The sequence below is a fragment of the Phymastichus coffea genome, unplaced genomic scaffold (genome assembly GCF_024137745.1).
Source record: "Phymastichus coffea isolate CEN01 unplaced genomic scaffold, Cenicafe_Pcof_1.1 PCOF00250, whole genome shotgun sequence".
Taxonomy (NCBI): domain Eukaryota; kingdom Metazoa; phylum Arthropoda; class Insecta; order Hymenoptera; family Eulophidae; genus Phymastichus; species Phymastichus coffea.
In genome coordinates this window covers 1-106,161 of record NW_026707061.1, presented here as the reverse complement: position 1 = coordinate 106,161, position 106,161 = coordinate 1, and the positions used below count along the sequence as shown (strand labels likewise).

At 43.5% G+C, this 106,161-nt stretch overlaps 2 protein-coding genes across 2 annotated transcripts; both read left to right on the top strand.

Moving 5' to 3' along the window:
- The first annotated feature begins 25,391 nt into the window (after positions 1-25,391).
- Positions 25,392-75,699, top strand: LOC131674504 (ataxin-2 homolog). The gene is made up of 9 exons (XM_058953225.1): positions 25,392-25,507; positions 29,896-30,016; positions 55,291-55,461; positions 56,749-56,829; positions 57,871-58,056; positions 65,335-65,553; positions 69,984-70,115; positions 72,433-72,474; positions 72,838-75,699. The coding sequence occupies exons 1-9, from the start codon at positions 25,392-25,394 to the stop codon at positions 74,287-74,289; spliced, it is 2,520 nt and encodes an 839-aa protein (XP_058809208.1). The 3' UTR covers positions 74,290-75,699.
- A 4,413-nt stretch (positions 75,700-80,112) lies between these two features.
- Positions 80,113-90,301, top strand: LOC131674503 (uncharacterized). Its single transcript, XM_058953224.1, has 3 exons — positions 80,113-81,819; positions 87,163-87,247; positions 87,328-90,301. The coding sequence occupies exons 1-3, from the start codon at positions 81,727-81,729 to the stop codon at positions 87,474-87,476; spliced, it is 327 nt and encodes a 108-aa protein (XP_058809207.1). The 5' UTR covers positions 80,113-81,726; the 3' UTR covers positions 87,477-90,301.
- Positions 90,302-106,161: the final 15,860 nt, after the last annotated feature.

The window sequence follows — 106,161 nt, the reverse complement described above, 5'->3', positions numbered from 1 at the left end:
GATTCTTCCATTGTCTCGTAAACCGAAAAGATTAAACGGATGCACGCGCAAGTGTGGCCTCCGTTCTCTCTCTCTCTCTCTCTCCCCCTCTAATCCCTTGGCGTATTTTCTCTTCGCCGCGGCAACGACGTTACAGCAGCCGAGATTGCCGCTCGATTGGAGTCGTGTTTGCAAAAGCTGCGCCGAGCGTCTTATATGAGCCAAGTGAAGCTCGACGGCAGCGGCTATTGAAAGTCGCTAGCTTTCTCGGTTCTTCCTGCGCGGACGTCGGTCAGTCGAGTTATAAAACGTGAGCCGGTTACGCCGATCGTTCGCTATGACAAAGGCCAGCAGCGAGCCTTTACGAGCAGCTTAATTGGAAGTTTAAGGCGTCGTAAAGCTCTCGCGCGAATATTATCACGGGCGCTGACCTCTCCTTCTCTCTCTCTCTCTCTCGCTCTGTCTCGATTGATATAGACCACAGAGGCGACGGAGGTTGTGGAGGAATAGTGAGGGAAGGACGCGCGCACGTGCGCATCTGCCTTGTTCTTGTTCTCGCGAGTTCCAATTTCCGAAAGAGCTTCCTAATGGAATTAGCCGGAATCTCGACGAGTTTATTCTTCGAGCGAAATCACGCCCCAGAGTCGCCGTAGGGAGCTCCAGAGACAGTTTTATTATACGTGTGCCATGCTGCTCAGTGCCATACAGCGTAAACTTTTTAAGCTTTCTCCCTTTTTCCTCATTCTTGTCCTCACCAGCGTGCTCTACTCCCATTCTTTCAGACAGTCGCGCGGTTATTATTATTACACTACCGCCTCGTAAAGTACTCCGCGCGCTCGCCAATCCTTCGCAAGTGCTCCGACAATTATTCAGTGGCCGATTTATTATTCAATTGTACCAACTACTTACTTATCATACTCTGGCGAAACAATGAGAATAAAGATTATTGTCTATTTATCGACGTATCATCTGATCCGTTAGCTCGTTCTTGTCTGGAGTTGCAATAGCGACACACGATTGAAATATAGTAGAATTAGAGGAATTCATTAACAGCGCACGTGATTAAACCAACTCAAGTGATTTAATAAGTCATCGCTAGTGTTAATCCTTAACGATATGTATAACTTGAAAGGATCAGGTACAGATTTAATCGTAGTCCCGCTTATACGTATACTCGGTCGTGGCGAAAACATTTGGGCAGAAACTAACGACATCAGCTATGCGGCCAGAATGTATCTGGGGATAAGCGCGCGCTCGCGACTTACACCCGCCCATCTAATTTGGAGGGCGCATTCTGTGGCGCGTCTCGCGATAATTTAGCCCACCTCACCTTCACTCGGCGGCGGCAACGACGGCGGCGGCCCTTTTGAAAGGCACATGCCGTTCAGCCTAAAGGGTGAAATGAAGCTGGCACACCACGCCCTGAGTATATCCGCCTACGTGCGCGCAACCCTCGGTCACACTTCAACAATGTCTTTGACCTGCTGCTTCGAAAGCAGAGCATTAGCAATACCTGCGTTTGTCGTTTTCTTTTGCCGTGAACTTTATAGTTTAGCTTCGAGTGCATTTCGCGAAAGGAAAGTTGTCGGCAAACTTAACCAAGCGTATAAATTCAATGGAAAAGAGCAAAAAAATCCGAGGGATGAGCTCGTCGTCAGATGGATATCTGCTTGATCGTACATTTAATCAAATCAGAGGGCAAATAATTAAAAGAACCTAGCTTCGGGCCATTAGTCGAAGTAAGGAGTCAAGAGAAAAATGATAGCGGAGATGTTCTGTCGTGAGCTCGAGCTGCCAGATAAAGGGTTAAATTATATTCCCTTTTCTTCCCTTTTTGATCTCTCTCGCTCTTGTCTCCGGCCCCCAACCCTTGACTGCGCATTTTCCCCCAACCTCCCGCCGCTTCGTCTCTCTCTCTCTCTCTCTCTCTCTCTATCTCTCTCTCCGCAGGCATCTTTCTCTCGAGCCCGAGGAAGATGCAAAGCCCAAGGAATTCGAGCATTGTGGAATCAATATAGCTCAAAGCCATCGAACGATGCGCTAGCTCCGTCTCGCTTACTTGGTAGGTGGGGAAGGGGGAGGGGGGCGCCACCGAGACGTAAGGGAAAAAAATGTTCTTTTTACTTCTTTCTCCCCTTTTCTCTCGAGCAGCTCCGAGTGGCGCCGCGCTGCAGGATCACATGGGTGTCGAAGGTGGCGGCGGCATTCCTCGCGTACTGCCGTCTGGTTTATATTGGCGCGCTCTCTGCTTCGGCTTAATTGACAAATTATCGAGCGGCAGACTCGTAAAGCGGCAAGTAGCAATGAAAACATCAAGAACAAAAAAGATCGCTCCTCGCTAAAGAGAGAATGACAAGTAGGATGGAGGCTTTATTATTTGACGCGTCGGCGATTCTGACTTTGCGCAAACCTTTCATTCTTTAGGCATTACTCTTCATGCGTGCTTCTATTGTCCGGAATGAGGCGTTTCTCATCGCGTACGATTAATGACGACGATGACTGATGTTCTTTTGTCTTTGTCTGTTTCAGGTGAGTTCACGTGCGAAGATTTTCTGTCCGACAATGCATCCTTTGTAAGTACATTCTGGTTTGATGAGAGGAACAACTTGGCAGCCGAGGACGATTGCAAAGTCATTTCTTCCGAGGAATTAACGTTAATCGGTCGCAGAAAGCGGCATGAGGTTGTCTGATCGTTGGCTGGTTTTACTACTTGCTGCAATGTCAAAAGTAGGCACGCTAACGCGTTTGGTCAAAGTCACCGATAGACGAGTATAAAGGATAGGGGATAATATAAAATTCAGTGGAAGGTGTCGATAAAAATCCATTCGGCAGCACTCATCAGCAAATAAAAGGATAGCGATAACGCGATAAAATATATATCTCGCGCGGAAAGAGGAAAGGAGCGAGGAATACGCGATGAGCAGAGATCGCTCTTTGGCCTCGCAGCCCGCTCCTCCGCGGAGCTTTATCAAATACGCCAAGGAATTTTTATGCGGAACTCGCACTGCGCCTCGGCTTGCCCGGGTAATACGAACGAGCGCGCAACGGCATTATACCGTAATATACTATCGACAAAGAAACTTAATCTCTCTTTGCCTGCTGGGCGGCATCCAACGTCTAATAGCATTTTATTTCCTCTCCACGCGGAAAGCCCCCTTCACTGCCCAACATTCCCGGCCTTTTTTTTGCCCCCCCCCCTCTCTCTCTCTCTCGTTCTCTCACTTCCCGCCGCGTTTTAATTACAATTGAGTGTCTGCTCAACCAGTTGCTTTCGATTGTTGTACGTGAATTTATTGCTCGTTTCTTTCTACAAACGTCGCACGTGTACAATTAACGTTAGAAATCTACCGTGAGATGCTGGCGGTTGTGGAACGAGAGAGCGAAAGAGAGAAAAAGAGAGAGAGAATGATTAATTTGGATTTGGGAACATGGCAGCTCGGTTCAGGCAGTTCCTACAGAACACGTGCAGCTCGAATGTCGCGTGTTTCACGCTTGGCGTATGACACGGAGGCTCGGAACGGCAACATGGACTTGGCCGCTGAAAACTCGCGATTTTTGCCTCGTTTTATCCCGTGCGCTCCCGTGGCGCAACAGCGTTTTATTTTCATTTTTGTTGAACCCAGGCCGCGCTGCCTGGCCGCCGCAGAGCACCAAAGCAGTAGCAGTTTCGACTCGGCAAAGCGATTTCCCTTGTATCGTCGAGTGCGTAGCGTACATTTTTCGTGATTTTCCACGACTTCCCACTCTCTCTCTCTCTCTCTCTCTCTCGCTGCTCTCCATTCTCTCGTATACTCTCGTTTGCCAAGCTTTAGCACCCTAAACAAGTATTTCTGGTACATAAGTGCTTTCGTGAAACGCCGACAGAACGCTTCGTATGTATTCTCATGCTGGACTTAGTGTTCATTCTTACTGAATAGGCATGTAATATTTTTCCTTCGATCGACTCACTTGACGAGTATTCGTTTCATTCGTGAAAATATAGTCGTCCTGAAATTTAAGATGCAATATTGCATATACGTATAAAAAAATATTCCGCCTCTGGAACATGCATGCCTCGAACAGCAGGTTGGCGCCAAAGGTCAGCTCATAAACAATTGTCTGTTCGTAGTTGAACGTCGGAGACGGGTCAATCTAAGATACCCTCATTGAGGGAAATGCGCTTAATTATCTAGTGTGTTCGCACTTTGCCTCGGCAACAATTGCGTGAATCGATGCAAATTCTCTGTGAAAGTTTAATAGAGACAATCGCGGCCGAGACTCACACAACAGCGTAGAGGCGGTTAAATTCCGTTCCTGCAGCCTAAGTCATTAAGCTCGCGTGTTACACCCTCGCGTTTAGTGCGCGGCCCCGAGAAGTTGAGGGAAAAGACGGAGAGAGAGGGTTGGGAGGGGGGCCTCCTTCCACTCGATAAGCCCATGTAATTCCAACGTGCTGGCATAAGATATGCCCGAAAATTACTTCCAAGCGTCGACGAGCTGGCGACGAGAAACAATAGAGAGAATAATTTTTTTCGTCGTCTCCCGCTTGCCGATTGAAAATCTTTTTTTTTTCTTTTTCTTCTGAAAAATTAAACTCTCATTCTTGCTGATGTTTTTTAAGTTCAAGCCGAGCCTCGTATAGCTCGCACAAGAATTCGCCGCACGAGGCCGAAGCCGAAGAGAGAGAGAGAGAGAGAGAGAGAGAGAGAGTGAAAGAAAGAGAGAGAAAGAGAGAGAGGTGAGAAAAAATTGATAAAAGAACAGAGGCAAGATAAAAGCGGAGGAGGAAAGAGAAGGGTCGTTGGACGAGATATGAAAGGCGGCGCTAATAAGGGAGGAGGCACAGCATAGTACGTGAGCTCGAGCGTTTGCCGGCTATTATATGGCACTAGCTGTGGCAAAACTTGGGGAAACTTATGAAAGTAGGATTGAGTTCGAGTGGAACGGAAGTGCCGCTGGCTTCCTCTAGCAAGCGAGAGAGAGAGAGAGAGAGGGAGAGAGAGAGAGAGAGAGAGAGAGAGAGAGAGAGAGAGCAGCTTCACACGGGAGGAGGAGGCAACGCACTCGAGTGAGATATAGCGAAACATATTAGCCCTTGCTAACGACGCGTTTGCCAATTGCTTTCTAGTTTCTTCAGCTTTCCCCTATTAAAGTCCAGCCCAAGAGGCTATATCAGCCCAACACTTTGTTCACTTTAGTTTGCCGATTTTTCTAAAGGCACTTCGTATACTTCCGTTGCTACTTCAATTTACCAATCGTCAGCTTCATTGAAGCTATCCGATGACAAAGATACAACGATTACATGAAAGGAATGCATCGACTGAAGTGAATGGGAGCGAAAAAAATTGCAATCTATTTCTTGCAAGCTATACTGAGCAGAATCAAAAGCCGGCAAATTAGCTGCTAGATTCGCTCGCAATAGGAACACATTGGGACAGAGCGAGCGAGAGCGAGAGAGAACGTCGAGATTTAATCGAGCACGGTAACAAGGAGCTTCCAACGCCATTGTTCGTCTCTCGTTCGGCCCGAATATTCTCGTAAAATAATTTAGAGCCGCGCCGATAATAACTTGAAACTGAAACTGCGGCGCGCAAAAGGGAGAGAGAGAGAGAGAGAGAGAGAGAGAGAGAGAGAGAGAGAGAGAGAGAGAGAGAGAGAGAGAGAGAGAGAGAGAGAGAGAGAGAGAGAGAGAGAGAGAGAGAGAGCGAGAGAAGAGCCGAGCGGAAACTCGTAAAATAAGCATCGGACTGCGGGGGTGAATCTCGCTCCGGGGAAAAACTTTTCTCTTCGCTCGGAGGCGCGTTAATCTAACATCCTCCTCTCGTTTCTCTTCGCTGGTCGTGACTGAAAACGCGACGCTCGTCTGTAAAGTACAATCGCCCAAGCCCTTCGAGGCGAGCACGAAAAATCTTTTCTACGCCATCCCATCGCCTCTTTTTGTTCTTCTCCGGGAGGAGAGAGCAAACCAGCCAGTGAAAACAAGCTTGTTCGACCAATGAAAATCCTGATAGCTTCATACAATTTCGCTTGAATCATCCTTCGCCGACAATTCGCTGTTTACCAATAGACCCTCTCATGCGACTTTCCGCTGAAACAGCTCGATTCGCGAGCAATCTCCGCGCATATCTTTTCCTCAAAATTGACGACAAGTCCTTCAAAGTTCAAGGTCACGGAAGACTTGCCTGGTCGAAGACGACGATCGGCAAAGACGCAATACCGCCGTTGCATCGACTGGACTGATAAAGAAGCAAAAAGTCTTGTGATTGCGTTGATACTGGCAGTGCAAGAGCTCGACTGGATAAGGAAGCTCTATTTGGGATTCAGCTCGATAGCCAGAACCCGAATCCGGTTAACCAATGCCCGCAGGGCTCGCGAGCACATTCAGCCAGTGTGGAAGAACAAGTAGTTTATCGAATCGATCTGGAAAACGAAAAGAAGACTGGATCGCAGGGCCGCGAATGAGATTAAAAAGAGTATCCGAATTCGCGGCACGCAATGAGAAACAAGAGAAATGAAAAAGAAAGTGCTGCGCGGCAAATGTGTGGGGGCCGGCGGGGTTGGAGGTCGGGGAGTAGGGACATAATTACATCGGCTGCAACGAGTTGAGATGCGACGCGCGCGCGCGCGCCTCGGAGCCAATCTTGGCGAGAGCGTTGGACAAGTGCCACCGGAAAAATTGAAGCCCGCAGACTTCTTGACCCGTGCTCGGAATTCATCTGACGCGAGAGCGATATATTGATTCGCGAGACACGACTTCTCCCTTCGCTCCCGCTTGCCCTGCTGCTGCGGCGGCGTCTCGGCCTGGACTGCTTTCCGCTTGGGAAACTTCTTTCCATTTAGCTGAGCCGAGCGAGCCGGCGAGCGCCGGCACGCTGCCATGCCGACTGCAACGAGCCGAGACACTAGCCTCATTTTCGGACTTTTATTTCATAAGCCTCGATTGTCACGGATGAGATTGGCATGCTACTCGGCATAATAACAGATTGTTTTTCGTCCCCGCTCGCTTTGCCGCTTCCTGCCTGGCTTCTCGTACTTTCCTTCTGCCAGTCCGCAACTTATCTCGAAGCTTGCAGCCGCGCACCGAAAAGCATGCGCCCTCTATCGGACTGGAAGAGAGAGGCCGAACAAATTCCGCGTGGGACCGGCAGCGATAGCAGCTAAAATACGATCATAGGTCGACTGAAATGTGCTTGCAATGTGCATAAAGTAAATCGAGTAATCGAATCTGTATTTCAGGCGGAGAAAGTAGAGGGGGGGGGGGGGTGATGCTAGTGAAGCGTGCTATCGGTAATCCAGGCCCGGCAGCTCGGGCGCTTAAAATATGCACCATCTCTGGAAACAAAGTGCGGTATCCCCGACGTGTACCTATATCTCCTGTACATCGCGCGCCGCGACCGTATATGCGAATATGTTTGGGCGGCCGAGCTTCCTGGCGGCCCGAGCTCCACGGACAAGGGGCCGAGAGGGGGAAAAGTATGACGTGCCTCGTAAGCAATTTAAAGCTCAAGGACGACGAATCGCTAGGAATGCCGTGAGAAACGAGGCGGCGCAGGCAGTATGAAAAACTAAAAGCGTATATTCTGTGGAGGGAAGGGAGTAAAGCGGCAAACGTAGCGTGAAACGGCTGTGCGGGAGTACGAGGCGATAGACGAGCGCGCGGCTTATATTACGCTCTTGCAGTCTAGTGGGCCGCGCCAAATACATTTTTCCGTATTGTTTTGGCTTAGCGCGGCCGGATCGGATTTGGGCTGCGCCGACGGCGGCCCCGCTGCAGGCCCGCTTCGCTAACTTTAATCGCGTAATCCCGCATTAGCTGTGTTGTGTAACCGAGCGCAAGCTCGGCTGCGCGAGCAGCGCGCCGGCGCCACTTTGTTTTTCAGCGGCACTCGTTCGCGCACACGCCGCATATAATCGATATTGCTGCGGGCCACGGGATTATTTTCGCATCGGCCCAGATTAGTCTCTCTCTCTTTCTCTTTGCTCGCCACGGCAGCAGCACCAACGGCAATCTTGCCGTGACGCCGAGGCTTACGCGGCCGCGCCGAATAATTTTTCAGCAGTGAGTATCTGGGCCGATGGGAGCTTCATCGGCCGTGATAATTTAATTGCAAAGCTCCAGTCGATCCAGTGGAGTGGAGCCAGCTCTATAACGGATAATCGCTTTACGGAGTGCCAATCTTATAAGTGTGCGTAATCCCTCGTGTTGAAGCGATCGCATCATCGCCGGCGTGCTAGTGTATAGACCACTGCCGCACGACGCGCGCCATGCAAATGCATAATTTCATCAACCCGCGCACGCACGCACACGGCTCCGCGAATCGAATTAACGGCCAGCCCCGGTAAAAGTATTCTGTTTACGCGAGCGCTCTTAATGGTTGGGTCACGTTTTCCATCCGCTGCTCGCACGTCCGTTTTTTCTTCACGAGGGTGGCGGGCAGCGGGGGCATCCCTCTCTCTCTCTCTCTCTCTCTCCGCAAAGACGTACGTCCGGACATCCTCTAACGGTCCGGCAAACGAGATACCCAACTTTCGTTAGAGCTGCACACGCGCGAATTTATTATTCCGCGTAGAGCGAGGCAGAGGCAGAGAATGCTGCTGCTGGTTTTGCGGTAACCCTCGTCCACTTTAACACGATTACCAGAGCGAGAGAGCGGCAAAGTCTGTCTGCCTGCCTGTCTGTCGGGCTGCTACTCGCAGCTTTCCCCAAAGAGAGCTTTCTCAATTCAGTGACCTTCTCTCTCCTTCTCTCTCTCTCTCTCCTACTCCGCTCTCCACTTCGCTGGCGCTTTGGCCGACGTGCCGCTCGGGGATCGCTCTGCGCTGGCGCTCTCTGCAGAAAAATTACGCCGCTCCACTACGCTTCTCTTTATTGCGTCCTTAGTGCTTGCCGACGCCAGCGATAAAACCGATCTCAACTTCGTTAGTTGATCATCAAACTTAGAATGTACTGGCTCGCTTCTCCTTCTTTAACCGTCCTGCGAGGTTGCGTGGTGTTACGTATGCCGCTTTCGGTGTATCGAAGCTCGTCTCCGCACATTACATATTCCGCACAGCAGACTAGACTTACACTCGACAATCGGTAATGTATCTCAGCAATGAGTGATTTTCTCTTCCATTAGTCTCGCTCGGCCTGCGTATAAATCATCCTTCGTTCTCGACGAAGAGCTTCAATATATTTTTATAGCGGAGCCAACTCCAAGTATACTCGTATAGCATCAGCCGCACGGGGAGTAGCTCCAGGCCGCGCCACGTCATTTATCATCGAGGACTCTTACGTGGCCGAAATCAAGTTGTATGGTGTCTGGCGAATTCCCGTCGAATCACGCTCTCCACGTGCAACTCGACCGACACTGCTGTCTGCCATTTTTTCCCTTCTCACTCCCACTCCCAAGTGAAACGCGCATAATGCACGCCAAACTTTATTCATTTTGACAGCAGCGCGCACGGGCACGTTTCGCTCGTCCAATGATGAATCGCACACAGATCGCGAGATAGCCACTTCAATTTTTGGTCGGTCGACGTCGAGGTATTCGTGCGCGCGCGCGCGCGCACGAGTGTATGCGCGTGTACTTGTTGCGCGCGCTACTCCCAGCAGCAGCCTGACGTTTGTAGCCACGAACGTGAAAAACTTATAAGTTGCTCGCCAACTGCATCAAACTGCAAAACGCACTTATGGAAATTGCTCGAGTTTATACGACTTACGTCCCATCGGTGCGCGCGACGCGCGATTCGATAAAATGCCGATGTAAGCCAATGCCGTGCTACCAAATAAAACTAAGTGGGCGAAATTGGGCGAAGCGGTGCGGCATCTCATACGTCATCGGCAGCTGCGCGCTCTCCGAACTCAAATACTACTCGTTCGAGCGAAATGCACGTAAATTTCGCAAATTTTTATTCGAGCCACTACGTGCACGTCGTACGTTATCTCTCGCCAGGGACTCTCACTTGTGCGGAGCCGGGAACGAAGAGGGCGAGGGGGGGGGGGGGGGGGGGGGGTCGAGGCTGCCTTGCAATATGTAAGTTCGACGTCTTCTACACTCGGTTGTTCGCTGTTCGTGTTGCGCTTCCCAATACGTATAACATACACGTAGGCAGGCGCCATACTTTGCCGCGACGTGTCGTCCTTTTGCTCGGAAGACTACTTCTCCTTTGGCTTTATCTCCGCCGGAGAAACTTTTTAATCCCGAACCGCCGAGGCCGGGGCCGGGGCCAACGCCGCGTCAGGCCACGTCTCTCCTTGTTGATTCTGTGTAGGCGGAGGTACCAAACTACCTCCTCATCGTCGATGGTCGCTCGCTCAAGCGTAAAAAGGCCCGGCGCATTCAAATAGCAGAAGAAGAGGAGGAGCAGAAGGGAGCAGGGGCAAGATTGACAGTTCTCAAGAAATAAGTCCTCTTTGCCCCCACTCCTTGTCGACTGCGAGAGGGCCAAGCTCGGTGAAAAGGACAGCGTCGCTCCCACTCTCTCTCTCGAGTTTAGCCAGGAGGGCGGCCGGGGGAGCGGGAAGACTGCATTGCGCCGTCACGTCCCGCGGGACTTGGAGTCCGTTTTCGTTGCTGGCGCCGACCATCGCCCACCAAGACGGTTCATTAGTTGACGCAATGCAGGATTGCCTCACCTCGAAAAACCGGCGACGTGTAGCCGGCGTGCATGTGTGCGCTTTAGCGGAGCACTTTGCGAGGCCCTCGCTCGCTCTAGCTCCTCGAGAGTCCGGGAATAGCAATGAAAGATATTTCAAGCAGTCGAGCGCGTCTGCTGGGATTTGCCGAAATCCCTGTTTTGGATGTCTCCCTGCTCTACTCTCTCCTTCGTATTCTCATATATACTCGAGTCTAGCATATCTTTTCTCCGCAATCTCAATTTCTCTTCTTCCACGACGAGCTGCTCCATTTACTTGTGCGCTCTTATTTCCTCGATATCTTTATTTTTTTTCCTTGCGACCCCTACCCCGCAACTATGTACTTATACTGCTTGCTCTTTTTCTTTTAAAGGACCTTATCCGGTGCTTGCGGGCTGCACAAGTAGCTTCTCGTGCAGCCCGCGAGATCACCGAGCAGCTGCAGCAGCAAGCCACGTGGAACTATTACCGGCTCTAAATCGAGTGGAACGCACTTGCGCCTCGCTTCCATCTTTGTCTAAGAACCCTCAGCGCAGAATGCCGATCGATTTGCCGTTCTTCCTCTACCTCCTCCGTAGCACTCGCGTGTACACTACGTGCTTCTAGTAATACAGAGCCAAGAGGAAACTCGGAGGTGTGTGGAGAGCACTCACCCTTTTTCGTCATTTGGCTTTCCGCGTGTCTGCTTGCACTCGTACGCCTGCGCTCGCACACGTGTCACCGCGGCTATCCCCGCGTTCTGCTCCTCGGCTCTGCTCCCCAGCTCCTATTTCTATTGTGGATTTCGATATCGAAAAGTTTCTTTCCAATTTCCACTCGCCAGTTCCAAAAAAATAAGACGTCAAATTTCCCGACGCATTTTGCCGCGCTCGACATTTTCGTATTGCCGTGTGTCGACTCGAACAATCTATGTAAAGTTCGCTGTAGCACCTTTCAAGTTTTTACCGTCCAACGGAACTCGACACTTTTCTACAAACTCACCACACATTTAACACTTTGACATTCCCATGTGCAGCTCTCTCTAGGTATAAAATACACATAGGTAACCAATTCAGCCGAAAATGCCTTCGATATAAGTAGAAGCTGAAATTGATTGACTGTCTATCGACTTCGTTTGCCGCAATTTGCAAGAACTACAAAGAAAGTTCCGTCGAAAAAATTGCGAGCAAGGTAAAGATGTCTTAAAGCTGATTGGCAGTTCAATAAGATAGTAAAGTAAAATGGAGTGCTTGGTTGGTTAGGGCGAGACCATGAGAAAAGTCCATTCAGACAGATAGCAGTACTGAGTTTTAAGTTGAAAGCAGAAAAGAGAGAGAGAGAGAGAGGGAGAGAGAGAGAGAGAGAGACAGACAGACAGACAGACAGAGAGACCAGTACAAGTGGTGTGCAGAGTTGGAGTCAGTGCCGCCCCACGGATTTCGATCTTGAACTTACAACGCGAATTCGATCAAACGTTCGTCGCGACTAGAAGTTAATCAAAACTCCGCTGCCCCCAACCCCCGATTCTGGCTCACACTTTACAGTGCTTGCAGCGTGGCGCACCAAACTCCCTATACCTTCTTGTCCTCTTTGTCGAGAAGTACACGGGCGAAGGAAGCATCTGACGCGAAAGTGGATTCGGCGGTAATTTTCATCCCACCGCTGACACCAATGCTTTAAACTCTCTAGTGTTGTTCTCAAAACACACGTCTATATTTTTCTCTCTGTCTTTCGCGAATATGCCATAAGTAAGTAAACACGTGACGCGTATACATTGAAAACTCTGGATCCACAACTTTGGTCAGTTTTAACTATTTCAGACAAATTAATTCTTCTTCTCCCTTTTGCTGTTTCGCTTTTCTTCTACCAGTATTATATTCTGCCCCCAGCAGTTCGGACAACTTTTTTAATAATTTCCTTATATATAAAGTTTACCGGCAATACTTTCTTTTTCTTTTTGATAAATAATTCAACTGAATGAGTTGAGAAGCTGCCGGCCCACTTGGTACACGTTTCACAAACCAAGCTGCTGAAGTTTTCCTATAAAATTAAATTCTTCCTGGTCGGTCTGTCAATATACAGATATTGCTCAGTAAATTTTCAATTAACTCCCATTATTGAAACTTTACGAATAATATTTGAAATATACCAAGCAAACAAATGAATAATTTTGCAATATAGTCGATTAGTTGTGATGAGAACGAAGCGGGAACGTAATGAAAAGAACCGTGCCAAACGGTGGTCTTGAATGTACTAACCTCTCTCACGGCTTTCTTTGCGAAGGAGTAGATAGTAGTCGAGGGTCTTGAGTTTTTCTGTTTTTATTGGGAATAAGATATTGTCAAGCGAAAAGCGAGAAAGACCTCTTACACACTGCCTGTACAATTACGTGGGAGGAGTCTAGCATGTATGCACGTGACCCGGATTTTCAATCTTCTTCGTCTTGTGCGCGCCTTTGATCAGTTACCGAAACGCAAAGATCGAGATAGCGAGCGAGAGAGAGAGGGAGGGGAGAGGGAGAAAGAACACGACTGAGAGAGGGAGTGGGGGGTATAAGCCTCATGTCTCCAGGCGGCGGCGGCATAACGCTATCGAGGAACTGCGCGCTCTGTTGGCACACAGACGCAAATGTAATATACGTGCTCTCTTAACCCCGAGAGCAAGCAAGAGGCAGCGAGCGAGAGAGAAGCGCTCTCGCAAGTTTCATTAAAAAGCAATAAACCAAGCTAGCGAAGCAGCGGCGGCGTTGGCGGCGGCTGCTGCCTACTGCTGCGGCATTCGTACGATGACCGCATTCGGTGATGAAGCCAAGTCATGTACCCGTATATCGGCCGGCTAAGTCGCACACGCTTGCTCGACCGAGAGAATTTTAATTTACCACTGAGCAATATCGACCTCCTTCCCCTCCATTCACTTTCCTCCATTCCCCTTCCTCGCTGCTACTTGAATTCCTCCTTTCGTTCGTTTTTGTTTTTCGAAAATCTAGGCCAATCAGCTTTATTGACGCTCGTTAAGACTTTATTAAAGCCTGTGATTTTCTTTCTCTAAAAACCTTTGTTACTTTCGCCATGTTGGGCTCGGTGTTCATGCTTCGCATATAACCAGCATGTATTTGTGCAAAGTTCAATTAATCTTACAATGAATAATCAAAGAATGGATGGAATAATAAATGTGAGTTTTTTTACTTATCATGAAGAGCACGTTCAAGTTCTGGCTAACTTTTCAGCATAATTATCGAAAGTAATAATTCAATTTAAACTGGTATCGAATAATAAAAAGTTGCCGGTGGGAAGGTGGAACTTAATTGTTTCGGATGACTGAATATACTCGTCACAATAGCGTACTAGCTGTTCTTAATTACCGTCCAAGATCTCGCGTTAGTTTTGAATATTTATTATTGTTTGTTGAAATATTCCGCGAGTGATTGTCATCGAAATTCTTTATTCTGCGAAGTCTAAGCATTTCGCTGCGCGCTTCCCCTGAGCTATATGTTATATCTAAGTTTGCGATGCACAGATTGTCGAAGAGTCGCGGTAAGAAAAGAGAGCTGGTTCGCGATGATACGTTGAAAAAAGGCAAGAAGCAAGTATCAGCAGCAGCAGCAGCAGCAGCGCGGTAGAAAGGGTGCTGGATGTGTACGGTGTAAATGTAGGTATAAAGCTAGAAGGAAAGGGCGTAACCCGAGGAGACAGCGAGCGAGACAAACGCAAGGACTGTAAAATAGACTGGCTCTTTCTCTGTCTCCGTCGCTTTCTCTTTCTCGCTGGCTGGCCGGAATGCTAAAGCGCCTCGGACTCGCGAAGGCTTCCTTTCCATTCCTAATCTCCTCTCGAGACAATCGTCCCGCCGTGATAATTTAATCCCAGAAGTTACGGAATGAAAAGTTTCCTGCCGAGAGCGCTCGCCACTCGTCGGCAGTCGTCGTCTACAGTTCCTCTAAATACACGAGCACTTTGCCGGAAGCCAAACGAAACGAATCTCCCCGCAAGCCGCCCGTCTACTTTACTCTTCTTGCCGGACTATCAGCGGAAAGCTCCTTCATCCGTTTGCCGTCACCAGATAGCTGCACTGCAGCCGATTAATAAACTTGCTGTCCTCGAACGATATTTTCAGCGACGGTATTAAAAGTCCTAAACTCTAACGCGACTGAGCTGACAGTAAATTATTGATCGTGGCGAGATCGCGATCATCTGAATAAAATTACGGCTTGCTCTCTTTTGGTGTTTGGATATTAGAATTGCCAATGTCGACGCTTTATCTTGCTCTCTGTGCAGTTCAAGAGAGAAGCAATCAATCAAGGAAGCTTCGACAGCGAGTTCGAGCGAGAAACGAGGCATAAACAAGTCACGCTCGCGCGTGCGAGCGTCCGAAATAATGTACCAGCTAATTACTTGTCTCTTCGTCAAGTTTAATTCATGCTTGCACGTTTGCCGATCAAAGTACAATCTAGAGCACCCACTCGAACTCTCTCCTTTATTTTCGAATTCGTATGCGCGATGCCACTCGGTTTTTCTCGGTTTTTGTCCGTACTCGACAGCTGGCGGGACCACACGCATTAGATACTGAATTTCATTTCCCATGAAATCCGCTTGTAAATCTTCGAGAGAAATTAAATGAAGAAGGAATAATTTCCAAGAATACTCGTTGAAATAATTAGACAGTCGCGGGATCGGCAAACAAGCTGTGAGACGAAATTAATTTGAGACTTATCTCAAAGAAAAGCTGCACCAGAGACTGCGAATAAGAGCGAGGAAAAAGCCTGTGGAATGAGCTGTGAAGTGAGAAAGAGAGGGAGGAGAAGAGGTAACAAAGAGTAGGATACCGGCGGCGCGGCAGGTAAACGGCTGCAATCAGCGGCTGAGCTGGTGGCGCTCAAGTAGTTAAGGTCCAGCTTTAGTCGGACGCGTTTGAAGTCCTTGATTATATCCTTGCTTTAATTAGGAACTGTGCGGGAGGACTAAGTTTTGCAGCTGCCTGCGTAAGATCGGCATGATAATTAGCGAAAGAGAGTGAGCGAAAGACGGGCTGGGGGTAGAGGTGAGAAGGAAAGGGGCAAGCAGGTGGGCTTCTAATCAGGCCTAGCTGCTGATTGGCAGGCTCGCTCCTGGAGCTCGCACTCTGCAAACAGCAGCCCCTAATTCCAACGCGTATCTGATACAACTCGCACGCTGATCATTACGGGGGCGGAGGGGGAAGTCAGAGGCTCTCCAGACACGCGACTTTATCGCCGCTGGCAGCAGCAGAGCTTGCGCTACACGACTCGCTCCCTCAGCGAATACGATCCTGAGGGATGGATCAGCAGCAACTCGATCCTTGCAGTTACAACCAGCTCTTAATTATCCACATTTCAAACTTCGATCGCTCGCTATTCGACTGCGAGCCACCTATATGAACCTGCACTTGCCAAGCTACGACTTATCAATTGCCTAAAATTCTCCGACGCCGCGCGGTCGCGATCATGCTGGGGATCATGTATCAGTTGTTGTTGTTGGCCCCATTTGGACAGATTGTTTGGTGGGATTTGCTTCGAGCGTTCGTATTTCACGGGACAGCGAATGCTGTTGCTTCGGCTGCTCTACAGCTCAGTTTCAAGTTCAGTACCTTCGTCATCTGGCGCATAACGTTCCTGTTACGCAGCACATGCTAATATCTCAAATTCGATAATAACCGACATATTGCTAAATTGCTGGGCACTGTAGCCGTGCATCCTGCTGTGTCGAACGCCCGTCTGACGCTTTTCGTGCTTTGATCTCTATAGAGCAGAGTACACGGACCCGTACAAGCAAACGATCTGGAGATACACATTCCTCCCCGTGTACTCAAAAAGTTGAGATCGCATTTGCATTCATAAATTTACAAGTCGAGAATGGAGCGTCGTAACGTGATTGCGGTCCGATGCTGAAAGTTACTTCCACTGGACTCAAGTGACCAAAATATCATGCTGGTAAAAGTTTACGTCTGTCGAGCTCGTACATAAAATTTGCGCTTGCTCTCTTTGCCTGGCAGCTGGTCGCGCGCGGTAAACTGAGAGAGAGAGAGAGAGAGTGGAAGAGAGTGGAAGAGAGAACGTAAACAATATTGCGCGCGGAGCGCGAAGACGAATGAGAAATCGATTGCGTGAGAGCGAGCGAGTCGCGTTAAGGGAGCCGGGCCATTTGGCAATCCTCCCGCTCGCTCGCCAACTTGCGAGATGAGAATCGTGAGTAGACTCCAGACTAGCGTCGGATCATCGATGCAGCCAACATCCTCTCTCCCTCTCTCTCTCTCTCTCTCTCTCTCTCTCTCTCTCTCTCTCGCTCTTGTCGCGCGCTTCTTGAATTATTATTGTAATCAGAAGCTCGTCACCTCGGTTGTCCGCCACCGTCGAAACTTGTCAAGCTCTTTCAATCGGATTCTGACACTTATTCTCTTATCTGGCCAGCCGCGCATACGTGTAGCTAGCCTACGCCAGCCTACATGCAAATAATACGCATATAAAAAAATGTACGCTTATTTTTGCGCAGCACTAAAATGAGAATGAAGCAGTTTCCAAATGAAATAACCGGAAGCAGCCGCGTGCGGCATCTGCACATTGTTTCATTAGCAAGTGCACCAGGTGTGAAGGAAATGGTAATAACCATTCTGTCGTTTCTCCTCTTGAATTTCGCGCATGTACGTATACGTAAGCGTGTAATAATGCGAATGGACTTGTTTTTCGTCGCACGGATATTGATGGAAACGGACGTGCTTGGACTGGATAGGTTTCGCGTGAAAACGCATTATTGCAATTTCATTTGAATTACGGCGTCGCCGACACTGCGTCGACAATTCGACAGCGATGAACGTGACTTGACTTGACGGAGGCTGTGAATGAAGGCCCTCCTAAGCTCATCCTTGCGAGATTTCTCCAATTCAAATCACCAACAAACACGATCGAGATAATTTTTATCAATGGTAAAGCTGTATCTTGCATCATTGCTAGAATATGTCATTGTCAAGGCAATGAGAAAATAACTGAAAATTAAAAATAGAACTGTAAGAAAAGGACCCTATCCATAACTTTGAACCGTTGTTGTTTCGGTACAGGTGAATACGAAGCTTGATTTTTGATAATTTTTTTCATTGCCGCGTCGACTGGCGAGGCGTCGGAGCGTTCAGCGCACTCGGTAAATCCCGTCAAACTTTCCTGATCAAAAAAGCGTCGAGAGAAAGTGCCGAGAGCTGGTGGCCCCGATAAAATAAACGATTGTATGAAGCCTCGGCTGAGTTGATAAAATTTTTTAGCAGCGTCGCTCATAAATCTTAACAGACTGCGCAGCTCGGCTCGGATACATTGGCCCGGAGGCTTGCTGCAGCACTTGTACATAGACTGCCTCGTTCTCCCAACAAGTAACTTTAATCAGCGAGAGAGAGAGGGAGAGAGCGTTTTTACACGCCCTTACTCTCCGCCCTCCTCGACGTATCGCTCTAATTAGCTTCATTCCTGCAAGCATTCGCACCAAAGTCTGTTTGTTAAATTTCTCTAGTTTCCATAGCACATTGTACTTTTTTACACGGTTGAACGTATTTTACCAGCTTGAAGTCGGAGTTTGCCCATTTTGCAAAAGCCATTGAGCTTCTTTCTCTTTTTTTGCGGCAGTACATCTGCGGGCTTTTTCCGAATGCGAGAGTCGTGGTCGATGGAATTGAGCGAGAGCCCGGCGAGAAGCAGAGAAGCAGAGAAGCGAGCAACACGGAACGGCAATGAGGAAACTCGGAGACGAGGGATTACGCAGTGTCGCAAGCCGCACGAAAGCAATTTCTTAACGAAAGTTTAAAGCTGGAAATTCCGGCGGGTAGTGATAAAGAAAAGCTCCACGAGAGCGGCAGTCCGGGTCGCGACAAGGCTACTTGGAAGACGTTCAAAACAGCTGGATGGCCGCTGACGCGCGTCTCAGGCAGAAAGGCGAACGTAGGCGAGGGGCGCGCGAGTGTATTCTTCGCTCCGGCGCGAATCGACTCGCTGCCGATACGTCAGCGCTCGCTTGACAGCCGTGAAGAGCTCTTCGGGAGAAAGCAGTCGTGCTATCGGCGACGCGCCGCTTCTGAAATATCCCCTTGACAGGGAAGTGGGCGCAGTGATTGCACGGCGAGTTCGTCGGATGGAGCGCGGCGGCGACGCGTTCGATTATTTTTGGCTCGCGCGGTTCGAGCGGCGTCCATTAGGCAAAAGTACATCGCGTGCATCGATCGACATTATCGCGAAGGGTAAGGCTGGCGCGTTGGTGTGGCCAGTGGCGAGCGAGCGAGCGAAGGGCGACAAGAAAGCCGTGCGCAGTGGCTGATAATGATTAAGAGACCTGCAATTTGTCAGCGTTTCTCACGCTAGGATAACGGAGCTGCACAATAAGCAGCGAATAACAGGCAGCCGCAGCGTGCGTGAGTCAACGGCAGCGTGCGCATGACTCATGGCAATACAATTAGCCAATTTGCCAATAAGCAGAGCCGCGCGAGCGAGCGAATCGATCGCCGAGCGGACGAGCACGCGGCAGGCGCGGCCACCGACCAAGTCGGCGCCCGGCTTTCCCAGGAAGCCGCTGGATTAGGGTAGCTGGCGACTGGCCGGGCGCGCGGCGCACCTCGCTGGCCGAGGGCAGAGCCTCGAACGCCGGTTGCGGGTACGCGAAGCAACGCCGATCAGCTTTTACTCGGCGCGCGCTCGCTCGCTGAATATCGGCCCAGCGACGAGTCAGACGAGAACGATCGCTCTTGCTTATTCGGCACGATTGACTTTTGCACTCAGCAGGCGCCCTAATCAGGCAGCGGCGGGCTCGAGCTTTTTACTCGAAGCGTCTGCGACGCGTTCGATAATGGGGCTTTTAAACTGTCTCGGAAGCTCGGAACAATCCGCGAAAAATAGGCTTGATAAGAGTCTTGGCGATAAGACGATTCTCCCTTGGTCTCCGTTGAAACCGCCATTGCGCGCTCTCTTCTAAGTAATTTCCAGAAATTCCGGCTGGAGCGCGCTCTCCCTCTTTCTCGGCCTGCAAATCTACGTTGATACTCTCGCAGAAGCGCTGATCTGCTTAATTGCTATTTAAAAGACGCGCGAGTTATCGGCTTTGATAGATCCCACAGCGAGATGGAATTTTTACTACTCTCCCAGTTTCAAGTCATTCCCGAGGAAACCAAGTCAAAGTGTGAATTCGAGGTATAATTGTTTAACGAAGTGCCTCGAGTGAAAGGGGAGTCGCGCTCTCTCACCAACGGCCGACGTAATACAAATCTCGTGATTTATGAATGGTTTGTACAGTTTAAGAAGCTTTCTTGCGCACAGTCAGCTATACTGCCCTTAATATAATCTCCCGCGGCTCATCAGACTCGCGCGAGCAAAGAATACGAAAAAAAGGAAGAAGACGGAAAGAAGCTATTCCGCAGAGGATCAGAGAGCAAAAAGAGAGAGAGAGAGTGAGCTTGAGATATTCACTTAATGAGTCCGAAAAAGTCGGATCTCCGAGCGAGCGAACGAATGCGGCGCAATTATTAATAAAGAAGAGTGGCGGCTCGACTGCCGCCGCTGCTGGTGCTCGACGGCGAGTTTGCAAGTTTGAAAGAAGCGCCGAGATGGGGCGATTTCCGAGCACAAGCATCCCGTAGAGTTGTGCCAGCCAGAAAGAGAGAGAGAGAGAGAGAGAGAGAGAGAAAGAGAGAGAGAGAGAGAGAGAGAGAAATGGAGAGCCGGGTAACTTTTGATCTGAAAAGTGCTGGCAGCTCGGCAGGACTCCAATGGACGGAGGATGCATTTTTCATGTCTACCAGCGCGAAGCCGCGCACGGCAGCCACACAGCGCACAGCTTGCGCGTTCAACGCCAATGACGAAACGTATGCAGACAGGAAGAAGAGAGAGAGAAAGCGCGCGATTCCAGTGCGCAACTTTCGACTGAACGATACTTCATTGCTGTCGTTGCCGCGAATCCCGAGCTCCAACCAGTTTGCCCACCTTCGTAACAGCCTGCTTACGCAAATAGCAAAATTCACCTGGCTGTAATCTTTCTCGTGAGTTTTGCGGTCACAGGTCCATATATAATGCATGCTCGACCAGAGTCACTTCCAAGTACAATGATGCGTCCAATCGGATTGTGCCTCGTCCCCGAATGAAGCATACATAGCGCGTGTATATCAGTAGCACTGAGCCACCCGGCAGTCGCGAGCCTCGTCAATGAGCGAATTACGGATTAGCGGTAGCAATTCGACGATACAGAACTTAGTTCGGCTAAGCTCTTCTCTCAGTTGTCTCTCTCTCTCTCTCTCTCTCTCTCTCTCTCTCTCTCTCTCTCTCTCTCTCTCTCTCTGTGCCTGTGAAAGCAGCGTGCCGAATATGTACGCCTGCCGAAACTTTGTCACACAGTATTCACTAGCGGATTACACGTGTGACTGCGCCTCGTTACGCCAACGCCGCCTTCTATGAGCGTTCCGTTCCACTCGTTCTTGTAATTGCAGCTCGCGCGTAAGAAGTTTGTTCGGGTAAAAAATAGTGACCGAGCTAGGCCGCAATCAATCAGAAAAGTCGATACTCGAACGATATTCGAGCGATCGAGAGGCTCGCTGGGTTCCCCACAGTCAGTTAAGCAAATGCAGGCGTTTACCGAGGCGCAGTCGCGAAAACCAAACAGCCCAGCGCATATACCATCAGTCAGGCACGCACAATCCATTAGCGAAAAATTAATGATGGCAGTCGGTAGCTCACTCTAATGGAATTCACCCTAAGGGAGATAAGCGTGCGCGCCGCTTGTCGGCCGCTGTCGACCACTTAATGATTCCGAAAACATCGAAAGGTCGAGCCGTTGCCCCTCGTTCCCATTCGGATTTATTTCGCTCGAGGGTTGCGCGCGCGCGCGCGTGTGTGTGTGTGTGTGTGTGTGTGTGTGTGTGTGTGTGTGTGTGTGTGTGTGTGTGTGTGTGTGTGTAGGTATAAGTCATTCGCGGCAAGAAGAAACGAAAAGTCGGAAGAGCAGATAACGGCGAAGGATTCAGAGCGCGTACTCGCTTCGTCCGCGAAATCTTTGCTCCTCATCCCCCTCTTGGGGCTCTCTCCTTCTCCCGCGCGCGCAGAAACGACAACACGGCCCTTTTGCGCGGCTGCAAATCGAATTGGCCGCTCGGGCAAAATTTTCGACTGCTGATCGACGGCCACTCTGACGGATTTCACGCGAGCGCCCGCGATGCCGCGTACGTGACCAAACGCTGTTGCTGCTGCTGCTGCTAGCCTCGCCAATAAAATCATTCGATTCTCTCGACTCCCCCTTCGGAGCAGGCAACCACTCGCTCAACCGTTCAGCTTACCATTTATTTTTCTCGGTTTCGGATTTCTCGTGTCGTGTTAGCTTCTCCTCCCTCAATCCCGATGGACGTTCACTGGATTATACTTATATTCTTTCTCAAACATTTTTCTTTTGTATTTTCATCACAAGCCACGTCGCAATCTATCGACGCGTTCAGCGAGTTTACCGTCAATGAAAGCTCGATCAAGCCGACACGAACAAAATCAGCTTTCTAATTTTAGCACTTTTCCGAGATTGCAATTGCTGGCAATGATTGATTATTTGTTAGTGTGTCATGCAAGAGTGGATGTCGAAAGAAAGCTCGGAAAAGGAATTCTCGGAGGTGGGCGAGTAATCGGGATGCAGCGCAGAGATAGAGCGGACTAATCGGCGCTAAGGCAGCTGCAGGAGAGAAAAGGCAGAGCGCGAAACAATAGGCTAGGAGCGAGAAAAAAGCGGCGCAAAACGGAAAAAAGGAAGAAAGGAAGAAAGGAAGAAAGGAAGAAAGAGAGAGAAAAGGAAAGAAAGAGGTTGTCGAGGTAGGGGGCTCATTGGCAATGCGCCTCGCGGCTCTCTATCTATGTTAATCACCGGTGTGAGCTTGCGAAACTAAATCACGATCATTTCGCGCAGGTGCCTCTGAGACCTGTACGTCACTGGCAACAGAGGGGGGCGAGGGGGCAGAAACGGATCTGCCCCGCTGGGATAAAGTAGCCTCGTAATTAATTACGCAATTATTCGGAGAGGGCTGCGAGTAAAAGGCCTCGGTTCGCCTGATAAAAAGCGTATTATTCGCTTCGATGCAGATCCCGTACCGGCGAGTCTCGTCTCTGCAGGGACTCGTCCGTGCAAACTTGTTCATTTTTGGACTCCAGAAGTATCGTTAAAATAATTTTAATTGTGACGAACAAAAATGCCGTGAGCATTGCTCTTAGAAGACTACTAATCAGCATCTTTTTTTGGTCGTACACGAGCGCGAACAAGGCTGGCGAATACGACAAAGGAAAGCGTGCCCGCAAGGGTGGAGGCAGTCGTACGGCGACGGGCATTGCTAAATTGGCAATGAAACTCGTTGACGGTCTCGTAATATTCGCCGACGACATTGGCAGTTGCTAACGCGACGACGCATTGATTGCACTAATTTGCAAGTGTGATTTGCTGGCGCGCTAGTTGAATAAAGCAGCCGCTTCCAGCGGGTCCGCCGCCGAGTCCGCGGGGAGCGCAATGCCAAGTTTATTTTTAGGTAGCGCTCGAGCGAGTACTACCGTGTTTGTATTCGCACACCACGCCGCGCCGCGCGCGCACTCGTTCGGTAGAAAACGCATGCACGCGCGAGGGGGCCGATCGCCGGAATAATCATCATTTCTCGCAATCATTCGCGCCGAATTTATGATTTAATTATTGCGCTCTGTTTACCCCTCGAGGCTTTCGTAGAGACCTTTCGCCACGTTTACCTCGCCGTTTTTATTTTTTTCGTGCACGCCACGCGCAATACGCAAACGCTCGCTACTCGCGTTTGCATGCACGCACGAGCGCCGTTTTTCAAACTCAACGTGTTCGTCAGATGTTGAGAGATCAAAGCGTTTATTTTATCAAATAAATATACGCGTCTAGTTTCGATCGGAAGCGCAGGGACAAAGCCTGTTTGCTCCGGAGGAAAGGGTGATGAAGCCAAGTCTCGACGCGAGTACAGCTCCGAGCTCCGACGGAGAGAAAGAGAGATAAGGAAGCTTGGTCAACCTTAATTATCAGGCAGCCCGTAAGAATTCCCCTCGGTAGGCCATCTTCGATCCGAGGCACGTAGTGCCGGCGAAATGAGCCGAGACACGCCTGAGCTTGCTCGCTGCTAGAGTTGCTGCTGTGGCGCTGCCTCCCGCGGGAAGCCGGGCGTCATCAAGGTGCGCTACACGTGGCTCGACTCGTATCGCAGCTGCTGCCCGAGCCTTGATTTTTCCGCATACCCTGCCGTTGCTGTACCCTCTCCGGGTCCGTGCTTGTTCGGAGCCGCGCCCCCCTCTTCCCGTATATCCGTGTACACAGTCACGGCCGCTTACCACGGAAAATCTCTTTGAGTACACGTGTCCATCGATGCCAAGGTATTCGCGGGAGCGACAAATGCCCGATATACGACAGTAAAGGGTACAGCGAGGAAAGATAAGAGGCGGCCAAAGCAAGTATAGTGCTGGGGGGGCTAATCGCTAAGCATCCTCGTGACGATTGACATTGGCGCGTTCGAGCGGCTAAGGTCGATGCAAAGCTAAGCAGCTCGAGCTTGAGAGGGTGGAATGGCGCGTGATGCCGGGCCAGGAGGAAGCTGCGGGGGAGGGGATAGTATGCGGGAATCGAAGCCTCGAGGAATCGAGGGTTCGATTCTCGAGCGGAGGTTCGCTCGGCATTTCTGATAGGACCAGCGATGCGCGTCATGAATCTTTCATCGGCCGATCCCTCGATCTCCTCGCGAAATTTCCAAGGAGAAAGACGAATGTCCACGATTATCTGTCAGCGAAATGGCCTTTCCGCTCCGCCGGGAAACGACTGACAAGAGATGACTGTATAGCGAGGGCCTGATAATGAGGAAAATGCATCTCCCTCTCGCCTCATCTCAATGTCGATAATTTGAAAAATTCATCTCCCGGCCGGCTGACGTGTTCCAAGTAAGCTCGGCTCCATCGGCACGAATAGAAACGATCGCTCGGTCGCAGATCGAATCGCGGCTTTCGCGCTTTTGCGGGCTCTCAATTGAAGCCGTCGACCCCCGCGTCCAGGAAATTTCCATCGGGCCACAAGACGTTATTAATTATCAGAGGATCCGTAGGAAGCTGCCGCAGCGAGTATCGATTGCCAAATCAGGCCGAGTAATGTACATTGCGCCTCCGAGCTCGTGCGTCTTTGTCGTCTCGCCGGGCCACGGAGACAATGCAGCAGCAGCAGCACCATTGGGCAGGTGGCGATGAGTCCCCGAGCAGTCGCAGCGGGATAGGATCAATAGTCCCAGGAGGCGGGGCGATACGCGACGAGCGAGATTGTCACCTGTCGCGCTCTCTCGCCTCTCCTACTCGTTACGTTAGACGCATCGGCGAGACTCGCTCGATGTATCCTCGCGCGAGAAATGATCGGCGAGCCAGCGGTGGCACTCCAAGTAGCAGGGGACTCGACCTCATCGTTCATTCATGGGGCATTTACCACAAAGCCAAGCGGGCTGCGCCAAATGGAGCGGGATCAGCGATCGTCTCGTACGGCGCTGCCCGCTATGCAGATTTTTCCTCTGCCTTCGCAGCCAAGCGATCGCCGGGGGAGACGTGGCCGCGGCAGCGCCAGACCGCCGACGAATAGCTTCGACGCGAGAGTCGTCTGAGGGGGTAGTTTCTCGTGCAAACTCACTGGCAGCAGCGATCTTCCGCGCGGATAATTGCGCAAGACCGAATAAGTGATCGGAGTGCCTCTCGACGGCTGCTCAAATCCCACCTGGAAAACATATTTGGATGGATTTGAGCGCGCGCCAGTTTCACGAGTGAACGCGCGCTCATCGACTGTAATTTATCGAAGTACGCCTGGGCATGTCGGCGGTGGTGCGAATAAACTGCGAGCACGGCCGGGTATTGGCTGCAGTTGCAGAATTAAATGAGAGGAGCAGCGAAGCCGACCGGGGCGGCATGGCGGCGGTGTGGCGGCGGTGTGGCGGCGCTGTGGCGGCGCTGCGGCGGCGATTCTTACGCTGCCTGACAATGAATAGCGCCGGTCTTGCGGTTTCACGCAGTTTACGAGGCGGCTCGATGATATCCGTCTTGTCTTTGTTGACTCTCGCGGGCAACTTCCTTAGCCGAACCGACTGCTACTCACAGAAGTTCACTCGGACTTAAATCAGCAGAGTCCGAGCGAGCCGCTCTTCTCTTCTCCTCTCCTGCCCGCCGCGCTTGCTTTCCTCTTTTTACTTGGCTTGCAAACGAGCGAGCCTCGCGCCAGCTAGCTGCTTCGCCTTGTGCGCACGCGCCAAGGCAAACTTTCTCAAGTCATAGCTTTTCGGGGGAGGGGGGGGGGAGAATACAAATTGGATTAGCAATCAGATACGCCGCTCCGAGCCTCCTCTATCCGGCGTTCGCCCGGAAAACTCGCGCAAATAAATAAACGCGATGATTTGCATAAATTGGCGCGCGCTAACTCCAGCAGTTTGCTGCTCGTCGCTGCTCCGAAAGGGACGCGTAAAATTGTTCGACAGTCGTTTCAAGTAAAATTATCAAAGTGCTGCGATAAGTGGGAGAGGAATCCCAAGCACGGCGCCCATGTCAAATGAAGAAATTAAACGGGCTTCAGGTAGAAATAAAAAGTTTTAACGCGACCGCGAGCGAGAACTGTAGTCCAAGTTTATGGGAAGCAATTTTATAGGCAATCCCAGCAAAGCGTACGTATGGCTCCGTTCCCTTCACGCTACATTAAGAAACCAAGTTTCTCTCGCTCGCCTAGCTCAGCCCGCTACTCCGCCACTTCGGAAATCGAAAATTACCTTTCACGGATTTGGAAATGAGACGCGAGAATTGGCTCCCGCGCGTCTACGCTCCTCTATCGTCTTTGCCGATGCGAAGGGCATCCGTGTGCAAAGGCCAGCCCGAAGGAGCAAACCTACTTTGTCCATCATTCCGTAGCCCTTTCCAAGCCAACTCAATTTTCAATGGCTGTAAGCACGAAATTCTTCGCAAACGTATTCTTGCCGACTCGTAAAAGGTCGGATGCAAAGCGCAAAGGGTATGCCTGCTCCTTAGCCAGGCCTCATAAACGTGTCGGAGGATTAGTTTCTGGGAAAAATAATTAGTGTGCCTGGGGCCTCCATTACCAGGCTTTGCTAATTCTATCGCTGAGCGAACAGGGGCCTGGAGGACTGTCGTAGTCAGGGCGGGTTAGTCCAACCGTACAACTGTATATGCCATGCAAATTATAGCTTGGACTCGTGTGCGTGCGCGCGTAGCACTATGCCGAGTACACTTAGTCGATAGGAAGCACAGGTCGTCTGCAGGCAGGCAGGCAGGCAGGCAGGCAGGCAGGCAGGCAGGCAGCAATTACATTTGTTTCCGACTAATATTGCTCGCCGAGAGGGTGTTGCGGTGAAAAACAAAAAATAAATATCCGTTGGCGCCCGACAATGATGAGTTTAATATTTGAAGCAATTGAAATTTTCGGAATAGTCTGCCAGTTTGGAATGCCGCATAAGCTGGAGCAGACATTTCCGCGCGTCCGCTTTCTCGAAGAAAGAGAGAAAAAGGAGAAAAGGGCTCCGGAAAGGCTCGAAGGAGTGGCAGCAGCGCCAGCTTTGGAGTCCTCATTTTTTCTCGTCTTGCCTATCCCCGTCTAAAGCGTCTAATGAGACTCCCCACTGCAATGGAGTGAAGAGTAAGCATCACGTGACGTGATTTTACAATGGCTTGGCCCACCCCTCCGACTCGGAGCTGTTTGCTGCTGCTTATGCAACGACAAGGAGCAGAGCGGGAGACAACTCACTATCTAACAAAGTCCCCGCGCCGTCCCGGAAGGACCGTATCGTGCGCGCGCTCGGTTATATGATTATTGCCTTGACTTGTTGGCAGGACTCAGTTGTCTGGTAAGCGTCCTGTCTACACATCCTACTGCTGGCTCGCTTACGGCCGCTCGAGTTCTCCGCCGCCGCTCCACCGTGTACTTCTACTCCCTTATTCCGGCGCGACGCCTGGCTATCTCGGACTACGCGCTGCACTTACCAGCTCCTCGCTCGAGTTATGGCTCGTCCCGACCCACCGGACTCTATCACTCAAATCTCCGTTCGAAGCTGTATCGCGCGCAGTTCAATATTAGCTCGCCGCCACGGCGGCTTGTTTACCTGCCATAGCAACTCAGTCTCCCTTTAGCCGACCTCGTCGATTCCCAGCTACGTTGCAATTAAGCCTCGTCGCGCGGAGCCTGCTCTGGCCTTGAAACGCGCGACCAAGTGAATCAACGCCGAAGCTCCGTTTGTACGCGCTCAGTGCGGATTTTCTCGATGATAAAGCCGATTAAACCAAGCAAAGGCGAAGCCACTCAAGGAGCAAAGAATTTCCAGTCGAGGCTCGCTTCGCTTCGCGGCAGCTTTGCAAACCAAGTGAATGAGAAGCGAAAATCTGATACTACAGCTCGTCTCGCGGCGATTATCCCGCCACAATGAAGGGCTTCCCCGTGAAATCGCGCCCATCGTCGAATTTCGCAAAGTTCGTGCGGCGACAGCAGCGCGCCACACTACGGCCAAGAAGATAAAACAAAAAGAGGAGTAAGCCGCAGCCGCCAGAAAAAGAAGCTAGTTGCCGAGTTCTCTGATGGTCCAGAAGTGCCGGTTAAACTCTTTTCGCCGATACATTAACCGCACCCGTCTGCGCCTAAATTTCAATCAGATTTTAATTAAACGGCAGATCGCGAAATGATTCGAAACGCTCGCGCTCTTTCGCGATTGCTTCCAAATGGCCCAAGCGGAACTTTTGGTCTCGAGATTTATCGCTTATGTCGTATTGCAGCGGCACAGAGAGATGTGCGGGGCGAGGCGAAGGAGAGAGAAAGAAAAAAAGGACGACACGAGCGAACAGGTGCGGAGCTCGAAATTAGTTCGAAATCTCAGACGACTACTCGAGGCGCGAGCAAGCAGCAGCCAGGCAGCTGCGCGGTACATCGAGAGTAAGCCCCAAGCGCCTGCCAGCCTGCCTTGCCTTTTATTACACTGCTTGCTCTTACTCCTACTACTTCTTCTTCGTCTTTTTTTTCTACGGATTCTCCGTGCGCTTATTGCTTTTCAGATCCAAAATGTTTGATGATTCTTTTTATGAGAAATCCTTCCGTTAACATCTATGTTTCGCCCAGCCGATCATCTTATTTGTCATGCCCACACCGATACCGGTACGAGATATTTTGAATCGACAGAGTTTTACTGTCTATCGTACTTTTGATTATTTCGGTTTGTCCGACGTCTGATCATGTCAAATTTATTAATAAACTTGACAACCGCGTATCATCCAAAGTAACTATTCGTTGTTGAATGGTATTTTGGTTGAAAAGAACAGTGAGCCAAGGTGAAGGTTCGACTCTCGAGGAGGTTGTAAATTCGTGTCTTGACGTGACGCAATTTCCATATGATTAAATTAGAGTCGCTTGAAACGAGGCAGGAGCAGCAGCCGCAGCGGCAGCATCAGCCAAAGACGCGTGAATCGCGCAAGTCAAGCTGGAATTAGTCGCGAGTCCCATTAAACAGGGTAATCCCGCGGAGCGAAGCGCCTCGTGCCATACTCGCGAGAACGCGTGCACGAGTCATCTAATTCGGGCGCATTTATCATGTTTCGCGCGCAAGCTGCAAGAGCCTAGATGCGTTTCGCGCAGCTTACAGGACGGCCCAGCCTCGAGCGATGCCGGCCTCGAAAAACCAGAGGACTTGAGTAACTAGCATAATGAGCTAGCTCGCGTGCAGCAGCGAACCGAAGCAGCGCGAGGGCAAAGAGGGACTCCAATTTCAAAAGCTCGCCAAGCGTCAGGCTACTCGTACCTCCTCCGTCTGCCTCGCTCTCGGCGGCTCCTGTTACTGATTTATTATTGGTTGTCAGAAGCTGGCTCCGACCGCACGCGGACACGGTGCACGCTCTTATCAATTATAATCGGTCCGTGGCCCCCGCAGCCGCTACTTTTTTTGCCCTGGTGCTTTGAGGCTGCGCCCTCGTGCCAACGTGTTGCGGTCAAGAGTCCTCGTCGATGCTCAGTTTTCTGCTACATTAGATGCTTGTTTCTGATCAGGGCCGATTGATCTATCCAATATTCAGATTCTCGTTTTGATAGTACGACGAAAAGAAAGCTTCCAATTAGCTGATGGATTTTTATTCTCAGAAAATCAATTACACTTATAGCGTTCGAACAATCGCATGTTATTCATGGTAGGAACTGGGTTAGTGGTGAAATCAGTTCATAGTTCATGAAGGACTGGTGCCAGTCAAGTCGGAAATGTTCCTTCGTCAGAGAGAGAGAATTACTTGACGCATTACTTGGACTTTATTATCTATTAACTACCACTTGCGCTTCACTTATCAGCAGTGCTGAAAAGTGCAATGACGTGCAGTTGTACGACGCTACATGTAGATTTGTTTTGTCTGTTGCAGGTGAGGAGCTTGATTTAATCGCCAAGCAGAGTGCAATTACGTTCTGTCCGAGGGTGAGTTATCGATGAATTGATCGAGTACGCGGAGCAGGAGGTTTTGACAGCTATCTGTCGAGCGCGAAAGAAAGAAAGAACGAACGAATTTGAATTGGTCAGCGCGCGAGGCCAGAGTTGATGGGCTGGAGAGCTGGCTTGGAGGGCGGCAGCCCCGGTCCACGTAATGACGATTAATTATCGACGCTTGAAATCCAGGCAGTTCGGCCAAGACAGAGCGCGAACAGCTGTCTTGAGAGAAAAAAGCCGGAGCAACAAAGCGCTGCGAGCGGGTGGGGTGGGTGGGGAGGGGACTGCAGGCGGTGGCAGGCGGCGGCAGGCGGCACAGCGACGTGATGGAAAACAAAAGAAAGTTTACTGCGAGCAGGTTGGAAGGGACAAGCTGCTGCACAAAGCGAGAGCCAAGAAGAAAGGAGCTAATAGCCAGAAGTTAGAGAACCGAGGGACGCGCTTAATCGGAAGAGGCTTCGGCTTGTCGCATCCTAAACACGTCCGCGCGCGCATTTGTCGACGACGACGAAATAACTATAATGCTGCTAATAATAGTTTCGCGGCAGCAGCCAACAATGGCGCAGTTAATTAGTTGGCCTGTCATTCCGACGGAGTGAGCCAACTCCGAAGCTGAAAACTCGGAGACTATAAATCATTTTACCCCTGCGTGCCCCGCCGTCGACAAAAAAGTCGCGCGGCTGCACGCGCTCACCTCACCTCGACTCGACTTTGCTCGTACTTCTTCTGCGCTGGCGAAATAACAAGGCTCGTTTGCAATGCCGGGCACACGTCGTCCTCCTTTTTAACTTTCTCGGCGTATACGTGCGCCCAGCCATTTTTTCGGATACTCCGTCGCTCTCTTGGACGCCGAGCGATATATACCCTCGCGCGTAAAGCGACAGCCTGCCTAAACTGCTCCGGGCCAATTTATCGCTTTGCTGCTGCTGCTGCTGCTGCCGCTGCTTTCTCCGTCTCTGCTGTACAATCCACCCGGACCACTGTGTGTAAATGCACCTCAACTTTTAACATCACTGTCTCAGTTCAATAGTCCATTCTTTCGTTCAACTTTGCGCCTCGAGCTTGCCGACCAAGAGGCTGCTTATACAGCAAGATCTACTTCTTCATTGTGCAAATCCAAAGTCTAATTGTCCAAGTTTGGTCCAACTTTGGCCAGATGTTTTCGCAAGCGGAGCAGTTTTTCGCAGGCCGTTTTTCAGCAATTTGCGTCGTCCTAATTTTCTGATTCCGCCAAAGCCTCCCTGTTAGCCGAGGCTCCATCTATACGATTAACATTTTCCCGGCCACCTGGATTATGAGAACGTCATTTATCCGCTTAATCAATCCTAATATAGGCGTGATTTATTAGCGCTCGGAAAAATAAGCTGTGCATTAAATATCGTGATTTTGCATTTCGCATTGAATAATGCAAAAATGTAACGTAATCGCTGCTCTCACTCGGTTTTTTCAAGCCGCGAGCGGTCTTTCAAGCCGACTTCTGTACGTGGTGTTTGCGAACAAATGAAAAACAGCGAGGCGTGATGGTGCGAACTTGCTCGACAGCGATTCGGACAAGTGGTAGATATTGCAATGGGGAGGCAGCGCTCGAATAAAATAGATTTCGAAACTGGACTCTTACGATTCGGTCCCGCGAGCAGTAATTTATTCAGAGATGCGGCGAGCTCGGCTGCCTGCTTGTTCTCGCTCTTGTATTTAAATAAGCACATAGACGCGCATATACCGGCGAGCGTTTGAGAGGCGCGAGCGGCAAAGTATGCGTTTACTCTGCGCACAGAAAGCAAAAAGCCCTTGAGTTTAATAACGTCGGCCTGGCGTATCTTTCTATGCGGCTGCGCGTGTGCGCGCATGTGTGTACATTTCGCGCGTATACACTCGGGCGTATTAACGGGGGTGGGGGCAAGAGCCGGAGATAGCCGAGGCTGCTTTACGTGGTCGCATAAATGCTCGGCTATCTCTTTCTGTGGCGTTCTGCCGCTCTGTCGTGAGATCGTGAGCTCGCGCTGGCGCGTTATATGTAACAGCTGACATTTAAATATCGTCGTGGGGTCGAAGGGGGCGTCGGGTGCTTCCGCTCGGTGAGCGTTCCATCGATCGCGATCGCAGATAGGCCCCTCGGCATTATCGCACACACCTCCTCCTCTCCTTAGGGCTATTTGCTTTCAGCGGGATTATCTTATCATTCGGCTGTTTCTTGCCTTACATAGCACGCGCATCGTCCATGTACAAACGGCCCATATACAAAAGTATTTAATGTACTCCATTGTCGACTCGACTCGACCCCATCTAATGTGCTGCTGCTGCTGCTGCTGCTGCTCGTTTGTTCGCCTACCCCCAAGAGTCTGCCTGCGGAAGACCGAACAGGAGAGAGCCTCTGGGAGAATCCTCTTTTGAAACATTGCATTTCCATTTTCCGCTGTTTTGCCAAAAGTTATTGCGCCGCCGCCGCCGACGCGGAGTGAGAGAGTAGCAGCAGGCTGAATTTATATTTGCAGCCCCAGAGCAATGCAAACCTAAGCGGGCCGCCGCTCTATTATGTATGTTCTAGAGGCAAGGCTGGCATGGAGATGCAAAAGAACAATATTAAGCAACTTTATTTACGATTTCGGATTATCCTCCTTTCCCTTTGTCAACTGTTTCTCAAAGCCCAGCCGAGATAGCGCGCAGAATTTCGCAGCTCTCGGCGATTTATCCATTCCAAAAGTGAATTTCTGAATAACGCAGCGAAAACATTCCATCGGAGCCTCCAAACTTCAGAGCATTTTAATACCGCTCTTATTCGCGTGGCAATTTAACATGAGTATACATAGCCAACGAAGCTCTTCGAAAGTCAAGATGCTCGACATTCCCGTCTGCAGAACTCGCGTTCAAACAACAAAACGACAGGCAAGTTATTGCGGATGCTCTGAAAAATCGTCCTGGACGAGCGAGCGAGCCTGAGAAGCTAAGAGGAGGTGTGCAGCTCACACATTTGACACGGCTAGTGTGCGCGCGCGCGTGTGTGCGTGCGTGCGTGCTCGCGTGCGCGTGCGTGTGCGTGTGGGCGGGCATAAATCTTGGCGTTCGAACCGAAGCTCTAGGGCGAAAGTTGCAAAGGCGCTGGAGCCCGAGTTGGAAAGGAAGCTTAAGGGCCATCTGATTACATATATAGCTCGCGCTCCTCGCAGCAGAAGTAACACGCGACTGGTACCGTACCAGCTGCCTTTGCCTTGCCGCGCGCTCTGCTTTTGTTGAAACTTTTCGAGCGAGGTTATACTGCGCGAGTTAAGCGCCACTGACTTGCGCGCCCTGGAATATGCGCCAGCTCACAACTGTATTTGAACAAACAGCTATTCCTGCCATTTGTTTAGGTCCTCTACTCGCACGCCAACCAACTTTACGTTTGCCATTCGCGCGCAATCGTTTCACTTCTATTCTTGCGTGCGCCCGTTTTTCAACTCATCGCCGGCCTCTTTTCGAGCTCCTTACGTACAACCTGCTGTGAACATCACTTGAGCAGGTTCCGATCTGTCGATCAACATTTCTGAAAGTTCTCGCCTTTTCCCTGACTCGCGCCAAGCGAACTTTTTACGCTGGCCAAAAAAAGTTTGATTTCATGGCCCTGCCAGCGAATCCGGATGTCTAGCTTGGATGTGTCGAAATCAACACGGAATAACCTTGTCAGACGAACAAAGCATGCTCTCATTTCTGATTCAGCTCGACGGCCAGAGAGAAAAGGAGATTGCGCGCCAGAGAGAGAGAGAGAGAGAGAGAGAGAGAGAGAGAGAGAGAGAGAGAGAGAGAGAGAGAGAGAGAGAGAGAGAGAGAGAGCGCTCGGCCCAACGTCCCTTCGGGCCAAGACGAATCGAGTGATTCAGCAACCGACAGATGACTCACCTTATCAAAATAGAGGCCGAGATCGAACGGCCGCTCGTAAAAGTGCTCATACATATACGTATAGACGTCGATGCCGGAAGACTGTAAATAATGCCTCATCCCTTTTCTATCCTTTGCCGTAGCAGTTGGTCCTTGCATTCCGCTTGTCTCGAGAAATTTTCAATCAAACGCGCGAAATGCCACGACTCGACGGCGCTGCGCTACCGCGAATACCGCGCCAAGCCCGTGGATAATGCGCTTCGTGACTTCTATTCTAGTGGACTTTGCTTGTCCTTTGAGCTTGGAGCGGCCGACATCTACGCCTTGCCGAGCGCTATTTGTTATTATCGAGTCTCATGTTCGCGTTAAATTGAGCGTGTGATTCCGAAAAACGTCGATTCAACGCGCTACTATACTTCCTTCAATGCAATATCGCTGGCGCCTATACAGAGTTGTGAAAGCGAAGAATAAATAAGTCGTGAAATCGGGCAATTTGTCAAAAGCTAAAGGGATATTAGCTTTATAGCCAATCACGGGCCAAACGAATGCTCCTTACCAGCAATTGCTTTTTCATCGGAAGGGAAGGAGGGCAGAACGCGGCGCGGGACTGACACCAATAAAAGATATTCTTCAACCCTTGCATATAATCAACGTATCACGCCACCGGTTGCGATTTAGATGGCGCCGCGCGTCTCATCGCGGCCATAGCATCCTACTACGACATTCGTCAACTTTCTTTGCTGTTCATCACTGGACAACATTAAACTGTCTAGCTTCCAATCCCAATGTCAACAAATAATATTTAGTTATGTTGAGTTTGCGCCGCTTTGACAATACGATACCAATACTGCTGTATTTTTACAATACGTTATGCTCGCCAAAAATATTAAGAAACTGAAATTTCGACATTGATAATTATTTACCAAGACAAACCAATGCTCTTTAGACGATTACTATTGAAAGTATAACAACATTCAAGTCTTGCAATAACGCTTGCAATTTGTTAGCCTTAGTAGACCGTATTCTCGTTTCCAGAGTGTCCTCTGTCGGCGCTCTGTAAATTATGAAGAGCAGTTGGCGTAGCAGTTTTTGAATACCTAAAAACGTGAGCACTAGATGAAGTTTAAAAAATTTTAGATTCTCTTATTAATGTGTAGGTATTAATAAATTTTTAATCCATTATAAATATTTATAACACGACCTTTTTAATTTCGGATGGGTTACATAATCACATTTTAGTTATCATATTAATGTTATGTCTCAACAACATTACCGAGATTTGTGTTTGTTGAATATGAAATGATGTTGTTTTATCTTGATTACTACTACTTACTCGATAATATGTTTGTCTATGATTGTTTTTGTTAGAACAGGATTTACCTCATAATTTTCTTTGTTACTCCTTAATTCAGCTGCTCTTTCGCGTTACTCTGGTCGGCTCTGTTTAACTCTTTTCTCTTCGGCGAATATACGCGAACATTTGTTCAACAACAGTAAGCGAGTAATTACAAATTGATATAAATGTAATATAAATATAAATTCAATAATGGTATGAGTAGTAATAACAATGACGAGAATGAAAATATGAATTCGGTTCTTAGCTCAAGTTGGCTATATTGCTGTCGCGCGTCGCGAATCAACTGTCGAAAAATCGTTGTATCGTCAAGCGCCTTGATTTTTCGGCCTACTGAATTTATGCGAGTTCGATCAACTGCAAAATTATAAATTTATTAAAGGAAAAAAAAATTATTACGTTTCAGCACAAAACGTAACATGGATTTTGTTTGCAAGCGTACACTCGTGCCTCTTAATAAAAGCAAGCGAGTGCAATTTGTCTTTTGAGATTGCAATGCGCGCACAATTAATACGTCGAGTACTTTTTTGGCTAGTTGCTTGGCTCATGCGTCAAGGGAGATTTGAGTCGTTGAAATTTATTGGGGTTCCTTATCGAAGAATTCTCTTGGAGTGCGCGAGCGCTTGTCTCTGGCTTAGGTTGGGCCGCTGCCGCTGCCGACGCGCGTTGGGGTGAAAGTATCTTGACGTTTGGCGCCGAGTCCAGACAGAATTATGGACAGGAATTAGGGTGAAGTATCGTGAGTTATTAGCTTGCCTGGATAAACCCCATATGCGCCATATCTTAATTAATTCTCCGAACCATTTCGTTTCCTCGTCTATTATCACCGGCACGAGTGACTGTTTGAACGTTCAATTACTTAATGGCATAATTGTATTAGCGACGATTGGCAAAAATAAAATCGAGTAATTTTATGATTAATACACGATTGAGCGAGCTCTTGTTTCTGTTCTGGAAATCTTTTTCAATTCAATAAGTGAAAAGAAATAAAAATTTGAAGCAATCGAGCGAAGGCATTATTCATTCTGTACATGAAGCTTTTCACCTAAATTACTTGCGAGCTTTAAATCAAAAGGAAAACGTAGAGTGCAATGATTATTCGACGAGGACTAGAAAGAAGGTCAAGGAGTTAGCGGAGTTCGTGGCTGATGGAAAAGAAACGGGTTTCTTTTTCACTATATAAATGCCGCGAGTTGTTCGTCAATTTTCAGAGTAAATATCACGAAGCTCGTTAGCGATACGAATGCCATATTTCAAATAGAAATCTACGTCGGCTCATAGAAGCTCCGTAGATAATAGAATTTTCGAGTTAAAAGTAAAGAAAACGAGAGGCGCATATGTATTACGAGAAAAAAAGAAAGAAACAAAGAGCGGAGGAGAGAGGTAGGACTATTCAGCATTGTTGGAGGAAAAAAGGAGGAGCTGACGAGCGCGCGAAAGGAGAGAGCGGGGAGAAAGCGAGCTGGCAGTGCACGCGAAGCGAGGAAGAGGCAACGAGCAAAATGAAGAGAGGGTTGGCAGAAAGGGATATTAACCTGGTTGGACGGCGTCCAGCGAGGTTCCAACCAGCTGATACGAGTGGACGTCGGGCCGGCGCGCGCCAGCAGCGGCAGCAGAGCAAACGGCGCAAGAATGGGGGCCGCAGCCCGAGCGGCGCCTACGTCCCTCGCAGCCCCTCGCGCACGCTCGAGCGCCCGAGCTCGTAAAACCAAATTATTAGTTCGCGCGAAATGCGAAAACATCTCGTTAAATCACGCATTTTTCGAGCACTTTGTCCCCCTTCGCGCACTCCTGCGTGTGCTTTACGGCCTGCTTCATCACCAACTTTTTCCGACGGGTTTGCTCTGATTACGAGCTCCTCTCCTCTTCCTGGGCATCCCTCAGAGGCAGTCGTCTAATCGAGCAAAGCTTGCCTGACACTTGATAATCCGCTTGGCAAAGCAGCACTGGGAATGGCCAGATGCAAAAGCCGACTGTTCGCTCGACTAGATTGCGGAAAATAGGGAGCAGCAACAGCAGCAACAGCAGCAGCAGCAGCAGCAGCAGCAGCAGCAGCAGCAGCAGCAGCAGCAGCAGCAGCAGCAGTGCGCGCGAGCGGCAATGAAAGGAGAGATTAGGATCTATCGCGGTGTCGGTGGCTCTTTGTCTTTCGACGCGCCTCGTGAAACACGTCGGTTTTTTAATCGCGTCCCCAATGAAATGCGCCGTTACTCCGCGAAGCCCTTCTTTTTCCTCGTCCTCAGCCCATTCCCACCTCACTCGACGTTGCAGCGTCGAGAGAAAGCTCGGCCGCCTGGCCTTCTCGCTTCTTTTCTTTAGATTGCCTTTCCTGCTCGAGCGTCAAGCGCTCATTGTAATTTCTCTCGAGTTGATCGCATTACTGCCGCAAAGCCCGTATTATCGCAGCGCTCCTCTGGCGCGCGAAAAGCCCGCGCAGACACGTTATGCTCGGATGCCGCGCATTCGAAGAGCCAGCCTTCTCTCGAAATTGTTGAAGCGGGTCGAGCAAGGGAAAAAAAAGTTGCGTGCAACGCCTCGCTCGAACTCGAGATAATAGCCGCCACTTCCGCGGTACGACGCGTTATCTTGGCTTGGCCCCGCTCGCAATGGGAGGTTGTCTCGGGCGAAGATAGGCCAAGTGTGCGGAAGTCCGTGACTAGCTGGCCCACTTGAAAAGCTGACTCGTGCCGAGGAAAAAAAGCAGTGACGCCAGGTCAAAGCCAGTCAAGGAGTCTCGCATGCTCGCGCGAGGTTATGTGCGCGCGCATGTGTGTATTGTGTCCGATGTTATCTGTCGTTGCCATGGGGATGCTATTGATTGGCCGACGCGCCGACAGACGTCACGGGCGTCGCGGCGCCACTTCGACCATTGTCACCCCCTGCCCTCGCGACTCGAGTCAGCTGAGCGACTCGCCGGCGACGGCGGCGCTACTATACAGTCGCCTGCTTTTGCTGCCGCTGCTTAATTGCCAGCTAATAGCCAGTCACGTGCCCGCTTCTCTTCCTTTTTTCATTCCCCCTGATATCAGGTTTTGCGTTCGTTCGATCTGACGGCGGCTTTTCACGTATCTCGCACTGTGCAAGGCTATCCTCTTCTCCTGCTGGCTTTTCATGCACGGGTAGCATCGTGCTCTGGGTTACCGATCTGTTGTTCTCTTATTGATCCAAGTCTCTTGACTCCCTTAATTGCTCAATTATTTTTAAGTTGTACATGATCATGGTTGTAGAGCTAGATTTATTCACGGGAAGTTCTTTTTGCTGGGCAGTTTAGCAACTATGTCATACCATTCGGTGTATGTGTATAATGGTATTTTCATTTATTTCACAACAGTCCTTTCAAAGTAGACTTTCGGCTCATAGCCTGACCTCACGTTGATTCGTACTACTAGCCGTGTGTTGCTCAATCAGTATCTACGCAAGCAGCCACCCAAGGAAATGGCTTGTTTTGAGAACTAGTAAAATAATAACTGCGCTACCAATGTGGAATGCTCAAAATGACTTTTCCAATTTGAAATAAATTAATAAAATATAAAATTTTGTCATCTCAACACTGGAATAAATTTTCCAAGTGTTGATTTTAGGAGATTGGCTATTTGCAGATTAAACGCTTTTATCAGAATGTATTCCTAGGAAATTCAATAAGCGAACTTTGGAGTGGGATAGCGGGCCAGTGACATCGGCTGCATAAAAATCAGCCTTAACCTTCTACGAGAAAAGTTTGGGGGCTTCTTTTCGATGGAGGCGCGGACGCGTCCGGCGGAGAATAGCCGAAAGTTGGCTGAAAACGAGACATTAGGTGCAGCCGGGCTCAGTGCCAACATCCAAGGAAATACTCCTCGTCAGCTGATGACCGTAGCCTAGGGGCCAGCAGCGGGAAAGCAATCGTGAGCGTGCACAAAGTCCACCAGCAAACATCGCAAGAGAGCCATTTACCAGAACAGCCCGGTTCTTACATAAGAATTCGTACGGCACACTTTTTTCGGAGACTTGGAGACAGAATCATTAAGGATTGGGGCTTTGACAACTTTTGCTATCTGCATCCGGATATTTGCTCTAGATATTCTTTGCACTTTATTTTCGCTTTGAAATTTATTCCAGTAAATCTTCTACAACTAAGCTCAGAATTAATTCTTTTGGAAACAATGATTTTCTAACTGAATCGGAATTCCATAAGAAGAATGGATAAAAGAATGGAATAAAATTGTAGGTCCATTTCTAAAGATGATATTATGCGTCCCCCGGCCGTTGGACATTACGTGACTTTTTTTAACAAAGCCGCCCGAGAGACAGCTGTGAGTATTCGAAGGAAGACGGGTGACAAGCGCTGTCTCTAGTTCGCGGCAAGAAATGAAACTAATTGTGGTTCATCCGCAAATCTTTCAGTAACGAAGGCGAGTCTTTGACTTTCTTTTGCCGTCGATCTCGAGCCTCGACTTGTCGACTTTTTCTCTTTCTCGTTTGGCGCCGCGCAGCAGCAGCGTCATAATCGTCGATACGTCGAGGAAGAAAGAGAATGCTAACAAGGAGCTGCTACGGCTATAACGAGGCCACTGTAATTTCAGCCTCCGATTTTGTTTCTCCAAGTTGTTACGTGCATTTCCGCTGTTTTGGTCCCTCGTCGAGATTCGAAAGAGGCAGTTGGACAGTGCACTGCTGAATCGTTGCGCTGCGGAAAATTCGCAAACTTTCTTTTTCCTTTCCGAAAATGGATTGCGTTTCCGAGGCATGGCGTGCGCGCGCGTGTTCCGGCGAAACTGAAAGGCGACGTTGGCGGATGATCCATTCGAGAACAATAGCCTAATTAACTTGTCTACGGTCGACAAAAATTTACAACAGCATTGCGGCTTTATTCAATAAGACGATATTTGTTTGCGCACTGCTTTGTCGTTGTTAAGTGAAAGCTAGAAGCGAGCTTGGCTTTCTCAATCCTTTCATCCGGTAACTGGGGCTGCTGATCCGGTGAAGCTCTTTGTCGTCTTGCACGACGTACTCCGAGCGAATATAGCAGCGTGAAAATTATGCAGGAAATGAGATGGAAAGAGGGATAGCGTATAGCGTCGATGCGCGTTGATTTAACTTGGAGTAGCAGCTGCGAATGTTATTTTTGCTATTTGTGCGTTGCAGTGAGCTCTAGCAGTTTGCGTGGAGTCTCAACTAAATCCTCCTCCAGTAATCCGACCCATCGGTTGCTGCGCGCTTTCACGGGGAATGTATCCGGCAAAAAAGACGCTTCTTGATTTCACGCTCGCTGCAGTCATTTATTCATCGGGCCGCTTCTCTTGGAAATCCAGCTCTGCCGCGGCTGCTATTGCTCGAGAGAGAGAGAGAGAGAGAGAGAGAGAGGAGAAACGAGAGATAGGGGAAGCCGTTGTATTATTGAGCGAGCGCTGCTGAAATTTTCAAGAATCGCTTCTTCGCGGCCGCGCCTCTCGACTCGGCGCGTCCGCGTTATTGGAGCTGCCGCGGCGCCACTATTCCAGCAAAGATGCAGCCAGTCGTGCCGGATCTCGTTGAATTTTTCGGGGCACTGCTTTAATTTATCAAGCCCATGCGATTTCCTCTGCGTATGTACGTGCTGTGCTTTTATTCCGGCAAAAATGCATGGGAGTAACTTTGAAGAGCGTACCACCCCTCAAAATGGTTTTGTGCTGGCGCGATTCGACGAAAAAGACACAAATAGACGCTTGAAACAGCTTTAAAGATTGAGTTTGGATGGATAGGGGGCGTGCGATTGGGCGTGTTGAACTTGTCACTGGTGATCACAGTTGGAAACAGCAATCGAGCTGTAATCAAGACATTAGCCTGCGAGACGCTGGCTCGGCTGAAGTGCCTTTAAGTAAATATCCACTTAGTAGAGACTGCGCTGCTTGCGCTAGCTTGCAAGTCGTAGAGAGAGAGAGAGAGAGAGAGAGAGAGAGAGAGAGAGAGAGAGAGAGAGAGAGAGAGAGCGCGAAGGGCCAAGAGTGCCACCGCCTCAATCAAGACGCTCGTCGCGTTTGCTATCCCGAATTCGTGCGGTTTTCGCGCTAGACACGTGCCATATCAAAGTGCCCGAGCGTCTTCTTCGCGACAGCAGCCCGGCGTAATTGACGGAGAAAGTGGGCGAGGGAGAGCGTGTTTGCCGAATGGCGGTATCGCCTCCCTACTCCAGGCTATCGATTTAATTAAGAGCCTCGACCGGATAGGCTTACGGTCAACGATCGCCCTCCCTCTTCTCCCTCCCTCTCTCCTTCCCAGATGGATTGCAAAGTTACTTAGCGCGGATCAGTCCAAGACGCCAAACTTGCCCAAGCTCATCATAAGTGATGCCTCAGACGGCTGAGCTGCAGGGCTTTTCAGAGCCGAGCTTTTTCCGCGCGCATTGCCTTTCAAGTCTTGAAAGCCCAATTGGAAAATTTATTGAGTGTGCCGCTTGAGAGCGAGGCATCTTATTCCCAATGGAGTATCCTTGTATGTCGATATTGCAAAGTCAATTAGATCGATGAAAAGCACTAGGCGAAACTCGAGCAACACACTTATACACGCGTACATGCAAATTAAACTACGTTTACGGCATGATGCCGTCGAGAAAAACAGATAGAAAACGTTGATCTAAGTATCGAATAGCTCGTGTAGTCCATGCGGCAGCAACAGCAGCAGTAGACATGAAATTTCAGAAGTGTGCAATGGAAAGAGGGAAAGATAGCGAGAGAGAGAGAGAGAGAGAGAGAGAGAGAGGGGGGGGGGAAAAAGGTCAGCAATCTACATGCTTGAGGGCGCTTAAGTCGATAAAGGCGCGAGAAATACGAGAGATAGCGAACGCGAAGGCTGCGCGCGAGCAAAATTACAATTCCTTTTCTCGCGCCCGCGCCGCCTATATGAAATTCAATTTCTCGGAGTCGAGCGAAAGGGAGCATCGGTATTAGGTTTCATCTCTGGCGCATCTCGCATGCCAAAAAAAAGTAAGGAAAACGAACGAGGACTGGAAGCGCGCGAACGACTGCGAACGACTCCCCGGAGCCTGGCCCAATCAGCCGACTGGAGCGCCGTCGCTAGCACTAGCCGATATCGGCCTCGCTGAAAATGTGCCACTGGAAGCGTCCCTCGCGCCGTGTCTCCGGACAAGAGCACACTCGGGCCGAGCAGCCTGCACACTGCACATACATCCGTGCGCTGTTCGACGGACCAACTTGCCAGCCAGCCACTTCCCGCAGCGCGATTTCGCTGCTTCGGCCCATCGACCAAAATAACGGCTTCGTTGAGTGACTCGTTTGTGCCCCCCTGCTCCGCCGTCTGCCCTCCTTTTCCCCGCATCGATTGACGATTCCATTCCTCGCGAGCTCTACGAGTCCAGATCTGCCGCCGCGCTACAGCCCGCGAATGCAATTCCGACTGGGGACGTGCCGTAACTCGTGCCTCGGCGAACAATCCAAATGCACGAGTTGTCGACCGAAAAATGCACGACGATCGCGCTGCGTGGATGAAATGTCGTTGAGGCTCTCGCTATGGAGGCCGGGACATTCGGCGCGTACACAAGTGCAGCCCTTATAAAGTTGACGGCTGCAGTGGCGATTCGAATGGCACGAAAGGAATCGTGATCGAGCCATTCGACGAGATACTTATCTGCTCGGGAAGAGATATGGCCTGGAGGAAGGGGCAAATGGGCGACGGAAAGCGTCATCCTAGAGCGAGCCGGCAGCTTTCCGCGGAGAGCGCTCACCAGATGGTAATAAAAATCTAGTAAACACGTGCTCGGGCAGGGGACACCTAGTGACAAACAATATAATGGAGTGGGATGGGGGTAGCCGAGGCTCGGTCAGCGGTAATAGCTGCGAGAGAGGCCGCTGCTGCAGCTGTAAAAGATGTAAGCACCGTGGCTGCCGGCGCCGCCCGGAGCGGACGATCGATCCTCCGATTGAAAGATATTGAAAGAGTCGTGAGCTCGGCGCACTAGCGATTTTTCAACGCCGCGGCCATTTGTAATAAGGCGTCTGCGCCGTCTGCGGCGTCTGCGGCGTCTGCGGCCTCTGTGGCCGCGGCGGCGGCGGCGAGATCGAGAGCAGGCCGCGCTCTCGGCTTCTACACATCCCGCGGGAGTGATAACGCGAGCGATGTATGGTTATTGGGCAGCTCCGGCATCGATTCTCACGACGAGGGAGCCACAGATCAGCCGGCTAACTGAAACTCACCGGCTAAATACTTTATTAGGGAGTTTCAGTGTTGCCCGGGCCGTGGCCGGCCGTTGCGAACCTGCCGTCCGCTAATGACGCTCCCCAAGGAGTCCGGGCACGCGAGTGCTCCCGTTGACTCTCGGCGTCGTTCGCGTCGTCGCACGCCGCGCCGCGAGTCGTATCGCGCCAGTCGGGACGGCAAACCAGCGGTGCACAAATCACGCGCGCCCGCACAATCGGCAGAGAATTGGCAGGAAATCGGCGGAGAACGAACGGCCTGCGCAGAGGACCGTGACGACGCCGGCCTCGTCGCCAAGCGAAGCGCTCTGGGCAGACTCTACTCGGCTAATTAGATCGGCCGGGCGAGCCGTCCAGTGAAACGTGCGCGAAGCAGCGCCCGGACCGAGAGAGTGCGCGCGCAACTATTTTTCCGAGCTGGCCTGCATGGATTGGGTCGACGCTATAGGTAGATGCGAGCGGCTGGCGGCTGGCGCTCAGCTGCTGCTGCTGCTGGCACTGCATAGCTCAGGCTCCGAATTCCAGTGTAAGTCATCAGGCGAGAATTCGCAATTAGAAGGGCCGGGCTTTTTGCCCGCCCCCGCGGCAAGATCGCATTCTCCGCGTGAATCCGCGGTCTGACGCGCGAGACGCGCTCGCGCCGACGATGGAATTCGAATTGTCCTCCCGTTCACCGCCCGCTCGCTCATATACGTACGATCCAGTCTACTTGCGCGCGCGCGAGAGAGAGAAGGCGAGCTACGATTTATGGATGCGCCGCTGCTTTGGATATCGCCGCCCGCTGCATGCGTTGCCTGCGCGCGCACGCGCCCCTCTGCTGCATTCGTCGCGTGCTTTTCTTCCAAGTCTCCGCTTCCGTCGCTGGCTCGCTCCCGATCGCGATCCCGATCCCGGACCGATCGGTTCATTTTCCTTCGGCGGCCTGCTGAAACAGCCCGCCGAATGCTAGCCAAGCCTTCGCAACGTGTGTGCGTGTGGAAGGACTTTATTCAGAAATCTTGCTTTTCGGCCAAGAAGTGCAGTCACTGCGAGCCACGAGCTACAGCTAATTGGGTAGCGGCTTACGGCGCTAGAGTCGTTGCGCACGGAAAAATCCTTTCGACGAAGGATAACAGCGGATAAATGAAAACAAGACTCATTTTATTTCCACGTAGCTCGACAACGGGAAAGAGAGGACGCGTAGCCCTGGCGCTCCATGCCTTTTTTCGGTCTGCGCCTCGACTTTATTTCGGCAAAGCCCAGCGACTGTTTCTCGCTGGATTCGCGTCTCTGGAAATCCGAAAGTAGCTGGGCGAGCGTAGCATGCGGCGACGCGCACGCGGGGCTGCCCGAGGAAAAAAAAGAAAAAGAAAGAAATGCACGAGAATGGCCGGCGAGCGAGCCAGGAAACGAGAAGAAAGGGGATGATTCGATTTGCCTCGTGCTCCCGTGTGCCGAGGGCTAGGCACAGCCAAACTTTTCCACTTTATGAAGTGATACGCGAGCCACTTGCCTCTTTTGCCGCCGTCTTGCCCGCCACCGCTCTCCCCTATGATGTATGTTTATCGCCCTTAAGCAACAAATACATTTTTCTGTCGCCAACTAACTTATCTCATATTTATGGCCCTCCTGCTGCCTCGGGATACTCTTGGTACGCTCGCTCACTCGCGCCGTATCATCTCAACGATCTCGTCAATAACAAGCAAACGGACACGTAAAGCTTCCAAACTTTTGCGTTTTTTATTTTAATTCATGTGGCATAATTCAAGGCAATCGCAGTAAGCAGGCAAATGAACGAGATAAAACGCAGCAGGTATCCACTAATATTCGCATTAAAAGTAACATGAAAAATTCGCTCAAGCGGCAGCTTGAAAAATTGTGTGTACACAGAGCGAGCGTGTATAGCCAAGAAAAGGAAAATCCGAAAGAAAATAAAGCCAAAGGCAAGCTTGATAAGAGCCAGGCACAATGGTTAGCTCTCGGGTAGCTCGCTAATAAAGGTCGTCCTCCGTTGCCGCGCGGCCGCTACCGCCGTCGTCGTCGTTGTCGTCGTTGTCGTCGACCTCGTCGTGGCGAATAATCCTCATTTTTGCATGCGCATACATCCCCACACAAGAGCACCAGCAGAAGCAGCAGAAGAAAAAAAAAAGCGTAGACAAGCCAGATAGCAGCTCGGCGATAATTGCGCCGGAGAAAAATTTAATGGGCGCCGGCTCTTTTCCGGCTCGTTTGCCGCATTATCATATTCGAGTCTGCCCCCCCCCCCCCCTCCCCCCACCTTTCGCCCTCTCTCTCTCTCTCTCTCTCTCTCTCTCTCTCTCTTTCTCTCACCGGCTATGTGTATGCGATAAACCATACGCTTGCGGGCGCCACTGCGTGCAATTACAGCGCGAAACGTGATATCGGTGTCAAATAAATGGGCTTTAATTCGCAACGAGGTCACACGAGAGCTTGCGGTATATTTATGGAAATTAACGCAGCGCCCTAGGATCGTCTGCTCAACGGTCTTAATACTGGCTCCCCTTTCGCCCCCCTGTCCTTCCCCATACCGTCGCCTTCCTTCCGAGCGTGTCCCGTTTCGCGCGACTCACTTTACGACTCACCAGTATCATACGGAGGCCCATCTTCTTAGCCGCACACACCTAATTATCCGCGAGCATAACTTTGATGCTACCTTTTATTTTACTAATAGTGTGAGAATGGATGAGCTGCTGGATTAAATCCACGTACTGGTGGAGTGAGAAGGGAAGAAGGGTAGGAGAAAAGATATAGTAACGCGCCCTCGAGCGGGATCTGGCAAATTAGAAAGTTTCCACGAATGCCGGATCTGCTGCTGTGGCTCTTCCTCTCACTCCCACGTTCAGCCCGACCGCGAGCCTCTGTCTTCTTCATTTCCGTAAATTTTTCGCTATCTGCATTTCGCTTCTACTTCCCCCCTAGAGAGTTCTACCACCGCCACCGCGCTCGCCCTTGTTTTTATCCTCTTGCTTTTCGCCTCCGTGACAGCATTTCGAACTCTCGCATTTTTTCGGAAGCTTTTAGCTAGCTTTGCCTTTTCTTCACTGCAATATATATATATATATATACATTACGTGTGTGTGTCCTTTTCAAAGCCAATTTCAAAAAACGATCGATTGCAATTCGTTCATACGAGCCTTATTTACAACAACATTTTCACGTTTGCTTCGTCAATTATAATTGAATCATTCCGCACTCTTTTGGCGAAAAATGTTTGTGGTCCCAATGTTCGAGTTATATCAATTCGGAAAGAGAGCAAATTAAGCAAAAAAATAATTCGCTAATTCAAGCCGTTCTGCACAAAATTTTACTTTCAGTTCTTCCACTGTTCATTCAGGCTAACTCTTTCCTCCGTCGCATCCCATTAGTTTGTTTGCTCTCGTTCGAGCAGTACAGATTGTGGCTTTCATGTTGCACAGTGATCAGAAAAATCGTAACGAACTTACATGTAAATGAGTAATTAAGTTTGATTTTCAAATGAATTTTGCCCGTTGAAACGAAGAAAATTGTTGTGGCAATGATTTTAATGATAATTCCAGGAGGGAAATGAGGACAGCACTGAGAAGGAAAGCGTAACGATAAAATGATCAAACCACCTTTATAGAGGCATAAACTTTATGAAGGTACATATTTTACAGCTGAATTAATTTTAAATTAATAACTATAGCGGATCTGGTGCGGCACTATGAAAGCCAGGTGATAATCAGTGCATTTAGCATGCGTCTTGTTGAATGATCCGTGTGCAGTTAATAAAAGAGCGCGCGCGAGAGAGCAAACGGAGACGCTCGAAGGCATCCTACAGCCGCCTTGTCACTCGTGCATTCTACTTGCAACCTGTTGCTACCTGTCTCTCTTGCTTCTTTCATCATCTCCGACCGCATTTATTTCACTTTACCTCTCTCGCATACTTCCTTCTTGCTCGCGCGTTATATACTTGTACGACCCAAACATTCGATGCGGCGTGGCGTCTGTCGTTGGAGCTCTTTACAAAATTATTGGAAATCCAATCGCGGCGCGAGTCAAAAGCCCACAGCTTGCATATTCAAAGCTCGAAACAGGAAAACACAAACAAAATGCATGAATAGGCATAAGGCAAGTGCATTTAAATTCGTAAATGGCACAGCATAGCCGTGGCTACGGTAGATATGTACGCAGAGAGGGTGCAGTCGGCTGGGGTCGCGCAGTCCTTGCTCTCGCACAAAGAGCCGCAGCCCGCCGCCACCACCACCACTTGGGGAGGGTTCGTACGCACACATACGCCCAGCCACCATATGCACGCTCCGGTGCATTCTACGTGCAGGATCAATGAACAGAGCAGCCAGGAGCTATAACCCCCCCGTGGTGCAATGCCCTTGTGCATTTCCTACTTGTTACTCTCGATTCTCTGTAAACTCGTCTTTTTTGCGAGCCTAACGAAGCAGTTGCGCGCGATTGTGTCGCCAACTCGAGTGCAAGGATGCTAAAAAGAAGAGAGGGAGAGAGAGAGAGAGAGTCAGAGAAAAGTCAGGCCGAAGAGCAAAGATTGTTGAACGCGTCATTATTTTGAACTGCTCTCGAGGTGTACGCGCATGCGTACTTCTTTTGCCATATCAGTGCAGTAGGCTGCTCCCGCAATTTTCTTGAATTGTGCGTAGGTCGCGTCGATGATTCATTTCACACAAGCTATTTTCTTTGTTTGGTTGCACTTGGGTGGCACTACTTCCGGTCAAGTGAATTAAATGTTTTCCTCGACAACCCTCGGAAAGAGTGTAGCGATAAAAAGGCTCGCTAGCGCGCCAAATCGGCCATTATAATTGGAACGAAGCGTGCATGCGGCACAGCAGTAGCGTCAGACAGGCAGTTGCAAGGAATATTAGCATATAGTCGCTCGCTCGCTCGCCTCAATACATACATGTATGCGGCTGACGAAAATGATCGGGCGCGCAATTATTCGAGTGCAAGCGAAGGAGAACGCCTTGCGACGGCTCGGCGGCGTGCAGACTTATGCGGTGTCCCCGATATTTATAGAGATGTAGCGGCGATTCACCTTCGCCCCGGTTGTTATCCTTTCGCCTTGGGCTGTATAGGTGACGCGCGCCAGATTTATCGCCATCCCTCGCGGGCACATTAATTAGGAGTCTTGTCAGAGCGAGAGAAAGCGAGCTACGACGACGACGACGACGACGACGACGACGACGACGGAAGTGAGCGTTCCCATTGTCTCGAGTCGATGACTTCCGCTCGGCGATATTTCGCTCGGTCGCTAAGGGGAACAACAGCAGGTGATCACGCACCTGGGCTTGCTCGCTGCGCCACGTACACGTATCCATCTCCCTGGCTATATGCGCCGACTCGCAAATTCGCAACTCCTTCCCGAGAATTGCGCGCCGTCAGCTGTTGTAGCGCGCGGGCTCCACGTGCGCGTCGCTACCAGGCAATCCAGTGACGACTGGCAAGCGCATTATCATCGATTGCTTTTTTCTCCTTTGTCCATGGGGGTGGATATGTACTTCCGCGAAAAAAAAAAAGAAAAAACAAGTTGCGGTCGATGCCAAAGTGCAAATTGCGTTCCAGCTGCAAGGGAGGCCCTACAGCGAGACTCATTATGGCGCTTGTCGGACGCGTAGTCCTTTCCTTTTCAATTCGCCTGCTCGTTACGTTTTTTCCAGTCGTCCTCGTTCATCAGGATAGAACATTGCGCTCGAAGGAAAGAAACGTCGGGCAAACTTGCACCGCGAGTAACTAACACTTGACAAATTCAGAGCCTCGGGACGCTCGGTCACACGTGAGAATCGGGTTGTTGCCGTCAGGAGAAATCAGAAGTCCGAGGGTTCGAGCTGTTTGTGCGTCTCAACGGGCCTTTGATGTTGGCCGGGCTAGCTACGTCGATAAGATGGCTTCTCGGTCTCTCTCGCTCAAGCTAGATAAGACCATTTGTTCCTTTCTTTTTTTCTGCCACTCGCGGCAGCAGTTGTCCCCCGAGAATTGCGCGCCGTCCTCTGAGTGCTGTACGTGTCCAGTCGATTTTGGCGTGCTTGCGCGCGAGCGGGAGCGCCAGTTTGGCCAATGAGACGAGTGGGCGAAACATAGAGAGAGAGAGAGAGAGAGAGAGAGAGAGAGAGAGAGGTCAGCTGTCGGGACGGTTGTTTTTCGAAAATTGAGAAAGGGCGCAGCTCGCAATTGTGAATGCAGGCTTGTTTGCTGGAGCAGTTACGACCTCGTAATCAGAGTCTGTCCTTTCGACCTTTCTCTGAAGCGCTTGAGGGCTAAAGGCGCATTTAACTTCTTCGTGTTAGGCCCGACTGTAAATCTAATTAAGCGACACGACGGCCGCGCTCGCCCCGCTTCTTTCTTTATATCTCCCGGTCGCTCGGATAATACCGTTGGCTTTAAAGAAGCCGTAATTAAAACGGAGCTCTTCAGTTTTTGAGAGCTTAATGCTACAGGATTAGGTCGTTGTCGCCACCGCTCCACTGGTGCTTCGTTGTCGAGCTCACCTAATTAGCCGTGCAAATCGAAACACGCCATGCGAGAGCTCAACGGAACTGTCTGTTCGGTGGATTGTCCAAAGTTTGCCAACAATTATTCGACGATGAGCCAGTTTTCGCAGTGAACGGCTAATTAAAATAACGAACAACTTCATCTTAATTTTGCCGTGCCGAGAGATCCAGTCGTCGTTGTTCCTGCAGCGCGTCATTAATTCGTTTAATTGCTCTGACGAATCGGGTGCTGCTTCTTTCTTCGTCCCACCTCTTGCGTCAGAGCCGGAAATTATCGCAAATTCTTGGCCGGCTGCGAAGGAGTAAGCAAGCAGCCAGCCCCGCAGTAGCGGCCTCGAGAGGACTGCTCGCGAGCACTAGACTACTCTCCAGGGCACTCAAACTCGTCGCCGCCTCATCGTCCACGACGCCTCTCCTCGTCGACGGCGGTGGCGGTGGCGGCTTCATTAGACACAAACTCACTTTTCCCCAGAATAAATCATCGTTTTTTCGCGCGAGCAGCCCGCCAAACTACAAGACTCGTCCTCTTAGCGAGAAAGTCATCCCCTCGTCATTAACCGTCGCTGCTGTCGCTGCTCCGTCGAATTTTCACCCTCTGCATTCGTCGTTTATCGTGCAATCGCGTGCGTCAACCAATCCGACGTCTAGCATTCGATTCGTACATACTACAGCATCGAATACCAAATCGCGCCACCCAATTGCCTTTCGTTTCTCGCCTGCGTAGATCCCCGATGAAGCGTATACTTATCCCCTGCAATCTTTGGCCGTAATGATACTCGCTGCCGAACACTTGACGGTCTATCGTGGATCAAAGGTACTCTGCATGCAAGATCGCCAGTGGGGAGTTTTCGATTGGCCATTCGAGCCGAAGCTACTGGAGCCTCCTCTGGAGACTTGCCCCCGATTAATCCACCTGAGCTAGCTGGCGTCAGGTCAAAGCGAGTTGGGAGCAAAGAAAAACAATGGAACGTTGAGTCGGAAGAAGATACGCGCGCACGAGCCGGGTGGCTGAGGCAGGGAGATGGCAGGGGGAAGACAGGGAGAAGGCAGAGAGAAGGCAGCGAGAAGGCAGCGAGAAGGCAGCGAGAAGTTTGGTTGCCTCGGCATAACAAGTTCGTCTGGATGTCGAGGTGTTGTCTGGAATTGCGTCAAAGTTGGGGCCGCGGCGCGCGCTGCCGGCGGACGGTCTCTTTCTTCGTGCGCGACTGCCGCTGAGCTGTTTCGCCGACAACCGTCGCATGTCAAATCGCACGTCTGCGCCGCTCTCCCAATCTGCCATGGCTGGAATATGAATTAATCCTCAATGGCTGCTGCGGCAGCACCTTGACTCGCGCCTAATCAAAACATTGTTAGTAACCCTTCGGCATCAAGTGTTTGCGCTTCGACAACAACTGCCTCGCCGAGAGACTAGTCGCAATGACTTTTCCACGCGTCCTCGTGACAGACTTAAATTAAGCCTTCTCGGCTCGCCTCTTCTTCTTCGTCTTCGGCTGCAAACGTGTTCGCAATTTTTATTGCCGCCGGGTCGCCAGTCTAAATATTTGCTTGGCGCATGCATTTTTGAATGTCAAGAAAACTCCAGTCGCGAGAAAAGCTCTCGAGCGGGGAAGCGTAATAAAGTAGGAGCTGCTCGCGGCGCCTCTCGCGAGAGGTATTGAGAAAAGAGGGGGTGGGGGCGTATATGATATGGGTGCGCGCGGCAGGCTCGCGGAGACGCCAACTTCTCGAATATCGCGTTATACGCGTTCTTTCATTCGGAGAGCTGCGTGTAAACGCGAGACTTTGTCTTTTTTTTTGCGTTCTGTGCCGGGAAACATCGGTTTTACGACTCTCGCAGCGTAGACACGAAAATTGCTCGTAACCACGCAGTCCACCGCCCGCGCCTCTTCCTCGCGCTCGCTGCTTGCGATATGAGGTCCACTTTAATCTCGTTCTGGCCCTCAAATGAAACAAGAGCCAAGTGCCAATTCCGCCCAAGTTTTAACCTCGTTTGTTCGCCGAGCTACGATCTACGCATCTCACGAATATTCGCCGTTTTCCACGGAAGACACGTACTCTCTTCGTCCACTTCCGCTGCTTCTTACTTCTCCTTCTTCTTCTTCTTCTTCTTCTTCTTCTTTTTACAGCGGCAACTTTGCTTCTTTCATTTGCCGTCAATGCCCCTATAGATTTGCTGTTACTGCAGGATAAGAACAGTTTTTAGCTACTCCACGGCACATCCTTCAAACTATATCGAACCGTCGATTATTCTTCAGTCAATGGTGTTTCATTCGCTATCCACGTATTTCAAGTTACAGCTTTTCGTTATTCTTTTTCACTAATGTTGTGTAGCCAACATCGTGCCTATCGTCGCCGATCCCATTACGGGAATGAAGGGCGAGTAACGCACGGGAGACTTATGTGCTGGGAAGAAATGCTTTTCTAGCGATCTTGCCTCCACGACGCCACGTCGTATAATGTACGCATACATACGAGGAGATTTACCGCTTCGAAGATAACGCAACTTCCGTGTGGGTTTGCTTTTGTCAGTGCGTTAGAAAACTCATGTGCGATACTATTAGGATGATTAAAAAGAAATGAGAAAACAGGGACGCCCAGGTATTCGAATGTAGTAATTTCGCAAAGTTCGAAGATCGGAGAAGGTAAGAGGAGAGAGATGTATATACGAGAGGCTACTAGCGGAAGGATTAGGTCGAGCGAAAGGGAAAGAGACTTGACGATGCGCTGGGTTATAAAGTAGGGTTACCGTAGCTCTCGAGGATCGTGTTCACCAAGACGGATTTGAGCCGCGGCCACCCACGAAAGATGCCGCTTGGCACCCAAGACCAACCACCATGAGCAAGACCTACGAATGGCTGTTCCTTTTTCCTTTTTTTATGACTATACGAGTTTTATTTTTCATTTGTAATGCTAAACGAAGGTTCGTCGGACAACAGGTTCGCTGCGAACGTTCTTTTACCCAAGACATGAAGTAACAGTTTTGTAAATTGGGTCCCTCGTTGAGAGATTATAGTTTTTACTTTCTGGTGAAATTGATCCGTATCGTCCACGATCCCATCAATTTCGACCAAATAGAATTTTTTTCCTCATTACTGCAGACCGTTGCAAGCTTCAAAATAAGCCACTGGAGTTTATCGAGAGGAGAGAGAAGAAAAAACATGGGCTTTCCGAGCGAGAGCTGCGTCGTAGTAGACGTAGTAGAGTGTGCGGATGTGAAAGCTTCGGAGAGGAAAGGGACGATCAATCTTGATCCCAATTATCACGTCGTTCAGCCGTGATAATTAAGCTCGACGCTCGTCTTCAGGGAGGCGGGCCAGCCCTTTGCCATCGTCGTCGTCATCTTAGAAAGCTTGCAAAGAAAATGAAAACAATAACCGGACATGTAAGGAAAGCTTTCCGCGATTCTGATTCTCGGCGCGTCACAGCACTTCTGAAGACTATCCGCGGAGACGTCTGTGTTAAGATTGATGGTTTATCAAGTCGCTGCTCGAGCTATAGCTGTTAAGCGCCGTTTAAGCGATAGCAGCGTGCCTCATCGTCATTATTCATGTTTCTTTCGAGATTTATTTATTTCCGTTGTTGGCGGGAGGAGGGAGATCTGGCCATTTGTCGAGTGATCGCGCCGAGACAGTAGCAGTGATAATGCTTCATGGGCGAAATTTGCGTTGGCACATCCAGTGATATTTAGGTAAAACGCGACATTTAAATGGCAATATCGGCAGATTAACGGAAATAGGACAATAGCGCTATCAGCGGCTACGCAAAGGTGTAGTGGGTGTAGTGGGGAGGGCAGCTGCGATAAATCGGTAAAATTCAAGGGCTTATCTGACGGGCAGCCTACTGAAAGTAGCACTTGGCACGGAAACGACGAGGACGGGGGCGCGAATGTTGGCGTTGTTGTGGAGCGTAGGTGAGCGGGCGAGTGCCCCGGAAGAAATCTGCGTAACTGGACGAGAGATAGCGCGGCAACGCAGCCGCTAATCTATCGGGCGTGCGTTCGTCGCTGATTTATCGTCGCTAATGGGGAGCTGACGTGCATAAATAAGCGATCGCCTCGGGGCCTGAAATTGGCTGGAAGCGCCTCCGGCCCAGACAGATAGCGGCTCTCTCCCCCCCCTCTCTCTCCCGCTATTTAAATCAGATACGCACCTCCAACCATCCACTCGCATTGCCCCCAGCATCTGCATAATTCCCCCTGTTATTGCACTGCTTGCGGGCTCGCACAAAAAACTCGACAACTTTACCATATTGCTGTTGTTATTCTTGCTGTTCTTGATGTTGTTGTCGTTGTTGTCGTTGTTGTCGTTGTTGCTGTTTCGTTGTCGCTGTTCCGTTGTTCGGAGCCAACATTATTGTTTTGTCCTGTGCGCCTGCGTTGAGCAACGCCGTGTTCTGTCGCTTGAACATACCGTAGCGAGGCACGCGCAGAGCCAAGTTTGCTGCGCAAACATTCGAATGGCTTGGGCAATGTAAAAGCGCCAGAGCGGAGTGCCGAAAGATTTGCTGTTCCGAGGAGAGAGCGAGCATCTGGAGGAGCATCAAGGAGGCCGAGAGTAAAGTCGAGTCTTCATAACGCCAAGTTTAGTACAGTAGCTACACGCATACAGCCGGCGGCCCACCGTACCACCCGTCCCATTATTCGCTTTAAACAGCAACTCTCGAATGCGCTTAATTAGGCGATATTTGAGAGGCGCGCGAGCGTCGCTGAGAGTTTGCCCCCAGAGCTGCAACTTGGGAGGCTTGCTGAGCTTTCGCAAAGAGAAAGAAAAGCCATCGGACCGGAATGATGAGCTGCTGAACTTGACTCTTGAGAAAGTTTATTGATGCTGTAGCAACCACACAATCAACGCGCAGCGGCGCCAAGTAGTCGAGATCAAAAAGTACAAGTGGCCGCGTCAACAAGGCTAATCCCGCGAGCGAGAACGCGAGATATATTCAATTCGAATCGACGCGCCATTAGCTGCCCTGGCGCGGCGCGTCTTTCGAACTTGAAATTGCATCGCGAGGTTCGACGGCGGCGGCGGCGGCGGTGGCGGCGACGGCGACGACGACGACGCGACGACGACGACGCCGACTATGCAGTTTGCTAACTGTGATGAGCAGCGTCGAGTTTCGCAGCTCGCGAAGCGAGCCTTTGAAGTTGGCAATCTCGTCCCCATCCAGCCTCCTCCGAGATTAGCCCCCGAAGTACGGATAAATATTTGAAGCGCGCGCGCGCGCGCGCTTTTGCTCATTTGAAGCAGACCAATCACTTGGCAGTCTTCCGTGCGAGCGCGCGCCTCTTCTAATTATATTTCCGAGATTGACGAAGCAATCCGCTTAATTTGCCACACTTTCTCGCGCTGTGCAGTCGCCGGGGAATGCTGTGAGAGTCGAGCGATTAACCGTCGATTTTGATTTATTTCTCTCTTGCAGGGGCGGTGTAATCGAGAGAAGCCACCCTGCAAATACTTCCACCCACCACAACACTTGAAGGACCAGCTCCTGATAAATGGACGAAATCATTTGGCGCTCAAGAATGCCCTCATACAACAAATGGGTCTTGGCCCTGGCCAGCCCCTTGTGCCTGGTCAGGTGCCCGCAGTGGTACGTATACGCTAGACGATCGCTCGCCTAGGCAGCCCTCTTATTAATTATACGCCATTTGATGCTGTACGGCCCCGCTTTCGCTCTTCACTATTATGCGAGTTTTTCTTATAGCATCGTCGCTTTACTCTTAACTTTTGTCACTCTTTAACAATACCAATTTTTTTTATTAAATGTTTTTTGTTGTACTTTTCTTTTTTTCCTTTTATATTATTTGGTTGACCTCTCTAACGTCCAATAATTATTGCAATGATTTTGTGTTTTTTTTACATCACATTGTTCATATATATACTTATATTGAGTATCACGCCAAGTTTTTCGTAGATTTTTCTTGTCGAGTAGCTTGTGGAGTAGCGAACGTTTGGCACCACTGCATTACGGTAGCATTACATAGATTTGGTCGTTGATAGCCGAACGTTCGGTATGCCATGGAATGCATTTCGAAAGTATTATATTGAAAAATGTGTTAATAATATGCATGGTCTTTTTCGATGTCATTCGACGTTTAAATCTATTGTATAATGGCTTTAATGGTTGCATACCTATATTATAATATTCAGTAATTAGATTTCAGTAAAGCAAATCTTCAGTATGATTTGTGTGATGTGCTAATTCTGCAAATATCGCAGACAGTTTCGAAACGTTTGTTCACTCAGTAGATTGAAGATCTGCCTCTGAAATATTGTCATGATCGTATGAAACGCTCGAGCAAATGCTAATGAATTTTTCCGTGCGCAGAAAAAGTAAGGAATGTAAAGTAAACAAAGTAAAAGTTCGCAAGCGAGGAGCAATTTGGAAAAGATCGGCCGAAAAATGTAAACGACGCGCAGAAAGTCTCAACAGTTTTCTCCACGCCACGCGAACAATGAACTAGCCCGCGTATAGAAGACAAGGCAGACAAGACAAGCGCCCAATCGAGGAAAATTCCGAGGGCAGAGAGCCGGGATGTTTCAGCCGTACAATGGAGAAATGCCTTTGCTGTGGCGTGGCGTGAAATTCATTAGCATTGAGGAGCAGCTGCAATGCCATGCGTTTATAACGTGTAAATACATAGTGATCGCGGCGCGGCGCGCGCACACACCCGCACACATCAAATGAGTTCTTTTTACATTGACTTGGTCGTGAACGTGGACCGCGCGCGATGAAACTAAAGCCCGTAATACACACGTTACGACTGCCTGTCTGTCCCCTATGTTTGCCGCTGTGGTGCGCTCTCGCTCGTCGTTGTGGTTGATTGTTGGTGTGTTCTCTCTCTCCAATTACCTGTCATTGGCGGATTATACACAGGAGGCCCAACCTCCTGCGCCATCACACCAGCACCTTCAGCAGCAAATCCACCAGCAACTGCTCGCTACCCACGCTCTTATGGTAACTCTTGGTTTTGGTTTCGCCTTTACTAATTTTTTTACTTTGTTTTGTTTGATTTTTTACCTTTATCGTTTCTTTTTTTTTTTTTTTTTTTCGTTTTTTTCTTTATAAACTTTCCGTTACGTAATTTACTATTGATTTTGACGTTGTTCCACGCCGATAGTCGCCTTGCTTGGTGCCGTACTTGATCCACCTACAGACTGCAAAGCGGCACGACTCGGTGCAACAGATTACTTTCTCTCGTAGTTATGATAATCACAGTTAGAGTAAAGAGGCCGTCTGGGATTTTTGTAAGCTCTGTAATCGCACTGAAAGTCGAGAGTGTGACGGATGGTCCGGATGGACACTGCTGCGATTCACAGAAAACTCAGACGGTCTCGCCAACAGATGCTTGCATATCGTTGATGTTTGAGTGGCACGGAAATAAGCACTAGTATTTAGCTCAGAATATTGATAGAATGTTCTGCACGATCGTGATGTTTGTCCTTGATTATGCAAAATGTATTTGTTAACGAGTGGGCTTGTTGAGAGCTTTCTTCAGTACGCGTAAGCACAGGAACGACGAGGAAGTGTGCAAGCCCTTTTCGAACTGGATCAACGACCTCGTGCTTTCCATTAAAAATAAACTTTAACGTTATTGTTGTGCAGCCTTATTCAGTTGCGCTTTCAATGAATGAACAACTCTTGCTTTTGGAACTAGCTGGAAAAATCGTAATTGATAATAAAGCAATTAAAAACGCACTTGCCTGTTGAGCATGCGATGGGATATGGGTGAGAAAGAGCCATCGATCGACACGAATCCCAGTCTTCGAGCAGTGACATTTCACATAATGAATAATCTCATTTGGAAGCTCGGATTGCGTGTCGCAGATGTGCGCTAATCCTGGCGCGTAGCCCGTCGGATCAGCGCACGCGCGATGCGCAGGTAGAGAGAATAGCAATAAGAAAAAAGAAAACAAGCGGAGAACCATGACGAAGGTGACTAATATGATCGGGTTGTACCCGCCTGCTCCCCCTTGTCTTTGCCCCCAATTGTTCCAGGCGACGAACCCCTACCTGACTGGGATGCCGCAGGTCGGCAACACGTACAGTCCGTACTTCGCGCCGAGCCCGATAATGCCGACGATCATGGGACCGGCGGATCCGACGGGCGTGGGCAGTCCATTGGGAGTGGTGCCGCAAACGGTGGCGATGCCGCAGAAGATGCCGCGCACGGATCGGCTCGAGGTATGTCTCACACCGGCGAACTACATGCGCCAGGTGGCCGCAGTCCACGGGCCGCCGCCGCACCCGACGCCGCACCCGACGCAGGCCCACCCGTCGGCCCGGGCCGCGCCCGGCCAGCCGGTCTATCAGCCGGGGGTGCCGGGCAGCGCCCAAAACGCGCCCCAGCCGCCGCCCGGCGGGCCCCCGCAAAGCGTCAACGTCTCTGTCTCGGGGCCCCCGAGCCGCGTCTCGCCCGTCATGTCCGTGTCCACGCTGCACACCGCAGCCCACAACCAGTCGCCCTCGCCCACCAACAACAACAACAGCAGCCCGCTGTGCGCACCCCTCCCGTCGCCCCAGCTCCACCACCACAATCCCCTCCACAATCTCGTCTACGTGCACACCTACTACGAGGGGCCCTACGTCCCCATCTACGTGCGCACGTAGCCCACTCGCTAACAAGCCTGCCACCCACTAACCCCCTTGTCCCTTCCCCCCACCCCCTTTCTTTCCGCTCCATCTCGCTAACGCGAAGCGCGCCGTGTACAGAAGGGCCGTTCGGCGTGTTTTTTAACTCATCTATCGACTTCTTTCGCGAAAGTGTCGTGTGTGCACTGTTATGTGAGCCCAAGGAAACAGGGCGTTTTTCTCAAAACGGGATACGTTCCTCCGCGAGTTTGGTGCAAACTTGAAATCGGAAGCTTGAAAGAGGATGTATTTAGTGCGATAGCATTTGAAAGAAAAAGAGGTATATTTTTTATTGAAGAACGTTTTTCGATTCGTTCCAGACGCGCGCGATTAGCATGACGTACTGCGGACGCGAAATGCTCTCATCGTTTTTTACCCGAGAGGGAAGCAATTGCTTTTGAAGATTGTGCGACTATCCGTTGGCAAACGCTCGAGATATTTTCAAACGTGTAGAACTACGAGCTGCTCAGTTTTTCGCGATTTTTCAGTGATACGGCGAGATTGGTTTCACGATGAAAACATTAACAAATAGATGACGGATTGGAGGAAAGAACAATGTTATAAGCTTAGGAAACGTGTGAAAATTCGAGATATTACGTAGCCTCACGTGCCCGTGTACGTTGACGTAGATTGTAAAGATTTCCACATACATTCCCAATGATTTTCCCCTCGCACTTCCGTCTTCGCTTTGCACGCCCGAAAACAGTCGTTCATCAACAGTTTCGATTTACATGCTACACTTTTTCAAGGTAGCCTCTCATTTCTAGGAAGAAAGCGGCAAAGCGACGACGGGATCTCTAGTTGAAATGATATGTGGTGGGCGATTGTGTACTAGTGTTATATAAATGAGATAGCGATAGTAACGAGGAAAATCAGTGCATAATGAGAGAAAATAAAATAAGTTACGATATGATCAGAAATCGCAAGTAATAGAAAAGAAGTGTTATCCCGAATACTCCTATCCAAACGTCCAGTATAAAAACTCTTTGCTCATGGCAAACAAGCATTTTACATTTCCTCCCGCCATGGATAGATAAACAGATGTTCAAAACGTTAGGTATAGATTTTTAAAAATCACAACTATAATGAAAAATCGAGAAACAAATGGTTTATATTTAAAATTGCGCGAGCATTACATTCAATGAATCAAACGAAACGCAATCTATTGAGTATGAAGCTCAAATGGATATTTTTTTGGTGTTTCAGTGCAAATTTTAACCGTAGTTACAATTATCTCCAATGATATTTGAATCGCCTTTATTATATCATCATTTTCATCATTAGTCGAGGAATGATTATTCTAATTGTTATTATTCTTATTATTGTTGTGATTAAACTTTCGATTCAATTCATTGTGTTGTTCATTACGCATTTATATATTATATATTCATACAAATCACTAATATATTATATTTATTGTTACATTTATATATTTCGAGTGATTTTTATTTGTTGCGCGATGATTGCAAAACTTTGATTCAATGAATATTGTAACTTTTATTAAATATAGAATTACTCGAAACATTAGTGTCGTCATTAGTGCGTCATCTTGTCTTTATAAGCATACGCACGTACGGACATATGTATAAATAGTAGATAGGTTAAACAAATTGATTGTTTATATTTTATATTGGCAATGAAATATTATCGGTAGCAACATTCAAATTTCAAACAGGCATTGTCATTTTATCATGAATTTTGCTAGATAACTTTTCACCAAAGGAAATAATTATGCGCGAATGAACTTTGATCCGGAAAAGTATTTATATTTTTTTTTATTTGGGCGACTAAAAAGAATGCAATTGCAAATCGAAATTTTGAAAATTGATACCGATACACAACATCTAACGTTCGCAATCACACCTCCTTTATCTTTGTTTTGATAATTTCTATTTTTCTTTTGTCTCATGAAAATGGATTGAAGAAAAACAAAACAAAAACATTTTCTTACTTATTTTCCATGCGTGTTCCATTTCCTCATCCCATTTCCCTACTCTGGAACTTTTTCATGGCAACTTTTGAAAGTCGGAATCTACTATTTATCGTAAATTTATATTCCTTCAATATTATATACAAAGTATAAAGAAATGAAAATATTTATAAGGAGGTTAAGAGAATAAACGAAAAAAAAGGAGAATTGATATGCGCATAATGTGATATGATACTGTCAACTGAACATACAGAAGAAAGATGGTTACAGAGACGTATCGCAAGCAAGCAAAATGAAATTGACGCATCTAATAAATTAATAATATATTATTATAATAAGATTGAAAACGACCGATCAACGAGTCGATCGTTTGCCACGTTTTCGAATGATTTTAATGATAATAACTACTGATTACACTATATCAAGAATAATGGATACCTACGAATATCAATGAGGATCATTAATAAATAATCGTAATAATAAACACTATTTGTGATTATGTAATAGCAATGACTTGCATTACGACCGGGTCATGCGATACATTTTGATGATGGAATTCAAATAAAACGAATATAAATCAAATTTAAAAAAGCTCTACTGTTTTCATTGTTATCACATCAATTTTCGCTACAAGAATTGCTTATTTTATTGCTCAATATTTATTACTCAAATTTATTACTCAACATAATTTTTTTTAAGTATTTCTTTATTTTGCTTGTACATATGAAGATAAAAAATAATTTGCCAGCCTTCTATTCCTTCCATAAAATAAAGTATAAAAAGATTGATTCGGCAACTCTGCAAGCTATAATAAATTTTTTAAAATCATACCTACGTAATTTGTTTTCAGTTCAAACTGCAATAATATATATTTTTAATATTCTATTATAAATTTCGCTTTCTTATATTATTTTTAAAGATTGATTATTTAGTTTCTTTCTGCGAGTGTTTAGGTCAATTTGGTTATTCCTTTGAATAATTGCTTGTCCTAAATCCTGATCCTTATTACTAGCATACAAATCTCTCAGAACACGATTGTCAGAGAGTTACCAATTTCAAGTGCTTGCTGCCTGTTTGTCAATTGAGTTACAATTAAATTGTAAAAATTCATTAAAACATTATCGGTTTGGTGCAATGATTTTCATGACTTTTAATTTGTCGTTCGATTGATGAATTGTGCACACACTTTTAAAAATGTGCTAATTTTAAATAATGTTGTCACAACTAAAAGTGCCAAAACTTATATATTAATCTAAATCAATCGAACATTAAAAGTCAATTAAAACGTTTGACGTCGTAAACGTTTTAGAGAATGAAAGTAGTGTAATGCTAAGTAGTACCGTTTATTTAAAACTTATTTTCTCTTATTTGCTTAACCTTTCTGTGTGTCGATAAAAATCTAATTGGTTCAAAAGTAACTATTCAAAGATTATGATAGCTTTTTATTCAGATTAAAACATAAAAAAGAAAGAAATTTATTCGTTCGCAAAAATCTTCCTTAAAATTCACTGTTCCTTTCCTCCATTCTTCAAATTTCTTTTTCGCCACTCCTAATAATAACAATCAAATAACACAACAAAATTTCACTTAATATTTTTGCGTTTACTGAGTCAGTTTCTGAAGTGAGGCTGAGATTATATGCCATTTTTGAGTTTTGCGAACGTAGAGATAATTATACAGTGATGCTAATAATTGTTATATTAATTTTCAGCTATATAGGCTTCCAAATAACGTACGAAAATGTAGTATAATAACCTGCTTGAATAACGACATTGCGGTAATGACTTTTTCTGAACTCGTATTGCAAGTAATTATGATACATCTTTACACTTACTTGACTCTGAATATACTATCTTTTCGTACAAAAGCTGCAGTGTTTTTATGATTTTAATTAGTACATGTACTTACTCACTAATTTAATTAATTTTTTTTATAAGTGATATTGTGATTATTTTACAGCAATAGGAGGTGGGGCTTTGAGCAAGCGCATGTGAAATTTTATATGTATTCTTAAATTTCTTATTTTTCGTAATTATTGTATGAATATTAATACACTTACATGCATACTAAAAGCGTCAATGACAACTTGTGTGATCGACCGTTTAATATGTTTCTATTAATGTAGATTTGCCTCGTTGGATTAAATGCGACTATAAATTTATTATGGTACAATGAAATTAATGCATATTGTGTTTAAATTTTCAAAAAAACTTTACAAAAGTTAGAAATGCAATTTATAAATTAACTGATTTTTTCATTTGTTCAAATCGCTCGCACAAGAATTCTGTCCACTTATACTCACATATATGATATTTTACTTACTATATTTACATTTGTATGGAATTCTATTAACAGTACTTGACACAACGAACAACACTGATAATCCAAATATACACTTACATTCTTTAAATTATCATAATGTACTTGTAATTGTGGTTGGTAAGTTAGAAATAGATCGTCTATTTAGCATCTGTTCAAATGTATATTAAGACATTTTGAGAGCACTCAAAACAAAGAAATCGTTTAAAGCTATCAAAAGACTATTTCCTTCTACTTTTTCATCAAAATCCCTTTATACTCTCAAAATTTCTTCTGTGTCTGATTGATGTTGTATACAAAATAATAGAATATGTAGCGACGTTCACCATTTAGAGTTAATTTTTTTTAGTTACAGCTTTTTATAATTTTTTATGTTATACGAAATTTATAACAGAAAATTTTTTATAAAATACTCTTTAAAATTTGAATCTCAGGACAATACAATGACAAAAACAATCTGCGCACTACAATCAATAAAATACTACAAATAAAAACACAAAGCTGTTACCATCTCGAAAATACACGCACACACGCAAAAATAAAACAAAAAAATGTCGTACACTTTTTCAAATAAAACAGAGAAAGATAAAACATCAGTTAGAATTATACTAAAAAATAAATATATGAATTATAATAAGTTCAAACATTCGAGGAGTAACCACATTATCACAATTTTCAAAATCTTCTAAAAACTTAATAGGGTGGGAAAGGAAAACAAACTTGCATGCTGCATTATTATTCACACGTGCTAACTTTATGCAAATAAACTCCAACTTTCCTAAAAATTTCCTTTCAAATGTGGACTAGTATTTCTTAATATTATGTCATTAAAAGTTTTCTTTTTATTTTCTGTTATACTAAAAGTAATTTTTTTTTTGTTACTATGATTCAGTTCTTAAATTATTTTGACTGGGAGTTCCGAAGAAATCTCAATTAATGGTCATTATGTATGAAGAATAAATTTGTTTTTGTCAAAATATTATATGAATATATTGATATAAAAAATTTGTGAGATTGAAACATACTGGCTTATCATTGTTTTGAATATACATGAATTGCTTCGTAAGCAACTGAAAAGCTACTTCATAGTTCACAAGCGTTTCATGTTTGTAATTTTTAGTTTTCATAAATCTTATCGATTCCGCCTGTGTACGTCTGTGCAATATTCGAACATATTAAATTTTGTGTGTTCTAACTTTCGCTACAACTAACCGATGCCTTATCGTACAAAAACGCTACGTTACGTAATCCTCTAAGAAAACGTCAATATAAAGCTTTTAAGTATTTGCATTATAAATGTGTTTGCGTACTTGGCCTAGCTCGAGAAAAAGCGTGAAAGAGTGAAAATTAACCTAAAAATCGCCTACTTGATAGAGTTGTGTGTACATAAATAAATAAACGTGAAAAGTTCCTGGAAAACTAAAAAATGAAAAGGAACGAATGCCTCGTCTTTTGCTTTTTATAATTCTACTTCTCACTTCATACCTCTGTCTATTTCTAACCCCGTAATATGCTATTACTAACACAAACTAAAGTACCTAAAACAACATACCTGCTGGTATAAATCTGCAAACTTTTTGGTAGGCTAGTGGCTGGCCGTTAGCTCTATCTATCTATGAATCTATCAATATAATTTCCTGCAATCCTTGTTATCCAGCTAATTGACTTTGCGATTCTTTGCGGCTACTGGGGAGAGATCGAATTCTTCTTCAGTATTATTATTTTAAATCAATTTTCTGTCATTTAGAGCAAGTACGTGCACAATATTTGCGAATTAATGGATTTTCAATGTTATCCGACACTGTGTAAAGCGAGTTGATCGATCTCTCCTACAGTATCGCGCAGAACCCATCTCCTCACCCCTGATATGTATAAACTTTGAGAACATTGTCGAATACTGTGTAGACTTGCCTGTTCACTTGGCGCCAATGTTGTGGCGCAAGATATGGCCGCTAATACACTCGCTCTAGATATATATTATATAGCCGACATTGACGTGCTGCCACGAGGTTTACATATTCGCGAATCGCTTGTTTTGCCTGGATATTGAATGGTCAGCGATGTGATATACTGAAAACTGGACTTATTACGGAAAGCAATGTTGTCTCGTGCATATGCTTGTATACCGTGTGACAATATATCGTGGTGCTCGTCATGTCGTTGTCTTCAGTAGGATACCTTTATTTCTATCACCATTACGTTCATTCGAATTCTGTAACATTGATACATTCTGTTACGGAAGTATTCATTGGGTCTGCAGCAAGAAAAATAGTTGGATGTCTCAACGTCAGATTGACAGTTTTAGGACGAAGGATTGATTAGATGAAATCTGTGGATGTGGACAATGGCATTGTTGAACAAGCAAGCTATTTTTCTTGAGGCAGTGTATCGCAGCAGCGTATACTTGATGAGAAGTAACAGTAAATAACGTAGAATAAATATCCTTCTTAGTTTTGTTTCCGGCAAAAAGATTAAAAGAAAAAAGAATAAGTTAAAGAATAAACGGAATGAAAGTAAGAAAGAAAGTGCTAAATATCCCATAGATCTAGTGCCCATGCCATGCGTGTTCGCTCTTGCTGTAGGTATGTCGCGAGTTTCAACGCGGGGCGTGCAAACGCGGCGAGACGGAGTGCCGGTTTGCGCACCCCCTCGAGACGGTGCAGGCGAACGAGGACGGCTCTGTGACGGTCTGCATGGACGCTGTCAAGGGCCGATGCAATCGAGACCCCTGCCGCTATTTCCACCCCCCTCTGCACCTTCAAGCCCACATTAAGGCCACACAAACTCGGGCTAGCATTGCGGTAATGCATTCTGTCTGTCTCTTTCTCTCTCTCTCTCTCTCTCTCTCTCTCTCTTTCTCTCTTACCCTCTTTAATTATCTCTTTCTCTCTCTCTCTCTCTCACATGCATCATTTTTTTCTTATCGCATTCTGCCATACCTTCTTATTTCTCTTTTCTTTTTGACCTGCTTTCCTTCTCCTTCACCTCTGGCATTACGTAAATCATCATTGACATTTTTTCAATGAATTAGTTACCTGTTAATGCTATTTAAGGATCAAGTTCCAACTCTGTTAGTTACAAGTCTATTTCATAATTACTGAACTAAATGTTTCATTTATCTAAATAAGTAAATTTAATGTCTCATGATAATAATTATGTGTATTCTATAGTCCAATGTACCAAGAGAATGCAAACTGGCCAGAGTCCGTGTCTCCTATTGCGTTTTACAACTTTCTAGCTAAACTTCATATTTTTCTTTAATATTGAGTTTTTCTGGGTTTTGCTTCAATGAAGCTTATGCTGCTGCGCTGCTTTCCGCCAATTCCTACCCGGGACACTCTTTTGTTTGTTACGTATCTCATCGCAGCAGAGTCTCTCCGTTGTTCGGGCTTCAGTCTTCCTGCGATGCATAAATACAGGCTACCATTTAAAAAGTACTCTGGAAGTAATCATGAAAAATATTGGCTGAACGTTGCGCAGTAGTACATCGAAGGTAGTTATATCCAGTGAAATTTTTTTATTCTCCGTCAGATATTCTGATACTACGCTCACTGATATGGCTACTTTCGATCGATTGTTCATTTTCTGATTATCCAACTATAATCGTGTTATTCCACCACTTTTTTCAGTTAATTACCCTGTTCCCAAGATTTCTCTCTTACCCCCTCCCCCCTCTCTCTCTCTAACTATCTATCTATCTATCTATCTTTCTTTCTATCTATCTATCTATCTATCTATCTATCTATCTATCTATCTATCTATCTATCTATCTATCTATCTCTGTCTCTATAACCCACCTTTATCGGAGTTTGTTGCTTTTGTGTTCGTCCATCTATAATCCTGTTTGACGTACATAGTCGTGATTGTAATGTTTGTAGTGAGTAGTACGAAAGCCAGTAATCTTTTTTATCGTCACCGTCACCACTGTTCTATTTCTCTCTTTCTAGCAGCCTATCGCAGCTATCCAGGTGCAAATATACCTATAGACGCAATATACACCAATCACCAGATCCCGGGTTTATACCTAGAACTGTATGAATAATGTTGTAAAAATTTGCGACTTTTTCGTACTCTCGCTCCATTCTACTTTTCCTCTTTTATCTTCTCTTCAAAACCTCGACCACTTATCGTTTAATTCAATGGTCATTTAACCTTTAAAAAATGGAGGCAAAGAACATTGTCGCGAAGCGAGCATAGAAGCGAATGGAGCGAGATTGTAAATAAAAGTATAGTAGTGAGAACACTCGTCTCATACGAATACACAATACACAAACCTGCTGACAAGCTGTGCTGCACGAACCCCGGCTATATCAACCCTGCTGCTGTTTGCTGCCCTACACAAAGCGCTACACTCGAGTCTTAATCATGGAACAACTATAAAAATCAAACTATATAATTGAAGTAACATAACTAATTTATTAGGATAATGGGTGTTGTAGGCTAAACAATCACATTCAAACAATATCTAATTTCTAATCGGCTTATAACCTTATACGTAACTCATTTGTAGGTGTTATGCACTCGGTTAATTATACTTTTTATTACAACGTGTTACTTTTCATTAATTATCAGGATCAGCGATGTCGCATTATTCAACTCTTTTTACAATTATTTTACTTTGCACATCTTTGTATTAGTTTTGTCAAAGTTGCTGTTTTATTAAAGATTACATAATTCGGCTGTCCGTATTGAGTTCTGTTATTTTTCAATTGTATTCGACGATGAATATTTGCGAAAGTTTTTCAACGTCGGAGCACTCGACAAAGGATTCACCAATGCACTTGAATCACATCTGTAAAACAAAACAGGATCGTGAAAACATTTGATAAATTGCCACCAAACAAATTTGACTCACTCATCAATCAAAATGAAAAAAAGAACAGATTACTAGACTGACACGACTCATCACTCTCGGATCGACAACTATATAAGCCGGATATAAGTAAATTAAAAAAAAAAAGAAAGAATACAGACCCTTTCAGCAACTTCGCCGTCGGAAGACCACGCCACATCGAGCACACGGGAAGAAAACGTTCATGGATTACAGCAGACCAGCTTGTTGGCAGGAAAGTTTCATTTTCTAAAAGTGCTTTTCAATTCCAAAAGGGGCGCACCGCGTCTCTTCAAGTTCATCTCTCTTTTATCTATTCTTGCATTTTTATTTAAAAATCAAGTTGGGAATGTAAAATAATAAGAAATTATAAAACTAAACTAATAATATTCGATTACAAATCCAACTATCTGGTCAAATGATATACTTTTGAAACTGTATATTTATTTAAATATAATTTAATAGTTGAACAAGCTCTTTTTTGGGATTGTAACGCTACTTATAAATGTTCATCAAATTTTTGTACACGTTTTACACGTTCGGAATAGGATTGGAGAAAATAGACACTTTTTATACGCGTATTTGTATGAACATAAGAAGTACATGTATGCAATAATTATATATAATTTTGGATGGAAACGTAACTTTCTGAAAAGTACATTGAAACACTCTTACACGCAAAATGGCAATCACTACAATATATGATCATTACATGAAACATGTCTTAAATTACTCAAACAACACATTACAATAATTCGAAAAATATAATTTTTGTAAATAAATAAATGTGGATTTGTAAATAAAGGCCCGTATGTGAGCCTTGAACATATCGAAGACAGCTAGACATTTAACTCATGTTATTTTATATTTTTCTCAACTTGCTTGAATTTACAATGATAAGTGACGAGAGTAACTTAATCTCATTCATGCAATTGTTATTCTAAACTAGAGGCTGTCTTCGAGCATATTAACATACGACGCTGTACACTTTGCTCTCTAACCAAGCCCCATCTTCAAGTTTGATAGTTAGGAAACTAGAGATCAAGAGGCATAATGTGCGCTTGGCCTTCTTATCATCAACGTGTACATAAGACTTTAATTTCACCGAGAGCAATTTGTAGGTTTCCAAGCCAAGAAAGTCGCCGGGGGCGGTGGAACGAGAATATGCCCGTGTCAGCTGCCACTTACCGATGTCAGCAGAAGTCAAGAATCTACCGAACCTCTCTCTCTCTCTCTCTCTCTCTCTCTCTCTCTCTCTCTCTCTCTCTCTCTGTCTCTCTGTCTCTCTCTCTCTCTCTCTCTCTCTCTCTCTCTCTCTATCTGTCTCTGTCTCTCTCTCTCTCTACAATTTTATCTTGTATTCAATGTTTTCGTTTGCTATGCTTTTTCACCGAATACTGTGTAAAACTCATAATTTTTGTTGTTATTATAATATTTCCGTTATCCAGGAAAGTGATATTTTAAGTATATCAGACTTGTGAGCAGCCGTGAGCTATGAAGCCAACGACAAGAGTGGTTTGACAATCAACAAGCCAAGTCTAGTGCGCATAGGAAGCTGTACATTCTCGCTAAACGTTAATTGTTGTTCCGCAGCATTGCCTGTAATATATTGACGTATACTTTTTATTGCAGCTTGCGACACGACCGCGGGAATATTTTCTTTCCTTTTTGTTCAATCCTTATTGATAAGTAAAGTATCAATATGCATATATACGCACTTGATTTGATGCACTTTAGTATATTTAGATCCATATATATTGAAGTGTGATGTAATTAGATGCACAGCCGGAGATGCTTTCTTTCACGGAAGATCGACGCACGCGTCAGAAAGCTCTTACATATTTATACATATATAGCGTATCACGCATACTTCTTTGTCTAGGATAGACATAGCATTCAGTTAATAATTTCTGCTACTAGCTGTAACGAAGTATGTGTGCTCATTTTATTTATACTTTTTTAATGATTGTCTATAAAAGTCCCGATGTCTTAGACCATAGCTACTCGATCAAGACAATTAGCGTATAAATGTATCGATGAAAATAATTTATACATATATATATATATATATGTATATATATATATTAAAAAATATAAACATAATTTTAAATATACAGTAGTCTCAACTTGTCTTATTTTCTTTTTTTTTGATTTTCTTCTTGCCCTGTCGCCTGGCGATGCTTCATGCTTGCTGAACAAATATCTCCGTGCGCTTCGCTACCTGCCAAATTAACGCCTACGCCGAACGCTGAACACTGAAAAAAACTTATCACGAACGGGGTGAAACACTGTCATGTAACCGCTCTGTCTGTCGGACGGTCGCATAAACGCTATCTGTCTGTCACTGTCTCTCTGTCACTGACGGTACACGAACGATACTCTCGAAAAATGCTCATGCAGACGGCGACGATGCCGATAGGCGCTGGCGCAGTCTCGGCCAACAGCGTACCCGGAGGACTCCAGAATGCCAATATGGCAAGCATCGAGCTCGGCAAGAAGCGGATGCGCGACTCCAATGATGATCTGCTAATGGTACCACTGCTTTTGCATGTTTACACTTTTCATTTGTTTTTGATTCTCTTGACAAGACATCTCGACAGGCCTTAGCTTGATCGTCTCTCTTAATCTCACTCGATTTTTCGCGAACAACTCAACGGCCCGCTTCGAGATGTCTCGGTAGATAGACAACTACTTTTGTTTATTTTTTATAATAGTTACTGCGATTGTGAATACACTGCCGAGTGCGCTTTGAGCTCTAGAATAAAACTTGTCTCGTCGATCATTTTCTTCTTTCCTCGTTTCTCCGCAAACGCTACGGGCCGTAAATCAAACGTATCTATTATTTTGTCCTTCACTTTTAATCACTTTCTTTCCTTTTTCGACCGTTCCTTTGCATATGCCAATCGCATTTGGCATCTCCACGCGTAGTACACCACCAGCGGTGGTTCGCAACGAAAAAGAACAAGATAAAAACCTTTGAAAGCAAGTTATCGTTAAGTAATTGCTTTATGATTATACTATTCTGCTTGTTTTTGTTAAAACGTTGCAATGTTGTTTCTACCGGAGCTTACGCCTCGTATTGTATTTATAGATCGCTTAGTTATGTTTCTTCATTTTATTTCCCTGACATGACCGTGATATACTAATCACATGGAATAATCCATCTTTTGAAAGCCGTTTATTATCATATGACAGCACTTACTAATAGATACATAGAGACATTGCACTTTCCACGTGGTTCTATTCACACATCATCCCCATGTCCTTCGGCAAAATTTTCGCCGCTATGTTGCGGCTCAATGATTGTACACTCGTATTAAGAAATCCGACAGTCACTCCGCAACTAAATGAATCATTTATTACTTACCTACATCCTTAATGTTCAATTAAAGCAGAATAATACGAGTGTAGCATTAATGCCCCCTCAAGTTCGACGGTCATAATCGAATTGATTGGTTCGATGCCTCTTATCGTGTCACGAGATGTAAAGATTACGGCCGTCGAAGTCTTGTAATTAAAAGCTTGCGCCGATGATGCATGTTGTGCTTATGCGACCCCGAGGTGATGGTAAAAAGAAATGTCATCTCCTCATAAACACTCTAGACCATATATGATCGAGTGTTTTACTTAGAAGATCAGCGACATTAATCCATATTTAATTAAGTCTTCTCTGCAATATAGCCGTCATTCAGTGACAAAACGTGTCAGCCGTCAGCACTGTAGATCGCTTACACACACTCGCTATACTTCATTGCTGCGAACATTTGTCGATCACTTTATTTCCGTCTTGTTATCATCAATTTTTCTTTATTTATCAGTTCTCAATCGAAAGGTCAGGACAGCCTTTGATATCTCAGAAAATTCTTGCAATAATGATTAAAGCTGTCCCAACCTCGTATTGTCACTGTACACACCGTAATATTTCCTTTATTAAAAATTATCAGTTAGTTTACACTACTACTTTGACTGCACTTAATAGAGATTCGGTAATAATTGGAATCAAATGCAATCCGTTTATTTGAAGCTTATACCGGAATTACATTTCGATGCGGACGTGTCCAGACAAAAGCCAGCTTTTGAGCTTCTGCATCTCGTCGCAGCTTTAACAAATGACCATCTTTCGTCTGACATTTATTTAATTTTTGCTTTTGTCATCGTTTTCTCGCAATCTAGTAAAATTAAATTTGCTGCACTCTTGTCTCGCTCTCTATCTTTTTTTCAGTAATTCTTCAAGTACTTTTTTCACTTGATATCTGTTTATTTGTTTATTTTCCTTTTTTTAACGCTGGTCTCTTGATGATTTCCATTACTTTCAGCGCGTTAGTTGCAATTTTTCGAGAGCCCGTTCAAGTAAAACACCATATAGAACACACAGCGTCTGTTGCTCACGTAAAGAGCAGTATTCGCGAAGGCGTCGATCGGCCGTGTTTCGCCTTCAATCATTATGAGAATAAAAAAGGAAGAAGATAAGTGTCTCGCGGTCTTTGCAGCTCACGTAAAAGCTCGCATTTTTCAGAAGTAAAGAGTACTGTGCAAGCAAATTCCCACTAGTTTTTATTATTAAAAGATATTTTATAGCGTGTTTTATATATCTGTGGGATTGCACACACAGAAAGAGAAAAAAACCTTGCAGTTTATTTAAGAAGGATGCCTCGTCGCTTGGCAACGTCGCTGCAAGCTGCGTCATCGGCACAACTTATGTATAACACCATGTTTAATCCTAAGCCCCTTCAACTTGGTGATCACGTATTACGATAGCCCCATTCCTTCGAATCCTCACACATGACAATCAATAACAATGAAATCCAGTCCTTTACATGAGTTGAAACCGATCCTATCTCTGTTGCAGATGGACATGAAGTCTGTCGGATCGCTCTACTACGAGAACTTTGTAAGTGCAGAAACAAAACATAGAATCATACATCCTGCCATTTCACAAAAATGTTTTGAGCCGCCGAGAGCTCTCCTTATTTTCAACACTCGCTATTGCGCCAACCAAGTGACAACAAGATCGGTTGCACAGTGCAATGTTGAAAAGAAGGAATGGCGAGCGAAAAGCTCTCGGCCGCGAGGTTATAATGCTCTCTCGATCGTTTTTTCGCATTAGCATTCCCGTGCGCCAGGGACTACATCGCAACGGAGAATTAGAGAGGAAATATATGTTGAGAGAACGATGACGATGAAAGTGCGCTCTATAAAGAGATTGCGAGGAATCAGATCTAATAGTTTGGCGTCATGCCGTGTGTCGTTACAGGCCTTCCCAGGAATGGTTCCGTACAAGCGTCCAGCGGGCGACAAGTCCGGCGTGCCGGTCTACCAACCGACCAGCGCGACGACCTATCAGCAGCTCATGCAACTCCAGCAGCCCTTCGTGCCTGTGTCATGTGAGTACAGTGGAACTCCACCCTTACCCGCCCAAAATTCGAGTCAGTCAGTCGGCGTCGTGCAAAACTCGATTCAGAGTCAGGCCAATGCGGTCGAGGCGGCCCAGGCCGCCGCCGCTGCCGCCAATGGGATCCTCGTTGATCCAAACAATCCGCCGCCGCCGCCGTCGAGTGCGAACAATGACAAACAGACCTCGAACGGCGCGAACCACGAATCCGAGTCCTCCGCAGCTGCCACCGCTGTTGCAAGCTCCAACCAAAACTCTCATGACCTGAATCACTCGAGCTCGCCCCAGCACCAGCAACAACAGCAAACCCAGCAGCAGCAACAGCAACAGCAACAGCAGCAGCAGCAGCAGCAGCAGCAGCAGCAGCAGCAGCAGCAGCAGCAGCAGCAACAACAACAACAACAGCAGCAGCACCACCACCACCACCAGCAACAGCAGCAGCAGAAGCACCAGCACCAGCACCAGATCAACCAGCATATCCAGCAGGCCCTGAGCGCCGCCGCGGCCCACAACGCGTCCGTCAACGCCATCACCTCGATGGCCGGCCTCAACACCATTCCGACCCTCGTCAGCGTCAATTCTATGGCCTCGGCAGCCGGTATCAACTCGGTCCCTAGTCTCAACTACTCCGCGGCCAACATGGCCAACTTCAACGTTCTCAGCAGCCTCGGTGTGCCCTCCAGTTTCTCTCTCGACCCGGCGGCTCTCGCCAAGGAGGTCGCCCAGAAGAATTACGCCAAGGCGATCAAGCAAGCCGCGGCTTCCCAACAGGCCGCAGCCGCTGCAGCCTCCTACGGCATCGGGACCCTCAACGCTCTCAACTACACGGGCGTGGCCTTGAACAAGCAGGCGCTCGCGGCCCAGCTAGGCCAGCAGTCGGCCCCGGCCCCCCGCCCGTCCATGATCCATGGCCTCGGAGCCCTCCACCATCCGGGTGCAGCCGCCTCCCTGCCCGCCGGCCTCTTGACCTACCGGCCGCCGCACGCCACGGCGAGCCCGCTCAACCCGTACTCGCTGGTAAGGCAGCCCGTGCTGCCGGGCAGTCCCTACTCGGTGCAGCCCTCGCCCTACGCCGTTCAGAGCCCCTACGCCGTGATCCCCGGTATGCCCGCGGTCGCCAGCGCCGTGCCGCAGATGGGCGCGGCCTCCGGCCAGGGTCCGGCTACGGCCGCGACCATGGCCGCGCAGCCCCAGGTCGCGTTGTCCGGCGGTGCCGGTGCCGCCGCCGCCGCGGCCGCGGCTGCCCACGCGGCTGCGGCCGCCGCGTCCAGCGGCGTTATCATGCAGCCCTACAAGAAGATGAAGACCACCTAAGCGCCATTGACACACGCGCGCATCCCTCGTTCGGACGTCCCGGTCCGCGAGACTCGCAGAACAGTTCCAGTACGATGACAACTTTCGTTTTCTAGTCAGAATCGTCGCTGAACAGTGCCTTACTACGACGAAAAACACCGGCCTGTATCTCGATACTACGCACACGCCGGGATCTCAAAGTTCCGTTTGACCGCTTCTTTAGCTCAACGACGTTCAACGGTTAATCGCAACAATTCGTTCGACGGCACTCGATTAATCGTGGCCGCTCCGATCGCCCCTACCCCCCACCCCCTCCTCCCCGCCCTATTTCTCGGGCATGTTGCACGTGTGAGTTTTTAGGGTCGTCTCTACATATATTTCTTTTCTTTTTTCTCTCGTTTTTTTTTTGCTGTAATTCTCCTATCGATTTCAGACTGGGCAAGGAACTCCTGGAAGATAGTGTTTTGAAGTGTTTTACTTTTGATAATTATACAATAACGATTAACGCAATTGCACTGTTGATTGGTTAGCATCGAGTGCGCAATTTAAATTGTTTTTATAGATTAAGGTTTTATTTTTAGATTGTTTGTTTTTTTAGAACTAGTATGTGTATTTCTTAAGTTTTCTTCTTTGCAATTAAGTCAGTTTTATATCTTATAAGAGTTTTTATGATGACATTAGGGTGGTTGTTTTTTATTAGTCATATTAGCAACAGCATGTTAATACTACTTTCTTGAAAACTGTGTGTTACTCGAAGACAATTTTTTTTCATTTCCTAGGTTTTATACTATACAAATATTGAGTACTATTTTTCTATTTTTAATATACTTCTCTTCCAGTGTTCCTCTTACTGTCCGCTGAGAATCAGTTTTCTTGCATGATGAAGTTTCCTTAAGGTCTTTGTGATTTATTTCACGATTTATATTTATATTTTTTGTGTTATATTTTGAGTTTAAGTTTGATTATTATTCGTTTCAATAATATTTTCAAGTCATTTTAGTTCCAAGTCGTTAAATTTAATGAAATAAAGTTCCGTCGATCTACTGTTTCCTAGTTATAACTTGCCTCGTGCGTGTAAATCAAATTATCGCGCAAACTTGAGCTTTCCATCGTTTAGTTTTCTTTTAATTCTAGTTGACCTTCAGTTATTTTGTTATCTCAACAATTCCGTATAACTCATAGATATACGTCGCGGTTATACGCCTGTTCATGTAAAATGGTGATTCAAATCGTGAGAGTTTGGTTGACCCAACGTGTCCGAAATAAATTTATATATAAACAATTGATTGGTCGCACATTCTACAATCATAATTGTGATGTTTCTTAAGAACTTGACTCACGAATGGCCTCGGATTTTAAAAAAATGACCGGTATGATATCTGACGAACAATCAAACTGTTAAAAAGAACTCGGTGTTGTCATTGTTCGTAAATGCGCATATATATATATATATATATATATATATATATATATATATATATATATATATATATATATATGTATAATTTAATACGGCTACTAAAATCGCAACTATATTAAACTATTATTGCTAATAAAAATGAAAGCTACAATATCGATAATAATATTAAAGATAAAATCATGGAAAGGAATAGACTACTACTAAATTTATTTATATAACTAAACGTACTTGCCAGTGATGTGAGTTTTCTTGAAGTAAACGTGTATTGAATCGAGTAAAATTTGATCGTAAAGCGAGTTTTGATAAGGCGATTTCGACAAATTGTAAATTAAGAAACGTTAAGAAACGGGTGACAAAGTGTACGGGAAAGAATCGCAGTGCATTGTACAATGAAGTAGCTTGGCTGTACGACGGTGGAAGCTCCGGTATATTGCCACCTAGGGAACAAGTGGCGCGTGTTGTGCAAATAATCGGAATCTTGAAGTTGTTGTGCGAATACGCAAGATATATTAGTAGAGTATTTGTGCTTATACAGTAAAGTCTTTTTATCATCCGATCCAAAGTACTCCTCGCGCCTTTGTTCCTTGGCTCGAAGTCTTTTGAGCTTTTGGTCGTGGGTGAAAAGCTATTCTCATCAGCTGTTAAGTAATCAAATCGCACAACACTGTTGAGTTGAACGACAAGTGGTTTGCCCAAATGCAATCAGTCAATTTTAACACGGATAAAAGTGAAGGACGAGGATCAAAGAGAAAAGGTAGCCTCGTGCGAGGCTTGTACGATAACCCTGATGCGAACAACAGTGTCTTCCAGTAAGCAAACGTGATAGGAACAAAAATATATTTATAAGCACATTGATTATAATTTAGCTTTCTTAATATTCACTGAAGAGAATGGCTTTTCACGCCGGGTCAAGCAGAAGAGCCTATTTGATTGTGATAGTACGTAGCCTGTATAATCGTAATTGCCCTAGTTATAATTAAATGTTAATTTAAGACTATAATTGATAACGATCGGTGTGGTGGCGAGAATTCAAAAAATTTCGTCGCTACTGTGAATGAACGGCCTCACATATTGACTCCGCGATTAACCAAAAAGGGCCTTGTACAATGATATATGGTAGCCGGAGCGCGACCTTGCGAAGGAACAATTACCTAATCTTCCTGCCGAGCAGGACTTTCTTTTTTCATGAGATATAGAGAAAAACTATCGAAACGGTTCCTGAGTGGTTTTATGAAAGAGTACGTTCAGTCGGAGCGGATACCCAAAACCTTCTTTCGTCTTAAGTTAGGCCAATTGGTTTTTTTCGAGTACCAGTTTTAGTTGACGAATTTACGAATTTTATCGTTTGAGTATTGCAATAATCTTTTAACGGCAATGAATTTTTATTAATATTGTTTTGTGGAAGAGAATTTTAAATTGAAGAATTTTATTGAAAATTAATGAAAATATTTTATTATCAACAATTAATTTTATCGATGAAGGCAATATTGAAAGAAAATCTAATTTTGTTTTTAATGCGTTAGTCAAGTTATAAATTTTATTTGTAAAAGAAAAGAAAAAATTTATTCGAATCGAAACGATCGCTAAATTGCGAGGTTTTGGGTATGTATCGAGTCATTTGTCACACACGCATAACGAAAGTGCCTTTTCTTGCACTTGACACTTCACTGCACATGAACATACACGTTCTAAAGCGTAAGCAAGTAGTATACGACTACTGAAGAAAATGACGAAGTAAACAAAAATATACTAACGATATGCTTACACATTATATTTACGTTTATATACAGAAAGAGCATATATTTAATATATATATGAAAATTATATACACGCAATATTGACCGGTTGCATCAAAAAACTTTCGTGCAACGAAATAATATACACATATAATTTAGTACATAATAATTATGCTATATATATATGTTATACAAGTAATAAGAAGTAAAAGAAGTGAGTAAAAAGATGATTTAAAGTATAACCACTTATATAGATGCATATGACAAGTAGTATTTATTCTGTACTGTACCGTTCTTCTTTTTTTTAAATTCTTCATGTACATTGTTATATATCTGATATATTTACACGTACACCAATCCTGGCATATGTAAAATGTCGACATTTATATATAAATATCTAAAATATGCTACATTTATATACATATATATTATACATGCGACCCCGGGAATGCAAATGCAAAGCTTTGCGCATTCGCTGATCGAATAACATTCCGACCTATACACTACGTTGTAAGAAGACGCCTTTAATTTACGTACCAATTACATGGGAAGCTAAAAGTTTGAACGTAGAAATCACAACACTAAAGAATAATGTAAAAAGCAATGTATGTACTTTAACGGCATAGATAAAGAATTAGCCACCTGTAGGTTTTGACCTATCTATCTACATCTGTTTTTTTTTACGGTAGATTTATTAGCGTACTCTGGAGGCAATTTTCTTCAAGGTCGAATGCGTTTTTGCGCATGCACGCTCGCGGGGTTTGTAAGGAGTCACCCAGTATTTGTAATAATAATGCTTGATAAATGCATGAATATTTGTTTTATTAATGCTTCTTATTTCATCTTTCTCCATTGAAAGAGATATATAGCCTTCCTATCCTCTATTATCCCGTTGTATCAGCTATACGAAAACCACCAACAACAGAAAAAAAGAAAAAGACACAAAGAAAATTGTTCACTCAGTATTAAGTATGATGCCTACAATTTCGTCTTTACACAACATGCAGCCTTTCCTTTCGATACGCCCCCGGCCTGATAATCCATTGGCCGCTGGTTTCCTGCTTTCCCGTTAATAATCATTCTAGACTCTTGTCAACGCTATCGACCTAGTGCTTGTTAATATCATTTTTCGTTTTCTATTTTTTTGCAAATTTTGAAAATCAAACATCTATTCAGCGTGAGCATATTTTTTTCAAGTTTGGTAGAACGTGCTGTCCTTTTTTAAGTCTTCCACCTTGCGCAATTTACTCTACTATTTTTGTTTGTTTAGTTCAATAGTTTTCTTTGTCTTCTTTCATTTTAAACTACCATTGTACGTTTCATGGTTGTGGTTAATTAGCTACGTTTTTTTTGTTTCCAGTTGATGTTTTTTTCTTCTGCTCTTTTTTGTTTACAGTTTTTTTCTCTTTCTTGTTCATTTTTTAGTGTATATTTTATTATCTTATTTTTCATCAAGCACAAGGTCGCTTACATTGTTCAATTGATATATATATATAATTACTAGCTGCTTTAGATGCTCAGATTTCAAGTCAGACTAACTTGTATATTCGCAATACACAATCCTTTAATTCCTGACATATATATGCTCAAGTACCATTCTAGCTCTATCCTATTGCTTCCAGTGCTTTAGTCACGCAAACTAAATGGCAAGAGGAAAGAAAAAAAGCGATGCGCCGAAAAGCAGAACAGTATGAATATCTTTCATCGTAATTTGAAGATCAAAAGCTCTTTTTTACTGTTTTTTTTTTTACATTATGAAAGGCACTCTATTTATGTAAATTCAAAAGCTATACAAATTACTATACCATACGAGTGCTTAATCTTAGTTTTCTTTCAATAGTCGATGCATATTGAAAAAAACTTGATATTTATATCAAATTTTCATTGAATAAGCTATTTAGCGCGTAGACAACAGAGTAAGTGTGACCCTTTCGTGCCTACGAATACGTAAAATGGTGACTAATCGTATGTAATAATATAAATACACATTGACCAAGTCCAGTTCAAATGCATCATCATCTAATCGTACTGTAATTTGAACATATTCCTTTAATGATACTATTTTATTAATTTTAATTATCACCTGCATATATCAATGAATCCAGGCTTTTATAAGTATATTCGTGAATTTCCGAACTCTTCATGTAGCTTACCCTTTCCCTCTCTAATGCTTTCATATCATTCTATTTACTATCATAAAAATGTACTATAACTCAGTTTATGTACTTAATTAACTTCTTGTTAGTTCTATTTCACACCGTAGTATCCATTCACTATTTATAATTAATTTATCATTTTTAATATTGGTTATATCGATTCACAATTTAAGAATTTTTGTTTCTCAATGCATAATCTAAAAATATTTGTACATCATAGTTACATAACACATTTCCATATTTTCTTTGAACAAAAGCTTCTCTTACCATTTATCGCTGCTTGCTACACATTTTTATAATATTTGATTTACTTTATATTATAAAGTTTCACTTAACTTGCGTTTACACATTCGCTTTCACTAATTCGCTGAGCACAAAGTAACTGTCTAGTTAGCAAAAACTAGTTTAAAAGTAGTATTCAATACAGCTATTCTAAGAACAAAATATCAAGAACCGTTAAAACGTGAATGTGTAAAAATAACACTTAATATCATTGTCGGATTACGATACACATTTAAAGGTTACACTTTTCAATAAATGGTACACGTTGAATTAGCTCTATAAGTCTTCTATTAATGCACAATTTTCAAACTATTTATTTATTCTAATGCGAAAAAAGACTAATATAGTTATTGATTTAAATGTAGTTAAATTTTATTTATATCAAATATAAATTATTAATCTTGCACGAAGGCCCAAATTATTATTATTACTTCCAGACAAGTAGAAGTTTTATCTCTAGTATAGACCAAATCATTACTATTTATATCAATAGCCAAATTAAAAAGTACGATATTTCTGTTTTGAATGACGATAATAATGATAATAATGATAAAAACTATACGATATGTGTAAATAGGGAACATGATAAAAATAAAACATAAAAAATACTTTTTTATAGCACAATTGACTTTCTTATAAATTATTTATTAAAAAATCGTTAATAACAAAAATTATGTTCCCTATTGTTTGGCCTAAGTGATGGCACTGCATGATTTACATTCTTTTCATTATTTTTCTATGAACTTTCTGTTTCATGCTTGCCTTCTTCCGGACATCGCACGATTTTGAACTGAATGAAAAATGCAATGAACTTGAATGAACAACGCAATGCTTGTGCTCTAAACTTCGTCAATCCTATCTGTCTTGCACGAATCCGTCTATATCCTGCATCGTCAAAAATCCTGGTTCTGGTAATTTCCGGATATTCCTAACCTTTACTTTATTCACGAATTATAAAACCTGGACTATTACAATTATGCTATGATAATAATGTTCAAAATGACTGTACTCAAAATCTTCAATTGAAAATTATCTGCATTAATTTTTATTATCTAAATTTTATTGACGTTAATCAATTTTTGATGATATTATACTTATATATAAATTTTGTTTAAAATTCACTAATTCGTTATTTTTTTTAAATCAATTTCTAACGTGATTTGAATACGTTTTTTAATTGTGTTATAATTTAATTGATCAATCATTTATTTGACTGAAAATTGAAATGAAAACTCATGCATATTCATTTACCAACATTGTTTTTACTTCAAATTACTGGCTTGGTTATTAATGCACGACTGGCGCATTGTCACCATGCCAATATGGTAAATTTGTAATCAAAATTTATATTAATCATACAATGAAACAAAAAATCTATAAACTCACCCCGGTACATGGTGTAAAAATGTGTGGCTAAACTCAAATATATCGACAATAACAAAAATAATAATGTCGATAAATTTATACTGATCATTATTATTATTTGTATGCTAAAAAACAAAAAAAAAACAAAAAAAAACAAAAAAAAACAAAAAAAACGAAAAAAAAAACAAAAAAAATTAAATCAAAATTAATGCACCTATGTAAAAAATGCAAATCGCCACAAACTAACCGTTCTACGTAGGGACGGCTTCTTGGACATATTCGACGATTATTGATATACCAAACGCTTGAACGCATCTTGTATTGACGCATCGCCTTAATTGAAAAACAAAAAAACTTCTTGGACATGTACCTGGGTGCTTCGAGGGCACGCTAATTCCTCGTGCCTATCGACTTTGGTTTCCGGTGCATCCCATACTGAATTCGACCGAGTGGTAATGAAAATAAAAAAAAATACCTCGAACACTGCCTCGTTTGCTGCATGTGGATCGCCTTAGCAGCCTTAGCCACTGTCGGGGCCCAAGTGGTCCCTCAAAACGCTCACTGTGTCGTCTACACAGACAGCTGCGGACAGGTAGACTCATTATTGTAACCAGTTTTTATCTTGATCTCAGATCTGCCTGTAATTTTATTGCTGCAAGTAATGTATATCTCTGTACACTGCTTTATCTATTGCTTTTGTTCACTTTATTCGGTGATACATTCGTGCGCCGCAACGATTCCTCGTTGATACTTGAAATTTTACTACTGTATGTTTGTTTTTCCTTTGCGTCGTTACAGTGCAGGTCTGACATCACAATGCTGCTAACCTTCAAGTTCACAAAGAAACTCGGCGGAAGTTGAGCATATGTTTTCACCAGTTTCGACGACTCAGTCATTAAAATAATTAAAAGCTTATGTATAACAAATTCGTGCTAAAGCATTCAACATCTTCCTATGCTCTTTGATGAACTTGGCTAACACGTAGCTTTGGGGGTACTTCCCTCACAACTGCTCACCGCAACTATAACTGCGAATAACCACTGCCTTACCTGGTGTTTGTCTCTTAGTTAAATTTATTACAAAATGTATTGATATAGGGTTTTGCCAACCTTATCGTTACTATAATTACTTTTATGTACTATTTCAGGCATTGACACTCGAGAATCCATGTCACGATAATAAATTTAGCACGCTTTTTTTATCACTCAATTAGCAAAACGAAGCTATTTGTCTATTAAAAACATTATTTTTTATGGATCACACTGAATTTTTTCCAAACTATTTATAAATTCTACTCAATAATTAAAATGAATCTCAGAAATATACGATAATTTTGCTGGCTTCAAAAGAACGCTTGATTAAGTTCCGAGCTGTCGAGTAAAACTAGTAAATATTGTTCGGTCAATTTTCATTTGATAAGTTAACTTGAATCGTGTAATTATTAATGGATTATATATAGATAACATACATCATTTGGTGTAATGCAAACATGCGCAGGCTTATTTTTCTTATTCTCGTTACAGATACACTTTCACTAGCGGTTGTGGATGACAATATAATAATTTCTATGTGCTCGTATTATTGCATTCACTGCTGTTGATTGGATTAAGTATAATTAAACCCAAAAAGTTATATATGATACACGCAAACTAAATAAACGCTTGCCTTATTGATTGATGCTATTGTTATGGTTGCGGAGTCGCAGTTGAACTAGTGTTGAACTTATTTGCAGTAGAATATATTAATTTGATAGCTTTACAAATCCCTAAGTACCTTTACATTATTGACATATGTATATTCTTTTCTTTAAGATAAATTGATAATTACATCATAGATCAATCGGAACGTCTATTGTTGCTTCTTCGCTATGGCTCGATTCGCTGTTGCGGTTTTTTTAGTTACTACAATTATTCTATGTCCCGTTTGATTTTCATTATATATTATGAAGAATATGTATCTGATTTTCATAGAACATTTTTAAGTATTCAGCTTTTTTTAGTAGAGAGTGAATGTGTGTGCGTTTTTGTTTCTCTTCACTATCTAAGTTTGGCCGTGTGACCGCTCGAGCGAATCGATCAAACGCGATCATTCATTGGCCCTCGCCAACATCGAAATGCTTGGGTGATCGAAGTCGGGATGGCGATTTTAATTCTATCGAAATGTAAATATCTTTGCTTTTTATCCTGCACTAACATTCGGTAAATATATAGATTAAGTCTCGGATCGATGGATAGTCAATGGTACGCAAATACCCGCATTTACACGATGTTTGCTTGCATTGAGCAGAAAGTTTAATAATAATGAAATCAATCGATTTTTCAATTTGCACTCGAAGGTCATAGTCGCACGATCGCCGTTTTTATTACTTCTGATTTCTTGTTTTATATTATAATTGGTCCTTAACGTGTGATAGTTTTTTTACAATAAAAATCAACACCTCTCATCTTATTCTTTTTCTTTCAAATTTAGAGATTGCTTGCCTCTACCTCACTTTCAATTTCCATTTCTGTCGAAAATAATGATTAACCAATTATTTTTAAGAATGTTTCAAGTTTGTATGTGTGGTATGGACCGCAATATCGTCACCCAAGCACCACCAAATTATAAAATCCGAAATTTTAATTGCATGATGACATTCAGTGTTTTGTAGCATAAGGCTATTGCGGAACTGATAGAGGAACAATTCTTATATTAGACATTATGATTATTATTTCAGCTATTTATGTCGATATCTTAGAAAATATATATTTATTCATGATTTTCTATCTATAATCTCTTGAGACTTTGCTTATTAAATACTCTTTCCTGGCTTATGTTTGACTTTCTTCTGAATCACTCAAAATCACTCGAGTCTCCTCGATGGCATTATACGCAGGCTCATCCAAGCCAAGATGATCTATTCATCTACGACGTTTCAATTCTGCACATGAATGTTCTATACCTAACTAAATTTCGTGTACGTTATGCAGAGCATTAAACTAACTTTATACTTGTGTTATCTCTACTAAATTACGTTTCTTTTATCATCAAATTAGCACGCTTATAATTGTACTACTATTCATGGTAAAATATGGAATTTCTAACAATGTTATGCAAATAATTAGCTTTATATGCCAGTAAACGAATATATTCTTGAATATATTTTCATTTTGTGTCCGTTTTAATAATGTTTGGTAGGTTGTTTTCATGCTTTATGACCAAAAACACACTGAGCTAACACAATAAACAAGTGCATATGCGACATAATCTTGCGCGTGTTCGTAATTTTCCTCCAAGTTTTGTACGACTTTCAATGTTTACATTTATTTTTTGCTGCATTTGCTTGCGTCCTCAACGATATACTTTTCAGTGCATAGACGTGCCTAATTGTGTCAGACATTCCCATTTTAAATACACACTTGAGAACTATTTTCATTTCGCAATTTCTCAAAGTAGAATTCCCGATGTGAAAGTTGCTATACATTCATGTTGCGGACTTATACAATGCGACAGATAATTTCGTGGCAGTATGAAGATTGAAAGTCGATCATTTCGTGCTGTCGTTTGCATTTTAAATTTTATTTCGTCTCTAAAACGACGTAAGCATCTCGAGAATTCACGTCGTTATTATTATTTTATCATTCAATTTTGATACATGATGCATGTACATTCTCACTATTAGAATGATTAATTGTTTTCACAAATACAAAACTATCAGCTGTGATAAATATTTTGCATGGCCACTTACTGATAAAACAAAGTATAGAGCATTTTTCATCGATCGAAAACTGTCGCGTTTGTTACTCATCGTTTTACGGAAGATTGCTTCTTACTGAGTTTGATTTTTCAAGAAACGTCTCGTCTGCACTTGATCTTTGATCGGGAGTACTTTGCACGAGCTATGCATCATTTGTTCTTCGGAAAATAAAAATGCTACCTAGATGCAAATTTGCTTTGATAAATTTCGTTGATGAACCAACATTCTAGTCGTTGAACGAACGAGCGAGAAATTTCATTAACCGTGTACTCTTGTATATCTTCTTCGTTTTAATTGTCAACAATAGTTGCACTACTGTGCTCGAAAGATTAATGTACGAGCTAGCTGTTAAACGATATTCTTTTTAGACAACGCTTCATTTGGCAGCGCGATTTGAACGAATGAAAAGTAGCGAAGCACGTGCGCGTGCAATAATGCGACAAGTATACGTATTCTTACGCATAACATGTTATAAGAAAAAGTTCTTAAATGAGAGAAAAAAAAAGAGATTTCCATTTGCTTCAAGTGAATAAAAAAGATCCGTAAGCGGGAAGAGTTGTAGGTCCCGGTAAATGTAACTTTTGAATCGATGAGCATGCAATTGACTGAGAATCAATTGGCAGTTAGCAGCAAAATAGCAAGTCAGCGAAAATCAAGTTGAAGCCAGTGTCATTGTCATTAACGCTTTCATATGTACAACCGCAAGATTATATTCCGTGCTCAAGAAAGCAGATCGTTAAAGATCTTTTCATTGGCTAGTTCAAGCATATCATTATTCTTTTGTTTTCAAAGATTTGCATTACATCATAATCTAGTAGTACTGATTAAAATTCGTCAATAAGTCATTGATCTGAAAATTGAGGGAGACGCTTGCGTTAAAAGGTAGCGCAGAGGCGCATGTTGATTTGTTTTATTCGTTTTGCTCGGATGAAACGAAAGCCGTTCGCGCGATGCAGCCCCGACATTGTGAGTCGGCACAATGAGCATCACTCAAGCATTTCGCGCCGCGAGAAAATTGCGTGCTGAACGCTGTCTGCCTGTGTGTTAAGCGCGTCGTCGTCGTCGTCGTCGTCGTCGTCGTCGTCGTCGTATTCAAAGCTTTGTTCGTAGCACGCAGCGTAGCCGGGTTAGTCGACGCGGCTGTGTTCCCTTTTCGAGATTACGCCGAATTTTGAAAGAATTTCAAACGAGCGAATCGCCAAGATTTCGATGAGCATCGCCGAGGCTCTTTTTGCACGTAGCAGGTCCGTATTGTCGATTTGGCGTCATGTCGTTTGAAAACTTTAGTATCGATAAAGTAATCATATAGAATACTTCGCGCCTTTACTGCAACTGTCGTCGCTGTGTGTAATAAAAACTTGGAGAGCATTCCTTTGAATCCCTTTGAAAGCAACAATTGTAAATTTTTTTGGTTGTTTGCTACGCTTTGATCTGTCGACGAATCGCTATTGTTTTACGTTTCTTTTCAAATAACTTTCTTCGGTTTGTTTTCTTTCCGACAGTCGTTTTCAACTTTTCTTGAAACGCAATTCAGTCAGTTGTCCTTATTCAGCTACCAACGAACAAACGAGATTTCTTGGTACAGAAGAAGTAACGTCGAGTTGAAACGAGACGTCAAGTGCATATAGAAAGAGAATGATTATTTTGAGGCACTTGACAAAGTTATCGATAGGAAAGTTGCGAGTCCCTTACATATAACACTTGAAAACGTTCTACTGCAAATTTTTTATCTCATTAATAATAAAATTCGTTCGGATTCCCAGTGACTGTTAGTTCGCAGAACATTATTGCAGGCAAGTGGGCCCGAAGTGCAAGTAAGAAAAGTGCACAGGCCAGCCTGTAGGATCGGACTGGTTACTGGGTATCCGAATGCCTTTAGCGATAATTACCTTTGAATTTTCATTGTACGTTCGAATTTCTAGAGCATGCGACTCAAAATGCGTGGATATGCTCTAACATTGTTGCCGGAGAGCGAATGGAGGAGAGAGCGGTTGCGTGGTTGAGCGAATGGGCATAAATGAGCAGAAACAGATCGGAAACTGTTGTACGACGTGTGTGCGTGCGCGTGTTGATCCGATGAATGACGAATTGCAGATTGAACTGTTATTTATTGGACTGTCGTTGAAATTGCTCGACGAGAGTTCAGCCCTGATCGGACCAGCAAAATGTAATACTGTGCATTTGTCGAATTTCTTGCAGTTACTGGACACCCTCCCGGTGTGCCAAGATTTTAATCGGCAACTGTGCAACCGTCCCGCCTGCAAGTTCATCCATCTCCATGACGGTGAGTGCAGTGAGTGCGAGCGGGCACGACCGGGCGAGGAGCGCGCGCTCACGATATCTGCTTTCTGCTGCTTCTTGCAGGAAACGTGGAGGTGATAGACAACCGCGTGACCGTGTGCAGAGATGCGGTCAAGGGCACCTGCATGCGGCCCCAGTGTAAATATTATCACATACCAGTGGCGCTGCCCCCGGCGCCCCTCATGGCTGTCACTAGTTCCGCATCTCCGTAGCCGGTACCGCCTTCACCGCCAGCAGAGGCAAAGAGAGCAACGGAAGAACAGCGACAAGACGCCCATCCGCCCGAGTGCGTCGTTCACGCGCGACAACCGATAGCCGCGGGCCTCGCCCATCTTAGCAGAGCCACGAGCGAGCGCAGATCACACGCAACGACCACCTATGTAGGCTGCTGGCTTCTTTTATCTCTTCTTCTTCTCTACCCCCTCCCCCGTCTTCTTCTCTCATCCGTCTATCGCTATTTCACACCTATTTCTTTCAAATACCATCCCACGCTCTCAATCCAAATCCAACCAGCCTGCATACGGCGTTCATCAAGTACATGCCATTCTTTACTTCTTATCGATGATCTTCCTGTTCGTGCGCTTTGCTTTAACTCTTGCGTGTTTGTGTTTTCCGTTTTTCCTACGATCATCAACAATCACGCCATAAATGACGTTCGTCGTTGTAATTTCTTTGTTCTCGCGATGGAATTGATGACGATGAGTGCGTGCGAGCGGCAGAAACAATATTATACATTAGTTGACATTTAAATTCAATGGAATGTACGCGCAGCGAGGAATTATTAAGTAGAGGATGAAATAAGGAAGAGGAAAGCCGGTTGACCGGAGCAATGATTTATTTGTGATGATTCTATAATTATTTCGTTTCTCGTTTTGTTATCCATAGACGTTTTAGAATTTTTAACCATCTCTATTGCACTATCATTATATATTATTATTTTTATTGTAATTACGTATTTCCTAGCCTTTATCAATTATAATTTTTTAGGAATCGTGAACTGATTGTTGTAGCGAAACATAAAAAAAAAACAAGTTTAACAACAGCGAATGGTTTTACAGAAAGTCGATGTGAGCCCACAGTGAATACTCTAAAATTCACTAGTTCGGCAACTGCGGGAAAACGATGCAAACGTACTTTAATTCAATATTTTCACGCTGGGTGGTGATCCCAAATTTCAAAACGATTTCAAATTCATTGCGTTTTTCAAATTTTTTATAAAGTCACTAAACGAATGATGAATAAAAAATTAATAAATCGTGTACTATCGCGTTGCTTCCCGTTGTACTGTGATGATATTCCGCCACGCAAAAAAGAGACTACAATTTCTTTATTTTTTGTTAATATACGTTGTACGAGACAAGTTTATGCAATATGTGTCGAGTCCTTTTATTTTCATTTTATTTTTATTAGTGCTATATAAGCGTTATAGTCGTCATAATAGAATGAATTAATAATTTACATTCTAATGATATTATTAATTTTTTCCTTTTTATTATTGAGACTTTTTATATTAACAGTTTAATACTCTGAAGTCAATATTGGATAGATATTATCGGGTAGCTAGTTTCTACCTCTCACTTTTACGGTTATAGTACATCAGATTTTGCCTACTAATTATTAATATATATTATTTTAAATCCATTTAAAAATAATCTTTCGAAATGACTTTTCAAAATATAATGTTAAAAAGGTATTAATAAAATGTGCAGTTTTGACAGTGTTGTAGTGATCAGTAGGTATCTGCCCGATGATAATGTTTAAGTTCTGTATCAAAACCCTCCATTCGTTTGATTTATAATTACGTATTTTATGTAATGTTAAGTATGATAAATTTATAAGAATCTTCGCTCATCAATGTGCAAGATAACAGCTGTGCGAAAGCGAACACAGATCTTTTCAGCCTAAATGAAAAGTGAAAATTTACTTCGGATGTTAAATCTAATAAGTAGGATAGCTAGGGCCTGCAAGCCAGTGTGATGAATGAATGGTATTGATATTTCATTTAAAAATCAACGAAAAGTATAAACTATTAGGAAGAAAAGTAACTAAATCAACGGCAATGTTTTTACACCGATGAACAAAGATTAGGTCTAATTATGTTTTATTTTGTATCATATGTATGCATAAGTGTTGATGAAAATTGAACGTATGAATATTGATTCAAGTTTTGAACATTTTGTATAAGAGAGACAGAGAGAGAGAGAGAGAGAGAGAGAGAGAGAGAGAGAGAGAGAGAGAGAGAAAGAGAAAGAAAGAAAGAAATAAAGAGAGAGAAAAAAAGAAAGAGAGAAAGCGCGGTATTTAGGATTCGAACGAAATAGTACGATGAGCAAAGACCTAAGACTCGAAAGGCCATTGATTAAAAAGAAATTATAAAACAAAAACACCACTTGCTAGGATTTAAATAATTACATAGAAACTTGAGAAGGAACGATGCATTCTTCCAAAGTGTAAAGGGCGCTTTTATATTATTTCACGTATAATGTGAGGTTCGATATAAGAATCGCTGTTCAGGAGTCACAGATAAAAATACATCAGAATGGATACAGTCATTTTTTTATTAATGCCATTAATAAAAGTAGAAATAAACCAACGCCGATGATTTTCGACGGATAACGGTACTATTTCATTGATAATTCTAACTATTTGAAAAAAAGTAATTATACCTGTAACGAAAAGTATATTCAATTAACGATAAATTTTGAAAAGGCGGTACTTGCAAATGCAGCGAAAGAATGAAAACTCCTAAACTAACGTACGCGGAATCGAATGAGCGACGAAATAAGTAAAGTTTTAATATGTAAACTAAACTAGAACTTTATTGTCGCGATGAAAACGAATCAACTTATATAAAAATAATGCAACTGCAACTTACTTCCTTATTAAATTTCATGAATGTGCATGAAAAATCACAAAGTACCACTCACACTTAGATTGTAATAAAATGTTAAAATGAAAATAACGCGTTTTTATTTTTCAGAAAAGTATACCTCTAATATCAATATCCCCAACATCACCTGTTAGTTTATTCAAATATATATATATATACATATATGTATATGTACATGTATGTATATATCGAAGGAAGAATATCAAAAGTTTGATTCACAGTATTCAAAGATTATAAATAGAAATAAGTAATTTTTACCAAATTCATTCTATGATATATATAGTTTTTAAGTTTTTTTTATTAATAGTTTTCTTACATATGTAAAATTAAAATTCCTAATAGTATGGAGAGGAAGCAAAACATCTGCAGTTATCATTAGTCTGTGATTTTATTGTGATTTTCTGTTTATAAAAGAGTATATATATATTGGAATATTTTTTAAGACTCGTCGTTCGATCGTTCGGCGGCAGATTAATGAATGTATTTGATTTTTTTATATGAAAATGAAAACTAAAAAGCTCATCCGTCTCTTAGTTTGCAAATAAACATTTTTGAGAAAGATGCAAACATGCGCCGTCCATAACTAAAATTATATAAATAATTGATAAACTTTACACCTTGTTGCACAAAAGTTAGTTTCTAATGATGAAAAAATACTAAATTTTAAATATTTTCCTCGTATTTTCCTATACGAACATAGAGAAACGCTGTTCGGCAAGGTAAATAAAAATAGATAAATGGTTTTATAGATAAACTTTATTAGAATTACTTGCGAACTTTGTAAAAAAGTAATTTAGTTTAAGAGAGTATATTCCTTATTTTTGTAGTCTATATTCTGGGTTAATTTTTTGATTAATTAAGTAACGCATCTCATAATTTTCAGAAATATATATATAAATATAAAGAATTACATTTCATTTCAATTAACATAAATTTTTAGAGTATTACAAATTTACAAATTAGACCTTGCATATTACAATATTACAATTAGTCATTATTTATTATTTCTACCAAACCATTAATTCAGGATATTTTAATTATTATTACTTAGAAATAATAATAATAATAATAATAATAATAATAATAATAATAATATAAAAATAGCTTAGCTGTCATAAATTTTGATGAAGAACTTGATAATCATGTGAAATAATTATTACTCCTTATAGTTGATAGATTCTTTTAATGTGAAAAGATCAACTAAAGAAAAAATTAATTTTATCTTAAAAAATATATTACATTGGTTCTCGAATCAATATATTTTACGTTAGAAATTGAATCAGTTACTTGTAATATGTTATGTAAGATACTAAAAGGATCTTAATTTTGTTATAAATTAATTTAAAAATCACGAAGTCAAATACTCACATAATGAAATATTAATGAAGAGGACTTTTAATTGACCGTTTGAAATTATTTAAAAAAAAATTTCTTTGTTCTTTAAGTTTGGACTTTTAATTTATACTATACTATTTTTGTAAAATATTTATACAAAAGTCGTTATTAAAATTAGTGTTATTAAAGTGACATTTGAGTGAGTTTTGTCCTGTCCACGGTCTATATATGTAAATATAGAAAAATTCATGTAAAGAAAAATAATTATATAATATATTTTTAACTGCACCTCTTCGTTTCATTAAACAGAAATATCTTACATTTAAATACTTATGGAAGTTACATAATAAATGCTGTCTGGTATAAAAGCTTTGTTAGTCAAAATATTTATTAGATGATCAATACACAACTTACGACCAGATTAACGATTATTAAATCTAAATATATCATTCATATACTTTCCATATTTGAGGCTGTTAAACTTTGTTTTTGATACCATATTAAAAATTAAAAATTTATGTAATTATAAGCAATTATATCGAATAAAATAAGAATCATTTTCATGTTTTTATGCCAATTTTGACATTGTTAAAGTAATATAATATTCAGGAAAGTACAAATAATACATATATAAAATTCTGACCTCACTTTGATTAAGTAGGCATTCTATATTGTGAATTTATTTTCGATTTTATCCTCTGGTAGTATATTGTACAACATCGATACATTTAAAATTCAGTTCATACCTCACAAAAAAAAATGTTTTTCTCGCATTTCCCTTGTTAATTACAAATTTAATAACAATTTGAATATCGGAACAGCTTAACTTATAAAGTAATTAAACATTTTCCTGATAACATTTAGAAATACAAAAACTGCAATCATATTAAGACTATCAGGACGATAAAATTGAGTCTCATTAAAATTAAATACAACATAATACATGTAGGTACATATATGTATGTAAGGCCGTGAACGCGCTAAATTCGAAACAATATGATTGTTTTGTTAAATAGAAGATCTTTTTTAAATAATCTAAATAAATATTTTTCTTTTATTTTGTCATTACTACAATTGTTTTATTTTTATATACATTCCGTTTGCAGTATTAGTATTAGTATTAACATTAAAGAGAGATGTAAAATGAAATCAGTTTTTAAAATAGAGTCATATATAAAACATATTATTATATATAAATAAAAAATTAAAGACAAAAGAGTATTGAAAATAAAATTCTTGGCATAGTTTGTATGATTCCTAGATTTTAAATACCTATATAAATAATAATTAAATTAAATTAAAAAGAATTGTCAAATAATTTGTAGTTGCGTTAAGATCTATACTTTACTACAATTTATCATGGCAAAAGAAAAGAACAGAGCTTTATGAGTTACTAGAATTTTATTTTATTTAATACAAAGGAAATATTGAAAGTTGTAAAATAAAAAAAAATCAATTCCACCAAATTCTAAAAATGTTTGTCTAATCATAGTCATGTAACTAGAATTATCTTTTTCTTTTTTCAAGTATGTAGCGGCAATCGGTCTAAATTCAAATATTTCAAAATGCTTTACCACTGGTTTTGGGGAACTAAAAGCGTAGTTTTTGCGTTATACAATAATAATTACTCTTATAATCTTCGTAGTTATTTGATTTTTATTGTCATTATAAGTAGAGTAAATAAATACAATTCGGGTTTGAGAATGCAATGATAAAATACTATTGTCAGTTTGTGATATATTTATTAAAGAAATATTGTTTTTTAATTATATAAGGAAATTATCAAGAGTGTCTTCGATTAAATTTTCGTTGATAATACGAAACATACAAATATATTTCGTTATACTTACAAGTACATATAAATCATAAAAAATAGGCAATAAACTTAGGAAATAACTATGAATATTTACAGATTTTGTTAATTCTACAACATATAAGTTACACAAATCTGCAAAATAAGAAGTTATAATTGTTGTTGGTCCACTGAGGGTAATTTCCGAAGTAATTTTTTGCGTAGAATACAAATCTAGAGTCAGAATTTGTCCATCACGTCCGGTTTTTTAGATGTCCTAAATTAAAGGGGCAAAAAAGGTGGATTTTTTATATATTTGAGGTCCCGCAACAACGAAGAAATTTTTCTTTTTTTTTGAAAACGGGAAAAACCATCTGAAAGGTCTACTCTTACCTTGAGATATCTTTTCTCTTCATTGAGAAATCGTTGATTGAAATCAAGTATGTTAACAATTTTGAAACAGCTAATTTTCTGGATACATATATATGGTTTATGTAAGGTGATAACATCAGACTCTTATACCCTAATTTCCTTAACCCTCGAGCCCTATAACCAACAACGCCATAACCCTAGACTCTTATACCCTAATTGCCTTAACCCTCAAGCTCTGTAATCTGCTATGCTAAAATACTTGATTTCAATCAAGATATCTCAAATCTTAAATATGAATTTTAAAGGGTAAAAGTAGATTTATCAGATGGTTTTTTCATTTAAAAAAAAAATTTTCCGTGATGTTACGGGACCTTAAATATACCAAAACAACCATTTTTTTGTCCCCTTAGGTGAGGATATCTAAAAAACCTGACGTGATGGACACATTCTGACTCCAGATTCAAATTCTACGCAAAAAATTACTTCGGAAATGACCTTCAGTTGGTCAACAACAATAAACAAAACCATACAGATCTGTGTTATTAATTAATTCATAATGGTAATGATGAATTCTTGTTAGTCTAGTAACAACGTTAATATAAATTGTAATATGATAAGGAATTTCGATACTCGATTATAGAGTAAGAAAAATAGTTATTAAGATAAGAAGCGAATATAAAATATTAAAATAACAAAAAAATTAATAATACAATATTACACTTGGACGCGAAAATGCATACATTAGAATATACTTATATATGAGTATACACATATGTTGTAATGTTATTATTTTTCAATTAGTATTGTGGTGTAGAATATTATATACATATATAAATATTATAAATATTATGGCGTTTAAGTAATTATTTCGTAATACTTAAAAAGTTAAAGAGAGAAGCGATTAGCATTTACAATAAAAAAATACAAGAAATTTATGATTATGAAATAAAATTTCATTCTAAACGTAGTGATATATCTGTCCGATGCTTTTTTCTCGCTTCTCTTGTTAATTATCCTTATCCTGTTTTTTTTTGTTTTACCATTATTTTTTTACATTGAAAAATATAGCTATTAAAAAAAAAATAAAATTCCTGAAAGTGTGTGCACAATGCGCAGGCATCTTTGTTATAATTTACTTCATTGGAGTATCTGATAAGCCGAATACATCACAGTACATACATACAGCGAACTTTTATAATTCTTCGTCTTTAATATTTACCAAAGTTAGCGTGTAATAACCATTTAAGGACAACAATATCATCAGACAACATAAAACTTAAGGTAAGCAAATGTTGAAATATTTACAACAGGCGGAACACGAAGATAGCCATTAGGAAGTTAAATTTTATTCAAATAATTTTTCTAGTTCAATTGGATATTTCACGATTTGGAAATTATTTAAAGATGACTTTGATTCCAGTTCATCAAAATCATGGAAATAACGTATATGAGTGCTTTTCAACAAAATATAGATAAGATTTAGATTCATATTACCAAATATTTAAAACAGTTACTATAGGTTAATACTAATATTTACAAATATATTTGTTAAATTGCCATTGAGCGGATAATAATAAAATATGTGTGAGAAGAGTCAGATATTTTAAGCGATGTTATCACCCAAGATTTGCTCTCTACGTTGTAACGTGCGAGTTTCATGTGCGAGTGAAATTCGCGCGCTTCCCGCTTCGAGTGAGGGCGACTCTGGCTCTGAAGTGAGAGGGGGATTCCACGATGTTGGGTTCTCGCGGCTGTTTTCCGGGCCCGGGTGTGGCCGAGCGAAGGAGGACAGAAGGAAGAGAGACTCGAAAGAGGACACTGGAGGTGAGCGAGCGGGTCAAGATTAGGAGTTCCCGTGTTGCCCTCCCGATAGTGTGACCAGTAGGCAGAGTCTGGAACGATCTTGGGACTTGCCATCACGTCGCTTAGAGACCGTCGGCGCGGAGCGCTCGAAGCCGGCTTTGTCAGCAGGATCCCGCCCTATCAGGATTTGGTCGTTTGTGGCCACAGGAGGCCCCGCGCCGTCTACAAGGATATCCGTAAAGCTCAAGAGATCCAGCCGGTCGGGACAGTGAGAGCGACGATTGGCACCGAAGGCAAGTTGTTGGTGCATATTATCATTGTCCGAGAGTCTGTGCATTGCGAGGGATTCATTTAAATGGTGAGGTAATCACCTCACTCTGGGGAGTGGCGTTTGAGGGCGAGAGTTTTTGTTATTTCCGCGTCTCCGCGACGAGGCGATCTGCGCGCGTGCGACAACCGATAGAATAGTGTCCGGGAGCTGTATGAAGTTGAACTGTAATAAAATTTAAACCTGAACGTAGGCAAGAGATTTTGCATTGAATTCTCCTAACCTGAACGGGGCTAGCGTTTGACGTACTCATGAGCCGGGCATATCAAGATCGCTTGATCTTGAAAATAACAATGTATAGTAAAAAACTTTACAACGTAAACCCTATCTAAAAAAATTACGAATTACCGATATCTAGCGCTGTGAATAGTTCAAAATTTCAATTTTATTTTATTTTGTAACGGTTTTCGCCGGAATAAAGCCGTTGTTGATTTGTTTGTACGGGGCAAAATATTTACGAAATTATTTAATAGGACGCGAGCCCAGGGCGTATGAATACGCCCTAGATAACGGTTCTGATATGCGCACTATTTCGGATATCGTGAGAATAAGGTGTACCAATTACAAATAGTGGATATACACTTACACAATAACACATTATTTATTATATTAAAATTACAAGTTTGCCGCGCGCGTACCAAATGGCAACCGCCAGTCCCCAATCGCCTTGCAAGTCGAGCTGCGCTGCAACGACTAACATAACTTATATACTCCTCAAGTCCAATATTGCGGGATGGCGACAACGACTGTTCGCCCTCCTACACACTCGGGTGGTCGCTGGCACGCGCGAAAAAACAGAGAGAGAGAGAGAGAGAGAGAGAGACAACTAACCGTCGACGAGCTGCACTTGGTTGCTACTGCTGGACTTCAGCTCGGCGGCGACGTGCGCACGGAGCTGGTATCGTGGTCGTGCACTGACTCGCCGATGTTCACCGCCGTTAGGGATGTGACGATCGACGGTCTTGCCGTACGCCGAGGATGCGACATTGGCCCCTCGCTCGTTCCTTAATGGCCTCTTCGGCCGCGATTGCTGTGATTGTTACTGCTGCTGTCGCCCCTGCTCCTCGCCCGCACTAGGTCGACCGGGAACACTTTATTCAATCAGCAACAAGTGCGCGCGTGAGGGGCTAAACTTTTTTCCGCTAGCAACGGTAGCGAAGCTCGGCAGTTACTCCCGGCGATCTCCTTGCTAGCCGATTTTCCGCGCTCTGCGTGCTTACTCTCTACTCCTTCTTCCACTCTCCTGCAACATGGTCGCCGAATCTCAAACAGCAAAGAAAATCAGCCAACAAAGTCGATTCCTGTATTATAACTTTCAAACATTTATATTAATATAGAAGTTGGAGATTTTTATTTTCGTAATGGATTCAGTTTATTTTTGTAGCAATCTATAAGAATGGAAAGATAAAGTTATGAAAGCGTTTGAAGAAGAAAAGGGATTACATTTTGAAATTATGCTGGAATTATTATTTATATAAATCGATAATTTTATTCCTAACTTCACATTTATCATTAAATACTAATTTCAAATTTTTAAATTTGGTTGAAAAATAGAGAAAGTGTTTAAAATATAGTGGAAATCATAAAACTAGAAAACAGAATATAGTAGAAATCAGGAAACTAAAGAAATGGAAATAATTTTTTTAGTTTCTACAGTACTATTTAACATAAATGATATGCGTACAAAGAAAACTAATTACCAGAATATTATACCTAACTAATCAAATCTGAAGTATCGGCCATTTCAAGTGAGTAAACGTTGAGACTAATTCTCGAATAAAATATGTAAGTACGATGTTCAAATTACAGAATCGTCATTTTTTACAAACTAAGAATACAAATTTCCTTTTTCATAACAAAATTATCATTATAAATTTCTCAAATATATTTTTTATAGTCTCAAAACTTTAAGTAAATTTAACGAAACAGCATGTTTTACACACAATTGAATTTGTCACCAAAGATTACGTAAATTGAAATATTACTCACATAATCATCTATAATTTGATATAAACGAACTTGTTCAAATAACGTGAGACACTCGTAAACAAATCGTGAACATGAGCATTTTTGAAGAATCGTACGATTGTTCGCCGTACTCGGTTTACTTGAGTTGCTCACGTAATTTGGTATTCATGATTTTAGCTGCCACGTGGCTTGAAGATCCGAGTAAAGAACGAGGGAAACACATCGCGGTCAGGTCATCACTCATTTGAATAAAATATTTTCTCCGCCAGCCATTTTTTCATATTAGAGAACAAATAATAGTCCGACGGAGCCAAGTCTGGAGAATAGGGGGGATGTGAAACGAGTTGCAACCCTATTTCCGTCAGTTTTGCGGTCACAACTGCTGAGGTGTGAGTTGGTGGTGATGGAAGAGGACTTTTTTTCAGAGAATGTTTTCCTATCAACTCATTGTTCTTTGGTCTCAGAAGTGTAATGATGCATCCATGTTTTATCCGCAATGACGAAACGACGCTTGAAGTCCTGTGGACTTGGCTTGAACAGATTAAAACCGTTCTTGTAACGCTTCACACGATCTCGTTTTTGGTCAATCGTGAGCAACCGCGGCACCCACCTAGCGGATAGCTTTTTCATGTCCAAATGTTAGTACAAACTTTATGTATCTGTTTGTTTGAGATACCTGCAGCTCTAGCGATCTTACGCATCTTCACTCTTCTGTTAGCTATCACCGCATCATGGATTCTATTAATGATTTCTGGAGTGATGACCTCAACAGGTTGTCCAAAAGATTCAGCGTCTTTTGTACTTATATAGCTACTCCTAACATTTTGAAACTACTTATAAATCATTCTAATCGAAGGTGAAAAATCATCATAATTATGAATTTATCAAGCTTCTGTTTAGTCTCGTGAGCCGCTTTGCCTGTAATAAAGTGATATTTAATCAACACACGAAGTTCTTTTTTGTCCATTCTTTTACAACCACCCAATTTCTTTGATTCAAACGAATGTTAAACACAAAGTAATAGACCGATTTGGTTGAAATTTGGTGTGTGCTCTTCCAAGATATGATATTCTTCCAACTAAAGATACACTCGATATGCACGAGAACCGCCATCTCTCTGACTTTGCACGGACTTTACAAACGACCCTTGTACATATGTATGTATTGGGGGAAGAGTGAAAGATTCTATGAATGAATATCTTGAGGTATAAAATTGATTGAAAATTTATAAATACAAAGGTGATCGTATTGATTCAATATAAAAAAACCCTAGTCGTGAGTAGGGAAAAAGCTATTTAACTGTGATCGCGTACAAGGCAATACAAACTAAAGTTGCAAACTAAGAGAGGATGTAATGCAGTGCATTACAAGGCCTTTTCAGAGAGTGTTGCGCTATTTGCAACACCTCAGAAAAGGCCATCCCTGTCCCTTGCCGCCCCGTAACCAGCTGAAAATACGTAATATTAACGCGCCTAATGCGAAAATCATATTTTCCCTTACATGCCAACCACAACTAAACAAACAAGAAAAACAGACGAGCTGTCGCGATCCGACGGATGAAAAAAAAAAAAGAGAGCGCACGAGAGAGAGAACACATACACACACTCCTGACCACGTGTTGCCGGTGGGCAAGAAAAACAAGAAAAACTTGACTGAAAAGTGCAGCGGAGGTGCACGTAACGACACGTACCGACCCGTTACACTCCCAGACACTGACACTGACACCCGGAGCACGCTGACATTCCTGGGGCGAACAGAAAATCGCCGATGAAGCGGCAGCCGGCAATCAGCTGAGTCGGGCTGCTGCGCACCATCGACGACATCCTGAACGCCACACACACACTGGATATGAACTACTGCCGACACTCACACACAACACTCCGAAACCGCACACGACCGAAAAACGGAGCGCTCCAGGAGGCGCTACGACTACCGGCACCGAGACACGAGGTGCACGCGTTAGAGAGTAGGCGGCCATTTTAGAACGCTAAGCTAGATAGAGCGGCAGCGCGGTAGACTAAGCGGGAGTGCGAGCGACATAGACTAATTAAGGGGAAGAGAGAGCGAGATAGATAGATTACTAAAGGCGCGCCTATACTTGACTCAAAATTACGATTTTATTTGTACGCGTATGCGAATTAATTGTAATTAAATGTAAGGCGATTTGAAACTTGTTTTAAATTCAGAACTGACTTAAATATAATGTATTAATTATAATTGAACCGTATCGTACGGATTAAATAATGTATGTAATTTCGCAAACTCTTATATATACTTGAAAGCGATAAGCCGCGCATTTATTGAAATTAATAGCTAGCCGATGAAATTTGAAACTCGGACGAAATTTGTTGATGACGTCACGACCAATAGGCAAATCATTAGAATATTTGATTTCCGTCCTCATCAAAATTCCGACAAGAGTAGGGATGAATCTCTCTCTTAGATTAAATGCTGACCGACCTAGTGGGGGGTGAGAGAGGGTAAAATTTGATGCGTAATAGATAAGACGAGGGGCGCTGTTACCTTCTTAATTTATATATTGACCAATAACGACACACTCGGAGGGCGCTACCGATATCCGAATTTACATATCGGCCAATAATAGTGTTTCTTCTCGGAAAGAGGAGAGAATGAGGGATCTTTGACCGCGGAGAACCGTTTCTCTTCCATTTTGCCACTGGATCTCGCCAAGGACAGTTCCGAGCGTAGATAGTGAGAGCGTAACCTAGCATATTTCTTTTCTCTGTGAAGGATTTATCGCCGCATTAATTCCAAGTAAGTAGTTGAAGTGTGACTGACCTTCGCGAATAGTTAGGGCGCTAGGATAGGAGTAGACCGTAATTCGCCGAGGCGCGTGGATCCGTCGCGGTCGTGATTGCGAGTTCTGACCGAAGTGCGTTGACCTTCCGCCATTTCAGTGCGCGATGTATGGCCTTACGAATAAATGAAGTAACTTGATATTGCGTTCCGGTAATTTCACCTAAGTCCCAATATTTTCCCTCTGCCAATTATTTTCAGCCGCGGACGGGATATTATAAGTGAAATTTGAATTGTTTTTCTCTTTACGGTAACGAAACGTACGATTCGACGAAACACGACCTGAGACAAAGGAGTGAGAGCTAGTCGACCGGATATCTTCTGTGATTCTGCTGGAAGCAGGATATTGGATAAGGGATTGATTTGAACGAGAAAATCAGGACAAACATCGTCGGAGCTTTAAGTGATTTTTTTTAAGTTTCGAACAGTTTTGAAATTTTGAAAATTCATCGCCCGCTCTGCGCAGTCGCACGGCGGGCAATTCTACCGACGAATTCGCCGTTGACACGATTTTCCAACGATCACTGTGGGTAAGGGCGGTGACCTGACGCCCTGCTACCAAAGTTCGGAAAATCACGTCCAACGGAAATTGGTGTTGGCGATTTTAGCTGGTGAGGCCTACGCCCCCCGAAATCCCCCTTCACAAGGTAATACAAACTAAAATAATCATAAGACAAGAAAACGAACCTGGACAGAGATTGAGTTACATGGCTATTACAAAATGAGATGCAGATTCGTTTAGTCTTTGAAGCTAAATTTCATTGAATTACCATTCAAACTTACGTAGAGCTCCTCGCTAATACTGCTTGCACACCTTGTGTGAGAAGTATGACGCCTTCTAGAACTGTGCAATGTCAATATCTTGGATACGGGCACGACCCACACTATGCTGCTCCTAACGATAGGAAGAGCCGAATCTCTCTTGTTTAGGCTACTGTGGATCGGAGACGCCTCAGTGGATATTGGTAATATTCTCAGCTAGGTCAGCGATGCCGGTAGCCCTTGTTACGGTCGTTGGTTTGCCGAGTCGCTGAAGAAAAGTGGCACCGACACAGGTATATGGATGCAATCAATGATTGTAGCACTAATCTCTCATAATTAGCACTATCATTCACAGATATGCGACAGAGACGAGTTCTTGGGCACGATGCGAGAAAATACAGTTAAAACTAGTTTAAAGTCGATGGAACGTGGAAATAGGCTCAAATCAAGAGATTGAAAGAGATCCATAAGTGGCGGTTTTTGTGGTGAACTCTCCTTCTCAAGAAAATCGAAAAGGGCAGTTTTAGGGTCTCATTATGGAGGCTACTTAAAAAAAGCGAAAGAAGGTTTACATTGCCGCTCATTTCTCCCTGTGATAAAAAATATTCGTAATATGACAGACTGTCCGTTCTGACCTAATTCCTATAGTGACAGAGGCCGACTTGTACAAGCTCCTTCCTTTACAGTTTCGCACTATGCGCCACCCAGATAGCCTTTTCATTCTCTCTGATCCTTCATATACTCTCAGTGTCCGGTGGATCAGGATCATTTGTCTCATCACTCCCCTCAGGCTCCTCCTAGTATACCCGAGATTCTAACTCATGGTGACCTCTCTCTCTCTCTCTCTCCTTCGCTCTCTCTCTCTCTCTCCTTCGCTCTCTCTCTCTCTCTCCTTCGCTCTCTCTCTCTCTCTCCTTCGCTCTCTTCCTCGCGGTATTACTCCGCTGATCACGAATCTCTCTCTCCAGGCTGCTAACAGAACCATACTCGGTTGCTGCCTTCACGCAAGGAGAGTGGCTTTGAGGATGGATGATGTTCCTGAGAGACTTAATGTTAATGTATTTTCCATGACAGTAAAATAACAAATGATTTTTATTCTTTATTATACATGTTTTTATACTAATCAATAGAAGAAAAAAAGAGGTGCAAGTAAGAGTAGAGTTGCAATGTTATAATGAGGGCGAGGTGTCTTGCACAGATAAAACAAACAGATTCGCAGGTGAGCTAAATAAGCACTTCAACAAAAGAATAATAAGAAATTGTTAGCCGGCATAATAAATCCCAGTCATAAGTGGGGGAAAAGTCATTAAAATAATAAATATAATATTAATAGAGTAACATACTAAATAAACAAAGCAGAATAAAACAGCAAAAAAGAGATATATACGCTACAGAATTAAAAAAAGCTCGATCAGCCTGTACAAATGCGGATGTTGAATGGCCTCATACAACTAACGTAAAAGGCGCTTATCAATGTCGTACGTACGCATGAGCTTGAAGTTTCGAACGTTCGAGTTGAACGAAAATATCAAAAATAAAAATATAAATTATCTAATATAAATTATCGCTTCTAGAGAACACTATAGTTGTGTAGGTGATGCAAATAATTTCATATATCGATTACACCCCTCACAACTACCCTTACAGTTGTCCATACATACCATGCTACACGTACTTATAAAATTACTAGTCGTACTTTTCTATTAGACAAAAATTAATTACTAAGAGGGACTGTTTCATAAAGTATATAAATATAGAAACGTACGAATAAAGTTTAAGCGATCGCCAACCCTTAGTCTCATCCCCACAGCAGGCTATTTAGTAAAAATAAAAAAATTTACAAGTTATTTTGAGATGGTTTATTATTAGACAAAAAATTATTAACTAAAAGTGGCATATATATAAAGAATATCAATATATAGATGTGCGAAAAAATTTAAGCGATCGCCCGCCCTTAGTTTCACCCCCATGGCCCTTATTTACAATGGAAACTCGTGATATTTACAAGTTATTTTATTCCGGTTTGTTATTAGACAAATATTTTAAATTGAAAGCGTTATGAATATTAAGTACATCCATATATAGATGTCTAAAAAAAGTTTAAGCGATCGCCCGCCCTTAGTTTCACCCTCATGGCCTTACTTACAATGGAAACGAATAAAGAAATCTTATAATTACCTCGTCTTTTGAATGCTTCTGGCCCATTTTTGGGCCCTCGTTCACTGCCCAGTCATATAGAGAGGGCCTATTGAATTGATCTCAGAAAGTGGTTCCGTATAATTAGGAATTCAGTTTTGACTTGTTAAACCAAGACTTTTCCCACAGGGTATACGTATCCAGCCATCCTGGAAATATGTTCCGTCCGTACAGACTACCCCAATTTCACTAAATTTGCTACTCTACTGGACAATATCTTGGTTTTATATATCTAGATATCATAACTTTATATATTTCTTACATTTTAAGCTTTCAACTGTATTCCATTTTATATATACATAAATTCAGAATTTTATTGTATATATAAAATCATATTATTGAATTAGCACATTAATTCTTAATATTATTTCACAAAAAGAGTCCATATGATTGGAAATAAAAAATTCAAACTACGGATATTCCATCAATTCATATCACTTCATATTACTTTGAAAAATTGTATATTACTATGATTCTAATTAATACAAAAAACAAGTAGTTTGAAAAATATTAATAGTATCAAATAAATAATGTTCATCGCAAACATGGCAAATAACTCATTTTTTTTCATATTAAATCATTGACTGCATATTAGTATGAGAAATTGTCCATATTCTCAAGGTACTAATAACAAAAAGTAATCTGATTGTACTTATAATTTTATTAGTTCATATCAATTCAATGGTAAAGAAAGTATATTGTTTCATCATATAGAATGTGAGGATAGTTGATCCATTAAATAAAAGGGAATTTTTCAAGTAAATTTAAAAAATCAATTGTGAGCTGCTATCGTTATTATTAATTATACTACTATTTTTTTTCAAGTAAATTTGAAAAATAATTTGTAAGTTGCTACCATTTTTTATTATTTATACTACTATTTTGTACGGTCATTATAAATGATAACAATATTTAACTAAAACTCACTTAATTTCTTAATTAATGTTTTAATGTTTATAATCAAATGGCAAATCATAATAACTCATGTTTAAAATTATTTTCATATTAAAATCTTTGACTGCATATTAATTTGAGAAATTTTCCATATTCTCAAGGTTCTAATTACAAAAAGTAATCAGAATGTACTTATAATTTTATTAATTCATATCAATTCAGTGGTAAAGAAAGTATATTGTTTCATCATATAGAATGTGAGGATAGTTGATCCATTAAATTAAAATGTAAGGGAATTTTTCAAGTAAATTTAAGAAATAATTTGAGAGCTACTATCGTTATTATTATTTATACTACTATTTTTTTTCAAGTAAATTTGAAAAATAATTTCTAAGCTGCTACCATTATTATTATTTATATTAATATTTTGTACAGTCATTATAAATGATAACAATATTTAACTAAAACCTCCTTAATTTCTAATTTAATGTTTATAATCAAATGGCAAATATACCTCAATAAATGTCGATCACCGAAAAAAAAGGGAAGCTCTTTCTATTTGTGGGATTGGAAAAAAACAAAACATAAAAGTATAGGATATAATAGTTAAAGATAAATACTGTAAAATAAAAATTTACATATTATCTTTATTATAGTAAGTTAGACTATAGTAACTATTGAGTTATGAATTGTTTAGATTTGTTACCGTATAATATTTAGATGTATTACATACCATTTTCACACCATTACAATATAAGGAAAAAAAAACAGTCAAAAATATAATAAAAAATCAAATCTGATCGTCAAAATATATGCAAGCTTATATTTATTTTTTAATTATTGTATAAAAAATATTTTTTCCAAGAATGGCAGAACAAACAATGAAAAATATTCAAATTTATTATGTCAAAAACATGAAAATAATGAATCAGTCCAATGTAAACATATAAACAGTAATGTAACAATGTCAGGAGTAGTTTAGTCTATTTTATTTGAATTGAATGGTGTATTATCAGCAGTAACATATTCCACATTTACTCGTAATACGATAATGAAACATAAAATGAAATTGAACTTTCATAAATAATTAACAATGACTATTCTTAATATTATAGTATAAGTTATGGAATGATCAACGATTTCAATAATCAATTCAAAGTACTAATTACAAAAAAAACATAATCTACAATGATTTAATATATTATTTATAAAAAATTTTCAGATAAAATAAGTACTATCGTGAATCAGATTTATTCTATCAAACGGTGCAATTGATAGTTTGATGATATTAATTTAATTCATGAATAGTACAAAATCAACAACAGTGCATGGGAACACACCAATACTCGACAAACTACATTTAATGATTAATTGACATATCATTTTTTTATTATTCTATAGCCTATAATGTTTCTTGATATGAAAATTAGTTATAATATAATTAAAAATATATCGATACCCTAAATTTTACTTCAATATTATTATTTTAACATTTCTCTTTGAGATTTTTACATGTACAATGAATGAAAAAAACGTTATTATACAAAATTGATTGTATATATGCAAATTTTACCTTAACATTGTATACATAATAAATTATAATTTATCGAAATTCAACATGCATTCCAACAAGTAAAAAAATAAATCCTGAGAAAATGAAATAACATTGAACAAATACATGTTTCATCAATAAAAAATATAATGATAAAAGGAATGTCAGAACGAGGGCCCTATGCGAAA

Coding starts and splice junctions, on each gene's coding strand:
- LOC131674504 (XM_058953225.1), top strand. CDS start 25,392: ATGTCGGCGGTGGTGCGAATAAACTGCGAGCACGGCCGGGTATTGGCT. Junction 55,462..56,748: donor CTGGTCAGGTGCCCGCAGTG/GTACGTATACGC, acceptor GATTATACACAG/GAGGCCCAACCTCCTGCGCC. Junction 65,554..69,983: donor AAACTCGGGCTAGCATTGCG/GTAATGCATTCT, acceptor ATGCTCATGCAG/ACGGCGACGATGCCGATAGG.
- LOC131674503 (XM_058953224.1), top strand. CDS start 81,727: ATGTGGATCGCCTTAGCAGCCTTAGCCACTGTCGGGGCCCAAGTGGTC. Junction 81,820..87,162: donor ACACAGACAGCTGCGGACAG/GTAGACTCATTA, acceptor AATTTCTTGCAG/TTACTGGACACCCTCCCGGT. Junction 87,248..87,327: donor GTTCATCCATCTCCATGACG/GTGAGTGCAGTG, acceptor TGCTTCTTGCAG/GAAACGTGGAGGTGATAGAC.